Raw genomic sequence first — 144,179 nt, forward strand, 5'->3', positions numbered from 1 at the left:
ATGTCACTGTAAAATCCCTGACATTTGATGAAAATGTTTTGGAAAAATTTGCTTCACACTCAAATAGATTTTATTTTCTAAAACCTCTGTTGCACCTTTTCTGACAACTCCAAAATGTTTTGTTACAATATTGTTCCAATTTCATAAAAATGCAAAGCCACTGCAAGTTTATTAAACAGGTTTTTTTTAGGGATGAGGAGTTTGGTTTCTATTTATCTCATTAAAGTTAACTTGTAAGGGTACAAGACGATCTTTAGTATTGATGCACCAGATAATTTAAACCAGGTTTCCAATGGGTGGTCCATTGGAAGCTGTTGCCAGGGCTATAAATTCATGGTATTATTACAGTTCCTGAGATATCATTCCTGAGGTATTTGGTCTGTCAATCTGTCATTTATCCCACAGCAAGTTCTTCATCTCAGCCAAGGAAAGGCCAATCCTGGCCAGGCTAACCTGTACCTCACAGTGGTAGGTTACAAGTCTTGGGACTTCTTACCATTTTATCTGGATCACAATACAATCAAATTCAATTGAAAAAAAATGTTAGATGAGCTCCAAGATATCATCCATTTCTGTAATGCAGATAATGAGTTACATTGTTTGTTGAGTTTTACTTTTAATGCAAAATATCTGTATTATCAATTCAGAATATTTTGAAAAATAAGTTTATAGGTACCCATGGTTTGGGTACTGACAAAATGTGAATTATTGCATAAGCAGTTTTGAGTTTGAAAGATTTCACTATAATGTTCTTAAACAAACCTTTGCAAATCTGAGCTCCATCCTAACTCTCAACAAGTGAGTGAGAAGTCTATCGTTGTTTAATGAACTCTTAGGTTCACTTTCATTCCACTTTTACAAAGGTTTATTCTTATGCAGTATCGTGACAGGTGATTAGGGAAAAAAAGTGCTCCTGTAATTTTCAGCTTAAACTGTGAAATTTGAACTACAGCACTTGTGGTGATGAGCAGTCCCTCATGAGCTTACGCATTGTGTGATAAAGTGAAGTCAGACTTGTCATTAGACAGATTGTTAACATCTATTTAGATAAAGTCAGATGTAAAATGCAGGTGGGAATAGGGGACCAAAGTCTGTCAGAAACATGAAAGAGAGGGACCAGCATTAGAAACATTACTCCCAATCTCAAATGTTCGGTTTGTAATCCTCACATTAACGGTGTGTCAGTGCACTTTTATGACAACTACTCCGGTGAATTGAAGATCAAGGCCTTGCAATGCAAAATATTTGCTCCTTTTGTACAATTTAATACGTACCTATTAAATTCTCCAGAACATTCAAAGAAATGGTGCTCTTACACTTGGCAAAAGCAGTGGTCAGTCAGCAACAACAACAACAAAATGACATTTGTATAGCGCCTTTCACGTCAGGACAGCAAGTCTGTGGCACAACCCATTTAGCTGCACACAGTGAGATCAGCCTCCACTTAGCTCAGTTTGTAGCTTGGCTCAGTTGGTAGCAACTTTGCTTCTATGTCAGAAGATTGTGGTTTCCAGCTCAATGATATGACTCAAACTCCTAATCTGGGTTGGCGCCAGTCTACAACAAGAACAACAAATTTACATTGATATGGGCATCTTTCAAATCAGGAGGATGTCCCAGAGTGCTGAACAGAACTGACTAAATATCCAAGCCTGGGGATAGGGAGCCAGATCTGATGTTAAAGCCAGGTCCCATCTGCCTTTGGTTATATAGTAAGGATCCCATGACAACATTAGAAGTGAAAAATGAGTTTGTCACAGTGTCCTGGCCAACCACACTCCATATAAATTGGTTGATTGCCTTATTAGCTGTTTGTGAGATCTTGCTGTGCACAAAATGCCCAGTGTTTTTGGTACACCTGACAGTAATTACAGTAAAGTATCTTGAGATATTTTGCTGTGATAACATGCTAGAGAAGCACTCATTTTTCTCATTACTTGCTCTTGGATGCCAATCCCAAATGGCCAAGCCATTAGAAAATATTCCCAAGTATTGCTTCCAAAAATCGTAATGCAAGCCAATAATTCTATTTCTTGGGTAAATGGGCACGGAACTCTACTGGTATTTAGTGATTTGTTCTTACCAACAGCTGTCCTGTGTGCTGGGACCAATTCCACCATAAAAGGCTTCCAATGACAAGTCACCCTCTCTCTCACTCACTCTTTCTCTCTCTACTGGACTTGCCAATTTAAACATTAATACCCTACCCCTGATCCAATAGTTCAATTGTACGTTTCATCTCTCTGGGAGGGCAACACAATGTGTAAATGATATTTTATTTTAATTCCACATCTGGCATAAAGTTTAGGAAATCTCCACAAAAAGCTCTCCTAATGGGGAACACCAATCCCAATATGGAGAACAGCTGTTGGCGGAAAAGGCAAATCCTAATTCCAAGCAGAGATAAATTTAATTTAAGAAATTTACTAAAGAATTTATTGGGGTTTGGCTCATAAATGCAATCTTTATGAGTCTCTGCTGGAATAGTGCCTTGAATAGCTGTATGGAACTCTCAACATTGTTGAGACAGGACGCATGGATTTAATAGGCGGTCATTTTGATTATCATGAAACAGAAAGCACTTGTGTTTTTATAGTGCCTTAGTTATCATGTCAAAATGACTCAAGGTCTTCAAAGTGAATTGTTGCTAACTGAAGTGACTGCGTATGAAGGCAAAATTGGCAGTCACTTAAGCCAACAAGGTCCAACAGAAACGTGATGAAATGAGGGCACTGCTGATCCCTGCTGAGTCAATGCAGACACTCACTGACTGATTCCATCTCTAGTGTTAGCTACTCTGTGAGGAGTTTCATCCAGCCTCAAATGTCTGCTCTGTTCTTTCTCCAAAGAGGAACTTTTTTATTTTAATAAATGTGCAAAATGTAAACTACTTTGTATTTTAAGTAATTCCCCTTAGATATCCTTCCCCTCACAACAAACCTGATACCAAGCCTAATCTTGCCATTATTAGATTAAACTTTGGCTAATGCAGTAGTTCCACAAATGCATCGCATCATGCATTAATAACAAATCTGAGGCTTTACATTCCTTTTAGAGACACTTTATAAACTTTAATCACAAAAACATCCCGGCAACAAGCTTCAACTTGTGTTTTTAATAATTTTCTACAAGATTAGTTTAATTAAATAAAATTATTTTACCCTCACAATATTCCCAATAATATGTTTGTAATCTCTCCAAAAAAAGTTTTTTGAAACCTTAACCCTGTTTTTTATAACTTGTTTCATGCTAATATCACCTAGCATTTAAAGTACCTTGGTGATAGAAAATATGCTCTGGATTGTTTTTTGAAAAGTTGATTGCCTTGTTCAAATGGTAGGTAAAGATAATTGCACAATAATACATAGTGCTGTTCATTTGTCAATTGGATTTGTTCTGTTTGTTCAGATGGGTGTGAATGTTCCTTTAATGAAATACCTTATCCCAACATGGTCAATTGGGATTTGCTCGTCATACATTTAGGATTCAACAAACTATTTTGTGAATGGTTAAGACTATATTTTAGCAGTCACACTCTTGTATTGTTGAATTTGTGCTTTGAATTACAAATTCTCTCGAAAGAAAGGGAGTGTGTTTATTTTAAGGGGTTGGTGAAGGCGAAGGGAGAGGGAGCGCAAATGTGTAACCAGCATAAAAAGACACAAAAATAATAAAGTGATTAGAGGCAAAATAGTTAATCTCATTCATTGTGATGGGTGTTTGGTTACATAAAGCTGCGTATCTTTTTGCTCCAACAGCTGCCAAAGTTCTAATTCTAAGCACACACAGACCAAGCCGGGGAGGAAAGAAGACAACAAAAGGGAAGTTCAACACTGTAAATCAATGACTCCAAGACTTCTTCAAGATGAGACTCCACATCCATCGGCGAGAGTGTATCCAGCTAAGAATGCAAGGTGTGAACCAGCAGCTGCACGACATGACTCACCTTCTGGTTCATCGCCCCTTCAGGCCAGGTACAAATGTTACCGAACAATAACCTCAAAGATGTGCCTTTCATCTTTGTAGCCTGTAGCTCAGTGGTTAGAGCACTCGCCCCGGGTTTGATTCCTGGCAGGGTAAAGCGTTGGGCAAGTTTCCTAACTCCACGCACACACACACACACTCCTGATAATAATACCTCAAGAAAAAAAGCAACAATAATAAATTGGTCACTTCAATCCACAACTGTTTATGGGAAATTGCAGCGTGCAATTGGCTGCCGTGTTTTGCCCACAAATGTATAATCAATTCACTTTATAGTATATCCTGTAAGCGCTTTGAAACGTCTCGAAGATGTGATAAGGCGCTATACCAAATGCAAGGATTATTATTTATTATTACTTCACAGAAATAAACTGTCAAGAGTTTGCTGAGCAACACAAACCTTAACCCTGTCACTGCTTGAGTGCTTTGAACTAAAAGCAATATGCACTTTTTTTTAAAGAATCTTGAAATACAAAATATTAAGCTATTTATCAATGGGAAGCAAGGTAAAATGTATAAAGTCCATCATTCATTTCCCTCCCACACATGTTCAACAGAGCAGCAGAGTAAGAACATAAGTCAAGAAGCGATTGATTGCTACCACGCAGGCTTTAATGGTGCGTTGAAATACAGGAAGCCAGAGAGAGAGAGAGAGAGAGATAGACATGAGGAGTCTCACCCCCAAGGCCTTCAGGAAGAACGTGTTAGAATAGAATCAAAGCAACGTGTCTCTGAGCTTTGATTTGGGATTTTAATTCCGGGAAGGTGAGGCAGTCATGTTACTAGGGATTACAGGAAGAGCAATGATCATATCAGTATTGATCAACCAGAGAAAGACAAAACTTTTCTGATGGGGAGAGAGAAGGTGGAGCATTGTCAGATGATGAGCTTTTGCTTCTGTCCTGATCAGGATACCAAGGCTTCCCATGCATCCGATATATTCCATAAATTATACTAGATCTTTTATTAATTAGTGTTGGAATTGCCTTATTCTGTATATAACTAATAATCTGTCAAGTTCCAAATCGTATTATTTGCCAAGCTACAAGTTCTAACAATTCTGATTATTCACCTCTCTCCCAGGAGGATATTATAATTGATTAAATGCCTTCTTAGCCATTACACGTTGTATGATTTCATAGGCTTTAGATGACTCTTTTGGGAGTTGCTTATTAAGCCTGATGAAGAAGTAGGAAATTGTTAGGTTACTAAAGACATTAACTTCTAAAGGACATTATTTTTTCTCCCTTGAAATTTTTTTAAATTTTGTTTTAAAGCAATTTACTGTTGAAAGAAGAGCTGACTACCATGTATACATGGGCGATGGGCCAAACCTTGGGACTTGCGATTAAAACCATCTAATAAACCTCATTTGATCTAACGCAGCCAAAATAATCCCCATCATGTCTCAAGCTGCCTGGGTGCAGTTTTGCGCTTCGAGAAAACGGCACAGTTGGGAGGGTTTGTGGTATATCTTTGGTTTGATGGGAAGGTGATTTCAGGTATTCTGAACGTCAATGGAAATCTTAACCTTTTTGTTTAATAAAATCTATATACATTGCTTATAAAACAAAACTAGATATCACAAAGTTAAACTTTGTTTTAAGCATCTTTCCCTCCACCTTCTCCCACCATCCACTATCACCTCCAATTACACAGTTGGTCATATCACATCTACCTTGAAAAAAACAGAGTATGTTTAATCTGAAGATTACACAGGTGTAGGTTTGGCCAGTCAGGTATAAGTGAATCTGATATGCTGTCTGAGAACTGCACGGTTTGGGAAATGTAATGTGCAATTAGAATATTTCCCATCGTGAAAATGTATTGACAAAGTTGAAAGAAATAATGTTAAAGAATAGCTGCCAAAGATTGTCTTGGGTGCCAAACAATGGTGTATTTTTTCACCTTTTTTTTAACTGAAACCGAACACTGAACCTGACATAGCAGCAAATCCTTCAACTGCAAATAAATGAACAGGATGGCAATTGCCTGATGTTCAGGTAAAGTATTTCATGCACATCTCAGTTAAAACCAAAAAGCCCAAACCTTTGCTAATGCAATTGTCCATTAGTCTAAAAGCTAATTTGAGATCACAGGCAAGTAGGTTCACGTCAAACACCACAGTAAAACTATATGAGGCCATTTGTTGAAAGGGTGCAGCAAGTAATGAGAGCAAATAGTTTGTACAGTGTACTTACTGCCCTTAAACATTGTAAACTACAAAGCGATGGTAGGAACGCACTTTGCTTAATGAGAGGGTTTAGCATCAAATGAACATTGTCCAACAACATCTGATTCTCCAGTGTTTTTAATTCACTGAGATAGTGCAGCTCAGTTTGGGGATCTCCTGTATCTCCTCAAAATGTCACAAGGTTGTATTTGCTGGGGAGAAAGACTGTTACTGTTAAATTGAGGTGAGATCTGGCCCTGTATGTGACAGATTCTCCACTGTACATATGTCTTTCTGTAGTGTACTTCTTCTCATGAACTTGTTCTCGATTGATGGCATGTTAGGCATGATGTGAACTTCTCAAGCACTTTATTGCCTTGTAATGTCCCTCCACCCACTCTGTTAATCTCTTAAATAAGGAATGGAATGTGTTTAGGAATATTGCAGTTCTGCCTTCTTTGCGTTTTTTTTTATGTTTGTCTCAAATCAGTTCAGGCCAAGGCTCATGTTGGATTTTTGGTCATTCCACGTCATGAAGTCTTTTCAGAATCGGGAGACATCATCGGTTTCTGTATTGTTTTCCAATATTGTCCCCAGATATAGATTTACCAGCAGAATTATTCCACAGCTGAACTCAGCACATGATCTCAAACACTAGGGGTATGGTTTTGTTTGTGTATTCATTATCAACATATACTGTAGCTTCTTTTAAATAGGGTTGTGTTTTTTTTGTGTGTGGTTTATTCACTTTAGATCCGATTACCTTGGGGAATGTACCCCAAAAATCCAACAAGGTCTCCAGTCACTCCTTCTCCTCTGTTCAAGAACCAGAGCAAAACTTGTGCAGCTAAACTGAGATTCTGTTGCGTTTGCACAATTGTTGTTTGGACTTTTAAAAGAGGCATTAACTTAACAAGTGTGACATTTTAAAGCCCAGAGAATACATTATCTCTGCGGGCAGTCGGAGCATGATGATGATCTATGGCCCCAGTAGGTACGCACTAGCAAAACAGAGTCAAAGGCCTCCTGCCCTTTTGAATGTGTTCCTTTGTCAGTCTATTACATGATTTTTAACAGAACAAAAGTAACCAGAATAGATGAAGGCTAGCACACAGAATCTCTCTTGACCTCTTAGAGCTTCACAATTGGCCTGAGACAGAGTAACAAAGCTCTCTACCCTCCCACTGAGTTCGAGCCCTGTGGGGAACAACCTTCAGCCCACCAAGTTGCACTGTCAAGAGAGACTTAAGAGTTCTTGGGAGGTAGGGGGAGGAGCTTTCCTTCTGGTTTCTATGTAGTAGAAGTGTGTAAGCTCTCAACCAGAAGTGGAAGATGACAATTTTTTGTCTTTTGTGGGCAAAGACATGCTCTATTTCATCCGAAAGGGTCGATGTGTGGAATTTCTCCTGCCTGATATATGTCCAGAATTCTTACTCCCTCTGCTGCTTCTCCAAGGCAACCACTTAATTTGTTCAATGCCTTACAATATTGCACAATATTTAATGCCTTACATTATTGACCAGTGAACCAGGCTGGCAGTGAAACAGGGAATATCATCACAAGGCTCCAGTGTACTCAAAAGTTTGGATGACGAAAGTCATCAGTTTAATATAACCATTCAAGTTCTGATAGAGTATTTACCCGTAAACATTATTTTTAATGCTGATTTGTATTCTACAATGTTTCCTGGGGAGGATTTCTGCATTCTCCCCAGTTTTACCATTTGCATTCCTATATTCCATCGCTTCAAATATGTCCCAAGTACATGAGCTGACACGGCCATTGGAACTCTGGGTTAGTCCTCAACGCCACCCCCGCCCCAAATATTGCACAGAAACTTATACATTGGCCATGCACTTGTTGTTTCGCCAAAAAAATCCTATTCGCTAAGAAAAAAGAAAGACATTCAAAGAACTCTCACATTCCAGATTTTAAAATATTTCAACAGCGAGTCTCAGAGATAGCTTGCATCTTCCCTTCTATCATATTGTTTAGTAACAAATAAATCCCCCAAATAAGATTGGTCTCTCACTCCATGGCTGTTTGTGGGATGTTGCTATGTGGAAATTGGCAGCCGTGCTCACTAACACAATATACAGTCACCACACTTTACAGTATAACTGTGAAGGCTGTGAGACATCCTCCTGTCATGAAAGGTGCTAGGACTCAAAGATTTTTTTTTACATATTTAGAATGATGCCGTATAAATCCTAGAAATGTCAATTTTTAACATAGCTAAAAGGTTCATCTCACTTGTTTGTTAATTGGTATCTCTCCTCCGATTGTGAGGCTAAGTAAAAGCTAAAATGTTCCTAGATATCTTGTGGTATTATTGTAAGTCAATAATTCAGTTTTTGTTAAATGTAAGGCAGTAAAACCACTAATCCTGTTTATAATGCAAACCATGGCAGAAATGGTTCTATAGTCCCTGGATTCCATGCCTGAACAGCTATTGGCCACATAGTGCTTGGTTGGAATCTGATTGTGGATTGCATTTCACGGTTGCCTTAATTGCATTCAAATGAATTTTTAATTACGTTCTCCTCTCTTGCCAGTATTATATGTCTGTGAAACCTTTTACTTGTTGTCAAGTGAATTCAGAGACATGCTAAAGGCTTTTAGTGGAGGCCTGCTTTTTTTTTGGCTTCATAATAATCCTTGCATTTGTTTCACTGTATTCGCTTATCAGACATCTAAATGTAGCTTTTACCATGGGCTAAAAAGCAAGGGGTTTCTGTGCTAATAATGCTTACGAGGCGAATCGTCGGTAGGTCTACTCTGGCACAAGTTGCTTAATATTTAATAACAGTGCTCCTTTCCTTCCCTAATTGACTAGAAAAAGTAGGTCATTGGAATGTTGTCCAGGTTGATATTATCATACCACTGATTAATGTCGAGGTCTTGTGAAGCGTAGTGAAAGTCCCTGTCTGTGCTAATACACCTTCTGATACTATCAAAAGTGACTCAAGTAGATTTTGTATGAATGCAGTAAGGATGGTTGTGTAGCATTTAATACGTGGGAACTTTACACACAAAGAAAGTTGTTGAGATTCAGTCCCGCACTTGAAGGCAATGTACTGCAGAAATAAGATTGACAGAGTAGTGCTGGGAATGAATACATTGGGTTGCATTGCTTCTCAGGTTGTTAATTGGTGTGGGTAATGCAATGTGACACAAATGTACCTTGAGCTTTTTCACCAGAGCCAGCTGTAGGCATTTTAATGTGATATAGCGTCAAATTAATTGCATTTAGAGTATCACAATAATGTAAAAGCAGTTTTGCAGTGAAACCAAAACTGCAAAATAAATAGCCCTGTAATGTACTAAGAATAAATTTGTAATAGCTTCCTAGCTGTTATCTGATGGTGTAATCCTTTCATAATGACACCTCAGCAATACAGTTTGGTGAGATATCTGATCCCAGTGAGAGTGTTCAATATGTGCCACAGAATCCATTCTGCTCACAGCTGTTCAGCTGAAGTTGGAAAAGCATTTGTACTGCAGAATATAACAGATATGTAGGAGTGAGATGGAAACGTAGCCCAATCGATGAACTTCAAATTAACATGTATAGTGTAAGAGCATTTCTTCCATGTGCTGTACCCCTTGATTGGGTTTAACCTTACAGCTTACTCACAGGTATCTCACTGTAAAAGCTTCCGCCACACGTTAGGAATTTTATTAGTTTGGGAAATGAAACTTAAGATCAGTTCAGCTGCTAGTTCTGCAAAGTATGAGAGCCTCAGACAACACTGTCAAAACAAGATAACTCCTTCCAACATCGTAATCCTGGAATGGAAGAACAGTGGAACATTTAAGAGAATGTATTTGTGGGGAAACAAATTATTTCATGCCAGCACATGTGATTGATTGAGTCAAGGCTTGTTGACACAAATGATGGATCAGATCTGGCACAATTTACCCACAATTGTATTTGATTGATCCTGAAGAGGACTCCACAATGTATTGTTCCTGGACTGTAGATACCTCATTAATGTCTCGGGAAAACCTCATTGTAAAGAGCCTGCAGTGGGAAGTGGCAGTGAATGGTCTGAGAGTTTCAGAATGACCAATTCATTCTAATTCTTGCTCATTCAAAGTCTACTCAGTGTTGCTAAGGATTGATGTGGAAGTGACAGTTTGGCACAGATGGTAATACCTTAGTGTCTGAAGATTGAGTTCCAGCTACATTTAATTTCTTGGCTTCATTATAACACTGGTACAATGGTGTGGGGGCACTGCCTTATTGGAGATGATCTCCTATCTAATCTGGTGATTCAAGTCAGCATTGAAGAGACCCATGTTGCTATTTTGTACTCCTGCTGTCTTTGACAATACTCTTCTCTCATCCAAAATAATTCATGTAGCCCACAGCACTGCTCCCTGTGCATGCAGTGCTGTGGGCCATATATGAAATGAAAGTATAGTTATTATTATTGTCTACCCTCAGCAGAAAACGTCCAACATTATCCAGAGTGAGAAACACTTTGCTCCAGTACCTGTAAAGCAAGGGTCCAATCCTATCAGAAATCCTGACAGAATCTTGTTTTCCCAAGTCTAACCTATTAGAGCCAATTATTTTTGTTCATTTAAAGTTCCTCACTTTGAAAACAACCAGACTTGCTCTGGCTTCTGCTTAGCAGAGCAGTTTGGGTTTTAGCTTTATATTAACTGAGCATTCCGGTGTGACCACATCTGAAATGTTTTGCCTAAACTTGTATCTCAAACTTATATTTGTCTCAGAAAATGCCAGGATTCAAAATGTTATCTTGTGGAGAGTTCAATTTAATAAGAGCAAGGTGAAAGAGACGTGATAAAATGCTGAATGTATTGCACAGATCTGCGGTTGAGAATAATTAAATACCCACCTGCCCCATCTTGAAACGACAGCACATTGTGCTGAGGCACTGGAGGACTGTGCGAGGGACACTCTCTATTCTACACTTTCAAACAGAATGAGGCTCCCCCAACTACTGCGGTGTTTTTTTTAATTAAGCCTCGGTAAGCAAGTTCAAGTGCATTTGGGAACTGATAGAGATGAAGTGATCTGAAGTGCTCCATTGTAGTAAATTTAAATGTGAATGGAATGGAAGCTTGAAAAACCTTTTTCCCATTAACTAGATGTGGCAACAATTGAACTGTCCGGGTATTGTGCCATTCTTAAATCTGCAGGTACTATTTATTAATGCAAGTTCTTTCTAAAAGCCACCGTGTCTAACCTCTGGGAACTCTGCATAAACTGTTGTGGACAGTTTCTGTGTGGTCTCTTTAGTAAGGAACTATAGACCAATGTTGGGAGTATATAGAACAGTGTTAGTACTGTGATACATGGAGTAGCACTGCACATTATAAGGCTGCAGTATAATTAGGAGTTACAGAAAATATTAGTACAGCATATATCGATATTGTAAGGCTACTTAGTCCTAAAGGAATTGTGTTGACATAAAATATTGCAGATGTTAAGAAGCAAGGATTGTGGTTAGTTGGTTAGTCAGTGGGTCAGTCAGCATGTAAACCAGAAAAAGAGGTTAACATTATCAGCTCTGGCCTTTCCCAGGTACTGATTAAGGACATACCTGTAATGTTGAACCTTCTTTCTCTTTACATTACCAACCAAGAGCGTCTGTTCTGACTGGAGACCTTCACGTGCACAAAAAGTACTTGTTAAATGTCGGATCAAGAAGGACAAGTGTCTAAAATTGTCCTAAGCTATTTTAGTAGTAGACGTCTGAAATTGAATTCAAAGAAATCGATGCACATTTGTCAATTGTTCAAGTTGTATTGGACAGTACAACATTTCACAGACACTGTGAGCCAATTAATGGAGAATATGTCTCCACAAGACGGATTTCAGTATTAACTTAAGTAAATAACTATTTATACTAATAATAATCCTTGCATTTGATATAGCGCTTTTCATGTCTTCTAGATGTTTCAAAGCGCTTCACAGAATATACTGTATTTTTTTATGTATATTAAAATATATATATGCGTATAAATATATAAATATATAATATTTATAAATATATATACAACTGCTCCAATGTAAATGATTTTGATTGCTGCACTGCTCTGAGCTGACCTTACTGGGGTTTTGGGCTGCTTTAAAAACATCACAGAAAGAATAATACATGGAGCAAGTTGTGTAGTTTGCATCTGCGTTGCCTATATTCACATCATTCAAAAATTCTATTTGTAGGTGAGTGTGCATATCAGTCCATGTACCCAAAGGGAGGAAAAATGGGTTTCTTTTTTGTTTGTTCTTGACAAATGATTTTTGTTTTGTTTCGTTCAGTCCCCTGGAGAAGAAATACGCTTTGAGATAGGATGGCTGTCTTTTTGTGATGTTTGAGGGGATCTAGTGTCAAGTTAGTGTCTCAGTACTTTCAGTGAGACTGCTCAATGTGTACCGACATATTTTTGTGAAATAAATCAAGGGCATGGTTGTCTGCTTTTAATTACCTCCCACCTCCTGACTATTCACCACCATCTTGTCCCTGTGCCATGTCAGGTGGTCAGATTACAGATGATCATTACAGTTTCAGGCAGGAATAAAAGACCGTGGACAAGTTATGAACAACCACCAAGCCAAGGAACAATGCAAGATCTGTTCTGGGCTTTAAAAAAGGTTTTTTTTTAGTCATCACAAGGTATTCAGAGTCTGTGATCCATTTTCATTATGTCCCTGAGTGATTCCCCCCCACCCACCCCCAACTCAAAAAGGAGACCAGCTTTCTGTTAGTTGTATTGTTCTGCCCTGTTGCCTACAAACTGAGCAGATGTAGTGAAACTGGACAGAAGCCACAGAGAGGAGGATGCCAAGCAGCGAAATTAGATTTTAAAATCCCGTGGATCTGCATTTGGTTGTATTTAGACTTGGCTAAGATACAGATCAGAAACTATTCCTTAAAATGTAAATGTGCTTCTTTTGAATTTCTGTGTAGTACCCTTAAAATTAATGTGCTACAATATTTGTGACTGGGCCCATTCTTATTATACTGAACTAACCTTTTGCCTCCTTTTTAGTTTTTATATGAAAGAAGTAGTTTTTCTGCAAGTAAGTTTGTTGTGTCGGAGATTAAAATTCACCAATGTTTCTTTCCAAACATAATTGAATAATTGAACGATAGGATACCTTTATAAAGCTTACAGAACAACGAGATGCGGAGAGATGGGGGTAACATGCTACCCCACAAGGAAAGCGAGAGATATGGGGCTATTATACACTATGTGTAAACTCATGTACAGAGGGAATCATAAGTCCCCTTAATTATATAATGAGCAACCAATGCTTTAGCTGGCTGTTAATTGCATAATTAAGGGGCCTGTAATTCCCTCTGTACATGAGTTTACACATGCACATAACAGTTGCGTTTGCAGATGGTTTATACATAGTGCATAATAGATCTCAGAAAGCAATTTAGCCCACATGGTTTTCATAGGTTCTCCAGTGGCTTAGATATTGCCATTTAGAAGTATTCGTCAATTCACTTTACAGTATAGCTGTGAAGAGCTTCGAGACTCCTCGAAGACGTGATAAGGCACTATATCAAATGCACGGATTATTATACTGTCCGGGAATGCTTTGTTGAAAGATTTAGTATGATGCAGGAGAAACTGAATTAGGGCGCGAGTCTTATTTTTATAATAAGTGGTGCATACTTTTCGATTTTATCTTTTAAAAGTTTACTGTATTGTTGCCAGCCAGATTCTATTGTCCATGAAGGACATAAAGATAGAGCGAGAGGTTGGACAAATGTTTCAGGAGTTGAAATGCAAGAGTTCATATTTGAGAATTAATCTCCATGTAAAACTCCACATATCTGAACACATCGGGCTGTTTTAGGGGACAGTGATTGAAAGAGAAAATAGGTTTGTTTAACAATGTCTCTTCAACCTTTGCCCTGACCAACAATCCCCCCCAAGTAATATTCATCACTCACTTCTTTGGCTTTTTCTGGACATTGCTGTGTTACAAATTGGCTGAAGTCACTACACTTTTCATTATGGTCCTGTGAAGCATTTTGAGATGTCCTACTGACGTGAAAGGCGTTATATGAATTGCAAGGATCATTATTATTTTTTAATGATTCTGATCCTTTATATTTACAACTGTAAAGTCAACTAAAGTGTGAAAAGGAAACAAAAGGAAACATCTGATGTGCAAAAGATTTTCAAGCAATACTTTATTGTTTTATTATTTGTTTATCCATGACACATTTTCACTGTAGATTATTTTCTGGGAAGTACATTGTTTCTATAATTAGTTATTGACGTTTGTACGCTATATAAAACAAAGAGAGACTTCCTCAAATTGCTATTTCCCCTGTTGTACAGAAATCAACAAGATACAGATTAAAAAGTAATGAAAGCAATGCCTGTACAGTGGGAACCAATTTGATATCATGATAATATTATAGACTGTCTTTGTGCTAAATTAGTAAATTGTGCAAAGAGATTTAATGGAGGAACTATGAATATGAAAGACTTAAAAAGATTTGCACACTCCATCTGGCCATCCCAATGTCAAATACCATCTCTCCCTATCTTGTATTCTCCTTTGAATCAAAAAGGCATCCAAAGAGGCAATTGGATTGATGATTGGCTTCCTCATTTTATGAGGAAAGGAAATTAAAAATGCATTCCACCACCATCCATCACTAGCTCATCCAGTGTTATCCGTAGCAGTCACCACTTAAATTAACTGGGACATTCAGGCCAGATGTTCCAGGTTTCACTGGAACAAAGAATTAGAGTTGTCCCAACAATTTGTTGGTACCTTCAGTGTTCTTGAGCAAAATAGAAGAGGTCACAATTAGGAACTGTGATAAGATAAGCTCTCAACTCCACCCTTTAAACAGCAATCAAATCTTCAAGAATGTTTACTGTATTTTATATATGGTTTACACATAGTGTGTAGAGAAACCACTCTCCCCCTCAACATAACATAACATAATAATCCCTCAAGAAAAAAAACAATAATAAATTGGTCACTTCAATCCCCGACTGTTTGTGAGACGCTGCTGTGCGCAATTGGCTGCCGTGTTTCACCTACAAATATACAGTCAATTCACTTTACAGTCTATTCTGTGAAGCGCTTTGAGACTTCTAGAAGATGTGAAAAGTGCTATATCAAATGCAAGGATTATTATTATTATTATTGTTATTATTTGACCTGAAATATCGTCATGTTCTCTGTTTGGGTAGGAATGAGATGCCCAACAGATTGATATTAATTTTTGGATGTGTTTGTGTTGGTTTTTAATAAGGAGAGATCTCACGTTTGTTTGAAAAAAGTATCTCGTGTCACGGACCCATTGTTATGAAATGAAGCCATTGACAAGTGAACAGTGGCTCTCACAGACAACATTCCAAGGAGGTTCTCAATGTAAAACAGTAATAGCGCTCATGTGGGTTTTTTTTACACAATGTTTTAGCATTCCAACAGTCCTGAGAACTATCACGTTTCACTTGTCCCAGGAGATAACCTGTCCTGTTGATCTTACTGCACGCTGGCTCACCTTAACCCTCAATAACCCTGAGATGTATTGTCATTTTTCCCAAATAAATATCATGGCTTTGGCTCAGTTGGTCATTTCCTTGGCCTCGGAGTCAGAAGGTTGTAACTGACAAATTCATTGTTATACTGTGGTCGCACTGTATTGTTCAAGGTGCTGTCCTTTAGATTATACATTAAACAAGTACATAATATGTCTGTTCGAATAGACATAACAACAACAATTTTCATTTGTATAGCGCTCTTCGTGCGGGACAGTGTCTCGGAGCACTTGACTCACAATTCAAGCTGGACAAGCAGCAGAATCTCTTTGATGTAAAACATGAACAATTCATACTGGAAAACGATTGTAAAGCTATCACTGAAAGACTAGTAACTTGTTCATTGGGAAACGTTCAATAACCATTCAAATACTAGGTTACAAATAAATAACAATAATCCTTGCATTTGAAGTAGCACCTCATCATGTCTTCGAGACGTCTCAAAGCTCTCAAATTGACTGTGTATTTTGTGGGAGAAACGCAGCAGCCAATTGCGCACGTCTAACTTGCTCCGAATGTATTTATTTTTAATCTGATCAATTGTGACAGTATATTTAAAAACAAACAGTGAAACTGAGTCTTTTGTTTTGTTTTACAAAAAATTAACACAGGACTACCTACCTACGGAACGCCCTGCAAGCGAGAGAGAACGCAATGAAAAAGTTCAGGACATTGAAGGACAAAGTAACAGAAGAACCTTTGCCATCCCTGCAGGTGATCCACACGGATGCTAATCGCTCAGGCTCTAAGCTATAAACTTGCTAATGTATAAACCTCCGAATGTATTTTTTTAAAAAGAAGTCTCTACTTTTAAATCTGATCGATTGTGATAGTATATTTAAAAAATAAACTACCTTAGAATAAAAAATGCACTCACTAGTACTTTAGGTAATCATAATTAATGACATTTGAACATTTTTAGAAATAAAATGTAACAATAGCTATGTTTAGTTTTATTCAGTGAGATTATTACTATTATCGTAATGCAATAATTATTATTCACTTATTTGTAGAAACTGATTGACCCCAAGAATTAACTCATTTATTTATAAAAGATCCAATGTACTAACAGAGAATAATTGATGTAACTTGTTCGGATGGTAGCAAAGGCACTGTACAACATATTTTTAATTAGAATCCTACATGGAGATTAAACGTGATCAATTAATAACTATGCCTGCACTACTTTCATTTTACATAAGGTGGATAACTCTTGCGTCTTGATGTGTTTTCTCCCAAACACCTCTACCACTTTGAAAATTTCGTTCATGGGAAGTTAAGTTAGAAAATATGGACAGGCACAGCACTAATAACTCTAATAATTTAGTAATTTGGTACAGACCTTATTTAATTGTGCAACTCTGTATCTGTTTGTCACTCTGAATATGACCCATATCCTTCCCTCAAATTACAAGTGAGAGAACTTGCTCTCAGCTGCAACCTGCCTTCAATTATTATTATTATTATTATTAATATTAAAATAATAATAATCCTTGCATTTGGTACGGCACCTTTCACGTCAGGAGGACGTCCCAAAGCAGGATTTACTGTGAAGTGGAGTGACTGTGTATTTGTGGGCAAAACAATTTGCACACAGCGATGTCCCACAAACAGCCATGAGGTGAGTGACCAATTTTATTTTGGGGGATTGTTGGCCAAGACACCGGGATAGAGAGACTCCCTTCTCTTTTTGAATGTTGCCATGAGGTTCTGTAACCTCCACCTGAGCAGTGGCACCTCAGTTTAACGTCTCACCTGAAGGAAAGAAAATGGGCTGACAGACCAGCTAAATGCAAACTTGGACTCGACTCAATGATAGTGCAGTTGCTTAATCTATGCATCACATGATATTATAAAAATTCTTTGAACGTGGCTTTCAAGGTTTGACGTATGTCCCAAGTTCAAGTATTCTTTTTCCAGCCCTATTTATATTCAGAAGGGTTATCTGAATGGATAACATTGTTCTGTTTATCGCCAAAGCATTGCTGTGTTTCAAAAGTCGGTGAAAATATTTGGTTCTATGTTCAAACCCTCGCTCTGCAATCCATGTTGTAAACGTTAGAAGAGAATGTCTATTGAGAATTATCACTGGGCTTTAATTACAACTGTGTAGCAATTAAAATGGCGAGTGAAGGTACTAAGTGGCTTGCTGATCTATGTCGCTCACAGCTTGGCTTTGCTGCACTGTGATTAGCGACGCAGCGAGTGGCTGATCTCAGCAGGGCTTGTCTGGGGCAGGTGCCAAGTTAAAGCAGAGATATCTCCAGGGGAAGGAGAACACCCCTTTCTGTCTGAGCCAACCTATTTTAAGGGTCACCACTTGGCCAGAGCCTTGGGAATATATAGCATTAGCCACAGGACAGCTGCAGAGTATAACGCACAAACATAGAATCAGAATAATTCAAGCAACGTTTTATTTCCCCCCAAAAGAATACTTACCCATTGTTCAAAAGCCCTTTCTCTCAGTGTAACCCATTATCAACATTATTAGCTCATTAGTCAGAGCCAGGAATCCTTAGTGCAATGTTCTAGTGAACATACTTTAGATTAGGTTTTAGGATCTGGCCCATTTTCTGAAGCCAGCTTGAAGGTTTGCCAGTTCTATACCAAGATAAGAAATGAACCTTTGTTTCAGCTGATGGTACATCATCTCCCCATTCTGAAGTGAACTGCCTCAAAAGTTTTCAGAAAACAAAAAAAGCTTTCTTTAATAAATGCTGATACTCATTTTTATAAAATGTCTGCAGTATTGAAGGCAGTGAGTTGATATGGTTTGGGTCCGTGTCAGTCTTAAGCATTTTTACTTATTATTATGAGACACATCTTTGAGATTTCCCCTTTCCCCGCTGGCCACCCATTGTGCCTTGGTTGAGCGGGTGACTAGGTGACCTGCCAATACAACGATGTACTTGGTTGCTAGGAGCTATGTGACACCCGTTGAGATCAGGTTAACTTGCCCTCAGATCTATCCTCTCTCTCTCACTGAGAAAGAGTGTATCCTCTTATCTTTGCCTTTGCTCTTCCACTGAGCCATGAAATGGTACCTATCGAAGCCATCCCAATACACAGTATTCTGGCTCATCAACTTTGACACAGAACCAAAGGATTATTTTACCTTGGTAGCTTTTGGATTTTGTTTTCTCTCCCAACACCTATCGTCTCTTCAGTAAATTCCACGTCTGGCATTAATCCCTGACTGTGCTGCTGGAAAACTCACCAGCAAAGCAGCTGGGATGCAAAGCAGCGATGTTAAACAATCCCAGTGCGCCAGAGCTAGAGATGTAAAGTGCTTCTGAAACATCTAAAAGCTCTGCTTTGGAGCTAGGTCCCTGGTAATTGCAGGACCCAAGGGACAAATAAGGCTGGATCCCCTATTCCCTATATCTCAACATGTTATTGCAAGTGACACAATGTGAAATGACCCGTTTCCACGTTAGTTAGAGGTAACGATATAATCAGACCCCAAGATATACACATTTCTCTGCTTCAGTGATGTATCTCCATGAAAGCTATAAACCAGCTACAAACCACAGGATGCTACAATCCTTTTTGTATTTTGCATGTTACTTTTTATTTCTAGGTTTGCAAGCAAACAATTCTGTCTTTGTTATCTTTTTTTTAAAGACAAAAAGTCAAGAAAGCTTTCACTTTAATCTCTGGCATTGTTGCAAAAAGTACTTAAAATGGAAGGATATTGTTTGTGCCGACTTCACCAATAGAAGAGGAAATTATATGGTGCAAATTTCAGACATACAGTTAAGGTGGTTGATGCAGATTAACAATCGCAAGCATATAGTGTTTCATTGCCATACTGTACATACATTTGCTTCTCCTAGAATAGAGGAAGCTACTAGGATAACAGCATTGTGTACTGTTCCACCAGTCAGAGCCACAACTCTTGCTAGAATGAAAGAAGATTACTTGAGGTTTGTACCTTCGGATCAACTATTGCAAGATCAATACACCACACTCATATTGAAACTCACATTTGCAGTGGAATAAAAATCCCACTGTCCCATTTCGCTGCCACATAATTGAAAAGAATTGTCCCTCCCTGCAGCAATAATATAATGACCTCCTAACCTCCATTGCTCAGCCCAGAAGGGACATAGTGTTTGCCTTTCAGAGCAATAAAACAGGAGCTGTTGTCAGCATTTCATTGACAGAATATTTTCAAACTAACTCCAGTTGAACTTCACCTTGTGGCTGCCGCAGTAATCATGGCAGCTCACTACATTTGAAACTGATGGTGATCAAATTATTAACCTCGTTAATGAAGGCGAGGCACTAATTAGGCATTAATCGACTGCATGTCTACTGTATTACAGGAAGCACTGGGGACTGGATGTTAGCACATAATCTCTGGGATTAATCGCAGACCGGATTGATGCTGCTGTAAATGTCCTGTGTGATATGGGCCTCTCTCAAGACAATCCAAGTGGATATCGATTGAACAAACTAACCGTAATGACATGAGTTAGATAGAGTGCTTCTCCTCGATGTTTGTAGATTATTATCTCTTAAAAACAGTTTTCTTTGTTAAAGACGGGATCTTGTGGTGAATGATTTTAGCTGTAAATTATTTCTGTCTGCACTTGCAGGATGTAAATCCCACTTTTTTAAAAAAAACTATGATGGGAGTAGAGCTGCAGAAACCCATTTTGAGCCGTGCCCTCTGTCAGTCTCATGTCAGCCTTACAATCAGCAGAACCACAGAATACAATTTGAACGAAGTACAGGTCAGAGCACAATGCCTGGCTCATCAGCCTGGTGTCTGGCAATGTGCACATTACCTGCATTGCACACAGTGTTTCGGGAATAGCAACTGTTTGTTTTTCTGTTTCATTAGGCAGTCTGTCAGTAATGGCTTTGCTGATAACAGTGACCTTTTATTGCGGCAAAACAGATTTTCTATTAGCAAAAGGTGGGTGAGGGGAGGGTGATGGTCATCTGTGTTTTATAAGACAAAAAGATAAGAAAGCTTTCACTTTAATCTCTGAGGTTGCTAGAAAAAGTAGTTAAGATGGAAAGATATTATTTGTGCCTGCTTCATAAAAAGAAGTACTTTTTGCAATATAAATATATATATATTTTTGAAGTGGCCATGAATAATCTTGAACAGCCTAAACAGGAAACGATGGGATGTGGAGGATCTTGTAGGTTAAACAGTACCTCCCGGAGAGACTTTTGGATGGAAAAGTTTGTGAGCAGATTGTATCTTGTTGTATAAATATAGTACTTGCATTCAGTTTGGTCAAAAAAAATCAAAGGTTTTCAGAACGTAGAAATACAGAACAGGATAGTTACCTGTCAGCTGTTTTATATCGTGCTTTAGCTTTCTGTGTGGGTGTGGGTGTGTGTGTATGTGTGTTTTAAAAGCATTTAAAAGTTTGTTTGTTGAAATTGATTTGAAATATTGTGGAAATTAGAAGGAAGCCACGCAGCGATTATTGACAAATGAATTGATAAATTTCAAATTCATGCAATCGAGCATTTCATGCAGAAAAGACAATTTTCACATGCTTCAACCTGGACTCTGATCCCAGATGAGATTAGAAGGGCATTATGTGATTTTCTTTTCAACCTGGTGCTAATTATTGCCAATCTGCAGCCTTGGAGATGGGCAGAAGTGACCAGGGTAATGTATCGTTCTGTTGTTTCATTTCCTCCCCCTTCTTTGCCACCATTTAACCCTCGTTCAAACAGCAGAGCTAATTGCTTCCAGCAGTAGAGCGGACTTCTCAAATTCTCTGTCTTATAATTCTCGTTCTTTGTTGTTTTTTGAGGCAATGGGACTATTTGATAAACCAAGCACAGGTGCAAAGTGCTTCACAGGATATACTGTAAAGTGCAGTGACTGTATTTTGTGGGTGAAGTGCAGCAGTCAGTTGCACACAGCAGTGGGGATTCCAGGAGAGAGAGAAACTCCCTTCCCTTCTCTTTTCATAATTTATATGAATCTGTTTCTGTATATACTTGCAACAACTTGATTAAACGATGAAGGGTTGCGAGAATGATAGATCGCCTGTGACTGCCTTGCACTTTTTTTTATGATTAGTGCCAAATAAGCAGCATTTTATTTTAAAGAAAAATTACAAGAAACTGCACCACAAGCCCTGGAGCTGTGGATGTTTAGAGATGAGTTAATTATGGTGTTCAAAATAGTTGATGAAGTAAACCATGAATGACTGCTCTGGAATAAAACAAATTCTTATAAATAAATGTTGTTTGAAAGGAGGGGAGAGGAGGTAAATGACAGTATCTGGAATACAAAACTGGATAACCATTTTGGAAGTGTGAATTTACAGACTTTAAGACCCACCTGTCCTTTTTCAGATGCTGATTGACTTATTGTTGTGCGTTCCCTACAGGTGTGTTTCTTTTTATCCAGACGTGTGAATTTCCTAATAGCAGAGAACACGTATAACATGTCTTTTGGAGTCTCTCTCCCCACCCTCCATCCCCACTACCCACACCCTGCCCCCTCCTACCCCCCCCCCACCATCCCCTTTAAAAGGCACAAAAAGAGGGTGGACTGCATTGTTGGCCAAACTAAGTCGCCTGAGAACAATGTGATAGTCCATGGCGAGCTGTAGAACTGAAGTAAACAAGTGAATGCAAGCCGTGTGGTGTGGGGCAATAGTTGCCAGGCAGGAAGCCAGGCAGGCAGACAGGTAGGTAGGCAAGGCAGGCAGACAGACAGACAGGTAGGCAAGGCAGGCAGACAGACAGAGCTACATTGCGTGCATCTGAACCAACCTGCCCTCTCAAGTGCAAACTACCACTTATGAAAATCCCCAGAAGTCTTGCCTTGCCTATGTATCTGTGTGTCTATGTGTCTCTCTGTGTGTATCTATGTGTGTGTGTCTATGTGTCTGTGTGTGTGTGTGTGACTATGTGTGGGTGTATGTGTGTGTGTTTATGTGTATGTCTTGGTTCTTCCTGCTGTATCCAATCGCTCTCGGGTAGAACTAATGCCACCTGTGCCCCCAAACCGCCTCCCCCTCTCCCTCGCCCACCACGGTCCCTTTGAACCGCCATCGCACGCCAATGCTCCCAAGCAGCTGTGGCTCTGGGTCCCTGTTGACATACACACAGCATTGTCGAGAGAGATAGGGCCGGGGAAGCCTGTCACGCAATCAATCGCCTGCTTCTCTCTCTCTCTCTCTCTCGACGACATGTATGATGAAAGGTACGATTCTCGTGTTAACAGGGATTTGTGATCCCATCACTGATCAAATAACCCAGGCCCAGGGCTCGCGTGCTGTGCGCTGAGCCCTTGGGACCTGTGTAATTGTATAATTGGAAGATGGATGATGCGGTTAATACTCCAGAGGATAACGGTAACACTCCTCAAAGTGGCATCTCTCTCTCTCTCGCTCTCTATTGTTGCTGTCTGATTCAAATGAACCATAATAATAATAATAGTGATTTTAATAAATGATAAGAATAAACTCTTCAAAATAAATGATAACAATGTGGTCGATCAAACCACCCCCGTGTGTGTGTGTGTGTGGGACACTCGCTGCCGTGGAGAATTGGCTGCCGCGTTTCGCCCACAAAATACGTCGATTCACTTTACAGTGTATCCTGTGAAGGGCTTTGAGATGTCTCGACGAAGTGATCAGGCGCTGTATCAAATGCAAGGATTATTATTAGTAGTAATAGAATTGATGAGGGGTTTTGTGTGTGTGTGAGAGCCAGAGAGCGAGAGAGAGAGAGATGGGTACCAGATCTCAGGCAGGGTCACCATTTAACATCTCCAAGACCCAAACAGTCAAACTAAAGGCACAAATGCTTCTATCAAAACGCTTTTAGTTTCCTCTCATCGACCAACAAAAGGCAGAGTTGAAAAAGCACTGATTTATTTGTGGACCACGTTACAATGTATAGAAACCAGTGCTGGTCCCTCTGGGAATTGGGGGTTGCATTTTATCCTGGTTATTTGTCCATTACAGAAGTGGGTGGGTGAGTGGGAGGTGGGTTGGTTGTTACAAAAATCCCCCCCTCCTCTCCCTTGTTTTCTTCATTCCTTATTGCCCTGAGATGGTGCTTGTGTCCTGTCCTGAACAGTTCGTTGGATTTCTTTAACCCTTTCTCCAACCCAACCCATTCCACCCCCTCCCCCCCTCCCCCCCTCCCTCCCTACACCAGGGACTCACAGACCGGGACATTGTCGGAGTCCTGACTGTGCATTGAGCTCAGCCCAGTGTCAGAGTCCTCATCCTCGTTGATGTCCAGGCAGGTCTTGGACAGAGTAAGTGCCTCTCCCCAACCGGCGGTGTTGCTCTCAGCCACCCCAGGGTCACCAGCTCTGACCTCCTCACCCTGAAGGGGCTCCAGTCTGTGTCGAGGCTCCTGGATGGTCAGAGAGCCGGCGACCTCCATGGCCAAACTCTGCAGTTCTCTCTCCTTGTCCTCACACAAGCCCTGACTGTCAGACAGCTGCTTCCTGATGTTCTCCAAGTCCGTGTTGAGCCGGAGACCAATGTACAAACTGGTGTCCAGTTGGGTTTGAAGCCTCTCGAGGGACAGAGATACCTGGGCCTCGGGGTCTCGCTGCTCCCCGGGTTGATGACTGTCCCAATCCGGTCCCTCTCGGCGCCGCTTCATCCACCGCCTGTTCAGTTCCTCCTGGATCTCCAGACTGGTTCTTTCTATCAGCTCCTCCTGACGGGACAACTGGTCCTGGAGCTTCTGCACCTGCTCACGGCCCCTCGTCACAGCCTCGGCTCCCGGGGTAGGGTTAGGGCTGGAGCTGGGGTTAGGGCTGGGGTTAGGGCTGGGGTGAGGGCTGGGGTTCGGGTTCTCCTCCTCTCCCGCCCCGTCCACCAGGTACGTGTCCTGCACATAGTTGACGCCATGTCTCTGCATCCTGTCCAGGTGGACCTTGACCTGGTACCTGTCTATCTCCCTGTCCAGCTCCCGGAGTCTCTGCAGCTGTTGGCGGAGGGTGTGATCTTGAGATAAGACCAGGTGCACCAGGGTCTCCATGCGCCCCACAGCCTCCTCCTTGCCGCCGCCGCTGTCCCTCCCCCCCCGGCGCTTGCGGTTGATCTTCGCCAGTTTCCTGAACGCTTTGCGGACGATCCTGCGCTGTTTGTCCCGGGGCAGAGCGGCCAGGGTCAGCCTGGCCCTGCCACTGCCACTGCCCCTGTGGGCACAGGGGGTCTCCCGGCTCAGGACCACCCGTGCCTGAGCGCTGCGGGCCCCGCTGTTGGCCAGAGACGCCTCGCTCCTCACCAACACGAAGGTGACATTGTCCCGCTCCTCGCCCCAGGCCGCCCAGAGCCGCAGCAGTTTGGTTTTGTTGGGCAAAGTTCTCTCAAAGCCTCTCCACTTCTCCACGATACAGTAGGAATCCAGAGACCCCGAGAGCATAGCGCTGTCTCTCTCCTCTCCATCCCCACCCTCCTCCTCCTCCTCCTCCTGGTCACTCCTCTCCTGGTCCAGCACCAACGCTCTGACCACATCGGCGCAGCTGGTGCGTTTGGAGAGACCGGAGACCACCTTCTCCTCTTGGCAAAGCCACACCGTGATCTTACACTGCTCCGTGTCCATCCCAGGGAGGGAGAGAGGGGGGGAGGGAGAGAGGGAGGGGGGGAGGGAGGGAGAGAGACAGGGAGGGAGAGAGGGAGGGAGGGAGGGAGGGAGACAGGGAGGGAGAGAGAGACAGGGAGGGAGAGAGGGAGACAGGGAGGGAGAGAGAGAGAGGGAGGGAGAGAGAGAGGGAGGGAGGGAGAGAGGGAGGGAGGGAGAGAGAAGGAAGGAGGGAGAGAGAGACAGGGAGAGGAGACAGGGAGGGAGAGGGGAGAGGGAGGGAGGAGAGGGAGGGAGGGAGAGAGAGAGGGAGGGAGGGAGAGAGAGACAGGGAGAGAGGGAGACAGGGAGGGAGAGAGACAGGGAGGGAGGGAGACGGGGAGAGAGGGAGACGGGGAGAGAGGGAGACGGGGAGGGAGACAGGGAGACAGGGAGAGAGGGAGCCTGATCTCCAGAGCCAAGATATCAGACCTTTTCTCTCTCTCACTTATCTCTCTTTTCCTCTCTCTGTCTGTCTGATCTTTCCACAGTCGCGATTTCTCTTTCTCTCTCTCTCTTAAATCTCCCCACAGCCGGGATTCCTCTCTCTCTCTCTCTTCTCTGCTTTCTCCTTCTTTCTCTCTCTCTCTCTCTCTCTGTGTCTGTCTGTTTTCTCCCTTTCTGTCTCTCTGTGTGAATCTCTCCACAGACAGGATCTCTCTCTCTCTCTCTGAGCTTCTCCTGAGCTCTGAGCTCCCGACGCGCGAGTTGACTGTTAGTTTAACCTTCTTTATCATGTGACAGACAGACAGACACAGCTCCCGGGCAATGAGGAGCGCTGCAAACTTTTAGCAGATCTCAGCAGACTCTCTCTCACGCCTTTTTCCCTTCCCACTCCTCCCCTCTCCCCCACCCACCCACCTCTCTCACTCTCCCCTCTCCCCCACCCACCCACCTCTCTCACTCTCCCCCACCCACCCACCTCTCTCACTCTCCCCTCTCCCCCACCCACCCACCTCTCTCACTCTCCCCCACCCACCCACCTCTCTCACTCTCCCCCACCCACCCACCTCTCTCACTCTCCCTCTCCCCACCCACCCACCTCTCTCCTCTCCCCACCCACCCACCTCTCCCCTCTCCCCACCCACCCACCTCTCCCTCTCCCCCACCCACCCACCTCTCTCACTCTCCCCTCTCCCCCCCCACCCACCTCTCACTCTCCCCCACCCACCCACCTCTCTCACTCTCCCCCCCCCCACCCACCTCTCTCACTCCCCCCCCCCACCCACCCACCTCTCTCACTCTCCCCTCTCCCCCACCCACCTCTCTCACTCTCCCCCACCCACCCACCCACCTCTCTCACTCCCCCCCACCCACCACCTCTCTCACTCTCCCCTCTCCCCCACCCACCTCTCTCACTCTCCCCCACCCACCTCCCACTCCCCTCCCACCCACCCACCTCTCTCACTCTCCCCTCTCTCCCTCCCTTCCCTCCACCCCCGCCCCACCCCTCTCCCTCTCTCCGAGATCAACTGTTTGTTGTTTATTTTAATAGCAAGAAACCCCACCCGAGCTGGGAAATCCCACAGCCCCAATCCCAGTGATTGCAAAGGAACAAAAGTGGCCCCTGAGTTGGGAGAAGGTGTCCCTTTCCCAGGGAGAAAAGCCTCTCAAAAGAACAGGCTCTGGTCCACTGACATATACCGATTTATATTACACAGTGTAGATTTCTGCCCGAGTGTCATGTTTAATGTGGTTTTAAGTTCATTATTGTTATTAAATTATTAACCGCTCCATAGTCCAACGCTGCAATGTTTGTTTGAACGTGTGGGGCTTTGCGGGTAAGTAACATAGGTTCTCGTGAATGATTAGACTCCACAATTAAATTGTTCATTCGCGGTTCACTATCCTGGTGTCAGTCAGTGGAGAAGCTGTTCTGAGCCTCTTTTATCTTTTGCTCAGCCGGGTGTCTGACACCTGCGGAAACCCATCACCATTGCTTAAGAGTCTCCAAACCAATGTGAGATTTCCATACATCCCACCTGCACATGGAAATCCCAGAGAGAGAGTGTTGGAACGGAATGTGCTCTCTCTCTCCCTGGAGAGACCCATCCTGATTACCTGATTACCTAATTCCGGAGAGTATTAGGTGCAGGTTGGAAAAAGCCAAACTTTAGGGACCCCAGAGTGTGTGTTGGGGTAACTGTTAAGAGTCTAACCAGCTAAACCCACACAGCTTGCCATTGATACCGTTGTCTGACAAGCTTTCCGGCAATCGATCAATTGCTGTTGTTTTAAGCCATGAGGAAGTCGGTCCTTTTTGAATAGTTCCTGTTCCATTTGGTGCTTCATTATTCAATTAGCTTTTCTTTTTTCCAAATGAAACAGTGAGGAGCTGTCAGGAGGTGGATGGTGGATGTGTATGTGGGTTACAGAGGAGGAGTTTGGGAACAGAACACCACATTGTAACAGCCTTAAAAGCAGCAGGGAGGATAGTATGTATGTATTTGGCCTTCGCAAAACTAAAAGGCCACATTTGGCATAAATCACAACGGATCGGTTATAAAGAGGACATTGTGCTCATGAGATGTATTTGACAAACTTGTTTTGATTTGTTTACAAACCTACAGTGTTGACGACTTTAATCCAATTGAAATGCCTCCCCACATCTGAGAGATGTCACAGTGACAAGCTCCCATTACCCCCCACCACCCCCACCACCCCCGTCACTCAGCTAATTACTGGAGATACTCGCTGAGACAGGAGAAAGGGGAAGGTCCTGATTCCCATCCTGACTGTGCAGAGTTGGATAATCTCAGCCAGAGTTTCTTTAAGTTAACAGTTTACTTTGATGCAAATCTTTCTGTCATTTCCATTCCATTCCATGACTGGAGCTCACTCGACCTTTGGAACTGCATCCCCTTCAGGTTCTGCCTCAAGACTTTGACTCTGCTGTAATTTGACTTCCATAATGAAATCTCTTCTAAAAAAATATATCTTTAATGTATTTGAGAAAAATGGAATTCATTTAAAAAACAAAAAGGTGCCACAATTATCTGGAAGACAGGAATAAACCATGATTACAAATTCCAAGATATATTTAACAAATTTCTCATTCGAACCTTAAAGCAATTTAGGAATTCTTAATGTTATTGTGATATACTGTGTTATTGTGTTATTGCTATTGTTTGCCTACATGTACACAGTCACTACGCTTTGCGCTGTGAAGACTTTTGAGACATCTTCCGAATGTGAAAGGTGCTAAGGATTAGGCTCTTTATTTTTCTGCCTGAGAATAAATTGTCATATATACACAGAATTAGCACACCAGGAATATTTATAAGAATATTTGTGAATCAGTCTGACGGGATGTTAGACTCCATCTGTTTGTTTATACTGCCTTCATGTGGACATTAGCAGATCTGCAAACCACCTGTCTGTGGTTGGCAGTCATTAATTGCATCAAATTGTTATTTGAAAATCTTGTTAAAATAATCGTAGAATTTAAATTATTGTATACAATAATGTGCCTTGTGATTATTCTGTATTGAAGGCTGTGGAATATTTCTGAAAGAATTGAACCATAGATTGCACAATCTCATTCAAATCTATTCAAGGGAGTCAGACATTATCACAGAGTTCCATAGTTCTAACCTCCCACATATATTACCTGAAGCTGGAGATAGGAATTGAAGAGAACATTCAACAAGTTGAGCCTCTGATCGGAATTCAAGGTTGGGTCGCTAACGGGTAGGGTGGTCCTTGCTGGACAAGCATCAGGAAAGCTTGCCGGACAGCGATATCAATGGCAAGCTGTGTGGGTTTAGCTGGTTAGACTCTAACAGTTACCCCAACACACACTCTGGGGTCCCTAAAGTTTGGCTTTTTCCAACCTGCACCTAATACTTTCCAGAATTAGGTAAACAGGATGTGTCCCTCTAGGGAGAGAGAGAGAGCTCATTCCATTCCAACAATCTCCCTCTGGGATTTCCACGTGTAGGTGGGAGACATGGAACTCTCAGCTTGGTTTAGATATTCTTAAGCACCGTGATGGGTTTCCACATCTGTCAGACACCCGGCTGAGCAAAAAAGAAACCCTGTACACAAAACACTACAGCTAAATCGCTTAATTAAAAAAGATTGTCATTATATAACAAAGTGTAGTAAATATGTACATATTTGCAATATTTATTCAAATTGTTATTCTCCCCATGAGATAACCTTTACCTTTACAAAATATATAAATATATATCTGTATGAAAATCTCTTCAGGTAACATTGAACACTGCTTTCTTCACAGCAATTTCTTACAGATCAAGAGACGCAGTTTTGGCAACACCAACCACAGTCATAGGCAATTTCAGGCTCAATCATTCTCACAGAATTGATGGAGAGACAACAAGAACAACAGAGCCTGCCATTGAGATTGATTATTATTAACTTGATGGCTCAAGATTTCAGACAACTGTAGCCTAATTTATACCTGAGTAATGATTTTTCACTACACCAGTCCCAAATTATACAATCTACAAATCAAAAATGGTCTCCCAGTAATTGAGCATCATAAGCAGCTTTGGTAGATCAAACCAGAATTTAGCTTATCAGAGCTTAACAGGTGTCAGCCATGGTTCAGTTGGTAGAACTCGTGCCTCTGAGTTCTGAAGCTTGTGGGTTCAAGCCCCACGTTGAGACATTGAGTTCAAACTCGAGGCTGACGCTCCAGTGCTCTGCTGGGGGAGTACCCCATGGCTGGAGGTGCAGTCCTTCAGATGAAATTTAAACTGTGGGCCTGTCTGCCTGTTCAGTTGAATGTGTGATATGAGCCTGGGGTCAATTGCCCTTGGATGTTACCCCCTTACCCCTCCACCACCGTTCTGTGCTGGAGGGCACAGGGCGTCAGCAGCAATTCAGTAACAGCAAAAGGGCACAACAACAAAAACAACAACAAATAACATTTACACAGTGCCTTTCACTTCAGGAGGACATCCCAAGGCTCTGGACAGTCAGGGTTCCACACCCGAGCTGTTGGTTGGGATCAGGGGAACAAGGCAGTGTGTGTTGTGGTGACAGTCACATGTCAGAGCTGCCAATGTGGAGTAGAAAGAGGAGAATTATTTTTCTTTCAGAATCCAAACATTGATCCTGTTAATTATAAGCCATTCGATCTGATCTCTCGTCACCAGCACGCGGATGCAGTCTACTTTATCAGAAGTCTCCGTCATGAAATTCTCCATCTCAATCTTCCCTTCACGAAAGTCCCCAAGTTTACTATACGAGGTGCAACTCACATTGGTTCCCGTGGTCACTCTCCCTCGGCCCAGCTCCACAATGCCGGAAACCAGCATGTCTGCCTTTGGGTCATTCGATCCGGTCAATACCTGGAGTTTTTTAATCCGGATTGAATTCACAAAGATCAGGAGGAAGTAATTGCCCATTTTAGGTGATATACCCCAGAAATAGCCATTTCTCGTGTTATATGCCTTAATGGGCTGATATTGCTTGTGGACCTCAATGTCTGTGTAGACCATCGCTGTAGGATTGTCGGGAAAATTCCAAACCTCCACAAAATCATCATCCTTTAGTTTATTCCTAATGGCCTGGAATGAAGAGTAGTTTCCCATGTGCTGAAAGAGAGACGGTCTAAAACGAATCTCCTCAGGTTGGGCTTTGACCCTGTGGAAATGCTCCAGTAGCCAGTCACAGGGCATCTCGTCATAGAACATGAGCAAGAACCTGGCTAGCTTGGCCAGGTCAGCGCTGTGGTACAGCTTGCCAATGTAGCCCAGTTTTGAGAACATCAGGGTGGTCCAGGAACTGTCAACTGAAGCCACAAATCTCTTCATTAAAGACACAAAATTCTTGGCACACAACACATCATCTTCCAGCATTAAAAAATAGTCAGACAGTTTGGTGCAGGAGTTAACTAGGAAAGCATAGTCCACATTCTGCTTTGATCTGTACCTGACTCTGGCATCTGGATCATTGAAATTTCTTTTGAGCCCTTCCAATGTCGGGTAAATGTCTTGGGGACAACGGATGACCACGAGGTGTCCTGCATCGATGTGCGATCCAAACTTAGCTTCAATTTCCTTCGCAGTGTTGATGCTCCACAACACATCAAAGTCTGCTAGATAAATTACCACCACCATCTCCTCCAACTCCTCAGGACTGCTCTTCTCAAAAATAGACTGCAGTGTGCCTGCCAGGTAACTCTCTCTTCTTCTCCTGACTGATGATATCCCTATTGACAAATATTCTGAAAATAAGAATAGCAAAATGTTTTGTGAGGTTTAGGTGATTTAGTTTTGCTTGTTTTCAATTCTTATAATAATAATATATAATATATAAATGGAATCTTGTTGTTGTTGTAATAATAATAATGCCTACATATGATATAGTGCCTTCGTTCAGACGTCTCAAAGCGCTTCACAGGATATACAGTAAAGTGAATTCACTGTATAGTTTGAGGGCGAATCGCAGCAGCCAATTGCTGAGATTATTATTTTTTGGAGAGACTATTATACCCGGAAAGCGATCTGTCAATCGACTAACATCCAAGTTCTTACTTACTGCTCCATAAACAGAGGAGTGTGGAGTAAGGAAACTTGCCTAAGGTTCTGTCCTCTCGCTTGCGAGGCGAGTGCTCTAACCCAATATGCTACAGGATTGCAATGGTTCCCAAAACAACTATTCATGGTTTTGGAACCATTATAATCAATTAGAATTTAAATTAGATTCCGTGAAGCAGCCGGCAAAACAAAAAAAGGAATCAACGCACGCAACTTACTTCTGCCTTCAGGAAGCGACCCAGCTAGATGTTGGTAAAAAATATTTAATGGTTGAAAAATGTCAAGATGACTCGTGAAATTCTGTGCATGCTTCATCTCGATGTTTCTGCTGATATTTTGCAGAGCACAAACAACGTTCTGAAATCAAAGTATCGCAAGGCATTGATCAGTCGAACATGTACAGATATAACCAAAGGAGCCTGGAGGGCTTGTTCTATTGAGAGGTGACAATAAATAATAATAGTTCTTGCATTTGATGTCGCGCCATTCACACTAAGTGGATGTCCTGAAGCATCTCACAGGCTCTACTATAAAGTTTAGTGACTCTATTTTGTAGGCAAACAAGGAACCAATTTGCGCACAGCAATGTCCCACAAACAGCCATAAAGTGAATGTCCTTTTTTTATATTAAGGGGGAATTTTGACCAGAAAACTGGGAGGAACTCCCTTCTCTTTTCAAATTAGTGCCGAGTGGGATCTTTAACATTCACCTGAACATCACCTGAGTGACACACAGATGATTCCCCCTGCCCTCCCTATTCCCAGCCAGAATCCCAGGGCATTTATACCATAATCGTGATACTCAGAACAAGTCACCCTTTGCAAGTGGGCTTTTATCTTCTTAGGTACTTCACTGCGTCCAAGACACCTTGTGCTACATTTAGATTAGATCAACAAAGCATCGATGTTTCCCTTTGAGACATCTCTTGCCTTGGATGGACTACTCACTGCTCAGGTTGCCCCTGAAGGTGGAAAATGAGAACTAATACATACTCACATGTGGTGAAATTCCTTCAGTGTGGCTACAGCAGGAAAGATGCCAGGACAGGAGACAATAAGGCTCTGGACACAAAGTGCCATGACTGACATGCTTAAGGTCCTGCCAAGCCCTGCCACACATTAATCCATAGCGTTTTGTGTTATCTGCAGCTCAGCTTTGCTGCCATCTGATAATGGGCCTAATATCAGGACACAAGGAATCTGCTTCCAGTTACACCAAACACTGTTCAACAAGAAGGTAACTTCAATAGTCGTTGATCGGGGAAAAGCAGTTTCCTGTGACGACAGCGTTTATAACCACAGTGAGTGACTCTCAATGTTTATGATGACAATCTGACGGTCACTACACAAGGCTAATGCTGGACATCTTAACTAAGTGCAATCACACGTTTATCAGAGGGGATTGTAGGTTAACGATACTTATATTATTAATATCCAATGTAATGATTTATGAAGTGATTCTGTCAGTCTCTGATTGATGTTAAATACATCATTAAAGGGCACCCACTAATTAGACCCCAGTCATGAATATGAGAAAATGTTCTAGGCTTGATTTTCTCACGCCATTTGACTTGAACCATATCTCTGGACATTATTATTATTATTACTCTGCCAGTATCTAGAGGTAAATATTTGTTTATCTACAGTCACTAAAGTTTCCAGTAACATATTGTGAAGTGCTGATGATAAAGCTTGATGATAAAGCGCAAGGAATTATTACATATATACACATATAACTGACAAATGCAAAATGCATCTTTGTCACAGCTCTCATGGTTCTATAAGTGGTTGATCAGCAGAGGGGGCTCTTTCCTTAAGTTAGTTTGAAACACTTTCGCTGCAGCTGTAAGTAACATTGTATTTCGAGACTGAAAAATTGTAACGAAAGCAATTCAAATAAATATTATTTTTTAAACAAAGTGACTTCAATGTCACAGAGTGGGGATTGAGGCCAGTTCACAATCCGCGGTCCACAATTTCCCCCAGTTTTAGGACTAACAGTTAACGGCTGGTATTATAACAGTATTATCTGGAGGGATGAACCGAAAATCTTTCTTCTCCAAGACTAATCTTGTGAGAATAGTTTGCCATAACCTTTAAGGTCACTGCGATTTCTGGAAAATTATTACACTCAGTGTCAATTTGGAGGCCGGTTTCCTCCAGTACATTAGAAAGAAACTCTCTTCTGAAATAAGACTGAACCTAAGGATGTTCTACACTTCTGCATGTCACACGGCAAGGCATTGAGCAGGGACTGAGGCACATCCTAGTCAGTGCGGAAGGAGAATCGAACAGGACAAGTCATACTTGGGGGGAAACAGGTAATGGCTCTCCTCATGGCCAGTTACTGAAGGATAATAAATAAATAATAATCCTTGCATTTGATACAGTGACATAATAATAATAATCCTTGCATTTGATATAACGCTTTTCACATCTTCTCGACGTCTCAAAGCGCTTCACAGAATAGACTGTAAAGTGAATTGACTGTATATTTGTGGGCGAACGCGGCAGCCAATTGCGCACAGCAATGTCCCACAAACAGTCGTGGATTGAAAATAACCAATTTATTATTGTTTTTGGTTTTGGAGGGATTATTATTAGGTGTGTGGAGTAAGGAAACTTGCCCAAGGTTTCCCCCGGCCTGGAATTGAACCCAGGTGTCTCGCTTGCGAGGCGAGTGCTCTAACCACTGAGCTATAGGACTCCACTCCGTAATCTCAAAATGTCTCAAAAATGTCTAGTTTTGTCAAATAATAATAATAATCCATTAATAATAATGCATTTGATATAGCACCGTATCACGTCTTTGAGATGTCTCAAAGCACTTCACAGAATATATCGTAAATAAATAATAATGATATTATTCATAATAACATGAATAACAATAAAATAAAAAGGGAGCAAGCTTTATTATTTGACAAAGCAAGAGAAAAACAGTGCAATAATGTATCTTAGTTTGCAACCCCCACAAACCCACCTCTTGTTTTGTAAGAACAGGGAGAAAGCCAACAGGCTGTAAGCAGTTTAGATTGAAATTGTTTTGTGGCCTGACTAGATCAGACCCCGGTTTCCTTGGTGATACACAATCAGTGTCAAATGTATTCGGATCATTTGTGTTTTTTACACATTACCAAATCTCCAATCACCTTGGGAACATAGGAATTAAAGCTGCCAGTGCCCTTGAGGATAAACTTTATTTAATTCAAAGGGCAGAGAACAATGTAAGCAAAATCCCACGGCTGCAGGAAGCATAAGTGAGCCATTAATAAAAACATACAAGATACATGCCAATGTTTTAACTGGCAACTAGTAAAATAGCAAATCACTGATTACTCAGGAACATAGGAACAAGGAAGAGGCCATTCAGCCCCTTGAGCCTTTTCAGTCATTCCATGAGATCATGGCTGATCTTACCTCAACCCCAATTACCCACCTTTGCCCCACATACTATATATATATATAATATGCATTTTGCCCACAAAATATACAGTCAATTCACTTTACAGTCTATTCTGTGAAGCGCTTTGAGACGTCTAGAAGACGTGAAAAGCGCTATATCAAATGTGAGGATTATTATTATTATTACTATTATTATTATTATACCTTGATACCCTTGAGATGGTGCTTTCATCTTACCGTGGTTGGCTGTGTATCAGAAGCGTTCCTGTAGTAGAACAGTAAAATGGTGGTGAGGAACAACAGCAAACACCAGCGGCGAACATTACACCGCACGAAACAGAACAGCTTTCTCCACAGCATCGTGATTCCCTCGTCTTCGAGCCCTGAAAACACATCAGTCTTTGATGCTGTCACTGATCGGAAAACTTGTCAACGCTTATTAATGCGGCGGCTGGCTGGCCCCAACCGTTTACTTAACAGTAAGTAGGAACCCAGTTGTTAGTCAATTGGCAGATCGCTTTCTGGAGATAATAATCCCTTCAAAAAAAAAAATAATAATAATAATAATTTGGTCACTTAATCCACGACTGTTTGTGGGACCCTGCTGTGCCCAATTGGTTGCCGTGTTTTGCTCACAAAATATACAGTCAATTCACTTTACAGTATATTCTGTGAAACTGTTTGAGAGGTTTCAACGACGTGATAAGGGACTGTATCAAATGCAAGGATTATGATGATTATTATTCAGGGAATAGGCAAGAAGTAAGCCTTTCTGATCTTCGTAGGATCATAATGTCTTCCAGCACAAGAAGGGGGTCACTTAATCCAATGAATGTGTCTGTGGTGACTCACACACACTCACACACCCACACAGACACTTCCACTAACTGTTAGATAGCAATCAAGTTCAGAAACCATAGCTAAATTCCTCAGCTGGAGAGAGGCCAGATACATGTTTTACCTTCATGTCAGGCTGGCTAAGATTTTTGGGGAATGCCAGTGTCACACCCTCCCATTAAGGAGACAACAGGTGAAACAGGTTTGTAAATAACCTTGTAACATCAACGCTAAATGATCATGGGAAGGAATGATTTGCATACATGAAGGAAGGAAGAATCAGACTCTTAGCTGAAGACACTCTGCCATGTTCTAATAGGGGTGGGCAAAATACGGCCCGAGTGCCATATCTGGCCGCCAAATGATTCTCTCCGGCCGGTCATTGTGTCCAGCAATAGAAAAAAGTATAGTTTGTTCAGTCCCAGAAAGTCGCACAAATTTCGCATTTGAATCTGACCGGGAACATCAGCCAGTCACACGGCTTAGTTGTGTGCACGCTCCCTTAAGTGTCGAATTAGGCTGACGTCAGAAATGTACGGATCGGGAAATTTTAAAACACTCACGCGGCAACCGCGACAATACTTTTTACTGAAGAGGATGTTAATTAGAAATTAGTTTATCAAAGAAGCGGAAAGTGGACGCTGAAGGCCGAATAGTTAACAAAGAATGGACCTCTAAANTTTTTTTGTTACCGGTGTGGGTGGAAAAGCGGTGCTTAATTTGCAAAGAAAGTGTGGCAGTGCTCAAAGGCTACAACTTGAATCACCATTTTGAGAGCAAACACGCTTGCAAATATAAGAACATTTCTGCTGAAAAAAAAGGAAAAAAAGCTGATGAGATGGTTGTTTGAATCCAGAAAGAGCAAAGCATTTTCACAAAACAATTTGCATTCCAGGATGAGATTACAAGAGTGAGTTACGTGAATTACCACTCTGCTTGAGGAATTGGAATCCAAGCACAAGGTATGTTCTGTGTCACACAAGTGTAAGATGGCTTAGTTTAGGAAAGGTCTTGAAAAGTGTGTGGGAACAGAGCAGAGATTGATTTATTTTTGGGCTTGAAACAAAAAAAATTGGATTTCCCACAGCTGAATGATGCGAATTGGTTCTCTGATTCCACATTTGCCATTGATATTATGGGCCACATGAATGAACTGAATTCAAAACTGCAAAGGAAGGGGCCTTTGTGCACGATTGTGTTGCAGTGTCAAGTCATTTAAGACAAAATTATTTATTTTATTGCATCAGATAGGAAACGGGCTGTTCTCCCACTTTCCAACTTTGCAACAGATTACTGTTTGCGATCAAAGCCTTAAAAGGTATACTTTGTCACTTCTTGACTTACATGCCAAATTTTCTCGCTGATTCCGGGATTTCAATTTGATCGAAAATAATAATAATAATAATCCTTGATTTGATATAGCGCTTTTCACGTCTTCTAGATGTCTCGATGCGCTTCACAGAATAGACTGTAAAGTGAATTGACTGTGTATTTGTGGGCGAAACGCGGCAGCCAATTCCGCACAGCAGCGTCCTCACAAACAGTCGTGGATTGAAAATGACCAATTTATTATTGTTTTGTTTTGGAGGGATTATTATTAGGCTCTGTGTGGAGTAAGGAAACTTGCCCAAGGTATCGCCCTGACCTGCCTGGAATTGAACCCAGGTGTCTCGCTTGCCAGGCGAGTACTCTAACCACTGAGCTACAGGACTCCACAAATGACCTGTCTTTGGTCTCTTCACCTTTCTCATTTGATGTTGACAAAGCCCCATTTGACCTCCAACTCAAGCTTATTGATCCACAATGTGATCCATTGCTTGCGGAGCAATTCAAATCAATGCCGCTTCCCAGTTTTTACGCCTCTCTTAATGAATATACCTTTCCAAAAATAAATGCGCATGCCCGGATGATGCTTGTGCTGTTTGGATCAGCATACATATCCGAGCAGAATTTTCTGTGATGAAATTCAATTAATCAAAACATAGATCTGTGATGACCGATGACCACTTTGCAGCAGTTCTCCGCATTGCAACAACGGAGACGATGCCTGACTTCATTGTCTGGTTAATGCACATCAGCTCTTTCATTCTTCCCATTGAGTGAGTGTCTCACATTCTCATCAACATGTGAATAAATGAATAAATATTGAATAAATGTCTGCTCAATGAGTTGTTTTTATTTAACCTAATTTTAATGAATGTCAATTATATAGACTTTATTTTATACGTGTGCAAGTGTGAGACTTGATTTTGAGCTATTATTAAGCATTTGCGCCTATATTAAGCGTGTGCCCCGCAAAGCTTACCAAAATTTGTGAAGTGGCCCGCCAGCCAAAATAATTGCCCATCCCTGTTCTAACCTATCTGTATATAAGAAGAAACTCGATGATGCAGAAGGGAGGAGAGGGAATTAGGAGAGGGCATTAGGAGAGGTGGAGGCATGTGTGTAGATTCTCACACTCATGTACAAATCACTTCATTGCCTGTCACTTCTTACCTCTCTGACCTGCTCACACCCTACTCCTCTACCCCCTCCCTTCGCCTCCTGCACATCCCTCATCCACTCCTCTGCACCAGCAGCTGCCGAGCCTTCAGCCAATACCCCCCAACACTCTGGAACTCTTTGCCTCAATCCCTTGCCTTGTCCATCTTCAGACCTCACCTGAAGACCTTCCTCTTTGACCTCCCCACTCTCACTGGTTCCTTCGCACCTCCCTCATCTTCCTCCTCACCAGCCACCACCTCCCCCCACCCCCACCCCACACACACACACACACAGGATCAGTACCAAGCTCCAAGGCCTATGAAGCAGACTGATGTTGCTTTATGCACAGAGCACTGTCCAGCGCACCAACAAAATCTCTCTGTCTTTCTTTTGTCACTCATAGCTTTGCTGTTAGCTGAGCTGACGTCCCACGGGCTCTGAAACGGTCACAGCATGTTGCAACCTGTGGGAGTTTTGGAAAAGTATTCCAACTATTTGTCACTGGTTTTCTTCCTATTGCTTCCCTCTCCCAACCCCACCTCCCTCTCCCAACTCCCACCTCCCTCTCCCGCCTCGCTCCAAATTCAAAGAAAAACAATATAAATTTGTACGTTTAAAGGCACAAGTGGACGGATGTGAGGTTCAGATAGTAACTTACATACATGGCTTTTTTTGGTCAGCCGGGTGTCTGACACATGTGGAAACCCATCATCATGCTTAACAACCAAGCTGAGATTTCCATGTATCCCACCCACACATCGGAATCCCAGAGATAGATTATTGGAATGGAATGTGTCCCTCTCTCTCTCTCCCTGGAGGGATGCATCATGCTAATATTCCGGCAAATGTTAAGCACAGGTTGGCAAGAGACAAGGCTTGGGGGGAGCCTAGAGTGTGTTGGGGAAACTAATGGAGTCTAACCAGTTAAAAATGCATAGCTCGCCATTGAGAGTTCTGCCTGGCAAGCTTTCCCACTACTTGTCCAGCTATGACCAAACTATCCATTCGGGCTAAGGCTTGCAGGGTTAACAAGAGCTGAGTGGGATGATTCCCTGCCCTCATGCCGTTGGATGCAAATGTAGGAATAGTTTTCCCTTGATGCAAATGATAAGGTTTTCAACTAACTTTCTCTTGAATGTTCCAAAGTGTCTACAACTTTTCACTTTGTCTGCATGAAAAACGCACTTAACAAAAAAGTTTCCTGGTGTTTTTGCAGCTTTCGATTCAACAATACATTAACTTCCTGTGAGCGTTTCCCGCGAGAGAGAGAGGACTCGACTCCCAGCACCTGAGAACCACTTGTTCCACAAACTAACTTAATCTCAATTGAATGAAATCAAATGCAATTCCACCATGAGGAAGAGATGTGGTGATGGAGAAAGAGAGATAGAGAGATTCTGTCGCTAGTCAACTACACCAAAACAAATGACTACGGTTGGCTATGAAAAAGCAGTCACTATTGTGAAGCACTTTGAGACATTTTGACGTGATAATGTGCCACAAAAAATACACATTTTTTCCTCTGTCTCCAGTTGGGGGTGAAGATGTGGCCACACAGGTACCAATCAACACCCTTGCTCTCCTGTTCAATGTTTCAGCGTTATAACACAAGTAGTGAGATTTCCCCTTTTAATCAAATGGAGCGCAGCACCGAATCAACCTGCTTAACTGGTCTGGCAGGTTTTGAGCAAATCTAATTGTGTATGGTTATCAGTGCTGGCACCGTGCATTCCTATTCATATGGGGTTAAGGTATACTATCTGGTCCTGTAAGATAATATCCCTCGGACCCTTCCAATGAAGAGCTTAAATGGTTGGATCTGTGGGTCTCATCCCATTGAAGCCATTTCATGGCTTCGCTGATTTTTTTATGAAGAATGACAAAGTGAGGAACAAACCGTTCGTCAGTGGAATCAGCAGCATACAATATTTTTATTTGTGTTTTTTTTAATCAAGGGAGAAGCTTCAAATGGAATTATTCAATTTGCAAACCGGACCCAGCATCACCTAGGAGACACACCACCCAGTGCAGAGGATCAACGGAGTGAAGGATTCAATGTAAAAGAAAATCTCTCTACAACCGATCAACCCACACCCTCACTCAACATCAGAACCAAAATGTTTACGCAAACAAAACCGAAGAGGAAAAATAATAATCTTTAGATTTGTTACAGCGCCTTATCACGTTGTCTCAAAACACTTCACAGGATTTAAAACCTGAAACACTTTGCACATCGCGCAAGGCAGAGGGCAAAGATACCATCTCCATCCTTACAACTAACTCTAGAGTAGATTAAAGGGGGGTGGGGGGCGCGGTGTCGAGGGGTCACCAACCATTTTCTTGTGGCCCAGCCTGTGAGTAAAGGGAACATAAGAAAAGAGCTGGAGGGTGAGGCTTTCATTTGTCTTTTTAATCTCTTCCATCAACCAACCAGACAAGCATTCAAGGTAATTCCTTTCTCGTGACTTCCTCGTTCTGTTGCTCTTTACAGGCAAAAGAGCTGACCAAACAGTCCTGCCCATTACACTGTATAATTACTTTGTTTCACACTTTGTTTACAAATGTAATTTTGTTGTTGCTTTACGGTGAATCCTGTGAAGTGCTTTGTGACGTTCTCCCAATGGGAAAAGTCCAGGAGTATGATTGATTAATTAATGATTATTATAAAGTTATGGTCAGTTTCTCTGATGACCTGATGGTTTAGCTGAGCTAGTGACACGTACGGAAACCCACCACCGTGCTAAAGCATATTCAAATCAAATGCCTCTCCTTCACTAAACAGTCTGTTTGTGCAGACTCTGCTCAAACACAGTACAATTTCTCGGATATAATACAAACTTTCAAACCTCAAAACCTACAGCTCCATAAAGAAGTTTCCAAGCAGTAGTGTCCATTCAGCCCTCCTCATTGGTGTGTGTTCAGTTTATCTGGAGATAGATACCCAGAGAGTAGAGCTACAAACTAGTTGGCATTGAATAACATGAAGTGAATAATTAGTTTTGTCCGGGGGGGAGGGGTGCGGGGCACAGGGAATGGTGGCCAGGACACTGGGAGAAACTCCACTCCCTTTCCAAATAGTCAGGGATCATCAACTTTCCACCTGAACATGCGGATGGGGACCTAGTTTGAGGAATCAATCTGAGGGCCAACAGCACCAGTGACAATGCAGCTCTTCCTATGCTCCACCAACCCCCCCCCCCCCCCCCCCACCACCCCATAGATGAGAGGGAGAGGCTCCCAGAGAGTGGGGGACACAGGAGTTGATGGCTCATCGGTGTGTGAATAAGACCTTCACTCAATGTGGCGAGGCAACACGACAGAATTCGAGAGTGTATGATTACGTTATGTATTACACTGCGCAGACTCATATACATAGGTTATTTATTTCAGAGGCAAATCTGATAAGACTGAGCAGCTATTGTTCTCAACCCGAATCACATGAATATCTGTTTGACAACAAATAAATGACCAATCTGCTTCTTGCTCCTCACTGCCCCCACCTTCCCTGTCCCACAATCAGTGACTGAGCTTCCAGCCATCCTCCCCCTCTCTATTGAACAGTCTCCTTAAGATCCCTTCACTTTTCTCCTGTCCCGCCTCCAAAACCTTTCTCTTTGACCCTGTTTTTGGTCGGCACCCTTAAATTCTCTTCTGTTCCTTATTATTAGGGAAACCTTATTATTGTAGAGAAATATTTCCTGGTGTTTGTCCTGAACTTGACCTTCACAATCCCCTGCAGCTTGGCTGAGCTGTGAGCTGTTGTCACTCACACTCTCACTTCCGAGGCACGAGGTGTGGGTTCATGTCCCACATCAGGGTTTTAATCCAGAGCTGGAGTTGTGTAGCATTATTGTGAGGTGCCATCATTTGCACGAGATATTAAAGTTGATCTTCAACATTCACCAATACCTGTTCTGCTGGTTTAACTCAATGAAACAGGTGGATGTTAAAGATCCCACAGCACTTGATAATATTCATCATCCATTTGAGGGGTGGAGGGTAGCAAAGTGGTTGGTATCTCAACATGATAAGGCACCGTATTCAATGCAGGATTATTATATTCAGTGCAGTGTAGGATTTGGAACTGCTTAGTAGCTTGAACACTGAAGTATTATTTCGAGAACTTATGAATATTTTTCGTTCTGGCTCTATTTTCAAGGACAATAACAAATAGGTATCTTGTTCTACAAGTAGCCTCAGTTATAAGTCTTTAGTTTAGATCACGGTCGAGCTATGAAGTCCGAGGTTTTATAAGCCTTACATTTGATACAGTGCCTTACACATCAGGAGGATGTCTCAAAGCGCTTCACAAGATGTAGAGTGAATTTATATTGTATGTGATGGGGGGTATGATCAAGAACTTAAAACACTAAAAACTCCTGTATAACGACACTGAAGGTTCTTTATCCTACAATGTTAATTTATTAACTTTCTTGTTGCATTAAAAATGACAGTCCCATTGAATAGGTCTTTTAACAAGATGACTCATTCCAACTCAATAATAATAATAATAATAATAATCCTTGCATTTGATATAGCGCTTTTCACGTCGGGAGGACGTCCCAAAGCGCTTCACAGAACACACTGTAAAGTGAATTGACTGTATATTTGTGGGTGAACGCGGCAGCCAATTGCGCACAGCAATGTCCCACAAACAGTCGTAGATTGAAAATGACCAATTTATTATTGTTTTTGGTTTTGGAGGGATTATTATCAGGCTCTGTGTGGAGTACGGAAACTTGCCCAAGGTTTCGCCCTGCCTGGAATTGAACCCAGGTGGAATAATTGTTGACTTATTTCCCATTAGATTTGGTTAAACCAGAATGGGAAGGTGAGAGTGGGGGTGGAAAGAGTATTTAAGGTGCTGTGTCAAACATGAGTTTCATTTTATTTATTTATTTAATTAATTAAATGCAGGAAAAAAAAGTTAATTGAAGTTATTAATAATAATCCTTGCATTTAATATTGTGTCTTATCACATCGTCGTGACGTCTCAAAATGATTCAGAGGATTTGCTGTAAAGTGGTTTGACTACTGTGAGAATGAAAGTTACCTATTATTGACCATGATTCCATACTTGTATTTAATGATGTTGCCTCTTCTTTAAAAAAGTACAAATTCCTAACTCAAGATCAAGGCCCACGGGATTAATGGGAAAATATTAACATGGATAGAAGAGTGGCTATCGGGTAGAAAGCAGAGAGTAGTGATAAACGGATCATTCTCGAATTGGCAGGAGATGTAACTAGTGTAGTGCCACAAGGATCAGTGCCTCGGCCTCAGCTGTTTACTATTTACATCAATGATCTGGACGAGGACATTGAATGTAATGTGTCTAAATTCGCGGATGATACTAAACTCGGTGGGAGAGTGAGCTCTCAGGATGATGGAAAAAGATTGCAACGGGATACAGATAGGCTCGGGGAGTGGGCAAGTAGGTGGCAGATGGAATTCAATGTTAGCAAGTGTGAAATTATTCACCTAGGTAGCAAGAATAAAAGAACAGATTATTTTCTGGAAGGGGAGAAGTTAGATAGAGTTAGTATTCAAAGGGATTTGGGTGTCCTTGTACACCAGTCCCAAAAAGTTAGTTTGCAGGTGCAGCAGCAACTAGGAAGGCAAACGGCATTTAGCGTTCATTTCGAAATGTTTAGAAAATAAGAGTAGGGAAGTCTTGCTGCAACTGTATAGGGCTTTGGTGAGACCGCACCTAGTATCGTGTGCAGTTTTGGTCTCCTTATTTAAAAAAGGACATACTTGCCCTCGAGGGGGTGCAGCGTAGATTCACTCGGTTAGTTCCTGGGATGAGGGGACTGACCTATGAGGAGAGGCTGAATAAACTGGGGCTGTATTCTCTGGAGTACAAAAGAATTAGGGGAGATCTTATTGAAACTTATAAGATTCTTAAAGGGCTGATAAAGTAGACACAGAGGGACTGTTTCCCCTGGTAGGAGAATCTATAACCAGGGGTCACAGTCTTAAAATTAAGGGTCAGCCTCTTAGAACAGAGTTGAGGAAACATTTCTTCACTCAGAGGGTAGTGAACGTATGGAATTCACTACCCCAGAAGGCTGTAGATGCTCAGTCCTTGAACATTTTCAAGGCTGAGACTAATAGATTCTTGAAAAATAGAGGGATTAGGGGATATGGGGATAGGGCGGGTAATTAGAGTTAGGTCTGAAGATCAGCCGTGATCCTATTGAATGGCGGAGCAGGCACGAAGGGCCGAATGGCCTACTCCTGCTCCTAATTCTTCTGTTCTTATGTTCTTAACCCCAAGTGCTTTACAAGAGCAAGGAAAACCTAATTAAATTAAGTATTATAACTATAATAACTTGGATTTTAAAATTATAAGACATTGCAGAGTTCTTTTCAATGATAAGAATGTGTAAATGTCAGCACATGATGCACCATGAAATGCTATTTGGATTCTCATTTGTACATACGTTTATGCCAACAGCAAGAATAAAAATGATTTGTCACTGATTATACCAATGATTTCTACAGGATCCTTTTAGATTTCACAAATTCACAAAATTCACATAAAGGCATCACTATGGTGCAGATCAGTGGGATCATTTATCATAAACCCACTTAACAACCTCACAGATAAAATCCTTTACAAGATCAGTGTCTAGATTCACCCCATTCTCTGAATTGAATCCTGATCTTATGCATTCAGAACGGAAAACACTATTGCTTTAGCAGCCCTACAACAGTCAATTCTGTGTGCATCTCTCTCTCCCTTCCACCAAAGTTCATTCCAGTTCAAAGGCCTTATTCCTTAACTTGTCTGAGATTATTTTTGAAAAGCCTGTACCTTCAGTTCAGCATCAGTTGTTCTTTGAGAATTTGCGGAAAACAATTCAGGACTGTCGATGTCTAGTTGTGAAGGTTGCACTCTAAAAACTTTTAAGTTCTGATCCTTGTGATAATTTTCTGTTACACCCACTGCTCTCCATAGACTCCTCCTCTCATGTGCTAAGAGTGCTGTATATTAACTATTTATTTGTGAACAAGTGCCTTCAGTAACAGAATGTCACTTAGAACATAAGAACTGCTAGACAAAAGACGAAAGAAGATATAGGTCCATCCAGTTCACCTTCCCCCATCTTGGAACATGTCATGTCCCCAAACTATACTGTACTGTATCCCAAGATACTATTTGCTAAAAGAAATTGATCTAATTTGCTTTTGAAAGAATCAACACTTTCTGCTTCCAGCATCACCCTAGGGAGCCTCTTCCATACATTTGCTACTCGCTCACTGAAATAGTGTGTGGACATGTGATATTTTCTATAAAAAAAGTGAACCTATATTATGGAGGGGAGGGGGAGAGTGGGTCAACTCAAACAGTGAAAACCAAAGAAGCATAAAAAGCGTGTAAGCTCTTCAAAGAATAATAATGAGAAACAGAGATTCCACAGTTTGGGACATTCTGTATAAACATAGAAAGCGCAAGTATAGATCGCTAAACAAATCAGTAAAGAAACAATGTAAATATTGTGAATGAAGCCAGCCAAGTGAGAATCTAAGTAACATAGATTGATGGAGATTCAACATCAATTCATAATAATTATTAATAATCCTTTCATTTGATAAAGCACTTTTATCATGTTGTTGAATTGTCTCAAAACGCTTCCTGTGATTAAAAATATCCATGGATAGGATGGAATTTGCCATTCGATAAGTTGAAAAAGACTTAAAAGCATCAATCAATTGACTCACCGTTTATATCAAGCCACTCACAGCACAGAATCAGACACGGGTACCAGAAAGTGCAATGCATAATTGCAAACAGAAAAGGATACAGGATGCAGCAGCAACAACAAAGATAATCAACTTTGAATTTGGTACCTCTCAAAGGTTTTACATAATGTAAAGTGTGCTGTATTTTGTAGGCAGGTGTGGCACAATGAATAAATGAGAGCTGGAACAGGTTGCCACCTGTGGTTGGAAGTCAGGAAGCTGCAAATGGAAGATGTTTGGGTGGGGAGCTGAAATTGGATGGGCCGAAGGGTCTTCATGACCAGTGGATGTAAAGGGCACCATTGACATGGTTGTCAATGCACAGTGAGGTGACGTCCAGCATGTCGATTGTACCTAATGTTCTGTCAAAGTGATGCGCAGCACTTTTTCCGTCTCCAAACAGAAAAGCTTGCAAAGGTTTTTGTTGAAAGTCGACCGGTGCCCATTTAAATCTTGAATCAACGTTCCCAATCAAACGGAAATCATTTTTCACAGCAAACTTCACACACATCATTTTACCATTTAAACCACAGTGAAAACCACAAGGCTTTCTGTTAGACACTTTATTTCCTCAGAAGCTCGGCTTTCACACATTAAACTACCTCCTGTGAAGCTCGATTAAAATGAAAAGAATTTGGTTGAAGGTTTCCATAAAATGTGCAATAATACTCCTTGCACTTGATATGTCTTATCATGTCATTGTGTCAAAATTCTTTGCAGGATTTACTGTAGCACAGTGTCTGTATTTTGTAGACAACCATAAATATAAAAATGACAAGACATTAAAAGTCAATAGGTTTAATTTTGTATAAAAGAATCCCTACGTTCTCCTACATTTGTGGCTGAGTATCTATCTATTGATTACACTTGGGAACCTTTGTTCCTCTGGATGTCAATAGTGCAATTCAGGAAATTCATTACTATAGCAACTATGTATTAATGATCCTAAGATAGCTTCAGCGCAACACTCAGTTGACATTGGTAATAAGTTTCCTAGTAACAGGCATCTGGGATTATCACTACATTGAAAAATGATCTCCTGAGCTCCCACCTTCCAGGTGTTAAAATCTCACTCAGCTCCAAATCTTCCTCCACAAAATACACAGTCACTCCACTTTACAATATAAAGCGCTTTGAGACGTCTCAACGACATAGGGCGCTGTATCAAATGCAAGGATTATTATTATTATTATTATGTTGCAGTTCTTTATGGCAACAATTAAAAAGGAGAGAGATCAGTTATTTTTCTCTTTTATTGTTTGATTTATACTGTATGAATACAAATACAAAGTTTCTAGAAAGCTACAAAATGTCTACCACTTTATTAGGAAGGCATTAAAATGTGTCAAACATTTGCTGTAAAGGACACACACACACACAAGTTGTGTTTCAGAGTGATGATTCAAATAATTGCACTTAACTGTCATGGATATTAAGGTTATCACACGTCTGTACCAAGAAAGCTAAGATACATCCTTTATACAAAGCACCTTTAAAAAATTCTCTGCACACAAACCCTATAAATTTTATGCAACTAATCCATACTAAAGATGAGTTTACTTCAAAGCCAACATTTTAAATGGTTATAACCAAAAGGTACCAGTACCTACACATTAACAGCAACAAATACAAAACATACAGTACAGCTCGCAAGTTTGACTTAATGTCCTTTTTGACGCTTATAAATTAGTGTTCTCTCAAGCAGCTGCAAAAGGGCATATGATGGTGGCATGTCTTTAAAAAAGGGCAAACTTCAGGAGTAAGGCAAGTGCTTGAAGTAATTGGGCGCTAAAATAAATAAGAGGGCAAAATCCCATGACACCTAAACTAACATTTAGCACGGGTTGGGGACAGAAAAAACAATTAGGGGCAAGAGCAGTACTTCCTGCCACAAAACGTTGGCAAGATCCATCAACATGAATGGGAAAGTTTTTGGGAAGCTTAACCACAAATTGCATTTACACAGCGCCTTTCACATCGGGAAGACATCCCAAGGCACTGGACTGTCAAGCATTTACACCCGAGCTGGGGGTTGGAATCAAGAGGTGTGGGGGGGGAGGGGGGCGGGGGGGTTAGAGAGGATAGGGCGGGGGGGGGGGGGGGGGAGTGTGGGAGGATGACCAAAGGCACGGTCAAAGAGGAAGGTTTTGATATGGGCCTTGAAGGTGGCAAGGGAAGGGGCGAGGCAAAGGGGCTCTGGGATAGAGATGTATTGGGTCTTAGTGGAAGTGACTTGGACAGCTTCCAACTGTGTTCAAATAGAAATGGTTTTTTTTGGGATACGTAGCAGACTGAATCAAAAAAGATATTTGTAGCAAATTTACCAGCTGTATGATTTTTTTTTAAAAAAGTAACCACTGACCATTATTTCAAAGCATCAGTTAAAGCCACAATACCATTTTATACACATTACAGGACAAAATGTAAGCAAAAAAGTTAAATTCAATGAGTTATTTATAATGTGAACAAAGTACACATGGCAACAAAAACGGTCGCTTACACAGTGGAAACTTGTAGATAGAAAAAATTAAAGGCTACTTAGGTTTAAAGGATACCAAATTCCTTTATTGTGTTACTCAGGCACATTTTTTTTTGTTTCTGGCTGATCTTCACTCACAAGTCACAGGCCATGATGACACAGAGGCTGAAATAAAACCAAATGCCAGTAAAGAGGTAACAGGCTGTTCGTGTACTGACTGCATAGCTCCATTCACCACACACACGTTCAAAAGAATATTACCCTCGATTTGCAACCCCCCAACCCACCCCTCCACCCACCACTGAGCTTACCCATTCTACAGGATTATGGGGAAGGAGCGGGGAGAGAAGAGAGGGGAAGGAAGGACAAGTGTCATCGGTGCCTTTTAAACAAGATAATCAAACTATTTGATCTATACTGTTAGTTTTTTCCATAAATATTGTGACAATCGTAGCAAATGCCCTCACACACTATGTTGTGCCAAAGCATTTTTTTTAAACTGGGGGGAGGCAACCGCATTGCGATCATTTTATGTACAATACATTATAAGATTTGGGGCATTTTTTGATGACTCAAAACCTTGACCTCGACCACATTCAGCAACTTGTAGTGTTTTTAGGCTCCAGTGCACAGGCAGGCATACAGAGTGTGTATTTGTGTGACACAAATTGTATATGGGGAGCGTAGAGAAATTGTTGTATGTATAAAAATGTATCTTAAATACAAAATGGTCTTTTAGACCTAACAGTAAAGGGAATTAGGCCTCCAGAATGAATAACTGACGATTAAACCAATTTCACAATGGATCACACTTAGAATACTGTGTGGAATTCTGGTCCCCACATTATAGAAAGGATGTAGAGGCACTGGAGATGGTGCAAAGGAGATCCACAAGGATCTGAGAGGTTACACCTATCAGGAAAGGCTGAACATACCCTTTTCTCTTGAAAAGAGGATGGTAAGGGGTGACCCGATAGAGGTCTTTAAAATGATGAATGGTTTGATAGGGTTGACATGGAAAAGATGTTTCCACATGTCGGGGAGACCAAAACCAGGAGCCATCAATATAAAATAGTCACGCTTAGATCAAATAGGGAAGTTAGAAGAAATTTCTTCACACAGAGAGTAGTGGGAATGTGGAATATGCTACCACAAGGAGTTGTTGAGGCAAATAGCATAGATGCATTTAAAGGGAAGCTGCATGAGGGAGAAAGGAATATAAGGTTATGCTTGAAGGAAGGGTAGGAGGAGGTTCATGTGGAACATAAACACAGTCACAGACCAGTTGGGCCGAATAACCTGTTTCTGTGCTGTATATTCTAATGTATACATTAACGCCATGATAGTTTACTGGGCTTTGTCTGGTTAAAAAAAGGATGTTACACCAAACGCAAGGCGTGACAAAGTGTCGTTGGCTTAAAATCTAGAAATAAAGTATCAGGGGCACAGAAGAAACAGAAATAAAACTTCTGTGCACCTTTTTAACACACCTATGAAAATCTCACACTGCTCCCCAATCCATGTGCGTTAGAAGAATGACACAGCAGTCTCACTTGTGAGAAATTACAATGATTTACTTGCAAGGTCTTAACATAGAGAACTAGGACTTGATCCTTTGTGGAACTAGACAGTAGTACTAAGTTGCCCACCCTCTTTTTTTCATAACCAGAAGGCCAAATCTTGAAGTGCATCTGCTCTGTGAAACCACTGGTGATTTGTAGAGAAGGTGCCACCAACTTATCCACAACACCGAACAAAGGCTCGGATTTGGCAATAGCAGCAACAAGGTCAGTCATGTCCATACCTAAACTCCTCTAACTGTTTACATGGTCTCCAGCCACACTCCACTATCACACACAGGGGGCGGTACAAGCTTTGATGGGTTAAGAACATGAGGTCAATGTCAAAGACAGAGAGAAAAGTAAATTTGATATCAAGGCACTATTAAACGTTCATTACCAATAATCCATGGAAAGTTCTTTGAGCTATAGTCAAAGGCAACAGAAATAATGCTCCCATGGTCTTTCTCAATGGGAGTGTATCTGCACAATTAACTTACTCAAGACCTAATGTGTGGGTGGGATTTATCTGAGAAAAGATCCAAATTTTTTACCTGACGGGTAACAAAGCTTGAGAATTTCCGAGTGTGGGCAGCAAGAGAATAGCTAACTGGCGGTTTAAATTACCGCTGAGACCTGCAGCTCTTCCCTCCTCGAGAAACAAGCATGGCAGAAATACTTGCGGATATCCCAAACCTGGTCCCAGCCAAGTGCTTACATTGCTGTGTGGCCAGTTTACTCACTGCAGGGGCCGGTCAGAGGGCACCATTTTACCTCAATCAACCTGTGCAAACATTCAATTAGTTTATCTACCAAGGCAGCAATAAGGGCATTTCCATTGGCTTCATGGCCCTCCCATACTAGGAATAGATCAATCCTCTCCTCTCTCTCTTTACTGCCAGTGGCTTTGTTTGCTGAATTGTTGGCTTAGCCCTTGTGCCCAGAAGCAAATTCACTAGTGCTGAGCATCTACCCCCCACTCCCCCCCCCCGCCCACCACCCCCGAAAATGTTAATGAGGTTTAGTTTCCTGAACCAGGTTTGCATTGATTGTAAAATTACTTTAACGGTATAAACACCATCTCTACCAGGGCTGTGCAATGCAGCTGCAAAAGTAAATGGATCAATAAAAATTGACCTCAATTGTCAGTGATTCTAACATAAAACTGACATTTAATCTATAGTTATGTCATTTTGAGGCCAGCCCTCCCCAATCTCGGCACTGTACATTTCATAAGGAATAATTTAATTAGTTCTCACTTAAGTTATAAACCGTAGTGTTTCTCCCATTAACAGTTGCCACGAAGGCACAGATGATAAGATATAATATTTGCCAGGCTTATATTTTTGTGTAAAATTTAAAAATCAACAATCTTCACGGTCATTAGTAGAAAATCCAAATGGTCAAAATCCACCCAAAGAGTCTATACTGTAACATACACTAAAAAAATGAACTTATCATTAATTTTTTTATTTCCTTCAACATTACATCTCTCCACCTCAGGCTATTGCCCGCTAACACAATTTGTTTCGAAGCATCAGCTTGGGCTCTCTCAGTCCCACCCAAATAAAAGGCATTGTGGTGATCACGGTTTCAATTACTTTATTTATTTATTTATTTATTTGGTCTGCGTAGGGTTTTCCTATCACGTGACTGACTGGGAAGGTCTTTCCTCGGCTGGAATCCTCTCCCCCCAAAAAACAAAGGCACTTTGCGAGCTAGAGTGCAGGAAATGTATGAAAGTCATTATTTGGCCATTAAATATTAAAGGCATGTGTTTCAAAAGGCTAACTAGTCTGTGTCTGTGCTGGCTTGGATCAAAACTGGGTTGAAGTTCTTCTCTCGGCCAAATTTGGAGCAAATATTTTATAGCTGGTATAATGGCTTTGACGCACTTTTTTTTATAAAATAAACCCTCTCAGTACCTTTAAAACATGTTCAGTCTCAATCATTCACAAACAGGGATACATTGGGAAGAACTACAGACACAGAAAGCGTTCAACACTTCTCAAGTTCAGCATATTTTGGTGTCTAATCAAAACAGGTGGTCCTAATGAGGATAGGGACAGGTGAACAGTACTTTCTACTGTAACCAACTATTAAGGCACTGATTAATCTACGCTTTGGCAGCAATGAATTATAAACCCCATTGGGAAAAAACATTGGAGGCTTCCAGCTTAGGAAAGAGTTTGCAGTCTGAGCAACGTCTTATTTGGATTTCATTCACTTCTTATGAAATGAACAGTGATCACAATAGTTTTACACAGTTTAAGTGTGTACAGACAAAATAACAATGCTTTGAAAAGGCATGGCATTCCCTTCCCTCCCTTCCATCTCAATCAGTCTTTGCAAAGGATTTAAAAGAACATTTTGGGTGAACACATCAACTTACAGAATGTTTGAAGCCAAATGCGAAAAACACAAATCTGAACTGGGCACACCCACATAGGCTGGCTTTGTCACGTTACCGTTATTTTACTCGCCAAATTCACTTGGAATAACGCACATCTCAATCAGATTATACACAAGTACCAAATTTGCAGTATAAAAAAGGCAAGACAGCTCAATAAGGCATCCACCTCCTCAAGTGCTCAGGAGAGAGAGGCTTCTACGAGTCCATCACTTTCTGGGTTGCTTTGCTGCGAGTATTTTCATCAGCCCATTTGAATACATTAGCAATCTCAAGGACGAATTGGGGATTCACAACAATAAGATCATACTCTGCACAGAAATGCTTTTTAAAATATGCATTCTCTCCAGATACAATGTTTTGTTTAGAGGAGAGAAATACACATCTGATATTTGATATATATTTTCAATTATAACATTGGCCATTACAGAGCAGAACAATGAGACTCCCTTAAAAAAAACACAGATCGATTGCATTTGTAGGCCTTTTGGATTATATATTTTTTTTAAATTGCAATTCAATTTTATTTTGGTATTTCCGTTTGTTAAAAAATTCAATGCCAAATGGTTAGCTAACTGCTCCCAATCAACAGATGTTTTCTTCCTTCCACTTCCCTGACACCAAGAGTACCTGGCAGACACTCTCCCCCCGTCCCACCTCCGGAAACTGAGCTAAGTTTGTTTTTATTTCACTCGGCGGGGCGGTGGGGGGGTGGGAGAGGGGGGTTGCATTACCTGCTCTGTGTTGCAGATTCCATTAACCGTCAGTTTAACAAAGTGACTGGAGATTTACAAAACATCACCCATCAACTGCACCCCTTCAAATCCCCCCCTCCCCACGGGCACACGCACACACACACACACACCCACAAAGAATTGTGCGTCTTTGCAACCATTTCCAACACCCCCTCCCCCATCTCCCACCCCAGATTTGAATATTCTCCTACCATCTAGAGCGGGTGAGGCAGTAAAAAATAGATCCATTTACCATTCGGTATTTTTTCCTTTCACCGTGGAACGCTTTGTAGAATAACTTTTGCGTTGCCTGTTCCAGCTCACGCTCTTCAACATGCAGACCGTTGAATATTTTTTTAAAAAAGAGTTGTTTTTTTTAAACTACCGCTACACTGCTGTGCCAACTGACAGTCCTGAACACTTTAGAAAGTGTTTAAACAAGGGGAGTGGTCCAAGGGCACTTATTCCAATTGAGTAATGTCATCCCCGCCAAAAAAAAACCTAAGCGTTGTTTCTTACAGAACACAAAGCAAAACAGACCTGTTCACTGTTAAAATAACTGATGTGCTTTCACCAGCATCGCAATGCTTTTTTTTTGGCCTGATACCCATAGACTTCATCCTGATGCTACCTCATGTATATTCACAAGTCCATAAATATATCTGTGAATATACCATCTTTGGAAAAAAAACGCACGTTAAATAAATTATCTTTACATAGGCAGATAGTAATCCCACAGTTAAATGCATTGTGTCTACAATCATTTTCCTGTTCTTTCCCCCCCCCCACCCCCCGACCCACACACACACACCCCCCACCCTCCCTGTCAACACAGATAAACTTGCACTGACTAGGCTACAAACCCACAGTTACGAAAAAATTAGACACAACATTCCCAGTTTTCTAATGTAGTAATCCAATAAACAGGTATTTCAAAAAAAAATATCCTGAAAGCACACTTATTTCAATATAAAAAGCTATTACAAGGTACCATAATTCACAGCTGTTGCTGAAAATGTACACATTGAAAGGCAACCCGCAGCAAAGATTCAGGTGCGTGCGGGTGTGTCACTGATTTGAGGCACTGCCACATGGATTGAGGTTTTCTTTTTTTTTTAAAAGTCTATTTAATCGCAGCTGCGTTTTCTAGAAAGGCAATGGCAGATCTCACGCTCACTCCTTCATAAGCCTGTAGATGTGATGCTGGGCTCCATGCTCACTGGTTGAGACCTCAAACACACACGCCATGCAGAGGAGGGTTTCCTGTGTATCCCTATTTGTTACCACCTGGAGGCAAACAAGGAAAGAAAATCCTGAGCATTTATTATTTGCCAAGCAATTTTTAATAATAAACCTTGCATTTGATATAGCGCCTTGTCATGTCTTTGAGACATCTCAAAGCACTTCACAGAATACACTGTAAAGTGAATTGACTGTATATTTTGTCGGCACACAGCAGAGTCCCACAAACAGTTGCGGATTGAGCGACCAGATCATTATGATTTTTATTTTGAAGTTGACGGAAGTTACGGTTGAAGCAAACGACATCAATGGATTTGAAGGGAAAGAAGGAAATGTGGAACTACCTGTGGAAAACGGTTTTCAAGTCAACGGAAACAAGTACTCACCAACAAAATAGTAAAGTTCTCCAACACACTATTCATCATATACTTTTCTGGTAAGTGTTTAAGTTTGTGAATAAAGTTGATCATATATTCACACATTGGAGAGCGGTTTATTCTGTACACAAAACGTCCATTCTCAAACCTTGCATATTCAGTCTGGAGGAAGGAAAAGAAAATAATTCAACACTTTCACAAGAGTTCTTAGCATGCATGATACACGTGCGGTATTTTATTCAGGGGTAATGNCCCCCCCCCGCATGTTTGTCATCCCTGACCAAACAATGAGCTCAGAGTCCCGACATGGGGCTCGAACCCACAAACGTCCAACTCAAGAGGTGAGAATGCTCAAAACTGAGCCAGACTGACAGCTAAATTCCTCGGATTCCTCACATCTCATTCGTCTAACACAGGGGTTAAAGCTGCACATTTCAGGTATTTTTATGGATGTTTTTAGGTTGTAAAATTCTACATAAAACTGCTGAAGGACATTTTATAGCCACTTAGCTGAAGCATTTCACCAGCAAATCAGACTTTCTCACTTCTAAAAATATTCTTACTTTCTCTTACTAACAATATTGTTGCGCCCCCAGCTGGCTTTCCTGGATACTGCAGACTGCGGAGAGCAACAACATATATCTAAAGAGGCAGATTGTTTTCCTACGTGTAATAATATTTCACATTCTCTTACTAGCAGTAAGTTAACTGAATACAGTGACTACCATTGAAAGGTCTCACAGCACTTTTTATGCAATTACTGTAAAATGGAATGACTGGTTTTGTAGGAAAACACATGACAAAGTCCCACAAACAGCCAAGAGACAAATAGTCAATTAATCTGCAGCATGGCCATGCAGGAATTGGCGAGAAACTCTATTCTTTGCCGAATAGTGTCATGACAGGAAGACCGGACCTTGATTTAAACACCTCATCTGAAGGGCAGCATCTCTGACAATAGATCACCCTTCAGCACTGCACTGGAGCATCAGCATAGACTGAGCTCGAGGGCTGAGGTGAGTACAGTCACATGGATTATTAAACTGTATAGCCATATGTGATTCCCTCAACACTGCTGTGCTGTATTAGAAGTAAACAGATCATTTTTTTCCTCCTGTAAATTCACAAAATCTTTGACTATCGTCAATAATAAGCTTTTACTTTTTACGATCAACACTGTCACACACGCAAGCAGGAATATTATATATTATTATTATAAAATGCTCATTAAGTCTGTTACAGTGCATTGCTCATTTAATTTCCACGCACTTTGTATGAAAAGGCGTTATAAAGAAAGGACTTTACCTCTACTTTTTCAACGACTTGTTTTCCGAACGAGCAAACCTTGGTCGAGCAGGTGATTGTCATGTTCTCCGAGCTCTCGTACTGGCTGGTGACACCGTAAAAAGCTCCCGCGTCATCTTGGATATTGCAATTCAGGTCAGCCTGAGGAGGAGGAGGAGGAGGAGGAGGAGCATAAACAAGGGCCTGGTGTGTGAGGGAGACATTCAAACCACAGAGCAACACAGCTCAGAAGATTTACAAGCCTGTCAGTTACATTGCGAAATACCTAACCCATCGCAGTCATTAGTTTGGACAATGTATTTGACATGTATATAGCGACGTTCATGTCGAGAGTACAGCTGAAAGCCCACAACACTTCCCAAGGGTGGGAAACACTGGTCCAGAGATATATACAGAGAGCAAACTTTCCCTCTTCAGAGAAGTACAAATTCCCTCACAAATTCAGTCACTGCCCTTTACAGTAAAATCCTGTGAAGCACTTAACAGCTGTTGACGATAAGGTGCTATATCAAATGCAAGGGTGACTATTAATGTAATCTTTCAATTTGTAGGCAAACGTGGCAGTCAATTTGCACGCAGAATTATTTTATTTTGAGGACTGATGACCAGGACACAGGCAGAAACACCCTTCTCATTTCGAACAGTGCCTGAACAGGTTTAGCATCTCATCCGTAGGATGGCACCTCACCCCAAACATCTGGCCATTCATTCACTTGCCGGCCATTTTCTTGGACATTGCACAACCGGGCTACAAATATACAGTGACTACACTTTACATAGACTTCTCAACAGCACGATAATGCTGTTGAATCATTTGTTTATAGTGCAATGTAAATTAGGCCCCAGCTTCCAAGCTCTGAACACTACGATACCAACACCCCCACCCCCCAACCCCATTTCCCCCACCCACCCCACCACCACCACCATCAGCTGGGGCTTTGTTAAGACTGCCTTTGTACCTAATCCTATAATTAAATGAAAGTCACACTTCTTCTCCATACACCTAGTCCATTCATTTGAAAGGGAAATTTCCTTTGAATTATTGCAAAAACCCAAACATCAAACAGCATCTATTTCAGCTACCATGCAGTGTTCAGTGCACGATAGCCCTCCAGAATTGAAAAGAAAAAGTAATGTAACGCAGCTGGCGCTAATTACATTAAAAATATCAGACAATGGCAATCTGCCAGCAGGAAGTTCAAATAATTATATTTAACCCTTTTTTTTTGAAAAAACACACAAAACATTCGCTTTCTCAACTGGAACTTGATGCGTCAATCTGCTTTGGTGAGTACAACGTCTGGGAAACAACAACTTGAAGGTAATTACTGCATAGCGCTCATGCCAGGCACAATCAACCCAGGCCACGGTGGGATACATGGATTGGAGCAAAATGGAATATTTCGAAATAAGGTCCTTAACAATGGCTTTATTCTCTAATAGAAACAAATAGCTCCTATTCCTTCAAGAAACCTCACCACCCTCACCCCTGCACAGTCTCCTGCTCAGACCCAGCACCTTTGTGCTATTGGTAGGCTGAGCAAGAATGGGAAGGAAAGAATTAATGTGATCTGGCTTCCACTGGGGAATGGAAATATAATGGCACTTGTTTTAAAGTGTCAGAAGTCAGTCCAGTTCGGTCAATAGCAATTTTGCCTCCGAGTCAGAAGGATGTAGAACAAAGCACATTGGAGCTCAAATAGTCCAGGCTGGATGTCCCAGTGATTGTTAGGCAGGTGGGGGTGGGGAGGGGCATGTTCGGATGGGAGTTTTTCTCTTCTGGTGCCTTGGCCAACAATCCCCCAGATAAAAAATGGTTATTCACATCATGGCAGTTTGTTGGACATTGCTGTGTGCAAATTGGCTGCCTTGTTTGTGATCTGAAAGTCCTTGCAATGGATGGAACTGGAGCCCATTGTGAAGCGAAACGGGCCCAGGAACTCATCATTGCATATTCTAATTACTAGCAGCCTGTATTGACAGACAGACACACACACGTTATTCTGTACCAGTTTTCTCTTTCTCTCTTCTCCCTCTTTTGAAACCCAACTTCAAAAAACACCTTGAAAGCTTATTCTGATAATGTACTTTACTCACGTGAAGTATTTTGCTTTGCTTACGTTTCAAGCTCCAGCTCAATATATTGAGCAGAATTTCTAAGTGCTCATTCATGCTCAACATCGCAGAAAAACACACCCAGAGTAAAGCAATTATCTTGCTTTAACATGTTCATCTTAAGCAGGCATGTATAAAACAACAAAAGCTTGAAGATAGAAAAGAAATTATACAAAGCCGGCCAAACCTAGATCCTATTCAGACCTTTATCTGTGAAAGAGCAAACAAATTCCCATTGTTCACAAGCTTTATTTCATGTTACTGTCAAATCTCACCAGGAACATCTGCATCCTTCCTCTTCTGCCCCCAGCCCCCCCCCCCACCCCACACACCAAATAACACTTTTATCTCCTTCGGCGTCAATTCTTCACCCAAGTGAAAATCCAAGCTTCCTGACGACACAGGTTTTGTAAGATTACCCTGCAGGTTTGCACAGCTGGCGATTTTCTTATTAAAGTTAGTCTAAAAAATCTAGTCTGAAATGAGTGGGAGAGGAGAGTAAGTGGTTAGGAGACAGCAAGAGTGTTTTTAAAAATTCTACACCCCACCCCCCCAGAAATGTAAGTCAAACCTCATCCCTGGCTCAGCAGACCAGAGCTCAAACCTAACCCTGGACTGTAACTTGGACTGGACTTCCCTACATCGGAAGTTTTGCATAATCTCTCCCTGAGCCACCTTCTTACCTAATCATGGAAACTATTTACCTGTTACCTAACACTCCCTGCGATTAGGTTAGCAGGAGGTATCCATCCATAAGAACGTAAGAATTGCTAGACAAAAGACCAAGGTCCGCCCAGTTCGCCTCCCACCATCCTGACACTCGCTTTCATGCCATTTCCTAACAGAAATCTATCTCATTTCTTCCTGAAGGAACAGTGGAATGCCCACTTCCCTCCAGGGAGAGGAGGTCACATTCCATTCCAAACTCGAGCACATGTAAGGTGGCATGCGTGGAAATCTGTTTGTTTTGGCTAATCTGAAGCACGGTGACAAGCTTCCACGTTTGACAAGACAGGACCGGTTTGTTGACCAAAAAGAAATGGCTGGGTCTTGGTTTGGCCACGAGATGGAGCACTTTATAGCTGGGAAACATCGCACCTCAGGGAAAGGCCTAGCTGTCAGGCCCCTTTACCAAGGCCAGAAAAAGTGCATTCATTTCCTGTGGGCAGAGAACGCAGAATACTTTGTTTTCAAAACACAAACACTGCCGGTCATGGCGACACCATGGGCTTAATCCAAAATTATCCCTTGGATGATTGTAAAACAAAAACTAAGTGGTTGGGGATCCAATAAGGGAAAATTTAAAAACCATTGCCACAAACACTGCACAACCTTTTTTTAATGTAATAATAATCCTTGCATTTGATAAACTGCCTCATCACGTTGTCGCAATGACTCAAAGAGCTTTCTCGGGATTTTTACTGTAAAGTATAGTGATTGTGCACTTTTGTAAGCAAACTCACCAGCCAACTTACGTTCAGCAATGTCCCTCCCACAAACAGACGTGAAGTGAATGACCAAACGAAAGATTGCCAGACAGATCGTGGGCAGGAACTCCCTTCTCTTTGCGAATTGCGGAATGTTTAATGCCCGCCTGAACTAACCGACGGGTTCTCAGTTTAATTTTTCATCCGAAGGACAGCACCTCCCCCAACACCGCACTGGACAGCACCTCCCCCAACACCGCACTTGAACTAGCTCAAAGCCCCAACGTGGGGCTTGAACCCACAACCATCTGACTCAGGAGGTGAGAACGCTATTAACTGAGCCAGGCTGACATTTGCTGTGCAAAACCATATTTCAGGGTTCAGAATCAATCCATGTCCCCTTGGAAAACCCTGTCTATCAGAATTTTGTTCAGACTCTAGCTAACAGTAAACTGCACCATGGATATGAGCAGTTATTAAGTTAGTTACTATTTATCGTGGTCAGAATACTCCAAGACAATATCAGAGATCAATGACCTTGTTTATCTACAAGAAACCTTGAATCCTATTGAAGCAAACTCAGAGTAAAAATATTCACAGCTGTGATTATTCAGATCAATCTGAAGATATCCAGTGCTGTTACATCTCAATTTTCATTACAAACCAATTGAACCCAACATTACAAAGGAATATGCTACCATCTAAAAACAATGAAACCCCAATATTTGAGAAAGACTGACTGCACCTGAGCTCAGAAATAATGTGCAACGACAGACTCACTGATTCAAATCCTAGAAGGCCTAGTGCCTTGGGATGTCCTCCTGACGTGAAAGGTACTTTATTGATGTAAATCTGTATTGTATTGTTAATCCAAGAGCCATTATATCGCTGAGCAATGACAAACCATAGTCACTTACCCAGAATTTCACGAGGAAAAAGGCATTATGAGGCCCTTTTCCATACAGCTCTTTAAGGCCACCTTTCTTTTCTGGGAACTTATCGTAGATCTGACGAATATCTACTGATTCTAGCAAAGGGTCGCTGTAGGAATGGTTGGTCTGTCCAATGTGCACAAAGAGGTGCTTGTTGTACTGGAAAATAAAGGAAAAAGGCCCACATGAAATTACTGCCACTTTTACAGGCGTGAGGAACATGCAAACTATAATTGCAGACACCAAAACATCAACAACTTGGATTTACACAGCGGCCTTCACGTGGGGAGGGCATCTCGGAGAAACGCTTTAAATAAACCCCAAACGGCTTGCTGAAACCTACCGAGTCAGGGTCTCTCTGCTGCTCGAGGAACGCGGAGAATTCCACAAGCCGAAGCTTTGATGTCCCGATGGAGCGACCTTGCCACGCAGGCACTGAGGGAGCGGGGGCAGCGGTGGTTTCATAACCTGGACGTCAACATTAAAAAGAAATCATTAGATGCCACAACACAAGACGGGGAGGAGGATGGGGGGCCTCACAGGTCACAGCCAGTTTATGCTGCACTTCACTTCTCATAGCATACGAGGGGGTGGGGGTCACGGGTTTGAACGGAGTCACGGCATGTTCTGCTTCGTACCTGAAATGGGTGTTGGGACTGTTGGCTGGATTGGGTAAGCCTGCTGAGCAAAGGGCTTCACACTGCAAGGAAAGAAAACACCATTACATAACGCTCATCAGTGCAACCAACCGCCCATCATTCATTCCTCCACTCAGTAATTCGCAGATAGGCTTGGTCAGGTGCTAACTAAAACACAGTCATGGTGACTAAACTACTCTGGATCGAAATAGACCTGCAGTTACGTGAACAGCGCTTTGTAAACTCAAACTGTTGTTATGCTGTATCGTTCACTGCTGAATAGACGAGCTCCCTGTCTCCTCTCTGGGTTTGGTCGGGAGGAACAAAAGGACAGCCGCTTTTGGAGTTACTCAAAGATTTAATGGATGAATATTTCTGGGTTTGGTTCACTTACTCTTGAGAGGAGCCTGGCTGACCGGTGGGTAACACGCCATGCCAGAACTGCGGAAATTAAAGAAAAGTGGTTGAAGAAATAAATCACCTCCGACAATAGAGTTCAACAAACTAAACAATTCATTCTTACGCCCGAGGATATCAAATTAAGTTGACAAAAATAGAGAAGGTTCTTGCACCTGATACATCGGCTTTCATGTTGGGAGAGGGTCTCAAAGCACTTCGCAGGATTTACTGTGTAATGCAGTGATTGAGTATTTTGAAGTTGGGATGTTAACAAGACAGCAATGATGCCAAGGGTGGGGTGGTGGGGGGGAGAGGGGAACGTCTGGAGCTCTGAGAAGCTGTCCACTGTGAAGGGCGCTGTATAAATGCAAGTTGTTGTCTTCGCAGACGTCCTCTCGGCACGAAAGGTGCAATTATGTCAAATGCAAGTACTATTGCTCTTTTGATTTGATCCAAGCAAGATTTGAGGAAGCCAATAACGCCAATAATATAAGTTGGGTCTCTGAGGCTTCACACACACGGGTAAAGAACCATCCACACTCCCCCTCACTGAAACTGAACTCACCCCAGCGGCTGCGGGAAAGCTTGGCCGGGGAATCCCTGGGAGGCCTAGCTTGTGCTGGATGGCAGTGGCCGACACGATCTGTGCAGATGACATTGCAGCCATACTCTGAAGTGCTTTGTCCTTCACAGCTTGATCCTTTAATACAACACAACACACCCTCAATACCGCACTTGATCAAGAAGTGTCGCAGTGCGTCTGTGCAGCTACGTCTAGCTCTCATCAGCTTGTATTGTACAGACAAGACAGTCCCGGGCGCCCCAAAAGCAAGCAAGCCAAAAATAAAAAGTTTTCCGTTCTTTAGGAAAAAAATCAGCAGTTTAGGAATCAATCCAGAGTTTTAATTGGGGCTTGTGCTTTGCGATATTGATGATGCAAAACACCTCTTTTTTTAAAAATAAATTAAAAAAATATATATTGTAAAACCAAAAGTGTAGGATTTCAAGAAGTTTGAAACATTTCACGTCGTACACAAAGCCAGAGAAAGCCAGAATGCTCGGGTGGGCAATTGAGAAACTAAAATAAGAAAGAACGCAAGGGTAAATATCCAATTACCACACGGGTCCTGACTACAGGTTATTGTTGAGCACCTGTGTGTGTCAGTGCGAGGGGACACATGGCATCTTAATCTGACTCTCAACGTTAAATTCATTTTAAATGTCAATCTACTCAACATAATGCGGGGGGGAGAAGAGTTTACGGAGCTGCAATTAAATTATTCAATATCACATTGCGAAAAGTTTGTACCGTGACTTGGCCATACTTATATCTGTTGGCAGACAAACCATGCTGTGTGATCAAGCGCTCTGGGACACTACATCAATTGTTGTTGTTGCTTTCAAATGTTACCAAGCACTTTATGAAGCTCTGAATACGTCGGTGGGTGATGGGGTTGTGGAGGAGCGGGGGGTTGGGAGCTGTGAAGGAGGTCAAGCCCACCAGAAGCCATGGACAGCAAAGTGATCAAATCACCTGGACCCTCAGGTTGACCCTCAACAGGTGCTACACAGAGACATGAGCCAAGGGCCAACGCTGAGCGAGAACCGCTGACCTGCCTATCGTGTCAAAGGAGCGCGTCTCACACACAGGGAGATGTCGCTCACAGGAATGAGAGAGTTTAAATATAAATATATATTAAGATAATACAATTGACAAAAATCTGCACCATTTGTAGACATCAGATCTTCAAACGGGATTAAAAGTTTCCAAGTAAAGCTTCCATTTCAGCAGAGCAGCAATTCAATCAATCAATCAACAAATGCAATGGTTGATTTAGCTTTGCTCTGCAATCGAGAAGCACTGCAAGTAAAGTCAGATGAGAGTATTCTTTATATAAAAAAAACTTTTAAATTTTTTTTTCCTGGGCTCCTGTTTTACTTGAACGGATGGGTCAGTCACTTTGGAAGGGAAGGGAACTGGCGATGAATTGTTTTTAATGCGGGAATGTGAGATGAGCCGGTTATTGCAGGGTCAAGCGAGGAGGTGAGGCCAAGCAAACACACATGCATGCATACAGGCAGGCAGGCATGCTGGCTGCCAAGGTTTGCCGACGGGTCTCAGTAATTATACCACAGCCCAGAGCAACACTTGAGAAAGGCAGTCAAGCAAATGCTCCGCAAAAGTAGCCCCACAAAATATTAGCAGCAGCTGCTGCAAAAAAACATAAGCTGATTGAATATCTGCCAAGCACAGTACAACATTTGATTTTTTTTGTTTAAAAGAATAGTATTATTAAGGCTTTTCAAATACTTACCATATGTGTTACCTGGATGCAATAATAAACAGTTAAAAATGTTTATGGAAGGTAGAAAACTTAAAATTGCATTCATTACAAGTTACAGCAATAAAGACAACACGGTAAACTGTTCTGGATTTTATCTCTTGGAGGATAATTTAATGACGTTACTTATCTTGCCCTCATTTACAGCTGACACAGACGCTCCATATGTTACCATTTGTAAAACATCATTCTCAGCAGAGAGCTTGTAAATGTCCAATTCAATTACTTTTGGAGAACAAAAAAAAGGTGGCGGGGGGGGAGGGGGGTGTGCGAAAAGGGAAAAATACTGCTTTTGTAGGTTTTAGAAGCTTTTATTCAGCTATCGACTGTTTTGATTTACATATGACAAATGACTCCATTACTAAACAATCAGTTCTTTCCTCCTCTCGTGCACTATCTTTCTCCCTCCACCCCAAACCCCCGCACACACCTGACACACTTACACACACACTGACATGCACGCATCACACACACAAACACACAAACGCATGCACGCACCCCAGTCACGCACAATAAAAAAAAACACAGGGATGAGAAAGAAAATAGCAAATCTGACAAAAAGCCTCATGCGTACAGATTTGTGCTTTTTTTTTCTGTTTGTTTTTATGCCACATTTCAGGACTGACTTCCCCCACCCCCTCATCACCCAAAAAATGACCAAACATCCAATTTTGATGGCTGACGGGAGGAAGAATACAAAGACACTTAAACCTAGGAATTTATCTTAAAATAAAAGGATTGCAGTTTGATTAAATTCTCTCTTGTTTGGTTATTTTGTAATTTTTTTTAAAAAATGGTGGAAACGGTGGACAAGAAACAAAATGATGAATTTTCTTTCAGATAATTATTGGTCTGCAGGGGATTTCTGGTTTTAGTTCAGACTTGTGCTTTTTTTAAAAAAAATTGCTACCAAAAGTATAAATGTGTTGCTTTGACTTAACCGCTATTGAAGGGATTTTTTCTGTTTGGAAGCGTTTCGCCCACAAAATACACAGTCACTACACTTTACAATAGATTCTGTGAAGCACTTTGAGACGTGTTGGCGATGTGATAAGGCGCTATATCAAATGCAAGGATTATTTATGTATTTAAAAGGGTCGTTCTTTATTCCTTTAAAAAACTAAAAATTGTAGTCCACATTGTGTTTTTCTCAGTCCCCGGCTTCAAAGCAAAACAGCTTCAAAATGCAACATTAGGCAAATACTGGCTTTACTCTGTGGGGCTGTTTAGGGCCATTTAATTTCTCTTAAGTCATTCATCCAAATAGCGACTGCTGGCCAGAAAGGCAGAATCCTATTCCACTGGGTACACACTGGGATTAAAACGGTTTGGTAAAAGTTGCAGGACTCGTGGTTGCCTTAAACAATCTCCAATTGATTGAGCGAACTCTCTGACATTTGCAAACAGCGTTCTCTCAGCCCTGAGCTACACCAATAGAGATACTTGAAAAAACAGTCATTACCTGGGATTTTCCATTACATATCGCTATGTAGTACTTATGAGACACAAGGGGGGAGGGGGGAAATATTCACAATAGATTACACACAATAATACATGGATATTGGTTAGGGGAATAAACTGACAATTTGGTTACACATTCTTAAACTCTAAATCTTGCGCACGTAGAATTCACACAATATTTGATTCCAATAAAACCCAGGACAGTTTTTCATTTTCTTTTTAAAATAATATTACTGTGATACATTTTCTAGCAAAAAAAGTCTCATTATTATATAAAGTATTTAAATTTACTCACAAAAAATATTTAAAGACACTTCTTTTTTTACCAGTTAAAACCTGACACACACCCATAATGCTTTAGATGTCTCACTCTAACTTGAATTTTTTTTAAAAAAAGAAACAGTACTAAATAATATCTCTTCCAAATTTGCCAAACAGCTCTAAGGGGAAGAAAATGCAGTGGGTTACAACAGTTCTGAACACAAGTGTGGGGGCGGGAGGGGGGGAGAGGAGAACTTGGTATTTTTGTGTCTCTAGGCCTGCTCTCTAATTTGCTTTTCATTAGGCAGAAAGCAGTTAGTACAAAAGCCAGCTATGTCAGCCAGGCAACAGCCAATATCTATGAAAAATCGTGCATTCATAGCTGTCCCAACATGCTGCCTAATGAGCATCAATTAATGCTCCTTATTGTGTGGCGAAATGCTGAAGACCTCATCCACAAAGCTTTTTTTTTAAACAAAAGTTATCATTAAAACCATTTTTTTATATAAATAACACGGTTGAAAGTTTTGGGAGCATTTTGTACATGTGATAATTGGGTGAAAGTATCAAAGGAGTAAAATTCTCTGTCTCTTACCATTGTCGCTGTGTAGAATGAAAGCAGACAAGAGCCCGAGGCACATCGTTCAAAGCTGAACTATATGCTCACTCCCCCCCCGGCCCCCCCCCCCCCAATCCCTCCCCCCGCAGCGATTTAGGAAAAGCTACTTTTTCTTGGGCTTCAGATCAGGATTGATAATGAGATATTTTAGATCTCAGCTGACCTACTTTATTCTTTATAAGTTTTTCTTTTTGCTGTACTTGTAGGTATCAAAATGCTACAGTCCAACACTGGAATGTTTAAGTGTGCAACTGAGAGGGAGTAAGGCGAGGGGTGGGGAAGGAAAGGAGGGAGGAAAGGGGGGGCAAAAGAAAGAAAGTTTGATTGGAGTGAAAATGGTTTGAGAAACTACAAGAATTCTGTTCACTGAACAAGGACTGGTTTCCTTGTTTGAAAAAAACAAGCTGGTCCCCAAATATTAACTAATGGGAGCACAGGTAACGCACAGTTACTCCCTGTCTGTCGGCAGTGTTCTTCTGGTCACGACACCATCAAGTCAGGTATTATCCCTCGCCTCTCAGTAAATGACCAACTTGGGCAGTGTGTTATCTTAAGCTGCAATGAGCCGACCTACACCACGTGTCCTGCCCCAGCACATCTACTACTGAGTGGAGAATGGCCCTCAGAGTGGAGGCTCTCGACAGCTTGGCAAAGCCGCTTCGAACAACAACAGCGCCTTTCGGCAGACTAGCGTCTCGCAGATCAACAAGTACATCTCCTACTTCTCAATCTCGTGCTATTTCAGGGCCCACAAGTGATCTATTACAAGTCACTCACCCCTCCTTTCCAAATCTAATTCTGAGCAACGCACTAATATGTTCCAAAGGACTTCAAATAGGATTTACTGCATTCTGCCCTCTATCCCCTCCCCGTTAATGGAATGCCCTCAATAATTAACTGTATTCCATTTCGCTGAAGCTCTACCCCCACCCCTGATACATTTGCAACACTTTGCTGAGATTTTTGCCCGTCTCTCGCTCTCGAGCTGTTTCTATTGCTCTGCATGGCACACTTACAATGCACAAAGTGCCTGGTGCAATGTATGGGACCAACATCTGGCATTTGTGAGATGAGACCATCTCTGACAGGAGCTGTTAGCACCAGCACAAGGTAATAATAAAACTACTTCATCTCCCCAGTCAGCCCTCGTTTATCTCTCCCTCACAACTGGACACTTTCTTTTAGTGTTAAAGTAAAAGTAATATGAACCCTCAACTGACCTTATGCATGAGTGCCCTTGCCTCTATGGCTCAGTGAGACGTCTCCAACCCTCCACCCGCCTCAACACACACTATCTGGGCCTACCTTTACGCAGCCAATGAGATTGAGTAATCACAATGCCCCTTCCCACTGTCCCTGTAGTGAATAGAGGAAACTAATGGCAAACCAGGCTGGTTTATTTCACTGCTCAATCTGATCCACTGCAAAATCACAGAATCATAGAACCTTACAGCACAGAAGGAGGCCATTTGGCCCATCGGGCCAGTGCCAGCTCTTTGAAAGAGCTACTAACTAGTTCCCCTCACTCCCCCGCTTTTACCCCAACTAATCCCACTTCCCCGCTTTTACCCCAACTAGTCCCACTCCTCCGCTCTTACCCCATAGCTCTCCATTTTTTTCCTTTTTAAGTACCTATCCAATTCCCTTTTGAAAGCTACTGTTGAATCTGCTTCCACCACCCTTTCAGGCAGTGCATTCCAAACCATGACAACTCTAATAAACATAAACTAGAATAGTTCACTCCAAAAACATTTATCTTAGTAATTAAACAAAATAAGGACACTAAATTTGCTATACTCTAATTTGTTAAAGTACAATTCCAATGTGTTTAATGTGATGACCGGGAGGGAAGGGAGAAGGGCAAGGCTCAAGCGACTCTCCCCAATGTAGTATAGGTGACTGTTAGTGGAGGTAAAGATAAAGGGGGGCAGAGGAGGTGCAGAGGTGTGTGGGGGAGAGGAGGATTAGGAGCCGGAGAAAAATAAGGGGAAGCCCAATGCTCTGGCATCACCGTAATTGTGAGACAAACATTTCTGGCTTGTCGGGGGGGGGGGGGGGGGGGGGGGAGAGGAGGGGAGAGGGGGGGGAAGAGAGGGGGAGGAGGGAGGGGAGAGAGAGGGAGGGGAGGGGGAGGGAGGGTAAAGAGAGTGAAGGGAAAATGTGTTTCTGCTCCACTAGATGGTGCAACACAAACCTAACCTGACCATTTACAGCGTGCGTTTTGCTAAATAGTCGCTGTTTAAGTCAGCGAGTGGATGGATGGATCGCTTAAGGAATGATCTCTGCATCCCAGTTTAATATTGTGTGTGTATATATTATATATATATGTGTGTGTGTGTATATATGTTTTATATATAATAGAAGCCTGCAGAAAGCCACGATTCCCACTGGTCTCTGAGCTGCACAGTTAAGCCAGCCACTCTCTGGAGCCAGCCACCAGCTGTCTATTACACTTGCCAGCATGCTGCTCTTGCTAGATTCACAAAACCAGATGCCTCACATATTTAACAAGCAGTCAGCCTCCAATCAGGTCAGCTTGTTATCTGTACCATGCAATTTAGGACAGATCTGGGAGGAGAATTCCATTTCTCTTTAACCCTTTGAGTATTTGGTCCACTGCTCGGTCAGGAACAGGTTACTCTCCTACAGCCCCCGAAACAGCTGCCAACAAACACTTCTTCTGTTGTGGCAAAAGCCAGAAGTGCTGATAGATGTGATGAGAGCGTCGATCTTGCCCTCGACATGTTTTTGCAAACCCAACATCCATTCTGCAAGGCACATCTCGTAAGATCCCCATCCCCTTGCACTTAATAAAAACTCTGATAAATCTCACGGTTCAAAACAGGAGGCATCATTTACGGGTGATAATGTTGGAAATATTTTCCAGGTCACAATCTTCCTCACCCCCTCCCCACCCAGCAGTGGACACCGAACAAATTCGGGCTTTTTTTTTAATAGAAATCGGACCCAATTTTGTTTAATATAAAAAGCTATTCTCTCAACCAGGCGTCGGGTACTCAGAGGGTTAACATGGAATTAGAGCGACACGGAGAGTGGCATGCGAGAAGTGAGAGGGGAGATTGGAGGATCACAGTCGATGGCATTCTGGGTATCACGGGAGGGAGGGGGGAGGAAAGGGGATGGGGGGAAGGCGAGGGGGGGGGTGGGTAAGGGGAGTGGGGGAAGAAGGGAGCAATAGGAATAGGAAAGTCAGAAGAAGCATAGCAACAGCAAGCCCAAAGCAGACAAGCGCATACCTTTAGCTTGGAATGAATCTCACGAGATTTCCTTCTGGCAAGAACCTGAATGTGACTAGACACCTGCAGGGTAGGGGAAGGGAGAAAAACAAAGGAAAAGCCTGTAACCATGGAAATGAAAGCCCCTTGCAACTGGGCGCCAGACGTACCTTGATGGCGGCTTGGATTTCTCGAACTTTCTTTCTTGCTAACACCTGTATGTGACTAGACACCTACATTGTTCAACCCATAAAAAAAAAACAAAAAGGGAAATTAAATGTAAAAACATGTCTGTCTCTGGTTATTTTTTTTCCCGCTTTTTAAAAAAATATAAATATATAATTCCCTCTCTCTCCGGAAACATTATTTGCACCTTTTTTTTTAAAAAAATCATCTTATATAGAGATAGCACTGAGTGAGGGCTTGGTGTGTTCCCAACATGCATTGAGCACTAACGCAGAACAGGGGAGAGAACATAAACTCTGCTGTCATCACCACAGTCACTTCATTATAACCTTCTTTTAAAAAAAATTAAAATTAAACTTAAGTTTAAGATTTTTTTTAAAAAAAGCAACACAGTTGTGACATCTTTTGGATCTTGCAACACCACATCCTTCTCCTTAGCCCCAGATAAATACTTTCTCTCCCGCCCCCACCCCCTCCCACACATTAGTCAATGAATTGGTCTGGAGTGTAAGCTACGAATGCAGGCAAGTAATATGCAGAAACTCATGCAGGAAAAGCCCACACACATTCAAGACAGGATGAGATTTCATTACCCCCCCCTTCTCCCCCCACCCATCTTCTCCACTTCCCCCAACCCCCCCTCCAGCCGTACAATGTCAGCTTCGACTCAGCCTTCACAGTGATGTCTCCAGTTTAGGATTAGCACCAAGTTTAATGCTATAACATGCAAATTCTGGTAAACAAACCAAACTTACCTGCAGCTTCTAAACAAGGTTTTGAAATTAAGCAGCTCCCCACCCCCCCCCAATTAAACTGATACAACGTGGATTATGAATCAGTTGATAGAATTATACAGAGCGATATGGCACGGAAATGTGCCAATTGGCTGAACTGGATTGTGCCTGTGTTTATGCTCCACAGAAGCCGCCATCCTTCCTCTTCCCCTCTATTCCCTTCTCCCTCATGTATGGAACACATTTCCTCTTAAATAAGTCATTTTTTTTGTAATGAAATTTGTATATTTGAAGAAGCAAATCATTACATATGTCTGAATGCATGGGCTTAAAACCATGTGTAGTATTTGTTTCTACTGGTAAATGGTCTGTTGTATGTATTACCCATGAAAACTTTATTGATCAGATTTTGTCCACCGATCTAAGACCAAATCGCCCAAAATAAAAAGATATGAAGAAAAAGACTAAAAATTGTCAAACAAAAAAAGCAAGCAAAAACCAGCTGTAGAAGGATAGAAATTTGTCAGACTTAGAATCCTCCAAACTCACATAATACAAGGCTTACTGTCCTAAACCTTCCCAAAGCATGAAACTTACCAAAAAAGGAATAACAATAATTTAGCGCTAGTATTTAAAGTTCCTCTTGATGTGGGAGAGGATGAACAAAAGAAAAATCCTTTAAATGTTATCCATCTTTTATTCATATCATTTTGCTTTAAAAGCCCCCCCAAAAAACTAAGAGTTGCATTGAATTTCAGACTATACAGCAAGGGAGTAGGTCATTGGGTCCAACTAGTCCTCAAAGTGTTTATATTCCACACAGCCTCCACTGCGCAGTATTCCCTTTTTAAAATGAATAGGTTATAATTTAATGAATAATTATAATTTACAATAATTAATTAACACCAACCTCCCTCTCTAGTATCGGTACCTATTCTGTCCACTACATTGTTCGGTACTGTGTTCATTGCGTAATTAATTTCCTTGGTCAGGCGCTCGCACCTCGACTGGCTTCTCACCCGTGTGTGCGCACACACCCTAGCGACAATCAGACACAGCTCCCACTGAACCCCAGATCGCACACCCAGTCAAACCCTCGATCGAACTGCTGCTGATACAAAAGGGGCCCCGTCACCAGCAAAATCTACAGACTATTGTAGGTTCGCAATCCCATCAGAAACATTTTTGCAAAAAACCTGAGAATCTACCACAAAGAACTTCTCTTGCCCAGCGGGGGTGGCCACCCCTTTGCCCTGCACCAAAAACTCAGCTCCACACCCCGGAGGCTGAAGCCAACTATCCAGACATACTCACTGACCAGTGTTTGGGAGTCTCGTGGATGGTCAACTTAAAATCGCAACCCTCCCTCCCTCCCGGCTTTTCACACACATAAAGAGAAGTTTGCTGGTCGCCAGCGCTGGGTAATTACAGCTGAATCAATGAGAGAAAATCTGAGAACAATAAAGTGGATGTAACTGCAGTGGTGACAGCAGAGCAGAGGGCGGGAGAAAGGCCACCAAATGGGGCGCAACAGCTCAGTGGAGCTGCAGCACGTGGCAGGCGTCAATCTGAAAGGGCTTAACATGCACATGACCAGCACCAGGCAATGTTACCTGCTTCCGGGTCCGTGTCTTTCCCGTCCTGAGCTTTATGTACCTGGCTATCAACTCGTTACGACCTGAGGAAACACCAAAGTGGAAAAGAGGACAATTTTAGTAAACGATTGGATTTTATAGCCTTCGCATAAAGTGCGTGGTAAACGAGACATGTTTATCAGCTGGTACAGAACTGTGGGGCGGTGGGGTGAGGTGCGAGGTGGGGGGATGCAGGGGCAGGGGGAGAAAGAGAGACGGAAAAGACTTGTGTGGCAACACATACGCTGATGGAGTTTGCGGTACAGAGAGAGACTTTGTTTTAAGTTCTTCTGGATGTGCAAGAATGAACACAAGCTAAATCCTTTAAACGTTGCCCATCTTTTATTGGTATAATTTTGCTTTCAAAGCCTGAGAAATCTTAGAATTACTTACACAGAATACCCAGCCCGTGCAGCACAGAAACAGGCCATTTGGCCCAATTATTCCATGCCATTGTTTATACTCCACGAGTCAAAAGAGTCTTCCAGTATTACCGTCCACCATTTAAAAGCGCTCTGAGATACTACCCTTCGTGAAGGGCGCTATGTACCTCGTATACACACTCCTCACTCCCAGCCCACTTTGACTTTGCATTTATAGAATTGATATATAATTAATATAATGAATTAATATAAACCTTTCTCTAGTAATTATAACTATTGTGTGAACTCATTGCACTGGAGCACCAGGGAGGGGGCAGGAAGAGGAGAGAAGAGAAGCCCATCACAGCTTTGTGACGTTAAAAGTATGCTTCACTTTGCAACCCCCCAGCATTGCACCACAGGCCGTTTCACTTCAGCCAATGTGCTTCTTGTGTTCATTTATCACTTCAAATTGCTCCCAGCACTACCATCCACTATTTAAAAATACATCAGCCACTGTGATGTATCCCGACGGACTTCATCCCAGCATCCCTGGGCACATCACTCAGAATTCCGTCTGCAGATGCAACGCAGGTTCCTGGGAAGCAATTGCAGTGATGTGGACATTTTTATGGTTCGCACTGACGGTTCAAAAAAAATACATTCACTGAAAAAATAGCTGCAATATCTCTAAGCGACTTCCAGTAACCAGAACTCACTTACAACTAAATGCAGTAATAATAATAACCTGACCCTGCCTTATCCCCATATCCCTTAATCCCTTTTGCAATAAGAAACATATCTATCTCAGTCTTGAATATGATCAAGGACTAAGCGTCAATAGCCCTTTGGGGTAGTGAGTTCCATACATTCACAGCCCTTTGAGTGAAGAAGTTCTTCCTCAACTCAGTGCGAAAGGGTTGTCCTCTGATTTTAAGGTTGTGACCCCTGGTTTTAGTTTCTCCAACCGGGGAAACAATCTCCCACTATCTACTCTATCATGCCCTTTGATGATCTTATAGGTTCCTGTAGGATCCTCTCTAATTCTTCTATATTCTAGAGAATATAGATCCAAATTGGTCAGCCTCTCCTCGTAACTCATCCCCTTCATCCCTGGTACTAACCGAGTAAATCTACGCTGCACCCCCTCCAAGGCAAGTACATCCTTCCTTAAATGAGGAGACCAAAACTGGGCACAGTATTCCAGATGTGGTCTCACCAGGGCCCTATACAGTTGCAGCAATACTTCCCTACTCTTATACTCTAATCCTTTCATAATGAATGCTAACATACCGTTCGCCTTCCTAATTGCTGCTGCACCTGCAGACTAAATTTCTGTATTTGGTGTACAAGGACACCCAAGTCCCTCTGGACGCTAACACATTCCAATCTCTCCCCTTCTAAAAAATAACCCACTCTACTGTTTTTGCTCCGGAGGTGGATGACTTCGCACTTCCCTACATTATACTTCATCTGCCACCTACCTGCCCAATCACCTAACCTATCTATGTCTCACTGCATTTTTTTAATGTCATCCTCGGTGTTGACACTTCCTCCTAGTTTTGTGTCATCTGTGAATTTAGATTTATTAACTTCATTGTCCTCATCAAGATCGTTGATGTAGATGGTAAATAGCTGAAATGACTGATCCTTGTGGCACTCCACTAGACACATCCCGCCAATCTGAAAAGGACCCGTTTATCCCTACTCTTTGTTTCCTACCCGTTAACCATTCCCCAATCCACATTAATATGCTCCCCCCAATTCCATGGCCCCCTATCTATTGGACTAACCTTTTATGCGGCACCTTATCGAATGCCTTCTGGAAGTCCAAATAGACCACATCCACTGATTCACCCTTATCCAGTTTACTCAAAATATCCTCAAAAAATTCTATGAGATTTGTCAAACATGACTTCCCTTTTGTAAAGCCATGTTGACTTGACCTAATTATATTGTGACCTAAATACCGCACTACCACATCCTTAATCAATGATTCTAAAATTTTTCCTATCACTGATGTGAGACTAACTGCCTACAGTTCCCCATCTTTTCCTTTCCACCTTTTTTAAATAGTGGTGTGACATTTGCGATCTTCCTATCAGACAGAACATCAGACACAAGGCCTCCACTATCTCATACGCTACCTCTTTTAAAACCCTGGGATGCAAGTTGCTCCCTGTCCTTATCCCCTTGGTACATCTCTATTGTTGGCAGACTTGTTGTGTCTTCTAGGGTGAAGACAAATGCAAAGTACCCATTTAGGGACTCTGCCATGTCTTTATCCCCCATTGCAACTTCTCCCGTCTCTGACTGAAGTGAACCTACATTTACCCTCACTAGCCTATTCGTCTTAATATATTTGTAAAAACGTTTACAATCAGACTTAATGTTCCCAGCGAGCTTACCCTCATACTCCTTTTTCTTGCTCTTAATGAGTTTTTTTTGCTGGTTTCCAAAACTCTCCCAATCTTCAGATTTGCTGCTTTTCCTGGCAGTTTTATAGGCTTTTTCTTTTAATTTGATGCTTTCCCTAACTTCCATCAAGCAACTCCTCTTTCTCTTCCAATAATCCCTCTTGACCTCCAATAATAGCCAGGACGGAATCTTGGTTTAATCCATCATACAAAGGGTGTCCCCCCCTGACGATGCAGACCCCCACCCCCAGTCCTATACTGGAGCCCTGGCCTTGACTACGTCAGGAATTACTGTTGGGGTAGGAGCTTCATTAGCTAACCTCAGGTGAATTACCAGGGAGAGGACGGAAGAGAGAAAAAGGCTTTCATTCATTCAGTACATTTAGAAAGGATATTTTTGGGGAAATACTACATTCCTACTGTATTCCTCCACGTGGTAAAATAGAATAGTTCTGCATCACTCACTGTTACACTGGAGAGAATGCACATTCACTAACTAAACGTGAGCTACCCGCTGAACTGTGCAGATGGCAGTGTAATCTGAGCATTAACATTCACCAGGGATCAGACCAATGTTCACTTCTGCTATTACACAGTTACAAAGCCAAGCGGTTTGCCGCTACATGTTGCTCAGGAGTAATTTTAGCCTTGGAGGGCTTTCTCAGGCCAAATGCTTCAGCTGCGAACTCCAACACTGCCACAAAGGAAATCTGAGCTGTTTAGAATCTACTAGAATGATCCTGTTCAGGTGCTACACTCAACAGGGTGCTTACACACTGCTGTAGGTCACGACAAATGTGAGCTACAGGTAATAAATAATACCTCATTCAAATTCACCCGCGTTCCAGGTACAATGTTCAGTCGTACAGTCAGTACTGCTTATTGCTATCACAGCTTCTCTACTAACAGTGCATCAGACTCAAATGGGATGGGTGAGAATCCAATGCACATATCACACAAATCCTGTTGGAAGGAGGGAGGGAGGGGGAAAGGCGAGGGAGGGAAGGGACATGGTGGGGGCGGGGGAAGAATAGCCATTTTCTAAATCAAGAAATAGAGATATTTCCAGCCAGGGCAACTCTACCAATTGTCAAGGACCTAGCAGGAAAGGGAAAGTCAGCCAGGGGTCTGGTTTCACCCACAAAATGCACAGTCAGTCCATTTTACAGTATACTCTGGGGAGCCCTTTGAGACATGTTAACGACGTGATAAGGCACTGTACCTAATGCAAGGATTCTTGATTCCTGATCTCGACCATCCAGTCACCCCTGATAGAGGGCAAGAAGGCAAGATCAGGGTTAGCTGCGATATCGTTCCCCTCCCCCCACCCATACTGCAGACGAAAAGCTTACCGACACTCGAGGACTATTCCAGTTAGAGTTTGAATGATTCAGCCCCAGCCAAGGAATCACCCCAGGGGACCAGTGCTCTGCTCGACTCAGTGTGAGAAAGGGCAGCACTTTCACCCTCGAGGCAAACCTGGGCCGCTTGGAGCTTCAATTATAGATGTTTAAATTGGTAGATTGTCGCAATCTTACTAACTCCTACGCCAATGCCAATTAAAGAACCTGGCTCCTCTTAAGAGCTGCACATTTCACTTCAGCAGCCAAATGTGACCGTGTTCCTACACAGCCAATTTCAGCTGTGAAGAGGGGCACTGACAGCCCACTCAGGTCTTCTGTCAGTTACACAGGCGATATTGTAACTCCCAACACTTTGTCCTGGGTGGTAGGAAGGGTGGAGGGTGGTGGGGCTTTTAGCGGGGTTGGGGGGTTTAGAGGGGGTGGGGGTTGAAAATTCACTTTTCCTTTGACAGATAAAAATCTGATCTCAATCAAAACCAAAATTCCAACTACGCGATTGGATGGTTCAAATTTAGACTGCAGGCTCTCAATTATCAGGTTAACCTGCTCCTGGGGACACTGTGGTGTTTGTGAAAAAGAGTGTGGAAGATTAGCAATTATCTGCAGACAGCTGTTGTACGGTTAGCAGCTCGGTATTTGTAGGGACCTCAAGATTGCTAACTCAGTTTGTCCAAACATTAGTCACCGGCAATGCTTTGCATTTGATATTTTCTGCTTTCAATTAGTATCTACGGCTTTAGCAGTGTGAAGTCAAAGATCAGGAATCAAGAGGGACAATTGCACAAAATTAACTGAGTGAAAGTGGTGGCGGGATCATAATATTTGGAACTCTATGAAGAGATACTTACCTAATCTCTCTAGAAACATTAGTGCACGGACAATGATTTCACACTCAAAACAAATTTCACAACGTGAAATTTAAACATTATAAAACACCGGTTAAGGTTTGTTTTTATTCCTCACCATCAGCAGGAGAGGCCAGCAATATAATGCAGTGCGCAATACTATATAATTTTCACAGTGGGCTCCCAATGCAACCTCGAAACAGCACAAAGAACAATTGTGAGACGCAAAACACTGTACTCTGGGTGGACGGCAAGCTAAAGGGAAGCAGAGGAGAATTGTGAGAATTTTTCGGCAAGAGGATTCATTTGGGGAATTTTCGGTGGTATCCGGTGGCTAGAATCATGCAAATATACAGCACAGCCATTAGGACCATCCAATCTACACTGGTTTTGTTTTGAACCAGAAAGCAGCTATGACGAGTTGTTTTATTTCTCTGTGTCAATAGGACACTGTTACAGTTAGAGGTCTGTTGAGGTGTGTTGCATTGTCAGGAGGAACCGTCAGATTGTGGGTTTCCATTCCATTACCCTCCACAGTGTAATGAGCTCCCAAACTCAGGGATGCAACAACAACAACAAGATTCCATTTATAAAGCGCCTTTCACGTCAGGAGGACGTCCCAAGGCGCTGCACAGTTGGGTCATGACCCAAGCAGGGGGGAAATGGTCAGGGTGAGGGGAGGGAAGGGAGGGAGCGAGGAGGGGGAAGAGAGTCGAGAGGGGAGCTGAAGGCTCGGTCAAAGAGAAGAGGTGTGGGCTGAGATGCTTCCCCTCAGGTAGGGAGGGGAAACAGGGAACAAAAATTCTCACAGAACTGGGAAGGGTGACCTTTTGCACAGTGACAGCCTGTTGAGCAGCGCAGGGACAGTGAGAGGGAGTGACAGAAGATGCACTGACACAAGAGGAAAAACTCAGAGGGTAGAAGATGTCATTTTACTTGCCGTCTCCCATCTCTCCAAACCACTGTAAAAGGACCTCAGCAACTGTTGTCAGGTTGCAGTAGTGCAAATTAAAGGCAACTTAAATTGTGGGGGGGGGCAGCGGAGATTAATTTACTGAAATACTCAATGCTGAAAATTATGGTATAGAGGAGGAGAAAGAGAGAGAGAAAGACAGGCAGACAGAGAGAGAAAGAAAGTGCTGTATTCTTTGGAGGAGAAGTTAAACGGGTGTAGTTCTTCCATCTACCCATTCATTCCCCATTAACCCACGGTTTGCCTGGATGTGGTCATTCTGAAGTCACAAATGGCAATTTTCAGCCTCCCAACAGCAAAGTCCTCCCTCTCTCCAACCCCCTCCCCCACCACGCCCCAACACCCGACTTTATTGAAGTGGATCCAGACTGCCTGTCGACAACGCAGCGTCACAATGACAATGCAGACAGAAGTGGTTAGCCAGGCAGCCAGATCCTTTAAGAAGATCCCTTACACTGGCTTCTGCTGGCCGGGTAAAAACTTAAGAACTACCAGCTGCTTATTCCCCGCTGGATTCAAACAAGACAGTCGCACCTTTGATTAAAGGCCGGAAAAAAATAACACGTTGGGGAGCGAGAAGGCTGGAGGTGTGTGAATAGATACATTACTGTGCAAATACCAGCCCCGGCAGTTATTGTACAGCCTCCCTGAATCAATAGGGATGTTTTTTTTCTCTCCAAACATTAGTGACACAATGTCAACGCTCTGATAATATTCATGCAGACAGGTGTTTGAATAGTGCGCTCAGGGAGTTTTGGGGGGGATGGTGGTGGGCGGGCGGGCGGGCGGGCGGGCAGGGGGGAACGGTGGGCGAGTGGAGAGCAAGGACTCCTCTCTTGGTGAATCTCTTAACGGAGGGGCTGGGCCAACATGCAGAGGGATCATGTGACACGGGGCCAAATAAGCAGCATCTGTGGACATTCAATTACAGCTCTTCTCCCAGCATGCCTGCACTGTAATCTCTACCAGATGAGACTGAGCCTCAGCATTTTCAATAACACACTATATACACATAACATGACAATAAGGGCATTCATGCAGCCGCCTGATTCGCAGATCAAAGCTCCCAAATGGCCAGCTGTAAGCATGCTTACTGCTGAATAATTCATTCTTTTCACAAGATTTAAAAAACACTCAGCGGGACTTGGCAAGCTCCCACCTTTTTTTTCCCTCTCTCTCTCTCTCTCTCTCTCTCCGTCCCCTCCCTCCCTGTGTAGTGCACTAAGCTAAATTTTGAAAAGGAGACCCAACCTATTTAATAGCAGCAGAAGCCAGCAGTTTCAATCATCATTATTTCAGGCACTAAACTGTAACCTGGCACCCTTTTGTTTGAGAAAAAGTAATAAAAATACATTATATGAATGTTTAGACCTAAGTTGCGTTAAGAAAGAAATGAGGAGTGGGCGAAGGTGAGGGGGGTGGGGGGGGTGTTGGGTGGAAAGAAAGAGGAGGAAGAAAGTAAACACTTTTTTTTTTGACTTTCAGCAAAACAATCTTGACTTAGAAAGTTAGCATCCAGGCATCAATACTTTTCGCTCACTGAATCTTTAATTGGGGGAGACCGTAAAAACATTACTGCATATAAAGTGGCTTCTGGTGGACTTATATACAGCCATTTAGTAGGAGAGATGCCCAGGAGGAATGTTGGCTTTTGGCTCATTGCACCAAGTTGGGAAGTCCGCTCGTTCCCCGATAAGGTTAAAACAAATTCTTATTGATACAACTCAACAAACATGTCATTTTTTTTATTGATTTATTACTGATGGTGGTGGGGGAGTGGGGTGAGGAGAGAGAAAGAGATAAGAATCCCTTGATTGATTAAAAATAGTTTTAAAATCAATATTTTTCCCCCACCACTCTCACAGCAATGTCCCACAAACAGCCATGAAGTGAATGAACAAAGCAAGCGCTTGAAATGTAGAACTGGGTCCAATTTAACAGTCCGGTTGCACTCTTATGACATGGCACGACTTGCACGTCAAACCCACGTGAACCACTGCACGAGGGGCGCAAGAGGAGTAAAGCACCTCCAGGAGGCAGTCTCGAGCTTCACATCAGCAACAAAAAAATCACACTTTTTAAAAGTTCTCAATCTTAAAACTTTTTTTTAAGTTGGGAAAGTGCCCATCAGAGCCTACTTTATGCATCAATGTTAACACAGGGCCAGGCAACCACCCGGTCAGTATTGAACCCCAGAAATGGGAACCGTGGGTTTGAGCATGAGTCCAGTGAACACTTTCTAGCTTCTCCATTTGATTCATACCCCCCCCAGCTTGCGCTATCTTAGTGAGCAGAGAACTTTAACCACGGTTTAATGGAAAAAATCAAAATTAAAACAAGTCTGGCTGCAGCGCACATCTGGGAAAGATGATGAATCATTATCTTATTTTGTACTTCCAAACCACTTGAACTGGTTGACCCGCCTGCCTGGATTCCCAATACAGGACTTACAGGAAACTGTTCAATGGAAATTACACACTTGCGACACAAAGCATATAAGCCTTTCTGGGTTTAAACTTACAAAATCCAGCAACTTTCAGCCTATCGGTACTTCCCATGTGCAAATCTCTACCTTTCCAGCCCCAGACACGAATGAGAAAAAACTTTTTACTCCATAACGTGGACCAGATAAAATCCCCACTGTATATACATTGCATTGTAGCCTCTGTGCTGTAAATGTGTACACATAGGAGTGCAGGGACCAAATACGCCAACATACTGTCACGTTCTTATTAATAGTAATCAACTTTGCATTTGATATAATGCCTTTCACTTCTCAAAGCACTTCACAGGGTTTACTATAAAATGTAGCAACTGTGTGTTTTGTTGGATGACGCGGCAACCAATTTGCCCACAAGAAGCATTCATGAAGTAAACAGACAATTATTATGTGGAGGATTGTTGTACCAGGACACCAGGAGAAACTCCCCTGTCTCGAATAGTGTTCATACACAAATCAACTTTTTTTGTAACACCCGCACAGAGCACCTCTCTGCCTTATTGGCACCACCTCTCCCAATCTCTCAACAGGTCGAGTTCAAAGGGGACGGTACACCTTCGAGGGAAGTGGAAACAAGTCACTTCAGGCTCCAACCATCTGCCAACATCGACACACCTAACAGACATCAGGCCACACATGCTCCCAGTCATTTAACCTACAAGTGTTGAGGTTCGATCGCGACCACTGCAGCGCTCGGGGGGGGGTTTGCATCCAACAGTTTCAACAACACAGCAAAGCGGGAAGAAGGATTTATAACCCCCTCCTCATCACATTGGGGGCCGCAAAAACAATCCCTAATATACACCAACACAATGCCTCTGGCCACCTGAGGGACCCTGTAAAGTGAACAAGCAGCACCGATGGTGCTCCAAACACTCGGTCTTATCGCTGAGCAAGAGACAGTCTTCTCAAAGTGATTTTTATTCACTTTTCCACTTGGGCTCTCGAAACGCAACGGTTAATTTTTTTAAAAAGGAAAGAAAGTGATTTGTTTGTTTGCTCTTAATTCAGTGCCAGTGTAGGTGTGTGTTTATTGGCGCACAGAGGCCAAAGTTGATTCAAGAGCTGTGCCAAAGATACAGCGAGACCGAGACAAAGATAAAGAGAGAGAGAGAGAAAGCTGGTAATTTTTTGGCATGTTGAGGCGCAGGTGCCTTGCGGACAGACAGCTGGATTATCTCACACCCGCACCGGGAGAGTTGATAAATAGTTATGGCCGAGATGATGCACTTGTGTAGAGAATCACGTACAATGGGCAGTCACACAATGCCTCCGCAGAACCGCCACTGCGGTATAAATTAAAATATATTAAACGGCAGTCTGCAATAAGCACTGGCTATAGGAGCAATGGGCCTGTGGACATTTTGAGGACATTAACAATAAAGCAGGAACTAATGCAATCGCAGGGTGAAATATTAGGACTTCACCTGGCTTCTGAAATGTAAACTTTTATTCCACACACAGCACGCTGATGTGTACCTTGCTATAACACTGTCCTCACTCACTAGGGAATTAGTAAGACCGAAATAAGTCTTTGGAGCTGCAACAGGTGTACAGGAGGAGAGGGAAGAGGTGAGAGGGAGGGAAGAGGTGGGAGGGAGGGAAAGGGAGAGAGAAATTGATGGCCTTCCATTTCTGGCAAGCTCTCGAAATTCTTTGTGCTCTTTGTGCTGCGTGCGAACAGAGGCATGTTCACATGATCACCCTCTGTAACAGATTTAACTCTAGAATTCTGAAAATGTCTTGCCGTCAATCAAAGCAGCAGGGACAGGATAAGCTGTTTGTGACCTGACCCCGGAGTACACACATGCTGCTCGGCAGCTGCAGGACTATGTATTTTTCTTCCCCTTTCACCGTCATTCAGAACGGTTTCCTCTGAATAAGAATGACCCCGAGAGGTCCAACAGAATATCAATCGCACTCAAAAGTCCTTCCTACAAGAGGCCAATACCAGGGATATTTGAAGACTTGCTGATATTTTCATTCACTCCAAATCCAATTTAGTGTGTGTCTTCTCTGGAATTTTTTAGCATCACAATGGGACACGAACACCTGGATCCTGACAACATGAGGAAGATCTGCCTGGAGGATCTGAACAGGACAATTATTCGTTCCCAAAGCTATATCACCACTTCATTGACCCAAATGCACCAAACATGTTTCAAAAGATTTTCGAGGTTCTTTTCCAATTTTTTTCTGATGAGGCACCACGATTTGGAGTAAGTGCCTTCCCCTTTCAGGAAGTTATAAAAGTAAATCTAGAGAACTAGCCAATGTAACCCCCCCACCCCATCCCCCCACCCCTCCTGATATTACATCCAGCACAGCTGTGGAAGAGTTAAAAGTAGACTTCGCACACACAGTGGATCACCACAGACACATCTGGTCTCTAGGCAGCTCCTACAGCCACAGTGATGTAAGAGTTTGTTCAGTTTTGAGGCTGGCGTATTTTCAAACTAAGGGAACACTCAGACTCAGCCTTCACTTCATGTGGGATGCTTCTTTGGCTCATTTTCTTTGATTTTAATATGACAACTCAACAAAGTGACTTCAAAGAAACGTCGATAACCACTAGTTCCACTTTTCGCCATTACCCTGTTATTAATCTGCTTTTAAGTTTCACGGATAATTTCTGGGCATCGTTTTCGGACACGCACAAATAAGTTACAATTTTAAGACTTTTCACATCGGGTGGAGGTCCCACGGCCCTGGACAGTCAAGGGTTTGCACCCGAGCTAGAGGTTGGATTCTGGAGGGGTCAGGTGGGAAGATGACCAAAGGCACAGTCAAAAAGGTCTTGAGACGAACCTTGAAAGAGGCGAGGGAAGGGGGGAGGCACAGGGAACCCGTGTTGGAGTTTCAGAGAATAAGGGCAGAAAGGCCGAATCCCCAACGTTTCATCAAATTTTCAAATTCTTCACATGCTACAGAATATGAATCCACTCAGCATCTGGATCGGATTACCCATAGGAACAGTCAATTGGCAACACAAAAGTCTTGTTTGCATCCCATCTTCTTAGCATTAAGCGGCCTCACGGTTTGTGGCACTGCAGTCAAATAACTAGGAGTGACTTATTAGCAGGAATATTTCCATCAAGTCCAAAGGTTGCCCTCAAGTTTTCTACAGATTCCTACAGTAATATTAACCTTGTGTGCCATCTTACTGGCAACTTCCTTGACCCAAAGCCTCAACTACTCTTCACAAGAAGGGTCTTATAAACATTCCTCTTTCACAATATAGCCAGTCTCAGTCTTAATCTTTCACATCACTTTAGTTGTCTTCATATCAGCCGAGTCTGCCCTCTCTTCCTTTTTCTGAAATATAATCCATTTTCCTATCGCTGACTCCAATGTCCGGGCTCTGGTGGAGAGTCTGGCATGTACACAAATCCTCTCAAGGGATGGACAATGGGCTGGCTGTCTTGTCATGCATGATGGATGACTTGAGAGGCTGAAGACCAGATTTACATTACAATGGGCAAAATCAACAATATGGAGCTTTACACTAGGAGGTCTGCCTGTGCCCAGAGGAAGCAGAAAGCTATTCACAAGCTGACAGTTTATGTTTCCTTCTGAAGACTTAAAGCTGGTTAAAGTCATGTACGCCCTTGGGCTTTCAACATCTTTTTTTGTAACTTTCTCTTCCAAAGCAGCACCCTGCAGGACAAGCCAATCGGGGGGCTGCCATAGATATGTCATCGAACCCAATCACAATTTAGCGAGACTACATTCTACTAATAATAATCATAGCATTTAATATCACACCTTTTACATTAGGATGTTCCAAAATGTTTCATAGGACTCACAGGACTTTCAAGTTATCTGGGACACTATATAAATGCAAGTTGTTGTTGTGAAGTGGAGTGACTGTGTATTTTGCAGGCAAGCGTAGCAGCCCAATTTGCACTGGGCAACGTCTCACAAACAGCCAGAAAATGAACAAATAATTTTATTGGGGTATTGTTGGCCAGGACACGAGGAGAAACTCGCTGCTTATTGTCGACAGTGAGGTGGATGTGGCTTTCAATCCACTGAACACGTGGAGAACTCCTGACATTACCTTGGCTACAAAAGGGAGAAACCTTTTGAGAGTCTCTACCTCATTGACCACTCTTATGGTCACCTCTCGCTCCCCACTCTGTCTCCCTTGCGTCCAAACCCGCCAAAAAGCTAGGTCCGAGAAACTGTGTTGTGTGAAGGGCTCTATATGAACTCAAGTTGTTTTTGTTGTCACTCACTTCCTTTATAATTATTTATATCCGGTCGGTATACAACTGCAACAGATTCCAGCAACCGCTGTAATTCCCATCGGTGCCTCCTGAGAGGAACAGCACCTGGGACATATCAGAAGTCCCCATCAACATTCTTCTCTCACAGCTATGACGTAGGTTCTGACCAATTGCCCTGTTTCAGCCTGCATGATCAGTTCAGCCTCACTTGAGGGAATGTAATGAACACTCGGTGGCCCTTACGGAGAATCGATTACGCCTTTTAAGCTACTGAAGCAGATCAGAAGCAATTGCACGGCAAAAAAAAAATCCATTTAGTCATTTAAAAAAAAGTCATATTGAACTCAAAATAAATGCATGATTTGACCACGTTTGCACTAAATTTATTCATCGAAACTGGGTCACTTTTTAGTTAAATAATGACTTACGTATTAGGAGAGTTAGATGGAGCGTGATGTTGAAGAGGAGGGAGAGGGAGATAGGGACAACCATCAGATAATGGAAGGCAATGCAAACTTTCTGAGAACCTCTCAGGATATGTGGCAAGATTCAAGTCTTGTGTGGGTTTGAGGTTTACAAAGTTCAAAGTTGTTTCGTTAACAAAAAAATGTGCCCATAACTGTCTTTAAAATTGCCAAATAAGAACATACACGTCTTTAATATTATAATCATTATTATTCCAATATGGGGGGGGGGCAGTGAGAAACAGAGGCTCAAGAGATTTGCTCTTTGACAAAAAGATGAAAATTCACTGAAACACATTTATGATTTCTTTTAACTAAAAAACTAAAATCTTCCCACAAAAAGGGGAGTGCAAATGAAAATCTATGTTAAAGTTGATTTAAAAAAGTTAATTTGTTGGTTGCAAAACATTTCTCTTAGCAATTTGTCCTTTTTTAATACATTGTTCGCAGTTGCATGAGGAGCTGTTGGCCGGTCAGTCGGTCTATCTGTCCCAGCGAGTCAGCTCTGAAAGAAAGCACTTCTCAAGTGGAAATGGCACGCCAGCCTTGATTGGCATGTTACCGTTTCCAACTTGGCCTTTTTTGCAAAAGATCAAAGGATTTGATAAAGATGGTCACTTCTCAATTTTGAGAGAAAGGCTGGCAAAATATGAAGTTATTGAGGTGACAAATGAGGTTTCAGTGGATGCAATCACACATGCTTACTTACGCCCAGTGTGGAAAAACTCACTCCAGATAACAAGTGATAATGCTTTCTGTCTGGCAAAAATATCAAGAAGTGGGTGTCTGGGGACAGACAATGCAAGGCATACACTCCAACACCAAGAATGTAAGATAAATGACTTTAGTTATTGAATAAACAAACAATTACAATAATCCTTCTCTTTGATATAGAGCCTTTAATGTCCAGAGCATTTCAAAGCGCTTCACAAGGATGCTGTCAAGTCTAGTTGTAGGTGAATGCAGCAGCCAATTTGCCCCAGAAACATCTTAAGAAGTGTACAACCAAACTTAGTTGAGAGATCAGTGGCTGGGACATGCGGAGAAATTCTCCTCTTTTGAAATAGTGCCCTGGGATGTTTAACACCCATCTGAACAGGCAGACGGAAGCTCAGTTTAACATCACATCCTGAAGGACGGCAACTCCAATAATGCAGTAATTCCTCCCGAGCTGTACTGGAACATCAGCCTGGGGTTAGGGTTAAAGCTCCTCGATATAGGGCTTGAACCCCAAGCTTCTAACCCAAAGGCGAGAGTGTTAGCAGCTGAGCCAATAAAGGCAATTCCCAAGTTTTCTATAGAAAGGTCAAAGGGGAATTTCAAAAGAGAATTGGCAAAAAGTTGAAAAAGAAACATTTGCAAGACTGTGAGGTAAGAGCAGGGGAGTGGAATTAATTGGATAGCTCTTTTAAAGAGCGGGCACAGGCACGATGGGCCGAATGACCTCCTTCTGTGCTGTAATATTGTACAATTCTCTGAAAGGAGCTCTATATCCAAGCATGATGTAAGTTAATGAGGAGTTTCTGGTGGTTGAGAGCAGAACGACAGAGAGCAAAAAGATTTTTTGCCTTTCTTCTCCGTTGTCCTCTCCAAAGCTTTAGAGAGAGGGAAACCTGATCTAGGTTTGCTTTATAAACACGCAAGTTGTACAGATTTCAAGAAATGAAATGGATGGATAGCATTGCGTGAGTTGCAATGCTCAAATGAGTGAAGATCGATTTCAGATACCTTCAGGCAATGAGAAAGGCAGCAGAGTCGGGAACTTAAGTGTGTCAAAACCTTTGTGTGAAAATCTAACACAAAGTAATGAGTTTAACGTTCACAATCACCAAGTGACAGAATAACAATGAAAATCCTTCACCCCTGCTGTGCGAGGCAGTTTGGGGAGCGAAAAGCACAAAGCCTCCAGAACCCAAAATCCAAATAATAAATCATCTGAAATAAGGCCAGGGAAAAATGCAAGGAAGAAAATAAAACAAGATGCAAACATATAATGCTTTCATTTGATATAGCGGCTTACCATGTCGTCTAGACGTCTTAAAGCTCTTCACAGGAATTACTGTAGAGTATTGTGACTGTGTATTGTGAAGGCAATTGGATTGTGGGAGCATTGAGAGTGAATCAACCCATATCTATAAAATTGACTGCATGACAATATTCCCTAATGTTTGAAAGAAAAGTATGAAATATATGAAATTCGTTGTGACATTATAAACGTATTTCTGAACAGTCTGGGTGATTGGCTAATGATACTATTGATGTCAACTGAATAATTCTGCCATAGATCAGTGACTGAAGGATTTTGGTCTTAAAGCAACCAGTTTAAGAGGATGCTTCTCTCTTGGAAAAAAACATATCAGATTGTTTGTCTTCACTCTCCTGCGCCTGGCAAAATTATCAAAACAAGCCAAACAAAACACATATACAATTATTCACTGACAAGGTGTTTGGTACTTGTCGTTAAAACAAAGTAATCATATTCACCAGTGTTATAACAAACATATACTAAGCAGCTACTAAGGAGAACCTGTTCAACAGTTCTTTATCCATCAATAATAATTAATGTTATATGTGTAGCATTGTCAGCCTGGACTCAGTCAGTGTCACTCTCATCTCAGAAGTTTGTGAGATTCCACCCCCACGTCCTCCATAAGTTGATAGCCTTGGCTGAAGCTCCAATAACAGTGCTGGACGAGGGCTGCAATGTCACAGAGGTGAGATGTTAAACCTGTCTGCCTGCTTAGGCTGATGGTAAACAGCCCGTGACACTATTCAAAAAAACAGCCAAATGATGAGGTCCAGCTCAGCTGTGTCACTCTTTACAAGCGAGTGGAGTTGCCTCCTCACTGACGGGCAATCAACACCCTTTGGAACCACAAGAAGAGACCAGGGATCAACCAGCAGGAAATTAAGAAAATAATCGACACTTTTCTTTAAAAAAATAAAAAAATCCATAAGCACCAAGAGAAGGTCTAATTTGAGAACTATGATTTTTGGGGGATGCTGAATGACATTTATAGGCAATTGGTCTAGAAAGGATGACACAAGCCAATTGTGGTGAAAGATAAACATTGTCACAATTGAAGTGACCACATCACCAATAAGCCCTGGACTAATAATGAGTGTCAATCGATGCCTTTCTCTAATTCTTGCATTCAGTAAATCCTTTCCCATTAGATTCCCTTGAATACATCACTGGCACTCACGTCTTGCTAATGATACACAAAATTAACAGCGCTTAGAAATTTTATGTAAAAAAAATCAAACGTGGAATGAATGAAATTGTGAGAAGGAAAAAAAAATGTTCCATAATTAAACGATCACAAAATTCGAATTTAACACGGTTAAACTGTGAACAGTGGTATTAGGAGTTCAAATGAACCATGATCACACTGATCTAAATAGGAACATCAGAGAGGGATTTTGGATCAATACAAGCCACTCGCTTGACATCTGTGGTCTGACAGGAAGAAGATGGGGTGACTCGAGGTCAGAAATAGTTTTCTCACCAGGACGGAGCAACATTAAACAAGTAAAGCTTCAGGAGAGACTGGGAAATCAGACAGGACCACAGGAGGTAACGAACAGCAAGTCCAATATTCTCACCAGGAAGGAGAGCGGTGAACTGAACTCCTCTCAAGTGCAGTTCACAGAGTGACAAAAGTCCTTTGGATCGGTTAACGTCTCAGACTGGAAAGCCACACACCTCTGTTTACCTAGCAGTAAGTAGGAACCCGGTTGTTAGTCGACTGGTGGATCACTTTCCGGGGTAATAATCCCTTCAAATATATAAATTAAATAATAATTTGGTCACTCAATCCACGGCTGTTTGTGGGATACTGCTGTGCGCAATTGGCTGCCACCTTCCGCCCACAAAATACAGTTAATTCACTTTACAGTATATCCTGTGAAGTGCTTTGAGTCGTCTCAACAACGTGGTACAGGACTATATCAAATGCAAGGACTTTATTATTATACGTCTCCGCGCCTCTTACGGTGATTTGGCTGCAGGAGTGTGAAGTGAATATAAACTAGCTGTGGGCAAACAAAGATTTTTCCCCTAAACTGCCCCCCCTCTCTCCTCCCCCCCACCCCCCCCACCCCCACGTTCACCCATCACCAAGGAGAGTACACAGGATGGGACATTTCTCTATCGTCCACCCAAAGACCTTTCTCTTGCTGAAGGACTCGCCTAAGGAAATCATACCACACAAGCGATCCAGGCGGCACATTACTCTTTGCTCTTCATTGCCACAACTCCTTTTTTACTATACATCTGGGATACACCTGAGGCCCATGTTTGAGCTGGAGGCTCCAGGAAACACAGGCCAGCGTAACTTTCCACACGCCCCATTTAAATGCTGCCTCAACAGCATAAATATTGCTGACTGGATGACCGGCACTTAGTGAGTGATAACATGTCTTCAGATCTTTTAAGATTAATAGCAGAATCAGGGGGTTTATCTGCTCCCTATAGATTATGTAGATTAAAACTACAAAATACCATAAATTCAGGTCTTAAAAATAATGCTTTGTGCTGATGTACACCCAAGTAATATTAATAATATCTACATTTGACACAGCGCCTTTCACAGGATATACTACACAAGTGCAGTGACTTAGTCGTCAAAATACTGGATTTAACATGATGTAAACTACAGCTAGGTCAGGAAGAGATTGTCTTACAACAAATACCTTTAAAAATATCACATCGCAACATACATTAATAATCCTACATTTTGACATAGCAGCTTGTTACATTAAAACATTCTAAAGCACCTCACCGTGTTTTCTGGAAAGTGCAGTGACTGTATTTGTATTTGTAGGCAAGGACACACATATGGCCCCACAAACAGCCATATAAAGTGAACTGCCAGTTCTTTATCTGGGGAATTGTTGGCCAGGGCATTGGGAGAGAAAAACTTCCTTCTCTTTTCGAATCACGCCATTTCGAGCTTTAACACCCACCTATACCTATACGAGTCACGGCATTGCAGTAAAGCAATGACACGGCATTGGATAAATGTTTCTCTTGTTGAAGCCTTCATCACCTCCAGGCTCAACTATGCAAACGCCCTGCTTGTCGGCCTTCCCAACTCCTCCCTCCACAGGCTGCAGATAATCTAGAACTCTGCAGCCCGTGTCCTCTCCTGCACCAAACTCCGTGACCCCATCTCCCCCACTCTCGCCCGACTCCATTGACTCCCTAGCCTTCAGAGGTTCCAGTTCAAGATCCTGGTCCTAACCTACAAAGCCCTCCATAGCCTCGCCCCACCCTACCTCTGCGACCTCCTAACCCCCTACCAACCCGCCCGCTCCCTCCTCTCAGCCGGCTCCGGGCTGCTCCATGTCCCCCGACCCACCCACCCCACCATTGACAGGAGAGCCTTCAGCCACTCTGCCCCCAACCTCTGGAATTCTATCCCCCAATCACTCCGCCTCGTCCCCCTCCTTGTCCTCCTTCAAGTCCCGCCTCAAAACCCTCCTCTTCAACCATGCCATCAGCCACCCCCCTTCCCTTTCCCCCCCCCGACCCCAGCTCAGGTTTGAAATGCTGTACACTGTCCAGTGCCTTGGGACGTCCTGCTGACGTAAAAGGCGCTATACAAATGTAATCTTGTTGTTACTATTATTATTGTTGTATACAGGTAGGCAAATGGGACCTCGGTTTAAAGTCTCTTAAGAAAACAGCACCAATAATGGAGAGTTCCCCATCACTGCACTGAAGTCTCAGCTTAGAATCTAAGGCACGAGTGCAAGCAACTGAGCCAAGCTGATGTTAATCTTCACATAGGGTTGAGAACTTGGAGTCTCCTTTTAATCAATATATTTAAGTGCTCTTTGGAAGATGTAGTACCAAAATAATTGGGCTTAAACCACAATGTCAAATGTTTGACGTTGATTTGGAAACTACCAAGATATTCCACATATAGAAATTGGCACAACACAATACCTAGCTGTTCTAAAGTTGGGTTGAACATTTTTCTCTGGAGAGAATGTTTTCCAATGTCCAGTCCACATTAAAATCTAAATGGAGATGAATCTCATAATTGCAACTGAAAATAAATTATTGCAGAGTTTTGTTATAAATTACAATACTACACAGTCTGAGACGAAATCTTTGGCGTTGCTAAAATCACTGATATGTATATAATAATAACAATAACAATGTTTGCATTTGATATAGAGCCTTATCACGTCTTTGAGACATCTCAAAGCGCTTCACAGAATATACTGTAAAATGAATTGACTGCATATTTTGTGGGCGAAAAGCGGTAGCCAATTGTACACAAACAGTGATATACAGTGTTAGACACTGAAACCACTGAGCTCTCTGCCGCTGTATAGAGCATAGCTCTTACTTGAAAATGACACCCTCCATTTACGAGTAACTACAGAGTGAGTCTTATCTGAACTGTAATCAATGAACGGCAAGAGATTCCTGACAACACGCACTCTGTCAGAATTAAAAAGACACACTTCTCACACAATTAAAAGGACAGTTAATCTGCAGCTGGAACATGGAGTTTACATCACTGCTCTGCCCATCAGACTGATGAGGAGCCTTATGTGGCCAGCACTTCCTGGTCGATTCGGATTTAGCCTCTTGGGGCCAATTAATGCTGTATGCCAATGCTTGAATCACTATCAATTAGGTAGAACTAACTATATCATCACCTATATTACTACAGAGCAAGTCTATTGTGTTGCAATATGTCTTGTGAGAGGCCAAGATCAAACGAATCAGCATCGACTCAGTCAACTGACAGGACAATTTCAGAAAATGACTGGACTAATACCAAAGCTATTACTGGGGCCCAAAGGAATTATAGGCAAGTCATTTAAAATGGGTAAATGATTGGGGGAGAGCGGGCGGGCGGGCGGAGGGGAAGAGAGAAATGGTTTCAAATCAATAATTTTGGATTCATCCGAATTTATCTCAGAAGCAAGCACTAACTCCGTGGAAAAAAAAAAGAGATTTTAATGCACTCAAAATACAAATCAAAATGAAGTCAAGAATATTAAAACATTGGACGTCTCAAAAAAACGATTTTCATCTCACTCAACTAAAAGCAAAGGGGGAAATAAAAGATCTATTCAAAGTTTCATTCATTCACTGATGAGCATTCAGTTTAGTTTTTATAATAAAACAGGCCTTTTAAAAAACAAAAAGCATTTTCCCAGAACAAATGAAACCCATTAAACGGCAGGAAGTTGTTTCAACCCATTTATCCTTTTACGAGACAAAATCCATTTTTATTTGTGTGACCCTGCTTTACAGATTTGCTGATGGATTGTGGTCTTGTAACTCGTCTAAATTTTTAATGAGGAGCGCCAAATATATAATAAACTTCACCATAAGTCACCGATTGCCTGGTCATGGAGCAGGGGTTGGAGGGGGTCCTGGTTTGCACACAGCAATGTCCCACAAACAGCCATGGAGTGAGTGAATGACCAATTTTATTTGGAGGATTGTTAGCCAAGGCACTAGGAGAGAGAAACTCCCTTCTCTCTTTGAATCTTTGACAAAATCTTTAACATCCACCTGAACAGGCAGACAGACCTCAGTTTATCCGGAGAATGAAGGCCGATGAAATCATGCTTATCACATCCCATGCTGCATACAGACAACTGGCTGGACGAGGACAAACCTGTGATGGGCACAGTTGGGTGAGCCACAATATGAACAGAAACCTCACTTGTTCCTGGTAAGCACAGAGCTTCCTTGGCTGAAAAGACTTTAGAAAGGATGAAGTCAAGAGTTAGAAATCCATGGATCAGCCTAAGCAATGCAAGTAATGATAATTATGGAATCCTTGCCTTTGAAATAGCGCCTTATCACGCTTTCAAACATTTCAGTGGATTCACTGTAAAGTTTAGTGACTTTCAGTTCATCCAATTCACACAGAACAATGTCTCCCCAAAAAAGCCATGGAAGTGAATGACCAATTTGATCTGGAGTATTGTTGGGCAGAACACTGGAGAGGACAATCTCCCTTCTGTTCTAGAACCGTGCCATGGGATATTTAACTTCCACAAGCAGGCGGGACCTCAGCTTAATGCCTCAACTGAAGATCGACACCTCTGACAATACAGCACATCTCCAGCACTGCTCTGGAGAGCAAGTCTCGACTAGAAGCTTAAAGTCCTGGTGGGGCTTGAACCCACAAGCTGCTGATTCAGAGGCAAGGATGCTACCAACTGATAAGTACTGTGATAAACAGGGAAACACCAACATTTCAATAATGAAACCAGACTTTCAATACAATACTTTTGTCAGCTTTCATCTCTTGGCCAAGACGAGTGGGAAAGGAAATCACCAAGAGAGATATTCAGTGTTCCAAGTTATCTGGCAGAGATGTTGCAACTTTTTATTTAAATGTTAGTTTTGCTACTTTAGATACTGGTGGAAAAACAAATCCATCTTTTCATTTCAGTTGGGCCAATGTTTCTGTGATTGGGATCGAAACTGAGACAACGATCACCTTAAGGTAGATCACATGGTCCTCACACTCAAGCCAAGACAACGGCATCACAGCTTACAGGGCGTTTGTGAAGAAAGGGACAAAAATACACTACGACACAAAGTGGAATCTTTTTTTTTAAAAAAGGCTTGGCAATGAAATGGTTAAACTGCTAGGTTTAAAAAGTACCAGCTGAAACCACAGTTCAGTACAGCAGGAGTCTATGTAAATGGTGTAATTTGAAACCAGCCCACGCATTGCCTCAGAGAATTATACAGTCAGTTTCACTCCCAGACACACCCTACCAACTTCAGTTTAAAATAAAAAGGAAAATGGCGGGGTGGTCAGAAGATCAGAGCTTCAGCGTGCAGTATAAGGCGCCCGAGATGAGGAGGACAAGACACATTATACCTCCTTTAGCAATTATTGTGCAAAAGATAACCGAATGCAACAAACTCTCAGACCCTCCGGAGATTGGGGAGGGGGGGGCGGTTCAGAGTTCAACGTTTTTAAATGACACATGTACACACACAAGAAAATCCTTTGTACACACAACTGACCTGCATAATATCATCACTGGGAACGCTTGCAAGAGCATTAAATAAATAGCCACAGCTGTAACTAGAGATTAACTTTAGACACCTCCCCCTTTCCCTCCACAGTCTCAATGAAAATGACTGTAAATGTGTGATCATCGGAAGGAGCCCCATATCGGGACTTTGAACTTGCACAGTCCAGGCTGACACTCCAGTGCAGCTATTTGGGTGTACTGCATTGTCCAACTTGGCATCCTTTGGATGAGATGATAAAATCGAGGTCCTGTCTGCTAGTTTAGATGGACGTTAAATATCTTGCCGTCCCTCAATCCGAGACTGTTTGTGGGGACGCTGCTGTGAACAATTGGCAGCCACGTTTCGCCCACAAAATAGTCAATCCACTTTACAATATATCCTGTGAAACACTTTGAGACGTCTCAACGAAGTGATAAGTCGCCATATCAAATGCTATGATTATTATTATTATTACATGATTACTATATTCTACCACCATCTCCTCTTGGCATGAATCCCTCCTTAACTTATCACAAAAAAATCATTTGGGAGAAGTAGAAATCCAAAACAGCAAATGGTTAAGAAAAGATTTTGCAGAACATCTTGTCTAATAAACAGATTGCACGCATTAAAATAAGAAAAGAATTGACATGGCAAACTTGCTTTCACTTATCTAGAGCTGTTACAACCTTCAGTGACTTTTAAACAAAGAAATTGGAAAAAATTTGTTATTCCCATCACAAATATTAATTACTTGGATGGATAAATAATTGGGATCAAATGTTCATTCGCATCTCATTTCAGAATCCTTGAGAGTTTCTGCACAGTGCTCCAATTCAGTGGCTTTACTTGCAGTCCCAGAGTCCTGATTCACAATGCCTGACGCACAGAGAAACGTCAGATATTTAAAAAAAAACAGACATCAATGAAGACTCCTGCCAGATTTCCCTACATACTATAAAATTCTTTCTCAGCTAAAATACCAGTTACCCTGTGAGTTTTATTTGTTGGATGCATCTGACATACATTGGGACCCACAGTACGAGGCTGCCTCTGGAATGCAATTTTGGCAAACACATGGAATGTTGGGGGTGGGGGGCGGCGGGGGGGGGGGGGGGTTCTGGCAAATGAACACTTACACACATTCCACAGATAGCATTAACGTCCTGAATGCTGAGAAATGCAAACCTTCAAGTTGCATTCATTCTCCGTTTTCTTGATAGATATTAAGCTACGATCTTTGGGGACCCTGCTCTCTGAAACAGGATCCCATTTCGCTGCATAGTCGTGCAATGACAGCAGTAAAAAAAAGTAATGCAAAAATCCTCACTTTTCAAACATTAAACACAAATCTTGTTTGGCCATGGGTTAAACTTTTCCACTTAGAATTTAAATCCATCACAGACTGATAGGATGAGAGGATTTGGTCAAAGGAACAGAGGCAGACATAGAATTGAGAATGTGTACTTTCTTTGGCCAGCCACAAAGTAAATATAAATACTTAAAAGTTTTTTAAAAATCCTCTTTAACAATCTTCCAACTGCTCTTCTCTCACCAGACATTATTTTCACCCAATTTCAGCCCCAGTGCTCAGATGTGGGGTTAGGTTGTCCCTGTACAAAACCGTTCCCCAAAACAGCATGAGGAAATAATCATTGCTGGGTCCCCCATGGACATTCCTACTCTTGAAACACAGTAATACTAATCCATGCACTGGACACCAAGTCATCAAAAAAATCATCAAGTGATTTTACTGTGAAGTGTCGTGATCCATTTATTTGTAGGGGAGCAAGAGTTCAAAACTCGGAACTACAACAACAAATTACATTTGACCAGCGTCTTTCACGTCGGGAGGATCTCTTGAAACAGGATCTGAAGCAGAATTAGTGACGTGGTCTCACACCTCCGTTAGGGACCGAATGATTAAACTTGTGTCCACCATCAACTTGCCCTCCAAATGGCAAACAAAGATCGCTGCAGATGCAAAATAAATTCAAAACAAATGCTCAGAATGTGGTCATCCCAGCAGAACATCTTGCGTGAGATGACATGATGGACAATTCTCCTCTCTGGTAGAAGAATATAAAACAGGGGAAGCATGCATGCATGGTCTTAAAATTGGAACCAAGCCATTGTAAAGTGAGATAAATGAGACATTTCTTCAGACTGCCCATATGCCTAAGTGATTTGAACATTTCAATAAGGAAGAGAAGCCAATGGGGATGTCAGTGCATTAAGAGAAATGGGGAAAAGGTGAGTAACTGGGATTAAAAGATGTGCCACATGATTTAACCAAACAGTGGAACTGGCTCAATTCACTGAACATTTTCTCCCGGTTACTAACACAAAGAATAGGATAAACAAGTCTGCAGAATGAAAGTGCTGCGTACTCAACTTCTGCGATATCCTGCCCCTTTATACAGGACATGTGCTACTCAAAATTGTCATCAGTCGTTTTTATTTTTGTTTGTGAGGAAAATTGCGCTGCACACAGGAATTGTGTAAAAATGTCTCAAACCGACGAACAAGGGAGCCGCCTGCAGTTACATGCTAAAGTATGCCGAAAACCTCCACATTAATTACTGTGCGAAACACAAGTGCAGAAATGGTGCGCGTGTTGTGCAACTATTAGCCCTAAGGGTTAAATTGCTATTACTCAAACTAAGCTGGGTTGACATTGCTAATTTAGTAGTTCAGTATTGTTTTGAACGAGAATCTTTCCCCTGCCTCTGTACTGTCATCTCAATGTACATGGTTTTGAATATTCACCAAGACGCAGACTGGCACAATCCTGTTAGCAGAAGGGAACCAGCCTAAAAGGAAATTAATCCCTGGGCAACACATGGAAGGTACAATGCGGGGCTTCAATTCTTGACCAGTGAACCTAAGCTCATTGCCAATTGTTGAAAGACATTTCCACTCGGAGAATGGACTTGGGCGTCTCTGGTAGCTGGAGAAAGGATCAATTACCTTCACAGTTCAACTTTGTCTTCTGTTGGTTCAACCAAAGAGCAACATTGAGAGGTCCATAGTTTGGGCCCATCTTGGCTCCCTTCTGCAGTGTTCCTCTACACCTCCCCCCGCCACCACCCACCACATGCTACAATTACCTTCAATACAGCAAACGTGACTTAATCTCTGGAGCTCTATAGTAATGATTTGCATGGTTTGACACTTGTTGGAATACATTGTACCGTGATTTGCAAGAGTTTGTGGAACAAGTAAACCCAGCAAGAAAGGAAAAAGATTTGAACTCTTCCAATACACGAGGGAAATGGTAGGGGAGAGAAAAAAAGATAAAAAGATGGCTTCACAATCGTGGCTTATCGATCCCAAATGATTCGAATGCAATCAGGAGTTAGTTCTCCCACAAACATACGGTCATTCACCTTACAGTCTATTCTGTGAAGCGCTTTGAGACTTCGAGAAGACGTGAAATGGCTATATCAAATGCAAGGATTATTATTATATTCCTGTTGAAAAAAGGTGGTGTCCTGACTCAGGGACTACAGAATAACTGGCTGATTACTAGCACCTAGTGTCAGCACCAAACAACGGCAGATGAAAGCGCCCTCTATTCTGCCCAACAATACACTTCAGCCACAATAATAATCCTTGTATTTGATACGGTGCCTTGCGCATCGGGAGGAAGACTCAAAGCACTTCACCAGACATTGCAAAATGTGGTGACTGTGCAATTTGTAGGCCAACAAGACAATCAATCCCTACTGCACCAAACTGTGATTCTTGCACTCCCCATACCAGTGATTGTTGCACACTGTCTAAGTGAGGCTTCTGATTTTGTGCTAAGTTACATCCAACGTTTTATTTTGCTGACTGGAAATGTAAGTTGAGGTTTGCCAAACTCATTTCCCACAGGATCTGTGCAGATAGCGGGCCTTCTCAGTTGGATGGAATCAAGTTTGTCCCGTTGCTTGGGGCGGAAACAGAGACTTTCTTCATTGGGGATGAGATTGATTCCGTGTTGGGCTCTAACTGCTGTACACATCTGCTCTGACAGCTGGTAAAACATCATGGTTGTGGAGAGTGAAGGAATCAAATGGCTCAAATATTTCAGCTGGCTTGCACTGACATGCTAGAACTTGACCAAATATCCCATCAGCCACCGTATGTCTTGGAGACCAAACTCAAAGGCAACATTGTTTGAATAACGCAAGAAAGGAAGGGGGAGGGCAGAAGGGGAAACAAGTGTATGTTCATACATCATGACGCAGAGCAAGAATCACTTAACACATCTCGGCATTTCTGAAATCCATCTGCAATAACTCACAGCTAGAAAAGTTTGGGGTGGGGTGAGGGGGCACTTTAGTCATTCAGCAGTTCATATTTCCTTTTTACCCTCTTCCTGCCTCCTGCAAGACACATTTCAGGACCTTCCTCTTTAACCATACCTTTAGTCATCCTCCCACCCTCAACCCCTTGTCCTCCCCCCTTCTATTCTAACCCCCAGCCCTGATGCAAAACTCTTGACTGTCCAGTGCCTAGGGATGTCCTCCCAATGTGAAAGGTGCTCTATCAATGCAATTTGTTGCTGTTATTGTAGAATAAATGCATGGCAAACGGCACTCACTTGATCTTTGCAAGTGAATCATTCGACATACAAAGGTCACTGGATCACTGCCCATTGGGGATGTGCACGGAACAAGATTTAGACAGTCTTCAGCAACAACACCAAGCCTTTCCTCCCAGCTCCCTCCCCCGCCCCTGCCAACCGGCAAGTCTGTCTCAAGGAGATGAGGAGATGAAGGGATCCCGAATGAAACAGGATCTAATGTTTTGAAAAAATAAAGTCATGAAGAGGCCCAGACTCTGTCAGTGCTCCCATTGTTCTGGCTACCATCATGCAATGGGTGCATACCAACGTAAACTCAATAGAGGTAAACATAATGCTTTAAAGAACGCTGTTCCACAGTTCTCTTCTTTCCATGTCATCTGATTTTTAACACTTAATCTTTCACCGCTTGCGAATAAGCTAAACATTAGATTTTACACGTCAGGTTCCTTTCCCCACTCTCTGTCCACTCCCCCACTTGCCTAACCAAATGGTAAAGGCCACAAACCTGAGAGAAACAGAGCCACAATGACCAGACCAGCCACACACATATACCCCCCACACCCCACTACCCAGTCAGATGCCTGGTTTGTGCTGGGCAAGTGTAGGGCTGCTCAGCAATCAACACAAATGAGGACTGCTCTATTGCAGTACATCATGGAACGATTGCTATTCTCCACACATCTCATTTATCGTAGGCTTCTCCAAGGCTCCGCAAATCAGATGCCAACCGACTGATTGTACCAGATAAATCCATCGACAAGAGATTCTGCAATACATTTCAAGCCAAGAATATCCAAACATAAGTCATGGAACCTTTGTTTCCACTGCAACGGATGACCATTTTCTTCTGTGGAATAGTGCCAGAATGACACTAAACATGTTCCCTCAGATATCTCCCAGTCACATTGATCACAAAGTAAAGGTTTGGGTAAATCCTACCATGTTTTGTTCACGTTCCACAAGCCACGCAGTTCCCATGCTGTCAGTGTGTGCGTGTGCATGCGTGTGTGTATGGAGGGATAGCTCATGGACAACCAAAAACAATAACAACAAATTGCATTTATCTAGCGCCCCTCACGCAGGGTAGCGTCTCAGAGCACTTGACAGTGGTGGAGCCTGACACCGAGCCAGGGTGTGGGCGGGGGTGACCGTAAACAAATTATCCAGATTGCTGCCCCAATCTTCTGTGAGGGAGTTGTTTAGCTCTCCGTTGCGAGTGCAAAACAACTCAAGGGGTGGTCTGGTCTCTTGGCCGGCCTTTTGTCCCAAATAAAAAAAGGCTACAAAATCAATCCACTGCATAAAAGGTGCTGTTTATCAGCCAAACTGAACTGAAATATCAACCACAAATCCTTCCTTCCCTGCCAGCATTTGTGGATTCTTACCAAGCTGCCGGCCGGATGCTGGTAAATAAGAGCCGGTTAATTGAACTTTGAGCGTTAAATTTCTATCCTATTTCCTGAAGAGATCTTTCCGTTTTGGTTTTTTTTTCATTTCCTCCCTTTTTTTAAAAAAAAGCCATGAAATCCACAGGCCGTTCAGACACTGTGTCAGAAACAAACGAAGAGAGATTCTGCTTTCATCACCTCGCCCTGGCGGTTTTTTGGTTATTTGCAAGAATTAACCTGTTGGGGTACTGGCAAGCAGCCAATAACAAAAATAATAATAACTAGTAATAATAATAAGCACCCCAAAATGAGACTCAACTCCCCCTTCAGGTAAAAAAAACAAGATAAGGTAAGCTGCAAAAAAAAATAAAGACATTGTTTTGGATTAGGAAACGGTTACCATGGAGGCAGTTGCTAATTAACCACATTCAGCCAACAGAACAAGAGACAAAAGGCAAAGCAGGCAGCTCCCTGTATCTCAGAGCGTGTGACACACAACATCTTACGCAATAGACATTCTCCCATAATTGTCGTGCCTGAGCCATCGCTAAGGTTGCAGAACGCTCTGAGAATAGCACAGACCATGTGACACTGGCATTTTTGGAATGAAGCTTCTAACGCTCAGACACACAGTCCAACGGCCGCAGATTCTAACAGAGTCTAACTTTGGGGAGGAGACCGAGAGGGGGGGGGTCAGAGAAACTCATTGTCCTGATGTCATATCAGCCATCCCCCCAAAAAAACAAGATTCAGCTCGTTGAAGCCTCGGCTTTTGTTGGAAAGAGGAAATCGAGCAGAAACACACAGAACCTGTGGCTTTGCTGTATTGCCACGAGTCCGAAGGTTCGTTTTTCTTTAAATACTCGAGACCGACCACGAATAGGTGTTGATCTTTCAGATCAGTCTTCCCTCTAATAACACGGGCGTGAGGAACATATTGTGCAACAGCTTTACGGAGGGTTATGGTGGTGGGTGAGTCGGTAAAATTCCTAAACAGCCTTTCAACAGGACCTCAATCGTCTTTCAACACCTCGGCATCTCCACTCAAACAAACAGCCACTACACTGCGCGGGAACACAGGTAGACAAACCACCCTGTACTCTTAGAACAACGGCTGAACAGGTGTAACAATTGGCTGCCAGGTTTTGCCCACAAAAATATACAGTCACTACACTTTATAGTATATTCTTTGAAGCACTTTGAGACGTCTCAATGACTTGATAAGGGGCTACATCAAATGCAAGGATTATTAGGATTATTATGATAACACGTAGGAAGTGACATCAACAGCGACCTGATGACCTGGAAGTAGGGTTTTTTTTCCGCAGAACCAAGCAAAACATCGGTTCATTTAGGATCATTGATTGATCACTGATTGATCACTGATACTGCTGTATGGCTAATCAACAAAGGTGGGTTGGAACGCAGGGCTTTCTTGCTCTGTATGGCTATCCACTGACTGAAACCAAGGCAGCCTAGGATTAGTTTCAAAATGTGTAACAACTCAGACTTAGCGCTCACTTATCCCACTTAACCTTGTTTCTAACACTTTAGAGATGAGCCAATTTGTGCGCAAAAAACACATCTTTAGAAAATTCACGAAACAAATTGGTTTGAAAATGAAAGATTAAAACTTTTAGGAAAAACACATGAAGGCCATTGTATTTGCTCAGCCATTTACATATTCCATCTTCTCATTTGACTACCTAGGCGTTTTAGAAATTACCACTTAATTAAGACCATGTGAAAAGAATCAAATCAATATTCATATTCCCCAGATGGTGATAGTATGAATAAATTAAATGTTTTTGGCTCGAGCCAAAGTAATGATCCCACTAACTAGCTAGAGGCGTGCAGTTTCTCAGAGCTCATTAATTTCAGAGGATACAGAATGACCACCCTGCCTACCTGGGAACTACACTCAAAAACTCAACAATATTTTAGCACCACAATATTTTCTCATTCCCCTAAAAGTATCTGAATTCTGAATGCTCCTTCCCTCCCACCCCATCTTACTATCTGGATAATCGCTCCTGCTCTGGTCAAACCCAACTTGAAGATAACCAAACTCGGCAGCCAATGGCAGCCCCATTTCACAGCAGAAGCATGGATTTGCTCTTGTCTGAATCACTACAAATTAGAAAAATAAACCAAAATTCAGAAAATAGATGTGGGGGAAAAAAAATCCACCCTTTGGTATAGTTCAGGACTCTCTTTTGGAAGGAGGGGAAGGAACCAGGCAGGTATAAACACAGTGTACCTCAAATGCCTCATCTCCTTTGCTCTGTCTTATCCTCACAAGTCTCGTCTTGGTCAGGTAACCTGATGCCATCCAGCACGTCTTCCCAGGTTAAGCAGCGCATTGTGTAAACAGATCACGCCTCAATCTGCCCTGTGTTTGTGCTCAGACCCATCATCGTGATCTTGGGATACATTTCCTTTCCCTTTTCTACAGTTTTCAAATACACCAAAAGTTTTAATTCTCTCACTCACATAATTCACACCCACCCCACAAAACACACACGCACCACACACACACTACACAAAGCACACGCGCACCACACACACACTACACAAAACACACGCGCACCACACACACACTACACAAAACACACGCGCACCACACACACACTACACAAAACACACGTGCACCACACACACACACTACACAAAACACACGCGCACCCCAAACACACGTGCACCACACACACCCCACACACGCAACCCACACACACCAAACACACACACCCCCCACACACCACAAAACACACACACACACCACAAAACACACTCACACACACCAAACAAACACACACACACCTTACAAAACACAAACACACACCACACAAAACACACCTCACAAAACACACACACACCTCACAAAACACACACACACCTCACAAAGCACACACACACACCAGACAAAACACACTCAAAACACACAAAAAAACATTAAATCCTGAAACGAAAACTAAAAGGAATTCAAATGAAATCAGAAAGGATATAATTTCCATTCGCTTTCAGTCATCCTGCCTCCAGATAGGCTTCCAATGAAAGCTTTGCAAATGAGAACTTTATCAATGCAAATATGATTCTGCAGCAGGTGCACTTGGTTGGGTCACATTAACCCACAGGCAATTGCAAAGCCTCATTAAAAGTGCACTGAAGCCTCCCAATGATCCTGCCACTGTCCTAGTGTCAAAACATTTAAAGGCATCTCCGTGAAATCACTGCATCAAACCAGCCACTGCTGCACATAGCGGGAGCCTTGCTTGGAGATGGATATCTTGCCTTGGTGAGTATGTGGAGCTTGTAGTGTGTTACTGAACCAAATACAAACACAGGTCAGGAAGGTTCTTTGTTGAATTGGGGAGGATAGCGGAGACACAATTGATATTAGTATCTCTCGTCTGGGACGGGAAGAGAATAAGTCAATATTCTTATTCCCAATTACCATCCAGTAACTTTCTTCATAAGAAATGAATGTTCTTGGGCCATTGGGTGTGAACAGCATCAAATTCAGCTCTCCCTAACCCCCCCACCAACCCCCCACCCACCCACCGGCCCTGAACCAGTCTGCCAGCCCTTATTATACAGACTAACACATGATGAATGCCCAACTGGCAAGGTACCAGACCAATAGCTGCTGACATCTATGGCACTGAGCCTCTGGACAAGCCATACTGTGGAGGGGGTTGGGGAGGGGAGGGGGAAGCTGGTAAAGAAGGAAGAAAGAGAAAAATGGAAAGGATCTTCTGCTCAATCCTCCCAAGAAGAATCCAAGAGCAGACAGACCCGACTCATAACTACAGCTAACCCACATCGCGCACATGCGTGCAATACCATTGCTCATCTCACTATTGGGGCAGGAGAGATCAATCATCGGGAACATTAACACAACGGACACGTTCAGCCCCCACTAAAGCGAAATGACCATTTTCAGCTGCAGACACCGGCTGATTGACCACTTCACTGCATAGCAAATGCTTAGCTTAAGGGGTAGGAATTCTCACATTGCCAACAAACTCATGATTGAATTGTGTTGCTCTTCAGGCTGAGAGTTTTAGAACTTAAGCAACGCGCGATCCAAGACTTTCAATTTATTTCAATCCCTTTTTCAATTTGCTCAGCTGCCCACATTCAGTTTTGTAAATTAACAGTTTCTTCCATTGATGGAGGAACGAGAAATGGATAGGATGAGGAAGAGGAGCAGGGAAAGTGGAATAGTAATAATCCTTGCATTTGATATAGCTCATTATTACATCATTGAGACATCTCAAAATGCTTCAAAGAATATACTGTAAAGTGAATTGACTATATTTTGTTGGCGAAACGTGCCAACCAATTGCATGCAGCAGCATCCTACAAACAGTCATTATTATTTTTTTAAGGGATTATTACCCCTGGAAAGCAATCCCCCCGATCAATTTATAACCAAGTTCCTACTTACTGCTAGAGAAACAGGCAATGGAGTAAGCAAACTTGCCTAAGGTTTCACCCCGCCTGGGAATCGAACCCAGGTCCTCTCACTTGTGAGGTGAGTGCTCTAACCACTGAGCTAAAGGACTCCAAGAAGAAACAAAACGGATATGCTTTCTGGAACATACTATAATCTGAACTGCCGTAACTTCAGTGATGCTGATACATGGCCAAGAGGGCAGGCATGCAACCTGCTCGCAGCCTGTGCCAATGCAGTTCTAAATTGTCATTCAGAGGTCGGCTGGAGCACACAAGGGCAAAGCGCTTGCCAACTTCTTCTCTCTCGCTCTCTCTCTCTCCCTGTTGGGAAGCTTATCGCTACCACTCAATGCCTTTCACCAAACGACCTGGCTGAGAATACGCTCTGAACTTTTGGGGGTGTCACAGCTGAACCAGTCAGTCAATCAGTGACTTAGCACCGAGTCGTGCAGACCGAGAGTAAAAAGGAATCAAACAAACAGAGTTTCATCTTGGCAGAATAAAAGGTTCAATCGTAGCTCAATGTGGAAGATTAGTATGGAATATTAACCTTGGATTCAATGTTTTTTGTACTGTCTTTTAGAACTAAAATGCCAAAGTTTACAGTCACATTTGCCAAGTCAATCTCTCTCTTCCTCCCACCATCCACGAAAAAAAAGGAAGGTTTGATTTGGAAAGTACTACCAACGGTTACTAATTTCTCCAATGATTTTGTATATAAGGAAAAAAACGGTAAGTACTTGTTCCTCCCTAATTGGCTTCAGTCCTCACCAACCAGAGCCTCAAAAAACACTCCTGATAACAGGCAGAAATCCTAGACATAACAGTCTGTCCCTCTTGACAAAAACATATGCAATCTTTCATTTGACGAACCAAATACGTTGTTCGCATGTTCTGCAATTTTGGGGCTTTATTGAGTGGCTAATGGTGCCTGTTATGGAGGGAGGGAAAGCAAATAGCCGCTAAGGTCACCCCAACATCCTTGGGGCACACTATAGCAAAAAAATGTTCACATAAAAGCCAGCTTGCCTTAGACAGGTATTTAGTGCAATGGAACAAAATGCAAGCATATTTATAGACGAGTCAAACCTTTATCTTAAACTGGGTCAGACTCCATGGACGTGTACACTACAGGATGCTCAGAGTGTTCTTTGCATTGTACAAGTTATTCAACACGCTAACAATAGCTATTTTAGCTACAACTCTTTGGACTCACACTGGCACGTGCCACTTGTTAGTCCTGTGTACTTGCTGTGATGCTCTGGTCGTGTGCTGACCCAATCTATTTCAGAGATCTTCATGCCTGAACTCAATGGTCTCTGCAAAATGCAAAACTACCCAATTGATCCGTACCTTGCTGACTGGGAGAGGGGAAATGTGGCCAAAGCCCATCCCCTGCCTCAAAACCTCTGCTGGAAAAGGTTATCTGGATATTGGGTGAGAACAGCATCGGACTTGGCTTCAATTGCCCTCCCCCCACCGCCTCCCCCAGTAAATAGTGGGTGACAAGATTGGGCTCGGCTCCTGTGGCACCAACATAGACACAACAAGCAAAATAGCCTCCCTGTCCTATACACTGCCTATAGTCACACAGCTTCCTGACCTTCACCGTCTGGGTTCATCAGCAAAGAACAGCCACTGAGTCAAGATACCCAGGGCAGCCAGTGCCGATGAAACTCTCCACTGAGGTGAGATCTGCAAATCCAGGAAAGATGGGGAAGTGTGGCGTGGGAGCGGTGGGGGTGGCTTGTGGGGGGGCCGCCCGCACACACACACACACGTTTGTACTAATGGTAATTCCTGGTTCAAAGACACAATTTTAAGGTGTTTAAAAATCCCTTCGTAGCCAAAGGCTCACACGGCAGCTGAGATGATGTCTTTTCTCCCTCTGCTATTACTGGCCTGCTGGGACCCTGACTGACCCAACATGAACAAAAAACCTTCTGCAATTTCATCACTTCATGTAGAAGCTGAGTGGAGTGAGATGAGCGAGAGGGTGTGTGTGGAGTGGGGGGTGGGGAGTGAAGAGAAAGAGAAGCAGAGTGGTGACAGTCGCAGTGCCATCTGCTCTCAGACAGTAACTTCTCCGGTTGCCTCCGCTGGCTCCGACCCACTTGCAGTTCAAGGCGTCCTGGTGCGTGTACTTACCGTACATTTTGCCTTCGTCCGAGAGAATGATTTTCCTCCTGCCACACGGCGGGTAGATGGCCAACGCCTCCTGGAAGCTCTGCTCGATGTCAGGGCTCCAGACCCCTTCCGCATCATTGTCCATGGGCTTGTCCGCAGAATCGGTCATTCTGTCCATGTCTTCAGCAGGGCTTTCGCTCCCGCTCCAGTTATTGGAATCTATGGTGGTGGTGGGTTTCTCCAAGCCTCAGCCTGGAGCCTGACCAGGAAGAAATCTGCAAAACAGAAACAGACTTTATAAGTAAAGCAATGTGTTCTCTGTCTGTTCCCTTTATGCAAAAAAAAACAAGGATCCGATTTTCTACACTCGCTTCATTATTTTCATTAAAACACAATTACATTAGCTCTCGACTATCACAACTAAAGTAAACTGCTCAGTGTCCCCAATTATTAACACTTCACGCACAGGGGTCAAACATTTTCTACAAACTTTCTTCCCTCTGCTAACGCCCACACACAGCCCTCACCTCTCCCTAGCCCCACTCCTCTCCGGCACCCCAACCCAAATAAATACTTGTTAAACCTTCTTCACTAACGACGCAACACAGGGCACTCTTAAGATGAGTGTGCGAGATAAAACTCGTTCTAAAACATTCAGATTTTTGAAGCCTAATTTCAGAGCAAGTCAAAAGTTTCGAGCAGCGCTGCAGAGGTTTACAGATACTCAATGATCAAAGTGAGGAATGATGCCAAAACAGAAATAAAATTACTCCATCTGTTGTGGATATGAGCACTGCATAGGCACCTCTTTGATAAAAGGCAAGATAGTCTGAAGGCATTTAGTTTGTGAACAATGTGTTAGGCAATTCTTCTGCATTGTGCATCAAAATTGCAGGATGTTTTTCCCCCACAAAAAAATCTATCAAAACTGCTAAAAGTTTGTGAAGCTGTGATTTCCACTTGTACAAAATCACAGTCGTGGTCCTAAATGCTGCGCTGCATTGCCGTTTGCCATGTCATCCTGAACTATAACTGTTTTGCAGCATGGTTGGAGGTGTGTTCCTGTGGATGAGATGTTATGGTCCCACCTGCCCTGTTCAGGTGGACGTTTAAATGGACCAGAAAAGGAGGTGGCTCTTGCCACTGATCAATATCTAGTGACCAACCCAAAGGGCATTTGTGTGGACATCAGGTGTTGACACACTGGATCTCAACTACAATATCTAATTGATATCCTTGCGCCCTCCAACCTGTGTACTTCTGGCCCTCTTTATTGGTCCATTCTTGTATGTAGCATCTCTCCCACTACACCCATCGCATTCTCTTTGAAGCCACTGAAAACACCGGGAATTACCAAATTAAAACTTATTAAAAACTTGGGTTTAAAGTGGGATTTGGTTTCTTCAGGATGAGAAACTTAGAAGGTTCTGCTTGAAGGCTTAGTTGAGGAAGAGCAGGAGGAGGCTCATGTGGAGCATAAACACTGGCATAGACCACTTGGGCAGAATGGCCTGTTTCCGTCCTGTATATTCTATGTCATTCTATGTAATAATGTGGCAGAAGCAGATGAAGAGGGAGAAGAATTTGTACAAAGTTTTATGTAAATCTATATAAAATATTTAGTAATGAAGTTGGAATAGGAGCTATACCACTGGTGTAAACTAATCACCCAATTCACCAGATCATTGCTTTCACTTTTTTTGTTCCAAGTAGTTAAATCAATGCACTAAACAAGCAGAGGGTCTCCTTTGACAAGCCGAGTAGTTAAAGGCATTGCCTAGTGCACGCTCAGGAGGTTAAAGGTTCAATTTGGGGTCGGTACTGACTTAGCTGATCTCAGCGAGGCCAGCGGTTTGAGGGGTGTCACAGCGGGTCTCAGCGTCCCTGCGCTAGGGAGGGAAACGTCAGGCAGGGTGCTGCTCATGATCGTTATCTCGTGACCTTTGCCAGGACGTGTCTACGAGCACGTGTGGCGAGAACAGAAGAGAACCTTGGCTGAGTTTCCTCTCCCCCCCCACCAACTCTCCTTCATTCACTCCCCACATCACTTGAGCTGCCTGATGCAGACGCACGGCTACAGTCTCCACTTTGGACCAATAGAGATTCCTGCGTCAGAACGCACAACGCGCAAAAAGATCACATTTAGGTAAAATAGTCGAGCCTCTATGCGCTGCGCTGTCATCACACCCACACACAACCTCACACACGCACGTACAAACGCACCTACACGGAACCACCCACCCACCCGCGCACGCACTCACCCACCCGCACCCGTGCCCACACCCACGCACCCACACACCCACAAACGCACAGACACCCAGGCAAACGCGCGCGCACACACACAGACAAACGCGCACACGCACAGACAGATAAACGCACACACACACAGACAAACGCACACACACACAAACGCACACACACAGACAAACGTACACACAAACGCACACACACAAACGCGCACACACACACACACAGACAAACGCGCATACACACACAGACAAACGCGCGCGCACACACACACACAGACAAGTGCGCGCACACACAGACAAACGCGCGCGCACACACACTCACACACACACAGACATGCATGCATGCAGACAGACAGTGTCACACACACACACGGTGATGTGAAATCAGAGCCAGTGCTACTTTCATGCCCCACCCGCCCCCCCTCACCACCCTCCCTCAGTCAAGTCAAAGTGCCATTGAGAGCACAACTGGCACGCGCCCACCAGAGGTCCTTTTTAAAGGGGGGGAGGGGGTTGGCGCCAGATAGTGAGCAGGGGTTCCAGCCACAAGTTCGCAAACATTAAAAGGTCCAAAAACCCAAACGAAGAACCCACAACATGACTGGGAGTTGTGACCCCGACCATCTGTCACTCTGTGCTGTAAAGACAAAGTACTTTGTTTTTTTTTCAATTTCATTTCTTGGTAAAATTAACCAGCGGCACTCGATATTCCCTAAGACTGTGCAGGTGAGCAACCGAGCGAGACGGAAGGCAATAATCAGTTGAATGTGGAGAAGTCACAGAGGCCGGACTAAACGTTAAAGTTAAAAAAAAACTCCCATGCAGAAAAAAATTGTACTAACAGTTCTTTCTTCATCAAGTTTCAGAAAAGACAAGAAGCTGAAGTATATTCTGCAGCCCCCAAACGTCTGTGAGGAAAGTTCTGATATATTCCTTGTCCTTTGCTTTCTTCATCTCCTCTTGCTGAAAAAAAATCCTTCATGCATCATAAGCTGCAAATCACAGACGACAGCTTGTGAAACAGACCTGGGAGCATATGTTTGTTCTAGAATGTCTATGGCCGTTCGGGGGGAGGGGAGCAAGCCAGAGAAAAGCTCTCATGGAAAGAAAGGAGTGTAAGCTAACAAGCAGCCTTCAGTGAATTCCTTTTTTGTCTGCTGAATGCTGACACTGCAGTACTGACTTGCAGACTGATGAGGTGGGGGGGGTGGGGGGGGGAGGAAAAAAACTTCCATCCCAGCCACTAAATGGCTTCTCTCTCAATCTTGCGCCATAATGAACTACTCAACGGCAGTAATCACTTCCAATGCTGAAACGAAAATAATGCTGCCATTTAACGATATACTGCACCCGGTGTTAATAAAAAAATGTGTTCTTCATTATAAATATCATCAAGAAGCACATTAGGAAAATGTTCACAGATTAGTTTTCTGCTCATCGAGGGTAGAGTTTCCCGGCAACCCCAAACAGAAAACTTATTGTCCTCGGGAGTAGAGTGAATGCCACAAATTTATAAGTAGGGAACAGAATAGTAAAAAAAACTCTCAAGCATTTTAACAAATCTCTCGTTTGTTCAGCTCCAGCTGAATCTCCATTTCAGTCATCACAGGAGGTTGACCCCTTTTTACAGATATTATATATATTTAAAGAAAGCAAACCCACAATCTTGAAAATAATCCCTTCAAATCATTTTTAAAAAAATAACAACTTGGTCACTCAGTCCACGACTGTTTGTGGGACGATGCTATGCACAATTGGCAGCTGCATTTCGCCCACAAATATCCAGTCAATTCATTTTACAGGTATATTCTGTGAAGCGCTTTGAGACGTCTCGAAGATAATGTGCTGTATCAAATGCAAGGATTATTATTATTATAAATAAATAAATAAATGCCTCTAGCCTCATTAGATAATCCTTAATTGAGTAAAACTTGTGTTTTGTGCCCCCAACTTAAAATGTTTAAAATACTGTACAATCAATCTCAAGTTTGCCATTCATGAAGAATCCAGGCTAAACAGGTAGCCGTGTGAGTTTCTATAAGCCACGTGTTTTCAGGGGAATGTGTTCCCTTTGGAGAGATCTGAAACAGTGACCCTGAAAAAGGCACATCATCTAACTGAACGCTTACACGTTTGTACAGGCAGGTGGGGAGGGGGCGGGGGAATCTTTTATATTTTTTTCATATTGCAATTGTACTTCAAAACCTAAAAATGGTGAAAAATTATTATTCAAGTAAGCGTCTTGTCCATTATCTGTGCACCTGCCACAGGCATGACTGACAATCCAGGAGGGTATTATTTACAGCGATACTATTTCTGAATACAATTAATCTTGGGGTTTACAGACGATGTCCGAGGTCATTAAATACACTTTGTAACATGTCTTAAAAAAGTTCCCAGCTGTTCAGTGGGGCAAGCAAAACACTAGACTGACACTGCCAGCGTTCAAATTCTACAGATGAGCAATGATCAACATTAACAGATTGTTGGGAACATAGGAACTGCTAGATGAAAAAAGACCAAGGTCCATCTAGTTCAACTTCTACCATCCTCGTAGTCGCATACAACAATAATGGAGATGTTGACAGCAATTAATTCTGTATGGATTAGGCTACCATTACAGTGGAAAGCTTTGGGAACCTTAGATCCAAAGCAAGTACCAGCATCCATTGGCTGCTGCGTTAGTCTACAAAATTCACAATCACTACACTATACAGTGAATTTAGTGAAGCGCTTTGAGGTGTCCTCCCAACATGAAAGGAGCTGTATCAAATGCAAGGATTATTATTATTATTCATGCCAATCTACAGCTCCCAAATTAACCCATGCACCGCAAATATTTCCTGGGTTCGGAAAATAAACAGGAAATAATAATAATAATCCTTGTGTTTGATACAGGGACTATCACATTGCTTCACAGGGTTTCCTGTAAAGGGTAGCAACTGTGTATTTGTAGGTAAACGCCTAGAGTTGAAACAGATTTCAAATGTAATCTAGGTTAGAGCGCACAACACTACACTAACATTGCCACACAAAACTTTCTTCATCCATAAAGATCACAGCTTCAGTCAGCGCTGACAATGCAGAAATGCTCACACACACACACACAATATTAAAAAAAATTGCTGAATTGTTTCCACGTATTTCTCCCATTCCACTTTACAACGTTTTGCCACTAGATAGTTACAGAAAATATTCTCCACAGCTGTTTCAGCGTTTTTCATGAGATGCCAAAGAACAAAGAATTCCGATGGCAACTGTTAACAATTTTCCAACTACTGTGCCATGAACATCAAACGTTTTGCTGGTAAGTGTAAATACTGTACCTGAAAGGGCCCCTTCCCAAATGCCCACCCACACCTACACCCTGGCCTCTCAATTAGATCCTGCTCATTAGATTCAGCGTTACTGGATGACGAGTTTACAGTACTTTCCCGTGCGAGTGATCCAGAGAGTCGGAAGGGGATTTAGCACTTGGCCCGTGACCCCAACAAGCGATTGCAAACAGCACTTCGGATGTGTGATGTACACAAAACTCATTTGCGCAGCGAACAGGTAACATAAACATCTGGATTAACAAGCTCATTTAACAGGCAAAGGTGGCTCCAGGAACCCTGTTAGGTTCAGTGCTGCAAGATAATAGTTAGCTCTCACCAGGGCGATTGGCAATGCACAACTGTTATTAGGCTCCTATTGCAAACCATTCAGGAATTATTAAATAATTCAAGGAAGCAAGTGAGGGGGAAAAAAAGCATATTGCTCCACCAGCTGGGAGCTTCATGTTAATAGGACAATTGGTGTCTGTCTGGGAAGCACAGGTCCAGTGTGAGCCTCGAGAAAGGCTCTGATCCACACCGGGTGCCTCCATGTAATGAGTGAGGCTAGCAGGATGGTTTGATACACCTTCACTCCTATCACCACTCCATGCCCTTGGCTTACCAAAGGCCCAGATCCACAGCAGTTGAACACGCAGTGAAAACAAGACCCAGAAATTCACCCACAAATATGCAGTCAATTCACTTTGCAGTGTTTTCTGTGAAGCGCCCTGAGACGTCTAGACGATGTGAAAAAGCGCTATATGAAATGCAAGGATTATTATTATTACAGAATAAGCAGCCCAGCAATTGCTCCTGGAGCAAGGAATAACAAGCAAAACTCCAAACATGTGAACAATAAACACTAAAGCAGGTAACGGATATTTAGATTTATAAAGAGTTTTTTAAAAAATCAGACTGATGAGTCCCCCACCCCCCGAGTGTTCACAGTAACTTCTCACTTAAGTCTGTAGGTACAATATTTTAGCTCACATTCATTTGCTGTTGTGTTCAACTCTCCAAGGTTTCCTCCCTCCATAACTGATCACATCTTTAGTAGTTCTTTCTTAATTATAATACAATATTGACTTCCATCACAATTTATAATAATAATAATAATAATCCTTGCATTTGATATAGCGCTTTTCACGTCGGGAGGACGTCCCAAAGCGCTTCACAGAATAGACTGTAAAGTGAATTGACTGTATATTTGTGGGCGAACGCAGCAGCCAATTGCGCACAGCAATGTCCCACAAACAGTCGTAGATTGAAAATGACCAATTTATTATTGTTTTTGGTTTTGGAGGGATTATTATTAGGCTCTGTGTGGAGTAAGGAAACTTGCCCAAGGTTTCACCCTTGCATTAATGTCGTGGCTTCCCGAAGGATGGCGTCTCGGAGCTGCTTAAAAGGGTAAGACTGATAAACACGCCTGCAATCTGCTCCACAGCCAATTTTTCAGGGGAGCGTCACTTGCCCTGATACATGATAAATGACCAGCAAGTTTCACTTGCACAACTCCCGGGCAATTATCGGCTCTTTGGCCTCTACCCGCTTACACTGTGTCTAAATATCTCCTCATGGGGAGCAGCCTGTCATTTTTTCCATGAAGTTAGGCGAATTGGCTGACAATTATTCTTCCAGAGTCCACTTTGCTCAATTGGTTATGAATTATTTTCCACTCAAGCCTTTGAAGAATATGCAAAACAGTTAAAATATAGGTATGATATCATACTCTCTCTCCCTTCCAAACACCTGGTGCGTGCCCCTTTGATACCTCTGGCCTCATTCTCTGTGTGTTATTTTTTTTAACAAAAACTAAACTGCACTTCAGCATTGTTGTCCTTTGATTCTTTGTAAAGGTGCAACAAAAATACCACAAGATGATTGTTTAAACCGGGCAAAAGCTGATATTTGCACAGAAGAAAGTCAGCCGAGAAATGAAATGAGCAAAACTGTTGACGCTGAAAAGTTACAAGTCAAATCACAGCAGGTTGGATCACTCCTAAAATACACACCGAACACAACCCTCTAGTTCAGCTTCCTCAGAGGGGGGAGATCCATAGGAATCTGGAACAATCTGCAAATGTGCCATTGCATATCTGTCCAAAAGCGCGTCCGCTTTCACAACTTGGGATTGTGTTTAACCATTTAGCCACATATATTGCTAGCATTCATTTATTTATTTTGAGTCAAATAAAGACAGTTGCTATCAATAAGCCTAAACAACCACCCAAACCACGATAAATGCAACTCCAAAACGTTTAGTTGCAAAATGGGAAGCATGGAAGTCATCTGGGATCATCATAAAACATCATCCCAAACTTTGTTATGACGACAGGTTCCTCAGTCCACAATTCACACTCACCCTGGGTGGAAAGAAACAATAAAGGCTGTCGGTACCAAAGGTGCAAACTGAACACTCTCACTTTCCTGACAACATCGAGACTCCACTATCTCTATCTTCCCCATTCGTCATGAGTAAATCAAGATAGTGTCATGAGGCTAATGAACCATTGGGAACATTGCGGCCAAGACCAATTCTGTAGCTATACGCTGGTGCAGACAATGTATACAGCAAATAGGGACATTTCCTGGGTGCCCAATGAATAGCTCCCAGCGCTAGTACCACCCATTGGGACACATCCACCCGACATGAAAGGCGCTTTACAAATGTAATCCGTTATCTTCTAGTTCAGAAATGCTATTTATGCCTGACAAAAGTACTCAGATATACAGAGGTTTTATGCTTTGTGGCGATTAATTCATGAGTTTCGTTTGCATCCCAAATCTTGACTCAATCCAGAAACTGGGAACAGTGTGCATCATATCCAGACCATCAACGTCTGGATATTTTTGTGTTGAAATGACAAAAGTTTCACTTTTGGAGCCACACAATTTCAAACAAACCTCCTTGATGAGGCCTTTTATTTTGTTCTTTGTGGCTTTAGTTCATGATTTAAACTGGGTTTTAAGAACTGCAAGCTTTGGGGAAATAAAATAAATATTGTCTTTGCGAGGGTAAGCAACTTTACTTGCACAGAGATTGCAAACTTAAAACAAGACAGCACTTTGGACCTTTCTTTTCAACCAAATGTTTCCCTGTATCTCCTAGTATCCTTGCTGGCAATCCCCCAGCCAAAATTGATTCTTCACTGCACTGCTGTTTGTGGGACATTGCTGGGTTCGCCTATGAAAAACACAGTCACTGTACTTTACAATAAATACAGTGGAATGTTTTGAGACGTCCTACTGAGGCGAAAGGTGCCTTACCAAATGCAAGGTTTATTTTTATTCTAATGTAAATTGCTGTTGGCGTCATCCTCTGGGCACACTGAACACTCTAACTTGTGGAAGGCAATCACAGCATTGATCATTGCTCCTGTTCGGAAGGATTGGCAGAATAACCTCACTTACATGTCAGAATCTCTGGAAAATGCATCTTTTGGTTATTTTTTAAAAAAAGTGCTTTCACAGAAATCTCTGCTTCTTCAAGCAGGAGAATGGGTTGGGGTGGGGGGGGCGAGTGGATTGCTGACACCAAGCACTTTTACACATACATTATGCCTCCAGAAAACATCTCGCTAAATCACATCAATGATGACTTCTTAAGTTGTCGTAGTTTAAAGCGTTTGTGTGATGGGATCAGTGGTGGAAGCTGCGTAGACCCTGGCCTATCAGTGCACACAGTAATTGCTGAGCCTTCAGTGTCACACTGTCTCTGGAGAGCTGCTCAGATTGCAAGAAAAGCAGAAGCCAGAACTGCAGTGCTGGAGAAATGACATCCAGGGTAGATCTCTCCTTATTGTGCTGGGTGAAAGCTTGGTTCAGTGGTAGCATTTGCATCTCTGAGTCAGAAGGTTATGGGTTCAAACCTGGCATTGGGACTTGAACTTACAGAGTCCTGTAGCTCAGTGGTTAGAGCACTCGCTTTGCAAGCGAGAGACCTGAGTTCACTTCCAGGCAGAGGGCGAAACCTTGGGCAAGTTTCCTTACTCCACACAGAGCCTAATAATAATCCCTTCAAAACCAAAAACAATAATAAATTGGTGATTTTCAATCTACGACTGTTTGTGGGACATTGCTGTGCGCAATTGGCTGCCGCGTTCGCCCACAAATATACAGTCAATTCACTTTACAGTGTGTTCTGTGAAGCGCTTTGGGACGTCCTCCCGACGTGAAAAGCGCTATACCAAATGCAAGGATTATTATTAAGTTGATGTTCCAATGCAGCACTAGGGGGTGTTGCATTGTCGGAGATGCGGTCCTTCAGCTGAGATGTTAAACCGAGATCCTGTCTGCCTGTTCAGGTGAATGTTAATGATCCCATGGCACTATTCGAAAAGAGAAGGGAGTTTCTCCCTCCTGGTGTCCTGGCCAACAAACCATAAAATAATTTCAAGAATGTTTCTGATTTCAAGAATTTTTTTTCCACAAACTTAAATTTTAAGACAAAATTGTCAGAGGGTCTAGACAGCATGGGATTTGGGGTTCTGATTTCTACCAATAATAATAATCTTTGCATTTGACATAGTGCCTTATCACATCGTTGAGACGTCCCATCCAACAATCCTCCAACAAAACAAAATAAGCATCAGAGTAATTTTTGTTATTCTTCTGCCATTACTTGGGTTGCCAGTGGAAAGCAAGCATCGACTGAAGGATTGAAGCTGAATTATGTTTGGGGCTTGTTTGGTTTGGAATTATTAAACACGGTTGTACTGTACATACCCAATATGCCCAAGGCTGCCTTGTACGAAGATGCAATGGCACAATGTAAATCATCGAAGGCAAAATTAAACGCTAATGATCCCACAGATTCAATTTAAATTTCACAGAAGCTACCCGCTTAATGTGCAACAACCTGCGTGTGAAAGATACTCACGCACAGTAAATGCTCCACTTGTCCCCAGAAAGGACCTTTCCTAAGGAAGAGCTGGTGAGAGACATGTGAGCAAGACGTTACACCGTCGAACTTGCTCCAGCACCGACACCTCTGACCTCGAACAGCCAACATCAATAGAACAGTGACCACCACACACTCGTTGACCATCCTTGTAAATTATTTCTTTCTTCAGGCGTTTGTTTGCCCATTATGTTGCTCAGAGACTGCAGGACATTTTGTGGAGGTAGTTAGAGATCGTGCAGGGGCTCGTTCAGATTCCTGCATTGCACCAACACCTGCACAGGACAGGTTTTCTCCCCCTCCCCCTACATCAAGGTAATCACTCGCTCGTTCACAATACTCAAATATTGTTTCTCCATTTCTTCAGCAGAATGTTCCACTGATGTCAGTCAGTCGCACTTCACATTCTCTGTTCACATTAAACCTAGGTTCCATCTGTCTGTTCAGGTGGATGTTAAAGATCCCTCTCAAAAACCGAAGGCAGTTTCTCCCAATGTCCTGGACAATAATCCCACAGATAAAAAAAAAGTCATTGACTGCATGACTGTTTGTGGAATACTAAGGTGCACAAATTAACTGCCGCATTCAACTACAAAATACACAGCCATTACATAATACAAGAAATGAAGTAGCATTAGACATTTTGACAATGTGAAGAAGCGCAATATCAAATGCAAGGATTATTATTGTATCAATAATTTTATGTTTCACTCACAAAATATACAGTCACTACACTTTACAGTATATTCTGTGAAGCGCTTTGAGACGTCTTAAAGACTTGATCAGGCGCTATATCAAATGCAAGGATTATTATTATTATTTCCTTGCTGCTACCATCTGACTCCCATTTGTACCATGACTATTAGAAACTGTAAATCTGCTGCTAAAGAAATGGTGGTAAAATCCGAACTCAGAGGTGACCAATTGGTGTCAGAGCACATTGCAGAAAAACGATACATAAAATGAACCACTGGAAGAACAGTAATTTCTGAGAGCCTATTTATTCTCTGCATGCAATTTGCAATGAAAAAAACTGTCGTCAATCCTTGTTTACTTAGCAGATTCAACAGTGCTAATTTGCAGGGGTTAAAAGTATTCATCTATTACACATCAAGCATTCATACGCTGACACCATCATTAAGACAGTAAGTAAGGTTTACAGTTACCAGGCTATTTGCAAACACATTTCCGAGTCTATAGGGAATGAGTTAGATTGTGAATGATGAATGCTTGCCAGAAGTCAGCCTCTCTTCATTGGAAATATGAAGATAAAAGCTCTTATACTACATTAGCTGACATACGCCCAAATAGTCAGGGTAAAATTAATTGCACTTCAGCTCAGGATACAAAAGGGTTCAAAAAGGACTCTTTCCATCTTGTTTCATTAGCAAATTAAATTCTAATAGAACAACTGTTTTGGGATGTATAACGGGTATTGTTGTGGGGTTACTCTCCCATTGCACTGTATCCCTAGGCACCTCCTACCTCAGTTAGAGAACATTCAAATGGAGAAATTCCACCCGTAGATCCTCACACATCAGGAAATAACAGATCCTGCTTGTAGTCCTGGTGTACAAGTCCATCACTATTACATACATCACCAAATAAAAAGATGCAGAAAAAAATCTCAAAAGAAGCTGATCAGCTGATATTTTGCTTAAAACACCTGTTCGGGTGGGTGTTAAAGATCCCTTGGCACTGTTCGAAAAGCAAAAGGAGTTTCTCTCTCTCTCTCCCCCGGTGTCCTGGCCAACAATCCCCCGAATGAAATTGTTCCTTCACTCCATGGCTGTTTGTAGGACATTGCTGACTGCAAATTGGCTGCCATGTTCATCTACAAAATGCACAGTCACTACAGTTCATAGTAAATCCATGAAACACTGAGTAATAAATTTGAACTTTCAGATATCATTCTCTCCTTCCTCCACCCTCCAGCCTCACCCCTCAGCTCAGGTGCAAACCCTGCAATGACCACTGTTTTAGTTAGGACATCATCCTGATGTAAAAGGCACTATGTAAATGACATTTATATTTGTGAATATTTTTTAATTCATTTAGTGAGATTAATACTATTTACAAGTCATCCTCTAGCTATAGAGATAAGTCTATGTCGAGGGCAATATCTAACACTTTATGTACGCAGGTCAATAATGGGCCTCCGCTAGATTAATTTGCATGGAGTCAATATCAATAGGAAGAGTGCAGTCATTGACAAAAGTGCTGCGCAAAGGCTAACACTACTTACTGTTCAGGAACCTGGAAATACCTTCAATGACAATTTGAGTATGTGGCTGTCTGAGTGATTTATAGTAGGTTTCATTTAATGTATCATTTGACTTTTCAGCGATATCGCAGGTTAAGTGTAATGATTGTGTTTAATAGTGACCGATTGATAGGAAGTTACAGCTTTCAGGGAGATGTGCACACACCACAACCGAGACACACGAGAAGAGAAAACCTGCGTCTGCCTGGAATCTGCAGCAGGTTTGACTCGATAATGTTTGGATATTCTACCTGAGGAATGACAATGTCCATACGTTGAATGTCACTGGATTATAAATGATTATGGACTTTTTTCACACCACCAGATTGGATACTCAGATCATTTACCCTGGACAACATCTGCTTCTTGTTAATGTAATCAGGTACAATAATATACAACAGAGGCAGCAACTTGTATATTGTAGAGCGCCCTTCACGTAGGGTAACATCTGAGTAACATCTTTACAAGGATCGAGTTGGACGCTGAGCAGGGGGGTTGGGCAGGAGGGAGGCGGGGATAAAGTACCCAAATGAGCGTTTCATATCAAACATTGTTTCACCTGCTTGTTGAACGCCCTATAGGTCAACGTAACTGTGCTCCAGCCAACACGGACTGACCGTCAAACCCATTATTAACCATCACATGGAGCGTGGACGAGGCAATGAGAAATCTATAAATAATCCCATAAACGTTACCTTTGCTGTAGCTACCTTCACGAAAGGAGGTAATCTCAAAGCGCTTCACAGGATTCACTGTAAATTGCACTGACTATTTTGTAGGCGATTGAGGAAACTAATAGACACACAGCAATATCTCACAAACCATCATGAAGTGAATAACCATTTATTTTTCTCTGGGGGATTGTTGGCCACGATCTTTAACACCCCCCTAAGCCCAGACAACAGGACCTCAGTTTATCACCTCACAAAGAGCACGGGCACCTCTAAAAATAAAAGGTAGCGCATGCCATAGCCCTGCCTTGGAATAACAGCCTGGACTAGAGGAGATCAAAGTCTCCAATGTGGGGCTTGAACCTACAACCCTGTGACTCACAGCCAAGAGTTCTACCAACTGAGCCAGGTTGACACCTAATGATCACCTTTCAGTAACTAGTACCAATGCTAACAATTTCTCTGCTCGCTAAAAATAAGAGTGTATAGAACGAGGAAAAGCCATTCAGCTCATCAAGACCATTCACTTCTTGGTTTACGCAAGACCTACTTTTCACTGACGTCACCCCACGCACTGTCTCGCTGGGGAGGAGGGATCGAAACTTCACAAGTATATGCCCTGAAAACACCAAAATCAATTAACAACTCCAACAATATCCTTCTATTCTTTATACTGAAACCTTTCCTCCGTCTCTCCACTAATAACATTCATTCCCCCCCGCCCTAGATCAACCTCGTTCCGTCTTGCCACTGAATACATTTTAAAAGAAACACTGAAGCTTGTTGATCTGTTGCACTTCATTACAATGTTTTTGATCACTGCAACGTCTCAATGTGCTACAACTGCTACAGCTGGTCTTGTTCAGAATTAAGTTGATTAAGTTAATTTGCATTTAAATCATCTAACACCACAACACGTTGTATGACTGTTGCACAACACCATTTCTGGAATGCTGCGACTTTGCACAACATGCAGGGATTTACGGAGATAAACTGGAAAAACCTGTCTTTCCAGCCTCATTCCGCCTCTGGCTGCAACTGCATTCCATTAAAACTGCCTTTCATACACTTCTCATTCACTAAACTCTGTCCAGAAAACATCCCCTTCACCCTAAGAAAACAGACCTGTTCCATTTTTGCTTTCCAAAACACTCTGTACAACAATGGAAGGGTGTCGCTATCAATTGACTTCATGCAGATCAATTAAATATCACTGTAATGAGGGAGCCCAGCAATCCACGCACATCAAAATGCAATATTGCAAAACAGGTTATGCCTCCAGCTGACGTCAAACCAAATTGAAGCAAAAAAACAAGAAAACAAACAGGTTGAGTGTCGTGTTGTCCTCCCATTGTCTCCCGCGCCTCGGCAGAGGTGAAGGCAGGCGATCGCATCCTGCGGCAATAATGAATGTGCCATGAAGTAGCTGGAGCAGCCCAGTGCAGTGGAGCAGTGAAACACAACCAAGTCCAACTTAATCAAGAGACACCAAAACACACCCACATAAAATGAACACTTAAAGAGATGCAGCAGAAATTAATGTCAAACTCTCCTTTCCCAAATCATTGAGAAAGCAGGACAATTCTATCATCAATAAAAAGTCAGAAAATGAAAGCCCAGACTTTGGTTGTGCTTCTATATTGTGTGATACACACTTTACAGTCAGTCAATAAAACAAAGGTGACCACATCAAAATCTTACAAAGCAACTGTTTGGCCCATGAAGTCATTTCTAGTCAGTCACAGCCATTACATTTATGAATTTTGTCGGATATTGGTGTTAATGATTCGAAAATAATTTGCTTAAAATCCCCAGTAAATCATCTGAGGAACTGTTAATATTTGTTTGCAGAAGTAAAAAGGTGGTGAAGCAAGAATGTCCTTGATCTACGATGTGAAGCAGGAAGTTCAAAACGGGGGAAAAACACAGCTCCAAATAAGCCAGTAGTAAAGAGGGAGGAGGGAAGGAGGGAGGGGGAAGGAGCAAAACACTTTTGTTGAAGCAAATAAAGTAAACTCCTGATAACTCATCACTCCAAGGGAATAATACTTAAATATTGACAGCACAATCACAAGTTACACCAGGATCGGCTTATCAGGAGTTTATTATTAGAAGACTCTTTTATCAGTTAGAGTTAGGATCCTCTTTGCCTGATTATAACACAAAACAACTGCCCTCCACACACAGCTCATATCACTTACCTCCAACGGACACGTTTAGCGTTGTTGGCGGTGGTGGTGGGCCCAAACGAAGAAAATGAGATCCGTAAGGATCTTAATTTAATTACCTGAAAACTGTGCACCAATATATTAATTAGCAATAGACACAATAAACAAATGGCAACCTATAATTTGTTTCCCTCTCTCTTTCTTTCATGCTTTCAGGCCACTTTGCATTTCAATTGATTGCATTTCTATTCTGCAACCATCTTCCCGCTCTCCTTGCCGTGTGCCTAGTTAACGTTGAACCTTGCGAGTTACAATTTCTTTATTTGCCATAAGTGGCCTTCGCCATCCATCCACGGATCAGCATCCAACAAAAGTACTTTCCCTATTTGTCATTCATTTTTTCTGTACGATTCTCATTGTTATTAATCTTGCTCGGGAAGAAAGGAACAGACCAAGAGACGAGATTTTCGATGTATTTCATCTCACGTTATTAGTTACAAGCCTCTCACAAAAGAATAAATTATGAAAACTGCATGTCTCTCGTTGGCGTGAGATCCGAGTGAATTCAGATGAAGCGAAAAAAAAATGTTTGCTCTTCTTGTGACCCACATGAAGTGGTCTTTGATCATCACTGTTTCTGGCAAAGACAGGGAAATATTTCAAAAGAGAGGGGCATTGTCAACCTTTTCCATGTTAAGGGCAGTTGATTAATTTAACAATATGATGCTCCGTTGCAAGCAACAAGCCTGTATCATGCAGCTTTGGCTGACAGATCGGGGGGAGCTATGCAAAGCATTCGCTCAAAGACTCACTGGAGGAAAATAATAATAATAATAATAATCCTTGCATTTGATATAGCGCTTTTCACGTCAGGAGGACGTCCCAAAGCGCTTCACAGAACACACTGTAAAGTGAATTGACTGTATATTTGTGGGCGAACGCGGCAGCCAATTGCGCACAGCAATGTCCCACAAACAGTCGTAGATTGAAAATGACCAATTTAATTATTGTTTTTGGTTTTTTGGAGGGATTATTATTAGGCGCGTGGAGTAAGGAAACTTGCCCAAGGTTTCGCCCTGCCTGGAATTGAACTCAGGTCTCTTGCTTGCAAAGCGAGTGCTCTAACCACTGAGCTACAGGACTCCACATGATGTCCCCAAAGGTGGCAAGTCATACTTAAAAATGTTTCTCCCATAACACACAGTCACCTCACTTTACAGTATATTCTGTGAAGTGCTTTGAGATGCCTAGAAAACATGATGAGGCCCAAGTCTATGTTCCAGATAAATAAATCCCAATTTTCACCAAATTTACTCAAGTTATTATATGAGGAAGAAGAACAGTTTGGGTTAAATTCTCCCCCCCACATATGCCATCCACCCCAATTTTTCTCACACACATACAATAAAAAAAGACAAACCCAACAGAACTGGAAAATATCCAGGTTTTATTTTTGTGAATAAAAAACACCGACTTTACTGGGCCTTGGAGACTAGGAAAAGCAAATGGGCTTTTTGGCCAATCTAGCCAAACAGACATACAGGAGAGTACATACAGATGGAATTTTGAACTATGCCAAAAGGGAAACGAAGACCAGCTCAGATTCTGAAGGCGACTCAGACAGCAGGTGCCTCCTTTTAATCTACCCATCCCAGCCCCGCTTCCCCCTCCCTCTGCTGTCATCGTCGTTGACCCTCCCGCATGGCCAATATTCCATGATTGTTCTCACCACCTCCTGCATTTTACTCAGAGTTGAATCCCAATACAGCTGTGAAGCACAAGAGCAGCACTAATCCCATCAGTGTGAGCTAGATGATTTGTTGCAATGTCAAGATGACTGAAGTAGCTTGGGTTAAAGGTTGCACGTACAGATGTTAATTGGATCTTCTTTAGTGGGTTCAGTAAACCACTAATTCAGCTCTTCCAATGATATCAGTAATTACTGCTAGAACACAACAAAGCCCCCCAAAAACTGGTGCTCTGTAATTAAGGTTAAGGGCACTTTTTTTCTAAATTAGCTAATGCTTAAAAGTAATGCTTCCTTTATCAAAGAAACAGGCCCTTGAGGTCCCAGTGGTTAAAGTTATCACAATTATAATGCAATACAAACTGTACAGTACCAGAGTGACAAGATCAATTGGTCTGAATTTCAGGGGTGTTTGTGGGACATTGCTGTGTCAAATCACCACACTTTGCAGTAAACCCTGTAAAGCGTTAGCTGTATCAAATGCAAGGATTATCCTCATATTAAATGTGTTCCAGCGTCTTAAGGAGTGAAAGAAAAATGTCAAAGAAGATGTCGATGTGGAAACACTAGAGTTCAGCTTCAGTTAATAAACTGCATGCAGTCAAGAGTCTCGGTTTATCATAAACTATTGCTGGAGAAGTGTGTGCTGGGTTTTTACTTATTGAGTTCTAAAAATACAGAACTATATGTCCAAACATTTTGCAAACAGAAGTTATTTGTATTTCAGCGGTAATTCTTTAACGTGGCAGCTATCAAAACACAATGAGTTACTCAACATAATTATAGCCGACTGTGTCAAGGACAGGAAAGTCACTTATTCAGCAGCGGCTAGCAAATCCGAACATTTGCAGCTGTCAAACAGATAATTATATGACCCGACTCTTCAAACACGATTTAAACATTATTGGTAAGAAGATAAAGTGAACTGGATTACCAAACTGGGGAATAACAATGAAAGTCTATTAATATAAGACAGACACGTTTTGGCATGCCACGGATGAAAAGCTGGTCTCAAGATTTTGCTGATCTCTCAGAGGAAGATTGGCCGATTAAAAACAATCGAGGAATAATCACGCCAGCCTCATTAAGTGAAGTGCTCACAAATCTGCACTCACTGTACCCAGACAAGTTGCTTTCGATTTTAAACCCACAAGTTGCCCACAAAATACAGTCACACTTTCCACAATACATCCTGTGAAGTGCTTCAAGTCATCCTAACACGACGTGGTCTAGGCTGACATTCCAATGCCGTGCTGGAGGGGGTACTGCACTGTCAGAGATGCCATCCTTTGGATGAGACGTTAGCCGCGGTCTGCTTGTTCAGGCAGACACTGAAGATCCCACGGCGCTATTCCGAGAAAGGGAGTTCCTCCTCGTGTCCTGGCCAACCAATCCCCCAAATAAAGTTGGTCACTCACTTCATGGCTGTTTGTGGGACCTATAAGAAACCTATAAGATTATTAAGGGGCACGACAGAATAGATAGTGGGAGACTTTTTCCCCTGGTTGGATAAACTATAACCAGGGGTCACAGTCTTAAAATTAGGGGTAAGCCCTTTCGCACTGAGTTGAGGAAAAACTTCTTCACTCAGAGGGTAGCGAATTTATGGAATTCTCTACCAAAGGGCTGTAGACGCTCAGTCCTTGAACATATTCAACACTGAGATTGATAGATTTCATGTAGATAAAGGGATTAAGGGATATGGGGATAAGGCGGGAGGTGGAGTTAGATCAGCCATAATCTTATTGAATGGCGGGGCAGGGTCGAGGGGCCGAATGGCCTACTCCTGCTCCTAATTCTTATGCTGAACGCAAATTGGCAGCCTACAAAATACAGTGTCAAATCCTGTGTAGTGTTTCCTAGTCTTCTCCAGACATGAAAGCTGCTATACTCACTGCAAGTATTATTATTAGTATTATAACAACCTGCATTAAGTTTGAAGCAACTTTGAGCATTAACCCAACCTTCTGCCCCCTTATGGACTTTTACGATGACAGTTTCAAAACCTGTCCACTTAATTAGACCCTTTTGACAACAGAAACAGGACAAATATCCCAATAAAGTCAAAACAGTTGCACACTGTGTGCTGAGTATTTTTTTTAATTTCGCCGATAAAACTCTGAGATCTCAAACCTCAACTTCAAACACAGAATAAATACTCGCACTCGATGAGCCATCACATGTCCCAGGTATATTGGGAGTTCAGCTTCCTAAAGCAGATCTCTTACCGCAAGATCCCAGCCCAGTTTGTTGTCGAAACCACCACATTTATGTTGGGTTTTACACGAGCCAGAGCGGCTTAATAATCCTTGCATTTGATATAGTGCTCACCACGGATTCATGAGTCTCAAAGCGCTTCACAGAATATATTGTAAAGTGTAGTGACTGTGTTTTGTGGGCTATTTTTTGCGCCGCCTCTGGATTTTGAAGCCCCTGGCTCAGGTTTGGGAGGTACTGCTCAAGTACTTGATGAACTACTCTCTTTGACCGAGCCTTCAGCTCCCCTCTCGACTCTCTTCCCCCTTCTCGCTCCCTCCCATCCCTCCCCTCACCCTGACCATTTCCCCCCTCCTCGCTCCCTCCCCTCCCCTCACCCTGACCATTTCCCCCCTGCTCGGGTCATGACCCAACTGTGCAGCGCCTTGGGACGTCCTCCTGACGTGAAACGCGCTTTATAAATGGAATCTTGTTGTTGTTGTTGTTGTTGTTGATGAAGCTAACATTTGCTCAAAAACAAAACAGAGCGGAGCACTTGGCTTGACAAATCATCTGAGCAAAAAGCTTATTCCCTGCAGACACAGGCGGTCAGCCCTGAATTTCCAGTTAATATGAGATAATGTACAATATGATGTATACAAGCCCACAGAAATTGATGTTTAATTAACTAATCAATCAGCGGGCTGCACTACCCAGGCCCACAGATACAGAGAAATTCAAAACCTGCAGGACTCTAAATCTAGTTTGTGTACTGGAGTGATATATTTACGTCTGTTAATCAATACTTCAGTCACTTGAAAAATAGCATTGATTAACAGAGGCTTGAAAGAAAGTAGTGTGGTCTGTCTCAGTGCCCATGCAAACAAAGAATGACAATCACCTGCCCAAGTAAAAAGAGTATCTATATATTATTTTCCCTTCTACTTTCTCTTCCCCTCCCCCCAGCACCCACTTTCCCCAAATCAAAATGTCTCCCCTCCTCCCTCTTCCACACAAAGACTCACACACACAGACTGCAACTGTTTGCTACAAAATCTACCCCCCACACCCCCACCTACCCAGCCCAGAGTTCTTGAATCGCTATGACCATGTATCAGATCAGCAAGGTGTGTGTCTAACTCTGCACATGTGACAAATCCAGAATGTTTCGGCCAAAGTGACCAATGGAAGCATCACATCACAGGCCTGGCTTCTCAACAGCTGAATGATGGGCAACACTTGAGACTCCTTATGCTCTTGGACACATCTTCACAGCTCAGGATGGAGTCACATTAAGGTGATTAGCCCTTCGATCCTCACCCGAAACTCAAGTCACAAAGAACAGCTACCAAAGGGCCTCAGACGCCCATGTTCCTCTAACCCACAACACAAGTTGCCTCCTTTAACTATGAAAACAGACTGACCATTCAGCATTACACTGTATAACAACCTACACTTTATTGAATTATATTTCAAACAGGATTATGCGCTTCCACTTATTTGACGCACACAGCTCTTTGCTTTGCAACTGTAGCTGAAAAAGCTTTTAAATCCAGCCTCGGCAATTTATGGTCTAAAAGGAATAAAAAAATTACTCCAGCAACCCTGATTTACTTGAGTTGTAATATTTCCACTCCACCTTGCCAAGACTGATTTACGCTGAATAGAAATGTAGAGCTAATCCCAAGGTAGACTATTATTATTAGAGAAAAGAAATATAAAAGACCTTGCAATTAATAAATGGTTGAATGATGTGCTGACTCAAGCAGCATCAGACTGATTGGATATGACAATCTACAAGGGGTTTTGAAACCAGTTAGGAGGGTCCTGGCTAATCTCTTCTTGATGACTGTGCTACAGCGCAGATCACAAACCAACAGGTTATGGCTTTTCATTTTCATTCAGCAATACCCAGAGGGAGAGTAAAAAAAAACCTTTACCATTACACTGGTTTTCTCCCTGAATCGATGTTGATTTACGTACACGATTAACTTTCCCCCCCTTCAAATATCAAAGACGATTGCACAATCATGGGACGCAATAGCTTTTCATAGCCTTTGTTTTTTTGGCCAATTTTCTCCTGGTCTCACTGGCTCTTGCTGAGTAAGGGTTTCCTCTTTCTCTCACTTTCCCCCCCACCGTCACAGTAAATGTCCCCAAGTATCTAGGCTTCACGCTCATGCCTAGACAAACTGTTGGCAGGATTCACAGCCAAACAAATGTAATAAATAATAATAATCCTTGCATTTGATATAGCACCTCATCACATCTTCGAGGTGTCTCAAAGCACTTCATAGAATATACTGTAAAGTGGATTGACTGTATATTTTATGGGCAAAATGCAGCAGCCAATTGCGCACAGCAGTGTCCCACAAGCAGTCGTGGATTGACTGACCAAATTTTTTTATATTAAGGAATTATTACCCCCAGAAAAGCCACTTGCCAATTGACTAACGTGTTTAAATAACGCACAAAACATACAGTCACTGCGCTCTTCAGTAAAATACTGGCAAGCACTTATTTGAGACTTTTCAACGACATGATGAGGCGCTATGTCAAATGCAAGGATTATCATCGTCACAGAAATAGCCAGAAATGCTGACTTTGTGTCACGTCACATTAACTTGGTGCGGCACCATTAAAAAAACACCCCAAAAAACTTGGTCTAACATCACAGTTTGTCATTAAAAATTAATGCAACAATCCTGGGGGTAGGAAGTGCTGACTGTCCATCGTTTACTTTTCTAATTTGTTTTAGTAATCTTTGTTCACCTGCAGTGAAAATCTTCCTTTGATCCAAAGCCAAAGGGTTATGTAAATCACCACGGCTTCCAGACCTGGAGTCCACTTGCCCTCATCCATCTCGTCCTGAATTATAACACAGATGCTTGGGAGGGGCAGAAAGAGGGAAAAGTCTGCTATATCATACACTCTTAGGGTGGATGAGATTCATCCGCTCGCATCAATGATGCATAATGCTGTAGCATACGACCATATTAGGCTGTCACACAACACATTGTGTGCCCAGTTGATGGGAGGAAGCTTTCTTTGAAGGGCTAAGTTACACTTGAACTTCAAGCACAAGTGTACGCCAATACCATTTAACCCTACTAGGAATCGCACCATTACATCAAGTTAAGGTTAAGGATAACAACAACGATCCAGTCATTAAGCAGGTCCCCTGTGAAAGGAAAGGAAATATATTTCCCGACTTCTGTCGTACGCAGTATGCTTGTGGCAAGCTGGTGGGTCAGGTGCTGAGACAACAATGTGCATTTATACAACGCCCTTCACGTAGGATAACATCTTGGGACTGCTACGCTATATTGCTGAACCACAAGCATTTGCAGTCTCAACCCCCAGCTCAGACACAGGAAGCCAGACTTTTTCGCACCGCCAGTGGCTCCGGCTACGATCCTGAAGCAGGTCACTTTTTTCAGGGACCCTGTTATGACAGACTCACCCCCCCGTGTGCATCTATTAAAACTGCTCAGACTGAAAGACTACACTTGCAGATGCAGTCTCCAAACAGCTGCAGCCATCACCGCTGGCTGGCAACACTGCACCTACATTGCATTAAATACATACACACACACTCACACTACTCCAAACTTGTTAATCGCTGGAGCAATAGATCTCAGGAGAGCTTCACTAGACCACAGTTAGGTTTCAGAGCAAGTTGGTCGTACTGCTTTGGGTCTCCTTGGGCGTCTCAAATCAGAGTTAGAGGTTTCAGTCAACAGTATACAGAACTTTTATTCAGTGGAATATTTGAGATCTACTCATTTCATTGTTTTACAAGCTGCAGCAGGAGTCACAGGAAAGCAGACAGAGCAGCAAGGAAATCCCAGCTGTTCGTTTCCTCCATTCCCCTCCCTAAACCTAAAGGATAGTGAAGTCAAATATAGTGTCCCTTCTTGTTGCCCCAGCGGAAATCAGCACGTCACAGGTCATAGCTGGGGTCTTCCTGACGTTCAATTTCACTCTGGGCTGAGTCTATCCCATCAGACAGAAGTTACAATTCAAGATCCTGGTCCTCACCTTCAAAGCCCACCACGGTCTTGTTCCCCCCGACCTTTCTGACCTCCTAACCCTCTACCACCCTCTTCACTCCCTCCGTTCAGCAAGCTCCGGCCTGCTTCACGTCTCCCGCCTCGCTCGCCCCACTATTGGCGGGCAGGCTTTCTGCCACTCTGACCCCACCCTCTGGAACTCCATCCCGCAGTCCCTCCACCTCGCCCCCTCCCTTTTCAAGATTCATCTCAAGACCCTCCTCTTTGACTGTGCTTTCAATCTCCCTGCTTCCCCCCCCTGGCCTCCACCCTCCCCGACCCTGTCCCTCAGCTCAGGTCCCAAACTCTGTCCAGCGCCTTGGGATATCCTTCCAACGTGAAAGGTGCTCTACAAATGTAATTTTGTTGTTGTTATTGACAGAGGCACCGACTTGGGAAAGCTATATCTCTGTCCTTCGTTTCCCCCCTCCCCCCATTTACTTATTAAGAAATAAGTCAACATTCAATCACAAAAGGGACCTAAGCGAGAAGGAAGGGAGATTCAATGGGTCAGAATTGAAAGTTACATTGAAAAAAAATTGCATTATCTTTTACTAACCACATTTCAAACAAAGAAAGTATAATCTTTCCCCCGAAGGTCCAGACAATCACTTGCGGAGGACAAAGAAGGAACCTCCTCGATTCTTTCAAGAACAAACTAGATTTCTGTTAGGAAATAATACCTTGGGATACAAAATGTAGTTTGGGACCAGCATGGCAAGTGACTGCTGGGATGGTGGAAGGCAAACTGGATGGACCTTGGTCTTCTTTCGCCAGCAAATTCTTACGTTCTTATGAACCGTGCACCATCGTTGAAGGAGGCGCTTCAAACACAAGCAACAATTAAACAAACAAAAAAGAATCTCACTAGCAATCTGAGCACAATCAGATCAGTGCAGTCACAAAGCTAAGCTACCAAATGACTTTTTGTTCCACAGCCATACATCTTCCTTTCTATGGCTCGGAGCATGACATGCAGTAACCACAAATGCTCATGGTCAGAGCAGAGAGGAAGTCATTGAATCTCAGAATCTCCTGCTGGAGACCGAGGCTTTCCTGCCTTTGGTCATAGCCCAGGACTGAAGCACTCATTGAGGTTCAGGAACTGACTCATCGAGTGATTCATTGCCATGAAGCTAGCTTTAATAATAATAATAAGCTTTAGTATGAACACGCATAAATAATAAGCACCAAAACACTGAGCAGGGCCAGTCTGTGCTGGGCTGAGGTACAGCTGTAAGGTGCAACTACAAAGGGACAAATTAGGTCACAAATAACTCTCCAAAAACACAAGCCTGAAACTCAATTATTTGCAGCCACTCTCTCTCTTTACTCTCCTCACCCCCCCCAGACTGACTGCTGTAATACTTTACTCTCCCCACCCCCAGGCTGACTGCTGTAATAGAATCCACTTATCTTCAAAACTAAGCTCCACCACAACTTTCCACAAATAATGACTTGCTGACACATGGGGAGGAAGCCGACAAAATGCCCAGTTTTCATATAAAAAAAACAATTCAGAAACCATCAATTTCTACGGTCAAAATTTTCACACGAGGGCAGTTCCAGGAACATGAAACCTATTTTATGAGACTACAAATGCAAGTCACCCAGACACCCCCTCACCATCCTGATCATAAGCCCTTGGCCTCCTGCTTGTCCCTCGTCTCCTCCGCTCCACCATCGCACTTTCAGCCACCGTGCCCCGAAGCTATGGAACTCTCCCCCCCAATCCCTCTGCCTTGCCCCCTCCTTCCCCTCCTTTAGATCACAACTGAAGACCTTCCTCTTTGACTGTGCTTACGGTCACCTCCTCCCTCCCCGAGACTCAGTGTCAGGCTCCGTCACTGTCAAGCTCTCTGAGACACTGCTCCCCCCGTGAAGGGCACGATATAAATGCAAGTTGTTATTGCCCTGAAGAGACCAGTTCTTCTTGTAACAGTTTATCTTGTAACACACACCCCCCCCACCCCACACACACGCCCCCCACCCCACACACGCCCCCCACCTCACACACACGCCCCCCACCCCACACACACGCTCTCCACACACCCCCCCCCACACACACCCCCACACCCCCACACCCCCCACACACCCCCACACCCCCACACACCCCCACACCCCCACACACCCCCACACACCCCCACACCCCCACACCCCACACACCCCCACACACACACACACCCCCACACACACACGCACACACCCCCACACACGCACACACCCCCACACACGCACACACCCCCACACACGCACACACCCCCACACACCCCCACACACCCCCACACACCCCCACACACCCCCACACACCCCCACACACGCACACCCCCACACGCGCACACCCCCACACGCGCACACCCCCACACGCGCACACCCCCACACGCGCACACCGCCACACGCGCACACCCCCACACACGCACACACGCACGCACACACACCCCCACACACACACCCCCACACACACACCCCCACACACACACACCCCCACACACACACACCCCCACGCACACAGAGCTTTAAGAGCAGCTGAAACTTTAATGGCAGTGACAAGGGGAGGTCAAAGGGCAATCTTGGGCTGGCAGACATTTCATGTCTATGGTTTTAAAATGGATTTACTAAACTGACACCAGTGGCTGAGATCCAGCCTTTTCTGCTGCCGTCTTTTCTCTGTTCGTCTCTTGAAGCAAAGAGAGAGAGAGAGAAAGAGAGAGAACACGGAATTACATCCGAGGCAACGCTGAATTGACAACATTTCTTTTTCTGAAGCGGGAGTTTAGTGCACCTTGGGGGCACGCAGGCACAGATGAAAGACTGCAAGCTTTCAACCGCCACACATTGTTTGCAAATCAATACTGTACTTCAAAAAAAAGAGAGCTCATTTGGACAATTAACACGGAGGCACAGTTCCATCGCGTCCTCCAATAAAATGACTACACTTTCCCCTTCCCTGCGGTTTGAAAAGATAGCTATTCATTACACTTCTATAATCCTCAGAATGGTCAATGCATTCATCTCATCTCTGTTATCTATTTCACTACAGGTTCTTGTGTTTTTTTGGTGGGGGTGGGCATTGGACAAGTGAACCATCAGCATTCAGTACCGTGTGCAAGAAGAGTGTGGTTGCTGAGTTCCCAAGCAGCACAAAGTACATTCTGACCAGATGTCCTTGCAAACCCAAGGCTTGTTATAGGAAACTGCTGGTATCGTTTTATTTATAGTTTGCAAAATGGTTTCCTTGCCAGTCAGTCGGTCATAAAAATACACACACACACAACACACAGACACACAACCTCAGCCCAGCAATCACAGTAAGCAACATGTTCAGAATTTGCTGAAGAGTATCAAGATCAAAAACAAAAATTGCTGTGGACGTTAATGTAAAAGGAACGTGCTTCTTATTACAAATACTCAAAGTTGGAAGGATTACAAAGGGCTTCAGTTCTGTTAGTAAGTGCATTAAGGACTGGTATCAACATTCTATGTATACATTTTTCCCGCAGTTGTACACTTAGAAGTTAGTTTGGCCTGTGCAGCAGGGAAGCGCGGCCACCCATTGTGCCAGTAAATAAAGGTCCCATCAGATCTTGGCATGCCTCAACTTTTTATAAAAAATTATACACACAAAACATTGGCTGGCATGCTTGACAGACTATGTAAAATTCACTATAAAATTTCTTATTTTCTGAATACAATGCACTCCACTTAATTGCATATCGGCTAATTACCCACAACATTTAATTGCAAGTGAGGATGGGATGGTGCTTTAACGCAATGCCGCTCACCATTGAGTTGATATAGAAGCAGCCGTTCAAGTGCAATGCCGGATGATGAACCATAGTCACAGACATCGAAGAGAGAGAGACAGAGGAGGGCAAGGGGAGATTGTGGATTGTAACCCTGAAGCCACATCACAATATATTAAATAAACTTCAGAGACAAATTAAAATTCATCAATTTACTGTCAGTGGTAACAATAATCTCCAAATTATCATCTGCTTCCTCCTAGAAAGATCCAAGAAAAATAACATCCAACTCACTCCTCAAAAGTGGAAGGGCACAAGTTTCCGGTTTTGCTCGTCAGAACAGCCAAACATTTAGGTAAAAGCCAAGGTGGTCAAAGCTACGGTTGAACACGTACAACAATACTTGCATTTGTTATATCATCAAGATGTCTCAAAGCCCCTCACAGGATTTTACTGTGAAGTGTATTCATAGGCAAACACAGCAGACGATCACTGCACAGCAACGTCCTACAAATTAAGGTCCGACCGGGTTTATCTGGAAGTCTTTAGGAGATTTTTGTGGAAGCAGGGATTGATTCACGGAAACACGAGGTGCTCTCTCCCACAGGGAGGACGGGGAACAAACTGGAGGAAATGTCACGTCCCGCCTTGTTTGAGTGGTCGGTCAGAGGAAGCCTGGCAGAGGCACTGAGTACTGTTGTTTGCACGTAGTATCAGACACATGAATTAGCAAATGAAGAAAACTTACAAAGATCTGTTGCAGAGGAGAAAAAATTATTGTGCTAATGTTACACTATTCTGTGAAGCGCTTTGAGACGTCTTGAAGACGTGATAAGGTGCTATATCAAATGCAATATTATATTTAGAGCAAAAGCAGTTCAGTACTAACCTTGGGGGGGAGAGAGGGGGGGAAATAAAGAAAAAAGCCCCGGGGCAGATTATTTTATCTTCAATAGGATTTTGTACCAAAGTGAAACATTTACTAAATCATTCCAACCCGCAATACAATCGTTCCGTGAAAATTGGGAGCGTTTTGCTACAGTTCTTAAATTCATGCAGGCCATTTTCTAAGACTGGAGGAATCACAGTGAAAGGCACTTAACCATCAACATTTGTAAACACTAACTCCATTATCCATCGCAATAACCTTAGGCAAACAGGGTGACAGTTACAGCAGCTGTTCCTCCTCTCCTCTCTCTCTCTCTCTCTCTCGCTCTCTCACACACACACATACTATTCCCACCCACCCCCCACTCCACACACACATATTAAACTTAACACTGAGGTACGTTAACAGGAATTAGAATCAAATCACATACAGCAAAGAAAAAAATATACATATAGCACAAAACAAATCATATATTGACAACATTCTTGTCCATTTAATGATACTTTGGTTTTATTTTTTTTGGGGGGGGAGAGAAGAGAGAAGGAAGGAATGCAGAAGCACAACACACTTAAACTGACCAAATTGTTTCCCACTTCTCTCTACAACTAGCCTGAAAAATAAATGTAATTCTGACTCTCTCTTTCTCTCCCCCCCCCACCCCCATTTGAATCGGCACTATCATTCCAGGATCACCAGTTTCTCCCGATGTTCTGCCAATCAATCCCCACGAAAATTTGGTCACTCACTTTGCGATCATTTGTGGGCCATGATCTGCCTGCAAATTGGCTGCCACGTTTGCCTGCAGAAATACAGTCACTACAACAACAACTTGGATTTATAATGCGCCCTCCACGCCGGACGGCGTCTCAGAGCACTACACTTAATGGGTAATCCTTTGAAGCACTTTGAGACGTGCTGCTGATGTGAAAAGTGCTATATTGAACGTAAGTTTTTTTTTATTTTCCTGGGGTATGGAGGGAAGGAAGAGAAGGAATGGTGGAAAATACAACTGCCAGTTTTCTCTGCTCTCGACATTAAGCCTGACCAGGAAGGAGTGCGAGAATGCCTGGCCACTCGGTTTTAATTTACTTTACTTTTTAAAAACACTAGTTTTTTTTAAACACTTCAACTGGACAATTACCAGTGTCAGAATTGCAAACGGGCATTAGCCGATGCTTTAATAGTCTTTCCTTCTCTTCCCTTTCCCCCCACCCACCCCTCCCCCTCCAAACTCCTCGAAAGGAAACACACATTTGAGTTCAGCTGCACCGATCAGAAGAAACCTTTCCCCAGCACACTGCTAATCATTCATCTACAAGCAAATGCGGAAACAGACAAATTGATTCAAGCTGAATGTATCAGGCTGTTTCCATAGCTGCTATTCAGAAAGGGTTTAAAATCGTCAAGATTGAAGTCATGACCTTCCTTATCCAGCAAAGCTAAAGCAGCTATAACATGACTTTACAAATCATGTCGTTAAAATGTAGATCCCACGGACAATTTTGATCTTTTCAGGAGAATTGAATATTTCAGCAATTCAGGCTCCAAATGTCGAAGGGGAAAAAAAAGAGAAAAAGTTCCAAGAAATGCCTGAAATGAACTTCACAGCCATTAACACATTAAAACAGGGAACCCGCATTCGTTAGAAACGTACGATGGAAACTATATTATCCTTCGAGAAAACAAATCACAAAAAGGTTACAAATCCTTTTTTTAAATAAAACACTGATAACTATTATTGAAAGTTATGTTATTAATCTTTAAATTCTACTTTAAAATCTTGTCCTTTTTTTTCCTATAGGCTGGGCCCTACTAGAATATTGTGTAAACCACACATTATGCTGCTCATTATTCTATTTCCTAAACTCTGCCGGGGTGAATAAAATATTCAACTTGTTTTTAAACTGCTGGTAAATCAGATTGAAACAATCAAACTTACTTTCTCTTTACACACACCCCCATGTAGAATGGTGAATGGTCCTACAATACAGTGCTGACAAAATATGCTAAAAAAAATGTCAACAAACCCTTTCCAGTGTTTGCACACAATCTTAATTTTTACTCAACAAGGCAGCATGTTTTACCCTCCCATCAAAGTCACCGTTCAATTCAATGCCTCAAAGCCCTGTCTACCTTTGTGCTGTCTGGAAAGAATAACATACGCAACACAAGCTTACCACTGAGCGCCACAAACTACAAGCAAAAAAAATCCCCCGCTGCAGATCAGTAATACTTCGAGCTGATAATTGTTGCCCTGCTCTTGGCATTTTAACAACAAACACACACACAAAGGAATGAAGAGATTCCATTGAGGAAAATGAATGTCTGTGCCACTTGGCTTATTGAAGCATTCAAGCACAAGGCAGAGGCAGTTGGCGACCCAAACACAAGGCATATCAAAAATGCTATTGATAAGCAAAATTAACAGACAGCTTATCTGAAGCATACACTAGCCATATGGTGCTACAACTAGTGCCGCCTGTTGCTCAAATAACAATAGGACCACTATAGAAGGAGGCTGCCAGCGCTGTTTGACAACTGGTCGTTAGCATGAATTTTCAGGACTCCAGGGCAATGCTGTGCTCCCCGTATTTGCATTTTATTTAACAGGTGAATAAAAGAGTAAACCAGATGTCGGCTTCAGACACAGGCTGTCTGGCTGGCTTTTGTCAGCTCAGCAGAGGCAGACACACAGCCACATCTAGGACAGTCCAGAGTGAAGACAAGACAAGAGAGAGGCCTCTTTGCCAAACCAAGACACTGCCTTTTCTCCAAACCATCTCCGTCATTCCCGAGCCATAAAAGCACCTGGAGAATAATAGTAATAATCCTTGCATTTGATATAGTGCCTTATCACATCAAGACGTTTCAAAGCGCGTCACTGTATATACTGTAAAGTGAATTGACTGTATATTTTGTGGACAAAACACGGCAGCCAATTGCGCACAGATGTGTCCCACAAACAGTCGTGGATTGAAGAGACCGATTTATTTATTTTTTTGAAGGAATTATTACCCGGGAAAAGCAATCCGTCAATTGACTAACAACGGATTCCTACTTACTGTTGGTAAACAGAGTCATGTGGAGTAAGGAAACTTGATCAACATGTCGCCCTGCCAGGAATCAAACCCAGGTCTCTGGATACTTTCATTTCAGCACCTGGAATGCTCCAGTATTCCTCAGTCCTGACCAGTTCTGGCTACTTTACATAGCAAACAGAAGTAGGCCATTCAGCCTGTCGAGCCGGTTTCTTTCTTACATAATCTGAAAGGAGTTGTTATTGTTCCACTCCTTTTTTTTTGGCACTCGGGTGATACGTGGTACATTTGTTTCGTGGGCGACTGGTTGGTCAAAAATAAAGAACACTTTGTATCCACAGCAACATCAACCATTTATATTTATATTTATAAAATGCCTTTCACGTCGGAAGGACATCGCAAACCGCTTTACGCAGCTGAATGGACAACCCAGCTTGGAAGTGGGAAGAAAGCGACTGAAAGTGTGATTGAAAAGATAGATAAGGTTTTAAGGCAGGCTTTAAAGGTGGGTGGGGGAAGGGGGGAGGGAGTTCCAGCAGATGGTGGTGGGGGATGGGGTGGGGGGAGAACACGAAGCAGGCAAGACAGCATTTGTCAGAAACAGTTTAGGACATTCTCATGACATGAAAGATGCTGTGCAAAACTAAACTGTTGTTTACACTCACAGTACATTCTAGATTCATCACATTATCTCTCAGTCATAATCGTCACAACTAAAATAAAATAAAGACTAAAGGAAAGTACTTTTCAACCAGTTACGGGAAGGAAGCTTTTCAATTCATATTTGGCTCGAATCACTTCGCTCTCTAGGCACGATGTGACCAATTCCAGCTTAGTTATTTTGGGAAGAATTTCACTAAAGGCAACAGAGATAAGAATTCAAAGGAAAAAGTTGAGAAGTTCCTATGATTCAATGGTTTAACAAGCGCACTTTCTCTGGTTTGTGTTAAGCTTATGGGGGGGAAGGAGGGGGAGAAGGGGGGGAACAAAATCATTGTTGCCAAATAAAGGAATATCTGCCACTTTTTTTTGCTTTAAAGTCAGCACCAAGTTCCCGAACTGTGAGAGAGTTTTTCCTCATAGCAATAACTGGAAGAAGTGTCAGCAACGATATTTAGCCTCGTGGAGGCCTTGCAGGCAGACTGCAGGTGTCCTGCCCACCATTCCCTTCCCAACCACATAACTGATGGAGAGCAGCCATCATCGGGGCTGCAGTAACTCTCGTTCTTACACAGGGACAGGTCAGTACTTGCGCTGACTTGTCATCAATTTTTACTCTTTACCACGGAGGCCAAGATCAGGTAGAGATGTAAAGCCAGTCCACACTGTAACCTGACTCACTTTCCTGACCCCTACATTCAAGTCACGGCAATGCTTTTGCTACATCAACAGGGCACAATTCCGGCCTTACCAGAATACAAAGACGTGTACTTTGTGGGGGGGTGCAATCTCCACAGTCCATGAAACTCATTATGGTTGAAATAAATAATAACTTGTATCTGATATAGCCTCATATCACGTTGCTGAGACGTCTTAAAGAAGCATCACAGGATTCACCGTAAAGTGCAGTGACTGCTGTTGGCGAACGTGGCACTGATCGCGATCAGAGAGAGAGCAGAGAGTGGTGGTGAACAGTTGTTTTTCTGACTGGAGGGAAGTGTACAGTGGTGTCCCCCAGGGGTCGGTATTGGGGCCACTACTGTTTGTGATCTGTATAAATGACCTGGACTCGGGTATAGGGAGTACAATTCCCAAGTTTGCAGATGATACTAAGCTGGAAAATTCGTAAACAGTGAGGAGGATAGTAGCAGACAGCAAGGGAACATAGACAGACTGGTAACATAGGCAGACACGTGGCAGATGGAGTTTAATGTGGAGAAATGCAAAGTGATGCATTTACGGAGGAAGAATGAGGAGAGGCAATATAAGCTGATGGTACAATCTTAAAGGGGGTGAAGGAACAGAGACCTGGGGGTTATATAAGTAAATCTTTGAAGGTGGCAGGAGAGGGAGATAAAGCTGTTAAAAAAGCATATGGGATACTAGGCTTTATAAATAGGGGCACAGAAATCACAAGTCAGGAAGTTATGATGAACTTTTATATAAAACACTGGTGAGGCCTCGACTAGAGACCGTGTTCAGTTCTGGGCACCACACTTTATGAAGGATGTCAAGGCATTGGAGAGGGTGCAAAGGAGATTTACCAGGATGGCACCAGGAATCAGGGACTTCAGTTATCAGGAGAGGCTGGAGAAGCTCGGATTATTCACCTCAGAGCAGAGAAGGTTAAGTTCGAGACATAGCAAAACTTTTCAAAATTATGAGGGGATTCGATAGGGTGAACAAGGAGAAACTATTTCCACTAGCGGGTGTGTCGGTAACCCAAGGACACTGATTTGAAATAGTTGTTAAAAGAAACACAGGGGAGGTGAGGAGAAATGTTTTTACACAGCGAGTTGTTCGGATCTGGAATGCATTTGCCTGAAAGGCTGGTGGAGGGCAATTCAATGACAACTTTTAAGAGAGAAGTAGATAATTATTTGGGGAGGACAAGTTTGCAGGGCTGTGGGGGTGGGGAGCGGCGGAGTGGGATTGAATAGCTCTTTTCAAAGATCCGACAGATACGATGAGCTGAATGGCCTCCTTCTGTGGTGTATAATTCTATGATTCTTTGTGTAGGTACGATGCATGGAAATCTTAGCTTGGTTTGGAGAATCTTTAGCTTGGTGATGGGTTTCCCCACGTGTCAAATACCCGGCTGACCAAAAGAAAAAAAAATTCCCTTCCCCAAATAATTACTATTTTGAACATAATTAACTGCAGAGTTTAAACCAATGTCAAGCTGCCATGCATCAGCGTTTGATGCAATTGCTGGGTATAAGCCGTAATATCCCACAAAGTCAATCTAAAACTGCACTGAATTACGACAAAAGCTGAACACGCAAAAGAACAAATGCAACTTCAAAGTCTTTTTGAGGCAATGCCAAATAATGTATCATTCCAATATGTACAGCATGTATTAACATTTCCCATCAATAGCAACAGGCTGCTTTAGTTTCAGCTCCAAAAAAGGAATTGCAATTATTGCCTTTGATACCAAACAATCACTAGTGATGGCTATGGGAATATTTCTTTGGGAAACTTGTTTATGCCAATATTCTAGTTCAATAAAGCTGAATACTAGCTGTTGGGTCAAATCGCTCCCTAATTTCTACAGTTAATTCCTCCTTTTGCTTTCGTTCACTCTAATTTGGACAGGATTGATATCCATCACATTTTCTCCTTCCATTTGCTTCCTTCCATTATTAATACAAACGTTTGCCTACAACAGCTGTTGCACTTTACCAGGAAAACCCATGAAGCGCTTTGAGACACCCTCTCAGAATGAAAGGCTCTGTGCAAAATAAATGCAAGGATTACCATTGCACACAAGAAACTGCCACGATAAGAGGGTAGAATCGTTCGGTGAACAGGGAGGTCAAACAGCGTTTACAACAAAAAAAACATCCCATGAAAAGAACAAAACAACTGGTCCTGGAGCCTTTAAAAAAGGCATGAGATTGAAACCAAATCCAACCCTCCCCTACATTTTCAATATAAGCAAATGTCCATTAGTTTCAACTGTTTAATCCATTCTTCCCCCCCCCCCACCAACAGATTTACTTATCACCGTCTTGGCCTGTGTCAGAGGTTAAGGCTGTTATAAGTAAATCTGTTTACTGTGGTAATAACGGTGGAACAGGAGAAAGGGGAACATTAACAAACATCACTATTTTTGGGGGACAAAAGCAAATCCTCTTATTGGAAATGTACCAATAATAAAAGGTTCTTGTTATCTCGGACAGCTTTCAATTAGCAAAATGCAGACCACACAACTGGTTGCTCTCAAACCACCAACCCTTTTTGTCTGATGCATATGCTCCACGGCTTCTAATGAATTTAGGATCAAATCCCTGATTCTAACCCACCCTGTTACTGCGCTGAACAGATTTTTTTAAAAAAACATTTTTTAAAGGACTCTCTTTTTTTTAAAATCTCGATTAAACTCTGCGAGCAGAATCTCTATGCTGCACACACACACACACACACACACATCCCTTTTCTGGCGGGTTTTCATTTGTATAAAATGGAGACTTATTTAGTGGCAGCTTACTGCTCCCTCACATCATCTTGAACAGAAAGGCAACAATGCAGTTTAAAAGGCAACTATCGGAGGTTCACTTGGATACCCTTGGCACGCTGCCTCAATCGCAATCCTCAGCGATTGCAATCTATGCATTGCAGTTCTTCCCAAAAAAGAAGTATTCTCCGCTAACATACACTACTTTGGAAACCATGTTCTACACAGGGGGAAGGGGAGAAATCTTCGGTGTGTTTCACGGGGTTAGGAACTTCAGCCTTTCGCTACAGTGCCTACATTCTTGGGAATCAAGAAGGTGATTGACATTAAACCACAGGACCAGCTAGCAGATGAAGGGCACCGTGTGTCTCGGTTCAGACAAAGGGATTAGTGATCCCCTCCTTACGGAGTTATCCGTTATGCACTTGTTTAAGACGCTCATAAAAAAAACACACAGAAACAAACCTCTTCCTGCACACAAGGCTGTGTGCGCGGTCAGAACAAGTGGCTATCGAGATTCACTTGTTGGTCCATTGGGCTGGTCAACAACCATTGCCCAAAGGTCCATGTACTCCTGGATCAGCATTTACTTTCAACCCTTGTTTGTACCCTAGTGACAAGAGATTGATCCACTAGCAAAAAAAAGCAAAAGCAGACACCAAGCAGCCTGAAAGAGACTTGTTTACACTACGGAATGCATAGAGGTTGAACTGCACTGCCATCTAAAAGGGGAAGGAAAGTTCAAACTTTCAACCACTTTTGGATGGCTTTCCTGACATTCCTGCTTTGGCTTTAGATTTAAAAAATTTATTTTGGAGGAGGAAGAGAAGGCAAAGTGAGAAACGCTCCGAACAGAAGCGCGTGCACTCAGATTAACCATATGGAGATGATCAGGTCATGTGGTGACATCATCAAGTCGGAACATAATAAATGTCCACTATGAAAACAAGCTTCTAAGAACCGGGCAGCAATTTGCAAGGCACTTTATTCAGTTTATTCTGTACAATCTCCTCCACAATCGCAATCAGATGACCCAATTTTATTTTCACTGCTGCACATAAATAGAATACAAGACTTGTCTTTGAGACTGAGACTCAAAACATTTCTGCGGCTTAAAGCAAAAAAAAATTATATTGAAAAAAATGTTTCTTTAAAGGAGTGAAATCAAACTCAAACATTTAAACACTGTAAAATACTTAGCGGGGGTGTTCTGTACAAAATGTAATATAAAAGATTATCTTGCCTATTTCAATTAAATGAGCCTGGAATACACCAGAAAATTGGCAAATACACAACCATTGTCAATGGCTCAAGCTTCTGCTGATTTTATCAATGGAAAAAAACCTACATGAAAAAGTAATAATTTGGATATCATTAATTTATTAACCCATTTATTGGTGAAGATTTTTTTAAATCTTAAAAGCTTCAAGCTTTTCACACTGGATACTTAGCTTCAAAAGCTTTAGTATCCAGTGTGATTAAACATTTTGAATGTCAGTATTTATTATGATGCTCACAAAATTCATTAACCCAATTATTGTTAAAGATTTAAGAAATAAAAAACATTAAAAGCTACAAATTTAGAAAGTTGCTTAAATACTGAGTGTAGTTAAATATTTGGAATACTAGCGTTTATTATGTTGTTTTCTATATGTCCATTCGATCACTGAGGTACACCGTACAGAACATCCAAATCCTCAGGTTAAAATAGAAAACTGGGTTTACAAACAAACTCCTAT

At 42.5% G+C, this 144,179-nt stretch overlaps 4 protein-coding genes across 6 annotated transcripts in view; 1 reads left to right on the plus strand and 3 right to left on the minus strand.

Annotated features, from left to right (window-relative positions):
* si:ch211-266k8.4 (carabin) overlaps window positions 1-16,881 on the plus strand; it is a 59,348-nt gene extending 42,467 nt beyond the window's left edge. The window contains exons 14-15 of one of the 3 annotated variants that reach the window (XM_042341287.1): window positions 3,759-3,974; window positions 16,327-16,881. In XM_042341287.1, the coding sequence (XP_042197221.1) occupies window positions 3,759-3,974; window positions 16,327-16,471 (361 nt within the window). In that variant the 3' untranslated portion in view covers window positions 16,472-16,881. The remainder of the gene's footprint in view (window positions 1-3,758; window positions 3,975-16,326) is intronic. The other 2 variants (XM_042341288.1, XM_042341289.1) reach the window with 2 other exon arrangements.
* Window positions 16,882-23,853: 6,972 nt separating this feature from the next.
* LOC103175112 (ras association domain-containing protein 10) lies at window positions 23,854-25,277 on the minus strand. Its single transcript, XM_007887875.2, has one exon. It carries the CDS (start codon window positions 25,274-25,276, stop codon window positions 23,861-23,863), a length of 1,416 nt encoding a protein of 471 aa, XP_007886066.2. The 5' UTR covers window position 25,277; the 3' UTR covers window positions 23,854-23,860.
* Window positions 25,278-30,253: 4,976 nt separating this feature from the next.
* On the minus strand, window positions 30,254-45,410 carry LOC103175065 (alpha-1,3-mannosyl-glycoprotein 4-beta-N-acetylglucosaminyltransferase C). The gene is made up of 4 exons (XM_007887818.1): window positions 45,347-45,410; window positions 35,443-35,588; window positions 32,022-32,160; window positions 30,254-31,490 (listed from the first exon to the last, which is right to left on the minus strand). The coding sequence occupies exons 2-4, from the start codon at window positions 35,563-35,565 to the stop codon at window positions 30,346-30,348; spliced, it is 1,407 nt and encodes a 468-aa protein (XP_007886009.1). The 5' UTR covers window positions 35,566-35,588; window positions 45,347-45,410; the 3' UTR covers window positions 30,254-30,345.
* Window positions 45,411-52,655: 7,245 nt separating this feature from the next.
* On the minus strand, window positions 52,656-110,433 carry LOC103175066 (transcriptional enhancer factor TEF-1). Its single transcript, XM_042341323.1, is given in 14 exon segments — window positions 52,656-54,744; window positions 55,086-55,238; window positions 56,382-56,522; window positions 60,841-61,014; window positions 61,199-61,323; window positions 61,494-61,555; window positions 61,888-61,934; window positions 62,458-62,592; window positions 64,208-64,219; window positions 69,833-69,960; window positions 69,963-70,044; window positions 72,345-72,409; window positions 107,106-107,359; window positions 110,176-110,433. Coding segments are annotated over 13 exon segments (1,395 nt in total). The 5' UTR covers window positions 107,263-107,359; window positions 110,176-110,433; the 3' UTR covers window positions 52,656-54,630.
* Window positions 110,434-144,179: the final 33,746 nt, after the last annotated feature.

The sequence above is a fragment of the Callorhinchus milii genome, unplaced genomic scaffold (assembly GCF_018977255.1).
Source record: "Callorhinchus milii isolate IMCB2004 unplaced genomic scaffold, IMCB_Cmil_1.0 Scaffold17, whole genome shotgun sequence".
Classification (NCBI taxonomy): Eukaryota; Metazoa; Chordata; class Chondrichthyes; order Chimaeriformes; family Callorhinchidae; genus Callorhinchus; species Callorhinchus milii.

Bases quoted from the DNA above. Each gene is read 5' to 3' on its own strand.
- LOC103175112 (XM_007887875.2), bottom strand. From the start codon at position 25,276: ATGGACACGGAGCAGTGTAAGATCACGGTGTGGCTTTGCCAAGAGGAG.
- LOC103175065 (XM_007887818.1), bottom strand. From the start codon at position 35,565: ATGCTGTGGAGAAAGCTGTTCTGTTTCGTGCGGTGTAATGTTCGCCGC. The intron at 32,161-35,442 runs GTAAGATGAAAG...CTTTGATTTCAG, and splicing joins CTGATACACAGCCAACCACG to AACGTTGTTTGTGCTCTGCA. The intron at 31,491-32,021 runs GTAAGTTGCGTG...TCTTATTTTCAG, and splicing joins GTCGCTTCCTGAAGGCAGAA to AATATTTGTCAATAGGGATA.